This window comes from Metopolophium dirhodum, chromosome 1 (assembly GCF_019925205.1).
Source record: "Metopolophium dirhodum isolate CAU chromosome 1, ASM1992520v1, whole genome shotgun sequence".
Classification (NCBI taxonomy): domain Eukaryota; kingdom Metazoa; phylum Arthropoda; class Insecta; order Hemiptera; family Aphididae; genus Metopolophium; species Metopolophium dirhodum.
In genome coordinates this window covers 32,197,702-32,341,880 of record NC_083560.1, presented here as the reverse complement: position 1 = coordinate 32,341,880, position 144,179 = coordinate 32,197,702, and the positions used below count along the sequence as shown (strand labels likewise).

At 29.5% G+C, this 144,179-nt stretch overlaps 12 protein-coding genes across 12 annotated transcripts; 5 read left to right on the top strand and 7 right to left on the bottom strand.

The window, feature by feature from the left end:
- Window positions 1–9,787: 9,787 nt before the first annotated feature.
- LOC132936494 (putative mediator of RNA polymerase II transcription subunit 26) lies at window positions 9,788–11,320 on the bottom strand. The gene has a single exon (XM_061003234.1). It carries the CDS (start codon window positions 11,318–11,320, stop codon window positions 9,788–9,790), a length of 1,533 nt encoding a protein of 510 aa, XP_060859217.1.
- Window positions 11,321–15,279: 3,959 nt separating this feature from the next.
- Window positions 15,280–21,090, top strand: LOC132936484 (vigilin-like). The gene is made up of 13 exons (XM_061003223.1): window positions 15,280–15,381; window positions 15,451–15,492; window positions 16,065–16,154; window positions 16,217–16,567; window positions 17,207–17,425; window positions 17,498–17,716; window positions 17,783–17,912; window positions 18,041–18,201; window positions 18,289–18,417; window positions 19,046–19,156; window positions 19,933–20,133; window positions 20,215–20,445; window positions 20,564–21,090. Exons 1-13 carry the CDS (start codon window positions 15,280–15,282, stop codon window positions 20,810–20,812), a joined length of 2,235 nt encoding a protein of 744 aa, XP_060859206.1. The 3' UTR covers window positions 20,813–21,090.
- A 4,977-nt stretch (window positions 21,091–26,067) lies between these two features.
- Window positions 26,068–35,366, top strand: LOC132936476 (vigilin-like). Its single transcript, XM_061003211.1, has 23 exons — window positions 26,068–26,292; window positions 26,417–26,617; window positions 26,780–26,986; window positions 27,076–27,291; window positions 27,725–27,908; window positions 27,971–28,101; window positions 28,226–28,394; window positions 28,520–28,632; window positions 28,731–28,884; window positions 28,956–29,134; window positions 29,190–29,321; window positions 29,387–29,533; window positions 30,275–30,430; window positions 30,493–30,843; window positions 31,483–31,701; window positions 31,774–31,992; window positions 32,059–32,188; window positions 32,317–32,477; window positions 32,565–32,693; window positions 33,322–33,432; window positions 34,209–34,409; window positions 34,491–34,721; window positions 34,840–35,366. Exons 1-23 carry the CDS (start codon window positions 26,068–26,070, stop codon window positions 35,086–35,088), a joined length of 4,215 nt encoding a protein of 1,404 aa, XP_060859194.1. The 3' UTR covers window positions 35,089–35,366.
- A 10,862-nt stretch (window positions 35,367–46,228) lies between these two features.
- On the bottom strand, window positions 46,229–62,157 carry LOC132934356 (uncharacterized). Its single transcript, XM_061000663.1, has 8 exons — window positions 61,606–62,157; window positions 51,380–51,631; window positions 50,455–51,299; window positions 49,988–50,086; window positions 48,789–48,904; window positions 48,140–48,539; window positions 47,248–47,429; window positions 46,229–47,139 (listed from the first exon to the last, which is right to left on the bottom strand). The coding sequence occupies exons 1-8, from the start codon at window positions 61,640–61,642 to the stop codon at window positions 46,947–46,949; spliced, it is 2,124 nt and encodes a 707-aa protein (XP_060856646.1). The 5' UTR covers window positions 61,643–62,157; the 3' UTR covers window positions 46,229–46,946.
- A 5,750-nt stretch (window positions 62,158–67,907) lies between these two features.
- LOC132936466 (ATP-dependent DNA helicase PIF6-like) lies at window positions 67,908–68,453 on the bottom strand. Its single transcript, XM_061003204.1, has one exon. It carries the CDS (start codon window positions 68,451–68,453, stop codon window positions 67,908–67,910), a length of 546 nt encoding a protein of 181 aa, XP_060859187.1.
- A 17-nt stretch (window positions 68,454–68,470) lies between these two features.
- On the bottom strand, window positions 68,471–71,659 carry LOC132936458 (uncharacterized). Its single transcript, XM_061003192.1, has one exon. It carries the CDS (start codon window positions 71,657–71,659, stop codon window positions 68,471–68,473), a length of 3,189 nt encoding a protein of 1,062 aa, XP_060859175.1.
- Window positions 71,660–71,945: 286 nt separating this feature from the next.
- LOC132936447 (uncharacterized) lies at window positions 71,946–74,372 on the top strand. Its single transcript, XM_061003182.1, has one exon. It carries the CDS (start codon window positions 71,946–71,948, stop codon window positions 74,370–74,372), a length of 2,427 nt encoding a protein of 808 aa, XP_060859165.1.
- A 10,502-nt stretch (window positions 74,373–84,874) lies between these two features.
- LOC132936437 (uncharacterized) lies at window positions 84,875–92,331 on the top strand. Its single transcript, XM_061003173.1, has 9 exons — window positions 84,875–85,062; window positions 85,127–85,203; window positions 85,999–87,021; window positions 87,922–88,005; window positions 88,085–88,917; window positions 90,793–90,893; window positions 90,973–91,204; window positions 91,887–92,071; window positions 92,178–92,331. Exons 1-9 carry the CDS (start codon window positions 84,875–84,877, stop codon window positions 92,329–92,331), a joined length of 2,877 nt encoding a protein of 958 aa, XP_060859156.1.
- A 5,607-nt stretch (window positions 92,332–97,938) lies between these two features.
- LOC132936430 (kelch-like protein 2) lies at window positions 97,939–98,456 on the top strand. The gene is made up of 2 exons (XM_061003160.1): window positions 97,939–98,185; window positions 98,269–98,456. Exons 1-2 carry the CDS (start codon window positions 97,999–98,001, stop codon window positions 98,454–98,456), a joined length of 375 nt encoding a protein of 124 aa, XP_060859143.1. The 5' UTR covers window positions 97,939–97,998.
- A 2,391-nt stretch (window positions 98,457–100,847) lies between these two features.
- LOC132936424 (uncharacterized) lies at window positions 100,848–101,522 on the bottom strand. The gene has a single exon (XM_061003151.1). It carries the CDS (start codon window positions 101,520–101,522, stop codon window positions 100,848–100,850), a length of 675 nt encoding a protein of 224 aa, XP_060859134.1.
- Window positions 101,523–124,067: 22,545 nt separating this feature from the next.
- LOC132936406 (tigger transposable element-derived protein 4-like) lies at window positions 124,068–124,659 on the bottom strand. The gene is made up of 2 exons (XM_061003131.1): window positions 124,495–124,659; window positions 124,068–124,436 (listed from the first exon to the last, which is right to left on the bottom strand). Exons 1-2 carry the CDS (start codon window positions 124,657–124,659, stop codon window positions 124,068–124,070), a joined length of 534 nt encoding a protein of 177 aa, XP_060859114.1.
- A 4,979-nt stretch (window positions 124,660–129,638) lies between these two features.
- On the bottom strand, window positions 129,639–139,114 carry LOC132933930 (uncharacterized). The gene is made up of 5 exons (XM_061000213.1): window positions 138,587–139,114; window positions 136,223–136,508; window positions 133,500–133,709; window positions 132,230–132,537; window positions 129,639–130,034 (listed from the first exon to the last, which is right to left on the bottom strand). The coding sequence occupies exons 1-5, from the start codon at window positions 139,112–139,114 to the stop codon at window positions 129,639–129,641; spliced, it is 1,728 nt and encodes a 575-aa protein (XP_060856196.1).
- Between the last annotated feature and the right edge of the window lie 5,065 nt (window positions 139,115–144,179).

Here is a 144,179-nt window from a genome sequence, read left to right as displayed (position 1 = left end):
TGCCACTTCAATTATAAGACTTTTACACTAATCTACTACCTGATACCTATTTATGGGGGGGGGGGGGGGTTGATAGGGTGTATTATATCGAAAAAAAAACGACTTTCTGGGAATAACGCTCAAGCTTTGTAGAATTGTCGGATTCTGATGACTTTTTTTTTATCTGAAAGAAGAAGACTTCCTACAGCCCACACCAATCTCTGATTTTGTAATTTATTTCAAATAATTGTATTAAAAAATTTGTATAAAAAATGCTTTTTATCTTGTATTTTTTTAGACATATTATAAAGTTTGAGAATGAAATATTGAAAAACAGAGATCGATGCGGGCTGTAGAATATTTCTCTCTAGCAATTAAATAAAAAATTATGAAATTTGGTTGATTCTATAAGGTGGTATCATTATTCCCGCAGAATATATTTTTGAGGACAAAATGGCATCGGCATCGGGCGCCTTAATATAATATAATTGAGAAAAAAAAATAATTTAGAAATAAATGTTATCGTTAATTATAAAATTCACATTCACTACGATTGTTACATGCTACGATCTCATATTTTTTCAAATTTTCGAAAATGAATGTCAAATTATTTAATCTTTTATCGCATACCTATTGTACCATAGGATTGTATTTATAAAAATAAAATTTATGTTTGACAAAAAACCAAGTATTATGAAATTTACTATAAAACATTTATTTTTCGCATTCTTATAATCAAAATGTACAATAATATTCATTTTATTCAATATATGCAATAATATGCATTACATCCAAAATATGCAAAAACATGCAAAATAAAAATACCACCATTTATCTCATCATGAGGTGTTTCGTGGACATTACTGACAAAATCAATAATCAGAAGTCGCAAAAAAAACATGCTTTTGCATATAAATCCTAGCCCTGGTAATCACATATTACAGTACGCACCGCACAACATTAATAGTAATAGTAATAGCGTATGCGCTGCATGTGTAGTAGTACAACGAAAGTATTTATAGGGATTTGTGGTATCCAATTTAGTATTTAAACAAAAAAAGATAATTTAAAAACAAAGTACTTTCACATCAACCAAAAAATATCGGAGTAAACAATTATGTTCTTCTAAATTGGAAATTGTATTCTTTTTCAATCTGCATATTTTCTGTTGTTTAAAAAATATAATATCAAATTATTACTTTCTATTTAACATAATATATATTATATATCTTTTGATTATAATAATAATAATCATATTTTAGTATTTAAATTTACTTTTAAACAATAAAAGAATAATTAATTATGGATATAGAATTATGATTCTATTAAACTTGTAAGTACATAAAAAGTTTAGATATTGTGACATGTATTTTTAAAACAACAATATTCATAAAACTATTTTATACATACAAATAGGTATAACTATAAATAAATAACAAATAAAACTATATGAAAACAACAATATTTAATATTTATAATAATATAAAGGATTTCATAAGAGAAAAATCATTGTCTAACGGAAAATTAATAACATGTCGTGACGACTTGGAAATATTACTGAAAAATATTGATAATATGTTGAGGGATTTTATCTTTATTTTTATATAAGGGGTGTTACAGTGATAAGGTGGACTTGAACCACTGTACCCCGAAGGAGTATTCAGTAATCTCCGAGAGCAACAATTTATTGGCGCGTTTAAAACCAAGTTGGCAGTGCGACGGTCTAAGCCTTAAACTTTAAAAGGTAGGCCACCTAATATGAACGACGATGACTACGACCGCGACTTTGACGGGAAGTGAAACCACGGGATTTAAGATGAATCAATTTAGTTATTGGGTGGGGAAGGGCTATCGAACTTTATTAAATACTGTTTAATCACGACCGCAGACTGTAACTACAACTCACAATTAATAATGTCACTATACTGATGACGTACCTATAGGTACCTACCTACCAATAATGTTGTGTTCTGCAGTAGTCATGTTTTCTGGTATACAATATTGTACCAATATATTTTTTAGATTCTGAGCGGAGCGATAAATGTATTCATTTTACAATGATGTGTGTTTTATTAATTTATTTTTGTGTCTATGTACACGATAAATAGTCGAAATAATGCTTAGATTTTCAACTTCAGTATCTTATTCGATGGGAAAGTGAATCTAGTTGGTACTTTTGGGAGGTCAACATTTAAAATTCCCAATAGTTTTCAAAAGCGCCCAGAAAAACAAAATAAAAATTAAAGAAAAACGGGAATTTTTACGCAAAATCGGTTTTTGAGAAAACCGATTTTGGTTTTTAGTGTAACTCTAAAACAAATGAACGTATATACATGAAATTTTCACTGGTTGCTTATATTTACATTTTCTATATTTTATAAGTATTTTAACTATGGATGTCAATAAAACTTTATTTGTTTTGTAAAAAAGCTTGAAAATGTAATACTATATTGTTACAATGATATTTGAAAAATATTAAAAATCCTTAGTCACAGATTTTATTTATAAGCATTTAAAGTTCAAATCTTGACAAAATACTGAAAAATCACGAAAATTAGCAAATTATTATGAGTTGAGAATTCATAAAAATTTTTCTTTTTAAATCTAATATTTGAAAATGTAATACAAGATTATCCATAAGTTTGTCTACCTTTATCAAAAAAAAAAATGTCTACAAGCAAATCAAATTAAATTTTTATGAGCGTTTGCAATTCTTATTTTTACAACATTTGATTTTCACTCGATTTCTCTTGTAACGATTTTCTTATTTTATTGTAATTAAAAAACGAATGACTGTAGATACTTGAAAATTTCAATGAATGCTTAATGTTTATATTAGCATTTTCTATACAAGATAAAATTTTAAAAATAATTTAACTCTGTTTGAGCTGTTTACGGACATTGTCAGTTTTTAATTTTTTTAGTTTTTTTTCTATAAATATCAACAAAATTGTATGGAGGGTAAAAACTTCGACCTCCGTGCTTCTTTCACGAGGCGGCGGAGCGTTATCTCCCTTCAGTTATCACTTATCATTTTGTATTCAAGTCGCCGATTTCAATAATACTTCAAAATTTTCAATTTTTATCATGTTTTTTTCCGTTTCACCGTTTTTTCGGCTCCAGTTCTATTTTTTCGCGTAGCCTATGATTTTTGAAATCCGTACGTGTGCCGTTTGTTATCGTATTCAGTTCGTAACAGTAATAGAAATCTCGTACTCAAAAAGATCTCAATTCGGCGCTCGAATTTCTCGATTTTTTCGGTTTTTCTAGCTCCATTTCGTCTTTATATTCCGGTTGTGCTTTAGTCTCTCAGTAGACGTCTTTCAAAAGCCGAAGGCATTCAGTTTGTTCGCTAATTTGGCTCGTAGCTTTCGCGATTGCATTTACAAGACGACGTAGCAGAAATAAATACCACATCTTTTGGATTTTTGTAAGTAGGTACCTATGTAATTCATTTATTTATTTCATTATTTATTTATTTTGTTCATTTATTCAATTCGCTTAACGCAGATTGTTTGTAGGTCTGTGTTTGATACTATTCATAAATCATAATCAATGGTACCTACCTATTATAAAATCTATGCTTCGAAATCATTTTAACACAATTGCAATACTGAAAAGGATATTGTAAAGATATTGACAATGACTGCATAAATTAACAAATTTGGAAAAAAAAAATGTGTGTAATAAATAATAAATAAAATACAATGTATATTTTAGATTGATCATGTAGATTATAAAATTCAATATGTACCTATATTATATTTATTAGGGCGCCCGGTGCCGATGCCAATTTGCCTCAGAAATACACTCTGCGGGAATAACAATACTGCCTTGTAAAATCAACCAAATTTCATAATTTTTTTTTTAATTGCTAGAGAGAAATATTCTATAGCCCGCATCAATCTCTGTTTTACAATATTTTATTTTTAAACTTTATAAAATGTCTAAAAAAATACAAGATAAAAAGCATTTTTTTTTACAAAATTTTTAATACAGTTATTTGAAATAAAATACAAAATCAGAGATCGATGCGGACTGTAGGAAGTCTTCTTTTCTTTCAGATAAAAAAAATAGTCATCAAAATCCAACAATTCTTCAAAGCTTGAGAGTTATTCCCATAAAGAAATTTTTTTGATATAATACACCTTATCAACCCTCCCCCCTCCCCTAAATAGGTATCGGGTAGTAGATTAGTGGAAAAGTCTTATAATTGAAGTGGCAACTAAAATATAAAATTTAAATTTCAAATTGTATAGAATTGTGGAAAATTTGAAAAACTGGCACCGTGGCCCTTAATGTCCAATGCTTAATATATACCAATACTTTTAATAAGCAACATTAACGTTCAACTGTACTTTTATTGTTTAACATATTATCGAGCATATTATGCTCTATTATGTGGTTCTTTTATATAATATACTTAAAAATAGCTTTTAAAAGATATTAAAAGACAATATATCATACTTACATATAAATATTATAATAAACAAATAAACAATATAAAATAATGCTTTACTATGCATGAATATATTAGTATATGCCTGTAGTATTAATAAAACCATTATTAATATCAATGAAAAAATACAAGAAACCGAGAGTGTGTGAGCCCACCATTACACTCTGGGGAAGTAAAAGTTCTTTCATAAGTATTGGGGCCCGTAAAATTATAAGTAAACTAGGCTGTGAGAAAAATTAATACAATTAAATTAAACGTGCACTCCGCCTCCGTGCATGACTTGCAAAGTAAATAAATAAACAAACGTGTCATTTCATTTTTCGTTACAATTTTTTTCCACCTACACCGAAAGAAAGAAATTTTACTTCAAAAACTAACAACTTTGATATCAAGAAGTGAATTGTTTACGTATAATATTGTGTTAGCTATAAAATAAATCTTGCTTCATAATAATACTACATTTTCTTTTTTTACAGAAAATTTTTAATGACATTGTGTTAATTTAAATTAATTTTAAACTGGTGTATCTGTGTCTTTTTTAATGGCATGTTGAATATAGTTGTCAGTAACCTCGTGGAACGTTTGCTCTTCATGTGAAGATATTTGGAAACCAGATATAGCTTCTGAAAAATAATAAACACTTAAATTAGTTGAAAAAGTTATTTTCGGTTTTTAATTTCTAATGATATTTCAGAATATTTTACTTTCTGAGCTGAGTGATTGTTTTGTATTGATTTTATAAAGATGGTTTTCAATTATTTTTTTTTATGTGTCTGTCATAACAGAATTCCTACCACAACAATCATCAACTTACCACCATGTCAAACGTGCCTCTTACCTTCAACTAGTATACCAAATCCATCAATCCAAGCAGTTACGTTAACGCCAGTAGAGTTACATCCCAGATCACTAAACTTCAATAATTCATAGGCTAATGACCATCATAACAATAATCTTGCTCTTCAAACAAGAGCTAGGGAATTGTTAATACAGAGAAGACGAGTTAATGGCACAGAAATAATCAGTTAATAATAATTCTTTCATTAATTACCTTATAAATTATAACCAATAATTTTTTACATCCTGAAGTAATGCTTGTTTTAATCTTGGATTTGACACTCGGAATAGATAGTTACTAAGTGGTGACACCACCATAATATTTTTATGTAACCCAACAAGACCATGAGTGTCACGCTGTATTTTTTAAATATTTTTGACCTTTCTGTTAACCCGTTTATTGCTATGTATAAGCTTACCTAGCATAATATTATATGACTTTATGACTATATTCCATGCTTGTTGTGTTTAAAACACAATATTTTAAACAACTTGTATGAACCATGTTTAAAACATAAATTTAAAATATTCATTTAAATGTTTGTTAATGGTTTAAAACGAATAAAGCATATGTTTAAAACAGTGTAAAATCCAAGTGAATATTGTGTTTTTTTTTCAAAAGAGTTAATACTAATTATAAAATATTTAAGATGAAAAGGTTCTACAATATTGGAACATTTTTATCCAAATTTAAAAAAAATATATATTTTATTAAAACTTTTTCATTCTTATTTATAATTTTTATTATTGTTAGATGAATCCTTTTCAGAATAGTGCTTTCTCATTGCTACCAATCTTCTAAAACGAAACGATGTAATAATTATGAAATATCTAAATCTGTATCTCGATCGTAAAATTCTGTTGAATATGGATAAATGTAATAATTATTACCTATGTATTGATTAATTTAATTAGAACCTTCTCATACTAACTCATATTGTTAATAATTTGATTAAATTGTGTTTATAATTTAATTTTTGACAATTTAGAACCTTTTGCTTTAAAAATATCATCAATAATGATTGTATAATCATAGGTATTAGCTTAAAACATGCGACTTTGCATTCTAAAACCATTTTAATTAAAAAATGACTTTTGAAAAAAATGCGATTTAGAAGTTTTTCATTCTGGACCCATGTAATGTAATTTTTATTCATTCCCTTTTTGTAATAATTGTTACACACATGACACATCATTGTAAAATCAATACATTTATCGCTCCGCTCAGAATTTAAAATTGTTGGGTTGGTATATTATGTGTGAATATCCAATATCGTCATAATTTGAACTTGCTTAGAATAAATTATTATGGATTTACGCTCAATGTTGTTATATAATTCCAGTAAAAGCAGATTTAAAACTATAAATTAAACTTTTAGGTTTTAAAATTTAACTTTAAAAAAAAAAAAAGGTGGATAAGTGGATGTCGCTCTGCTGTACAGTAGGTTACAAGTGGGTCACTGTAATGGATGGTGTTAAATTTGAATTCAATGATATAATATCATTGCATAAGAAAAACGATTCTGAGCGAAAACGGTCAGTCAGCCTATGATATTACCAAGTATATTTGATGATATTATTGTGAATAAAGTAATTTATATATAACCTATTTACGTGGAGCCTTGTTTTAAATTTTCAATCCTTAGCCATAAAAGTTAAACATTTTATACATTTTTAACTACAAAATAATTAATAAATTATATATATATTGATAAATGTTGTCAAAATTTAAACTTTAAATGCTTATAAAAAAAAATTGTGCCTATGTATTTTTAATATTTTTCAACTGCTATTAGAACGATATATTAGGAGCCTTATACTAAATTTTCACGCTTTTTTACCCTCCATACAATTTTGTTGATATTTATAGAAAAAAAAACTAAAAAAATTAAAAACTGACAATGTCCGTAAACAGCTCAAAAAGAGTTATATTATTTTTAAAATTTTATCTTGTATAGAAAATGCTAATATAAACATTCATTGAAATTTTCAAGTATCTACAGTCATTCGTTTTTCAATTACAATAATATAAGAAAATTGTTACATGAGAAATGAAGTGAAAATGAAATGTTGTAAAAATAAGAATTGCAAACGCTCATAAAAATTTAATTTGATTTGCTTGTAGACATTTTTTTTTTGATAAAGGTAGACAAACTTATGGATAATCTTGTATTACATTTTCAAATCTTAGATTTAAAAAGAAAAATTTTTATGAATTCTCAATTCTCTATTGAATTGTTAAGCTATTTTACCCAGCAGATAAAATTTTATTCATAATTATAGAAAAAAAAACTAAAAAAAAATGGAAACTGACAATGTCCGTAAACAGCTCAAAATAAGTCAAAATATTTGGAAAATGTTATGGTGTATAGGAAATGCAATTATAAACATTCAGTCAAAATGTCATGTCCCTACGGTCATTTGTTTTAGAGTTACACCAAAAACCAAAATCGATTTCCTCGAAAACAGATTTTGCGTAAAAATTCCCGTTTTTCTTTAATTTTTCTTTTGTTTTTCCCGTTGCTTTTGAAAACTACCGGGAAATTTTTGACCCCCCAAAGTACCAACTAGATTCACTTTCCTATCAGAAAAGTTACTGTTGAAGGAAATCCAAGCACTTTTACTGTCCTAAAAGGTGATGACAGACACAAAAATAAAATAATAAAAAAAATTAAAATTAAAAAAAATAAAAAGAAAAAACACACATCATTGTAAAATCAATACATTCATCGCTTCGCTCAGAATCTAAACATGTCTAAGAAAGTCAAATTACATTTTTGTGAGCATTTTAAGTTTAAATTTTTACAGCATTGGGTATTTGCTCCATTTCTTATGTAGTGATTTTCTTATTTTGTTGTAATTCAAAAACAAATAACCATAGACATTTGAGATTATTATATCATATGTTTAATTTATCAATTACTGTAATTGATAACATTTTTTAAATATTTTGACTTATTTTGAGCTGTTTACAGACAATTTCGAATTTCAATTTTTATTTTTTTTCTATAAATATCAATAAAATTGTATTTGTTAAGCTTAATAGTGTCAAAATTTAATGCAAGGCTCCTGATATATTGCTTGAATAGCAATTGAATAATAATGAAATTAAATAATTAAAATACATTTTGAATAGTATTAGTGGTGTTCAATTAGAAGAATTATAAGAATATATAATACAAAATTGTATTAATATGTTTTTTTTTTATTTCCTGTCTACCTGTATCAAAAACCTAATAGTTTAAGATTTGAATATTTTATAGATAATACTGCTAGTGACTCAGAATACCATAAATATGAGCAATTTAGAGATATGAAGAAGATTTAAATTGTAACTTATAAGACAAAAAATATCAACAAGTTAATATGTTGACTGCAACAATGTTGTTATTTATTACAACTGTGATTAGATGCCAACATGTTTGTGTAATAGAAATAAGTATACCGACTCTTTAAATTTAGTAAAAATATCTAATGACAGAGATAATGATAACAAAACTGGTTAATGGTTATATCCATTTCCAAGAAAGTGTATTATACTATTATATATTGTATTTTGCTCTCTTATTATAGACATGTACGAGAATAAATATATTTTATAAAGAATACAATTTGGTAGAAATTGAACCTTAATATATATACATACAAGTGTTTATACTCAGGCTAACACTAACAAATGTCACACAGACATGTTTATCATGCAGATTTTAATTTTAATTTTTGTATCCACCTAAGTGTTGCTTGTTAGTATAATAATTTTATTATACTTACAAGGTAAGTTTATTAAACTAACTAGATAAATTATATTTTATTCTAATAAACAATCGAAAATTTCTTTTATTTGAGGTTTTATATTTAGTTAGGTATTTAGTATTTAAAATTGGAAATTTAAACTTCCCAAATCAGTTGGAGTGTATATTAATAATTATCATAATTTTTCGGCACACCTAAACAAATTATTATTAAAAATGTAAGCAAATTTTTTTATTCAGTCAGTTTCAATCATAAAGTAAGTTTACATTTAAATTCACAAACAATTGTACATTACAAAGCAAGGACATAATGTACCTCGTTAAGTAATATACCATAATAAAAAAAAAAAATAATCAGTATTTTGACTTTAATTTTAAGTTTCTTAATTATACAGTATACACAGTCTAAAATAAACACATTGAAAAATAAATCATCATTATCTTATGAAAAGCATAAATGAACAAAATATAATATAACAGCGTTCTTCTAATTCATAATCTAAAATATTCAACATTTGAATATTTTTAAATTTGGGTTTATTTGATTCAAAGTATTATCATACTCAAAAAAATATAAAAGTACATACCTAGTTGCATAGTTAGCTATTAAAATAAAATGATTAAACTCAAAGTCTTTACTAATATTACATTGTACAAATCAAACTAATAAAGATAACAATCTGTACTCATCACTGTTTTTTTATGTACTTAGCCTAACATAATAGTATTTCATGGTTTACCAAATTGTTTAAACTTAAGCCTATTGATTTTGAGTAGACTGATCATTTGTAGATTTTTGTTTTTCACGGTTGTATTGTTCTAACATGTCTGGTGGTACAAGCATCCTAAGATTAGAGTTTTCTATTTCTAATTGTCCAACTTTATCCATTAGCTCTGAAATCTTCTCTTTTAATACTTCTACTTCTTTACTCACAGCATATATGAGATGGCTTTTGACCAAATCTATAGCTTGTTCAATTTTGTTATCGATTTCTACAGTGGTAATTGCGTTGTTAGTTGTTCCATTATCAACAACTTCAGTGTTATTGTCTTCTTTTTTTTTGACAGTTTCTACAGTGTTCATTGAAGGTTTGTATGATGGAGCCATTTGTTGTTGGGAAGGAACATAAAAATGTTGCATACTGTTAGCATAGTTTGTGTTAATAGGCACATGTTGTAGTGAATATGTCAACTGTTGTTGGGTCATAGGATTTGGTTGTATGATATTTTGTGGCCTAGTGGATATTTGAGATTGCTTCATCATATTAGATTGACCCTCTGGCTGTTGCTGCTGAGTAGATGTAACAGTGTTATTCGGAATTTGCATTACGGCTTGATGAATTTGCATAGCGTTCAAACTTTGCGCCTGTGAATAACTTGCCTGATGCATAATGGGGAGATTATTTTGCATTGGCAATTGTTGTGGCTGAGATTGCATCATTTTTTGAGGTTGTTGATATTGTTGCCTAGTTTGTTGCATGTGTTGTGGCTGTTGTGGTTGAATTGCGTGTTGGTTTTTAGATTGAGATACAGACATTTTGGAATTTGATTGACTTATTCCCAACTTCTGAGTTAGTTCTTGATTTGGTTGAGGCATACTCTGATTTGGATGTAGAATTTGTTGAGACATTGGTTTACTAGGTTGGCTAGTATGGGCTAATTGTTGTTGATGTTGTTGTTGATGTTGAACTTGTTGGTTTTGTTGATTTAACTGTTGTCCTTGATTAAGAGTTTGCTGAGGAATCATTTGCCCCGTATGATTTATTTGTTGATTATTTTGATGAATCATTTGACTCTGACTAATCTGTTGTTCTTGAGGAATCTGTTGAGACTGAGGCTGAATTTGAGTGGTTTTCACTTGCTTAGAATGTTGTAATTGTGTCTGTAGGGGTATCTGTTGACTCTGTAGTATAATATGTTGAAGTTGATGTGAAATTTTCTGACTTTGCTGAGCTATTTGTTGCATTTTATTTGACTGAGGCATTTGTTGCGGTTGATTGGTAATTTGAGTAAGTTGATTGATATTATGAGTTTGCTGAGGCAATTTCTGCTGGATTTGTGAACCTTGTGGTCCTTGTAATTGTTGTCCAACTTGGTGCATTTGTTGAGGGGCTTGTTGCTGATGCTGTTGCTGTGAAGAAGATACTTGCTGGGCATGTGTCTGATAGGGTTGTGGTGTTTGTTGAGGCTGCTGGATATGTTGCTGAGACATTTGTTGACTTTGTTGAGGAATAGACTGGGTTTGTTGAAGAGGTTTGTTAAGGTGGCTTTGTTGAAGGAATATTTCTTCCATCTGTTAGGTATATCTAAAATTATACATCATAGAAATGAACTAATATTTATTTAAATGTTATCATAGTTGTAAGCCTTGTATGAGGCGGCTAAAGACCCATGGGTGAGACATGTTCATCAATGTAACAAGTGTAAATTAAGATAATTTATTTAAGGTTTTGTCAAAATCAGATTTTGCATAAAATATCCCGTTTTTCCTTAATTCAATTTCTTGGTTTTCCCGGAAATTCAATGCTGCGACAATTGGACACCCCAAAATACTATCAGGGCGGTATATTCAAAATGTAAACATACACTTTTGGACAAACCGGGGCGTATACCAACAATAACTTACTCATAAATTAGGTATAAGTTATAAGTATCAGTCAACCTTGATGTACCTACTTATTTAAAATAGATGCAACTTATTTGTATTTTAACAATATTTTATAAATAAGCTGCTACTGTGGTGCCCTTTAAAATATTTTTAATACATTTTAGGAATTTGAAAGACATCTGACTATAACTCTTCTATATTATTATTACCTTAGTAGTTTTGTTAACACTGGTACTACATCTGATTCAATGACTATTAACATTAGAAATTAATGTAGGAATTTGTATCTCCAATCAATCAGTTTGGATCCTCGGCATATTTACATAACTCGTATTGTTATTAATCGTAGTAAGTTTAATTTTTGTACTTGACCATCTTGGTGCTTCAAAGTTATTTAAAACGGTATTTCAATAAGTTTTTCTCTGAAAAAAAACTGATTCTATGTAATCACTTCAATCATAATAAGCCAATTTTCTAAATTTTGTTTAGTAAAATTGTCGTTAACTTACCTTAAAAGATTTTGTTTTATTGGTAAAAATTCATTACTGCCAGAATCGATAACTTTACTTGGAGTAGCAAAACACTGTATAAAAATGAAAATATTATTGAAAATGAAAATTTAACTAGAGATTAAGAAGCATTACTTATAGGTAATACCATTTTCATCGCATCTTTGATTATAAGGATCACTCGGTTCGACGGAATGTATACTACGCATGTATTCCGTCTCTAATAATCCGATACTTGTGTTTTCTACAAAAAAAAAATTCATTCAAGGTACACGATTATCAGACCGATGCACGATACACAAACATCTACGAAACAAAAGACACCCTAGCTAAGGCGTTTGGGTGTTGGACGCTTGGTCGACTGTACAGTCTGGCCATATTTTGAAAACCAAATTCCATGACAGATGAGAATAAAAATCACTGTGTCTTACCCCACAAATTTCGAAACCAAAGATATATAATAAAATTATAAATTTTACTATCTTATACCAAGGAAGGTATGTGGTTTTAAAACGTTTATAAAAAACGTAATCACACACAAAAAAAATCATAAACAAACACAAAAATAAATTATAACGATAAAAAAAATATGTTTTAAAAAATTTGATAATCCACAAAAGTCAATGCCACGAGAGGTTTATAAAATATTATAAAGGTTGTTTCGTCATGAAAATATTGAATAAACAGGAGTGGGAAAAAATGTCGCCATGATAACAAGTATTTCATAATATGTTTTTATGCCTTACCCAAAGGTGTTCCCTTATTGTTAGGTTAATATGTAGACCTAACGCAACTTAACCTAACCTAACCTTTTTTTTTATATTCATGCGCATTTCATAGCTATTTGGGGGATCTATCCCCCAAAGTAATACTACCCCCGAGCAGCTAAGTGCCATTTATTCATAAAATTACAAGTAACAATGCACCGTGACGGGAAAATCTCCCGCTCGCGGTACTCACATTTTAAAACTGGTTTTGATGCGTATAGTGCATACTAACATTTAATTTTATAGGTGAACATTACAAACCAATAGCCGTAAAGACTGGCGATCTTGTGGCATTATTTTCAACAAAGAATAACAGAGGGATTTATGAAGCTAGGGTCTTGATGCAAGATTCTAAAAATACAAATATGGTCGCATGTAACATGATTGATTTTGGGGAAACTTATTTGATTCCATCTAAAAATATATTTGCATTGCCGAACTATGTTTCATGAAACAAAGTGAGTAGAAAATATAATAATACTAATACTTAATAAAATTAATTATTCATATGTCTAACAAAATTTTTGTAATTATTACAATGATATTTTTTTAGAAACCAACAGCAGGTAACAATGCACCGTGACGGGAAAATCTCCTGCTCACGGTACTCATATCTTATAATGTACAAGTTTAAGGGCTCTATCATATTGTTATTAAAAAACACCAAATATTTGGTCAGGATAATCTCTGATATGGATTTTTAAAATGTTTCCCTTTTGTAGTATGCACAATTAAACGTAGATAATTTTTAAAAATAGCAACTCATTATTATAGATTTCAAATATCCCTACTTTTATCAGATAATTAATGAATAAACTTTTTTTCACATCCCAACATTTTGATGATTAACAGCAACTTCAAAAATAAAACAAATTCAGTTTTTCTTAATTATTAAAAAAAAGTTTGTGGAAACATTTTTTTCAAAAGTATAGTTTTAATACATAACTATTACTGTAAGATAGAACCTGAAAAAAATATTTGGAATTTTTAATTATCTAATTATATTTTGATCATTGTTTATAGTGTATCTTTCAATTGTATACAAAATTATTAATAAAATGTGTTTTTCCATTTCCAGGTTCAAATAAGGTTTCAAATAAATGGCAAAGTGGTGATCATGATGAATTTTTATTTGGAAAAAATGTTGATAATAATTTTGTAAGAAAAATAAAAGTTTATGAAAAATTTAAAAATATTTTGGACCTACTAAAAGAAGAAAATAGTAAGGTTCAGTTGTCTGTAAAATATAGTATTTCTTAAACTAAAAAAAAATGTTAAGATAAGCAATTTTCCATCAAAGAAAATTCAAGTAATTTAGTAATCTAATACTTAAGTGCATGATAGCAGGGACTATAACAATTAAAACTAAAACTAATGGTTTAAAAATAGTACCTACTTAATATTTTGCTAATTTCTGATAAGTTTTTGATATTGACAATTTTGGGGTAAGTAGATGTGAAACATCTTACATAAACATTACTCCAAACTGGTGTAACTTTGTTCATATCTAAGATTGATTATGAACCATATTTTATATATTTTATTATAAAATAAAAATTATAATATTTTTAATAGTTGTTGTACTTAGTAGGTATGTAAACTTCTTGTAAATATTAAACTGAACTTGTTTTGATGCGTATAGTGTATACTAACATTTAATTTTATAGGTGAACATTACAAACCAATAGCCGTAAAGACTGGCGATCTTGTGGCATTATTTTCAACAAAGAATAACAGAGGGATTTATGAAGCTAGGGTCTTGATGCAAGATTCTAAAAATACAAATATGGTCGCATGTAACATGATTGATTTTGGGGAAACTTATTTGATTCCATCTAAAAATATATTTGCATTGCCGAACTATGTTTCATGAAACAAAGTGAGTAGAAAATATAATAATACTAATACTTAATAAAATTAATTATTCATATGGCTAACAAAATTTTTGTAATTATTACAATGATATTTTTTTAGAAACCAACAGCAGGTAACAATGCACCGTGACGGGAAAATCTCCTGCTCACGGTACTCATATCTTATATTCTAGGGGACTATCCCCTCAAATTTGCACTTCAGGTATAATTACAATCTTAATCAACCTAAACATTCGTTTGTCCTGCAGCTGCATCAGCACCAGCGCATGGGTTTTCGCTTCTCCTGGCTCGTTTGTTATCCTCCTTTTGCTGGAAACACCTGTCATGCAAAGAGATTATAATATATATATAAGATGTAACAAAAAGTTTATGTTTTTTTAGGACCGTGGTATAGATTTTAGTGTCTGGTTGTGCAGGGAAACTCGTGATTTGCGCCCAGCACTTTTGGGAATTTCCACTTTACTGCCAGTTGGACATTTTTTTAGATACCAACAATGATTCGTAGAGTTTCACATGTACTCAAGGGTTTAAACAAGATCTCATATTTTAAGATAAAACCATATCTAACTCCATTGAAAGGAAAATCATATGTTATGGTATGTTTACTTTATGAGTATACCAGCACAATATGTTTAATAATTAAAAATTTTTTTTTGTATTCATAGGAATATGATGAAAAACCTGGACAATGGAATAAACAAAAAGTCGTATGAAAAGTTTGTCTCTTAATGATGAAATCCAAAAGTTATTTTATAATGAATCTTCCCCTAGAAGGACTATTCTTCAGCAGTGAAGATTAAAAAGAAGTATTTCTAATAATTTATTATATTTTTTAAAATATAATTATGATATTCATGAATTTTAATTTTGTATCCTTCAATGAAACTGATTAATACATGAAATCTTAAATCTAAAAATTAATCTTGATTATGTTTTTAAAACGCTTTATCTAAAGAAAATCCAATTCATATAAAAATTATGTATGTTATTTCAATAGTAGGTGGTAATTTATTTTTATTTTAGTATAGTTCAAAATACTAATATATTATGAAGTGTAATATTGTTTTATTAAAAACATTAATTACATGAATCTATTACACGCATACATTAAATACACAAACTTTGTGTATTTGTGTATTTTTAAAACACTTCTAAAATTTTTTTGATTGATAATATACCAAAAACTATTGACGTAAGTTATTATAATAGAAGAATGTATAAACTAAATTCATTAACATAATGTTCTATTAAATTTTTCATTTTTAAATATGTTTTTTAGTTAAATTTACCATCAGAATATCATAGATCATTGATTGGTTCTAAGGGTGCCACAATCCGGAAGCTTAGTGATTATTATAACGTTAAAAGAGTATGTTATTAATCATATTTATTTATATTTGTTTATTTTCATTACTGTGTATTTGGTTACAGATTCGAGATCTAACAAATACAAGAATAATATTCCCACTAGAAACTGATTCAGTTAATGAAAATATAACTATTGTTGGTAAAAAAAATAATGTAGACAAGGCAAAATTAGAATTTGAGGCTCTGATAACTGATATTGATAATATTATTGAAAACTGTGTAGAAATAAATGAAAAGTATTATAAAAGTTTTGTGGCTAAACGTGGAGAATTTTTACATAAGTTGGAAGAAGAATGTGGTGGTGTAAAAATATCATTCCCTAAACCTGGAGGTGAAGATAAAGTTATACTTAAAGGTAGCAAAGCAAATGTTGCTATTGCAAAGCAGAGACTTTTAGACCATGCTAAAGTTTTGGTATGTATATTATTTACATTAATTACCTAATTACAGGATAATTAAAATTATTTTTCCTGTTAAGGCTGTTAAAAGCAAACTATTTCTAAGGTTTTGGATTTAGGCATAGTCCATATCGTTGTGAATATGTGTAGTGACTAATCATTAGTGTGTGTGAGTTCCTTGAATGCTTTATGTAATTCAAGATACACTACCGCTAAGATTCTTGGTAATCTGTAACATACATACGCGCAGTCATATGTCACTATATTTTTCGACCAAAAATGTTTCAACATGAAAGTCCCAAAAAGCGAAAGAAAACAGCATCCAGTACCAAAATCCCAATTTTAATTTTGAAAAGATATTTGAATTTCTTATTTTCTTTTCTAGATTATGTAAGAAACGGTTTTTCGATCTTTTTATATTATTTAATTAATAAATTGTATAGTACGAAATTAATATTCTTTTTTTCTAAATTTCATTTACTTTACTATTACTAAAAAAAAAATATGGAAGTACATTTTTTTTTCTTCCACTTATTGGTCTAAATTATGCACGAAAGAACGACCCGCTTTCAACAGCCTTAATTTAAATTTACTAATAACAATTTTATATATTACTATTCTAAAATTAATTGTTAACATGTATTATTTTATTTAGGAAAAAACAATTCTAGTTGAAGTTAATGTTGATCCTAAGTATCATCGTCACTTTGTTGCAAGATGTGGTGAAATTATTAATAGAATCATTGATGATTGTAATGGAGTATCTATAACATTCCCTAAATTAGCTTCTAATGATAATGTTTGTATAATCAAGGGTGACAAAATTAATGCTGAAGAAGCAAAGCGTAAAATTGAAGAAATTGTTAAAGATTTGGTAAGCATTACTAAAATGATTATAACACTTGTATCAATTATAAAGTTTAATAAACAATCTTTACATTTGTAGGAAAATCTTGTTGAAATTACTATGAGTGTTCCTCCCAAACATCACCGACATTTTGTTGCTCGCCGTGCTGAAGTCATTAATCAAATTAGTGCAGAATATAATGGAGTTACTGTATCATTCCCACAAGTTAATTCAAATTCTAGTGAAGTTTTAATTAGAGGCCACAAAGATTTTGTTGAAAAAGTCAAAAATAAAATCAATAATATTGTGATTGACTTGGTAATTGAATTGTTTAGGTATTGTTTGGTTTTGTTCATTGGTTAAGACATTTTCTTTTAATTTTAGGAACAACGTATCACTGTTGAAGTTATCATACCTCAAAGGATGCATGGAGTTTTAATGAAGAATCGAGATTTATTGGAAGGCATGAGACGAGATTTAGATGTTTGGATTAAGTTTCCTGAAAGACCTCCAAGTAATTTTATTAAATATATATGTACATATTATATTTCATAATAAATATTGATAAATCTTTATGTTCATGCCAATACCTTTTATACCAGTTACACTTTTATTTTGTTTAATGAATGTCTTGATAAATAGAAGACCAGTTTAATCACAAACAAGAGGATGTTAATGTTGTAGAAGATACTGATGAAAAACGTGCGCTTAGTGTCAATGACATAGTTACAATCTTTGGAAAACCTGAGAATTGTGAACGTGCTAAACAAATACTGTTTGATAATATACCAAAAACTATTGACGTAAGTTATTATAATAGAAGAATGTATAAACTAAATTCATTAACATAATGTTCTATTAAATTTTTCATTTTTAAATATGTTTTTTAGTTAAATTTACCATCAGAATATCATAGATCATTGATTGGTTCTAAGGGTGCCACAATCCGGAAGCTTAGTGATGATTATAATGTCCAGATTAAAGTTCCAAACCAAGAAAAAAATGCTGATATTATAAAGGTAATTGCTATACTTATTATTAAATAATGTAAATAATTTATAATAATTTCATTGATAAATATAATATAAATGTATACTTCCTATGGTAATCATCAAAATTAAAAATTAACCCTAAAGCATACGTTTCAAGGTCTAAAAGACCAGGCTTTTAGAAATTAGTTCATTGTCTCAAGAATTCAAATATTTATGTAATCTAAACTAAGTACCTTCTATTAGGTGATAGATTAAAATTAGATATGACTAACAAAAGACTGTGTGTGATCACAAAAAATCAATAATGAGTTATCTTTAAAGATTTTTATTTAACTTAGAATCTTGTCTGTTTGTCCGCGCAATTTCTCGACTAGGGATAAACTTGATATATTCTGAATCAGGTTGAGTTCTAGTTTTGCATTACAAAGAGCTTTATCTAAAATTTTTATCGTTTTGACTTTCAAAATATGGCCTCAACGCAATATGTGTCACGTGGATGATACAGTGGCGGCGGGCGGCGCAGGGTTCGTATCGGTTTTCTTGTTTGAATGATAGTATATGCATTAGAAATTATTATTATTATTCTCTTCCACGGTCGCACACGGACTATTAAACGCTAAAGCAATACAACTATTATATACCTTTTGTTATTTAGATTACTGGGGTGCAAAAGGATATTGATGAAGTAGTTGCAGCTATTAAAGAAGAAATGAGATTATATGATGTTGATAAAGAAGATAGACAGTTGCGCTCATATGAAATTCAGGTATTTCATTATTCAAATTATAATGGTTGTACATTAAAAAAAAAAACCAAATAAATGACTGATAATAGTTATGATAGGGTGTTTTAAATGTATTAATTGATGAATCACAGTTTGTTTTTTATTATGGTTATCCAAACTGTGGTTAACCAATATCATAATTAATAATCACATTTTTACATCTGCCATTTAGTGGTTAGAGACTTGAGTAATAGACAGTATGGTTTACAGATAACATGTAATATAGTATGTGGATGACATCTGGTTGTTCACCACCAAGTCTATTATTATACAGTTGAAGTAGAACTGATTAACCATCACTGGTGGTTAATTACAATTTTGCAATTATTTTTTATTTATATATCGACGTTAAATTTTACACTAAGTTTTATACAATTATATTTACAAAGGACAATTCATCAAATATGGACATAATATTGAATTTAAGTAATTTAGTTTAATAGTATAATATATTATGTACAGTTAATTATCTTAGTAGTAACTAATCCAGATATGTACCTTTTTTTTACTCAACACATTAATAGTACAGTAAAATTTCAATTTTGATGTTATAAAATGTTATTTTTGTAACATTTGTTTTTTACTAAACATTGATTTTTACTTTTTCTTATTTTAGGGGAATCATTCTTAGTCTATTTTAAATTTTGGTGTCTGATTGATTTTTGTCACTTACCTGTAAAGTGCTTGTAACGGATTATATATCTAAGTTCAGTGATAATTGCTAAAAATCATATTGACGTTAAATGTTGTAATTTTAGATGACAATTGAACCAGAATTCCATCCTATGATAATTGGTAAAAAAGGAGACACTGTTCGTAACTTATGTAATAAATATGGAGTTCAAATTAATCTGCCCAGAAGAGGTGAAGGAATCAATGAAAACATAGTGACAGTTGTTGGTTACCAACAAAGTGCTGAAGCAGCAAGGGAGGAAATTCAAGAAATGGTTGATAAACTGGTAAGTTATATTTTTTTATGCATTTAAAACTGGTTGACATAAATTTGTTGTTTTGAACTAATTCAATATTTTTATATTTAGAAAAATGTTTACAAGGAAGAAATTTATATCGACAGTAGAATTCATTCAAGATTGATTGGTTTTCGAGGACATAATATTTCAAAAATTATGGATAAATATCAAGTAGATATAAGATTTTCGAAATCTGACAGTTCTAATCCAGATTTGGTAGTTGTATATGCCCGTGATGATGCCACCCAGGATGATGTTTTGGATTGTATGGATTATTTAGAAATGATTCAACAAGAATATGTAATTGATTTTATTTTATATTTTATTCAAAGTATATTTTAATATTATCTATGGACTTGACTACTAAATAATATGGTAATATATTTATGTTTTATTGTTTTTTTTATTTGTTATATAGATGACAGACTTTGTAGAAAATGAAGCAAGAGCAAACTTGAAACCAAAAACTGAGAGCCAATCTGTCCCCAATGGTAATCATAACTCGCAAGGAGGTGCCGGATTTGTTATGGGTAATGGTGCACCATGGGACAAAGTTCATCCAGATACAAATAGTACCAGAGATTTTCCATCTTTTGCAGTTATTGCGACGTCTGCTAATAATGCTGGGTCTGGTAAGACTAACCTTCCAAGAAGAGGGCGTCGTTAATTATTTTCAATCGATTTATAAAATTATTGTTTTCAATAGTTAAATATTTTGCCACTTAACTGAATTTCTCCCAAGTAATTAAATTACAATATAATTATATTTTATCAATAGAATATGTTTAGAAAAAATGTGTCATTTAATAGAAAACAAGAAAATAATACATAAATATTTATTTTTTTGTAACATTAGGTGGAAAAAAATTCTATATTTTCCAGGCTATGGAGAAAAATTGATGTATAAAATTATAGATTGTAACTATTTGTGTCTCATTTTTTCTAGTGTCCACTATGTTTTTTTTCAATAGATAATAATACTAAATAAAATGTTTTTATATCATTATAATGTAATGTTAAGTCTAAAAAAATGTCAACATATTTTGTTATGTTTTTAGCGTTATTTTACTTTTAACATTTTTCTAGATTAGACTGAGTAAAAAAATATTCCTCTAAAATTATACTTCATCTGTTTCAACATATATAGTGACACGGTATTTGTTAAATCGAAGAGGCCCAAATATAAAGGGTTTTTTCATAGTGAATAAAATTAACAACAAAATAATAATTACCTTTATGAGGTAATTATAATCATACTTGTCTATTAATTTTATATTTGTTTTTTACAAACATTTTAGCCTATTTAAGTTATAACAACACAAATTTCCATGTTCATGTTATGTTTTTGTCACAACAAATCTGGTTTATAAAATTAGTAAAACAAAATAACTAAACTAATTGTTTTATCAAACCAACTGATGGTTTGATAAATAAATTGTACATATAAAACATAATGAAATATTGACACGTAAACTACATTTTAGTTACAGGATTATTTGAATATTATAATTATATTATTATTATTTGAATTTAATTTTCCAAATAAATGTTTACTTAATTTACAATTACAAATTATGCAATTAAATCGCTTAATTTATAGTTGATAATTTGAACATCAGTATTTTTTAGTAAAAAAAATTAATATTATTGTAAAAACATTACATATTTGCCCAGCTATGGTCCATGCATCTGGTGGAATGCAGTTAAGCCCTAAATGATTTGAAACTTATAAAACGTACACCAAAATTAAAGTAGATTAAACCCTACCTTTTAATATAAAAATTATCAAACCATTTTCATTATTGCAGAAACGGGTAGGAGTCTAATACCACAGTTACTGAAATATACTCCAAATTGTAGACGGGACGAACTGCAGTCTTGTCAAAAATGATTTATAACTTATGAAACTTACACCAAAATTTAAATATATTATAACCTATATTTTAGTAAAAAAAAAAATAGGAAAAATATAAATTATTGCAGAAACGGGACGGGATTTATATTATAACATTGAATTCAAATTTAATACAATCCACTACAGTGACCCAATTGTAACCTACTGTACAGCAGAGTGACATCTACTTCCCCACCTTTTTTTATTTATTTGTTTTCTTCATTGTCCACAACATTACTAAATATTTTATTTATCATATTCATTTATATTTTTTGAAAGCGAATTTCGTTTTTTGGGGTCTTGTTTGATTCACATTGGTTAGGAGAAATACAATGAAGATTTTCAGAACTTTACCTTTTATAGTTAATTCACTTCAGAACATTAAAAAAAATTAAAACAAATTTTATTGGGTGTGAAAAAATAAATAATTTTTTTAAAAAATTTTAATTCCACATTTAGTATTAACTTGACAATCCCTTTTTAATGAGTTATCAACCAACTTTCTAGCTACCATAGTTTAGGAGAAAAGTTAAAAAATAGAAATTTTGAGACTGTTCAGGCCAATGTTTTTATGGATTCAAGTGGTTATACTGCTTGGCTGTGATATCGAATCTCTCTCATTAACATTTTATATTAAAGCTAGCTAAATTAGCCACCTACTCACCATCACTGAGTTACATTTTAATTATTTTCCTATTAAACACAAATTCTTGAAGTTTTCAAAATTCAGACTTTTTTCATTTCAATTACCATACTTACTTGATTTAAAATCAAGAAAGTAAAATATTATTACAAAAATAATGTTATAAGTATATCACAATTATTACGTAATTTACATATTATTTTTTTAGTAATCTATTAATAGTATTATTTTAATATTTTTTGTATACAGCATTAATAACGTTATTTAAAAAAAATTATAATTAAGTTACTACTACATAACTATTATAATATTTAAACTGTAATTAATTAGTAATAATATTTTATTATTTTTAATATATCGTATTATTAATATTATTTGTAATACAGTACCTATAATGCAAGCATAATATTTTTGTTTATAATAACATATTTATTTTATTTATTTATATAGCTATATATTATATTTATATATAATAGTATACATATATCAGCTGTGGTAGCCAGTAGTTAGGTACGAAAAATATCTGTATGGCTACACATTATAAAAAATACCAAATTAAATTCCTATAAGAATATTTATTATAATACGCGTAGTCCGTAATATTGTACGATAATGATCGTAAATACACGAACAATAATATTCGTACGCCGCGGCCGTATAAAATAATATACTTTGCATGCCTTCGTCCTGCGATCAACTTTATACGGGAAAAACTCAAATTTCGGAGACATTATTGATGATTTACATTATTAAAAAACCCAAACTAATTTATAATAGGTAGCTGGTAAGTTAAGTATGAGGCTATTGTAGTGTACGCTACCGTAACTGGGACATAGCTTTTTATTATAGGACTGGGCTCTATGCCCCTATGGTGAGGAATACCCGTATGGCTGAATACCATATTGTCATCAGACATAATATTATGATAATGATGCGTTATTTTTTAAGCCAAATTTTAAAAGTAAAAATGTCTTGTTCCACTGGAAAGTTAGTTTCCAGCTGCGATCTAAAATACTTTTAAAACAAAAAAAAAACCTTGAGTAATATGTAGGTAGTTTATATAAAGAAAAAATAAATTATGAACTATTATTTTAATTCTGGTGCAGTTTTGTCATCGTGTTTACGTCGCTTTCTAAAACCCAACGACGACCAAATACACGAGTTCGAGTATCACCCCCACAACCACTCAATAATTATAACAATGGAGAATATAGCGCCGAGGGAAAAATGCTCAAAAGGCCGAATCGGCGAGTCTCTCTGAAATATAGTCCCAAGTACAAAATATTTAGAATGATACCGTTCCTCCGTTCACCGCCAATAACGATTTAAGATATGCCTTAAGTCCTTTAAATCGTGCCGCCAACACGTCGGAAGTCTTTGACGTCGGTAGCAGTGTCGACCGTTGGAAGGCCGTCTAAATCTTTCTCTACCGATATGGTGGCAGCATTGCGGAAAGGTGAAACAATTTGTTTACATGTGTATAGTTTGATAGGCTGGTTACGTTGCAGCACGGTCTTAGAAGATAAGGTCGGGACACTTCCCTATTTCACAACATTTATCAATCCGGTCGCTCAGAGAGGACATTTTAGTTGAGTTTTTCCCCGCTATTATATTAGGCGCCTCGAACAGAACTTTATTAAGGTTATTATGTATAAAATTAAAATATATCATAATAATTATTATTTATCATAAATTTATTTATTTATTTGTTAACTTTACTTTGGTTAGTTACCTAATTAATAATTGGTGACCAATTTTAATTTTTTCGATTTCTTTGCCACCTGCGTCCGTGCCACCAGGTTACCTGGGTAGGTTACTGCTACTGCCTGATGGTAAGTTGGTAACTAGTAAAACACAGTAAGTTGGAACAGAAGCGCTATCAAATTAGCGGATTAAATAAGTACTAAAATGTCCTCTGATTGTGGACACAATTATAAGCAAAGAGTCCCGACCTAACCTATCTTCTAAGACCGTGCTTTGCAGTGTTAAAATCGTTTTTGCATCGAATTGTCGTTCGCTCGTTTCGTTTGTGCACACGCGTTTCGCCAACACACACACACCGTCTCGTTCTCGCGGCAGGCAAACAACGTGATTACAGTAAGTATTTATGCGTTCACCAATGGCGCACACCGCCCCGTCCGGCGCGGCCACAAGATGGTCGTTAAAGCTCGTGGCAATGCGATCGGTCTGGGGTTACGCGCACACGTACGCCGAGCTCGGTGGTATGACACGTTGACTCCTTGCGGATTGGGCCTTTTTATACCTGGGCGGGTGGGCCCATGATCACCAGGTCCGTTCTTGTTCTATGCCACGCACACTTCGTCGACGATGGGCCCCATGGCGCCGTAGGCCCCTGGGCCCACCTGCCGTCGACCTCACACCCCAGCACGTCAAAGGGCCCAGTCACGCCACCGCAACCATGGCGGGCCCGGCTCTAGTTAATGCCACATTACCCCATCCATAGCGCTCGTCCCAAAATTCTGGGCCAGCACACATTTTACGGTTGTTGATTGTACTCGAACGTCTCCACCACGACCCGTAACAAAAATAACGATAATGGACCTATTTTCGATCTTAACCGTTCAGGACGGTGACACAGGATTAGTAGTTGTAGTCCTTAGTCTTATAGGTAGAGGTACCCGTGGCAGAAACTATTATCGCACTGGATGCATTCGTACATTTATTTTCAATAGACATTTGGTGGGTTTCTGTACTCTTCTGCTGACTACTGACTCATCTATATCTTTGGTCTTTTATTTTTCATATGGATCCATGTATTAATATAGCATGAGTAGTCAAGCACTTTGCAAAACTACTGATACAACATTTTAAATTATTGCATTTACAGTTGATTTTTTCATTGATTAGGTTATATTTTATATAATTGGAATTTTTAACTAAAATTAGGTATTTTCTTAAACATTTCAACTAAAATTTTGTCCAAGTATTATCTTGTTTTTATTAGAAAATAGAATTTATTGTTTTATTAATTGAAATGTTAAACAACTTATCATATCCAGTTGCGTAGCAATGATTATGAGGAGGGAAGAGGGTTAAGTATAAATTAAACCAAGTTTATTACAGTTTTGTATATAAATAATACATTTATTAGGGGTGAAAAGGCAATGTGGGAGGGGTTAAAAAACCTCAAACCCCCATGGCTACCCCACTGATAATATCTACTATTAATATTGAATCAATTAATTATTTTAGTTGCTAATACTTAATATAGGTAATACATAACATGCTGTTACTGTATACCTAATAATAGTTACATAATAATATTTAACATTAATTTTTATTTAATTTTAGTATTTCAATAAGGACAGACCTTTGGTACTCGTTTAATTTGGACTAAACGTTTGGTAAGGAAGCTACAGCCATCATGTTGGAGTTGCAACAACAAGATATCCCTAAGTTGAAGAGTGAACACGCGGTGTCTAACAAAACAGGTCAAGAAGATGGAGGCAAGAATGGTAACAGCTATGACCTTGTGTTTCCAGCTTTACCCGAGTTGGTACCCAAGAATATTGGAATGAATGGTCAATGTGCATCTTCATATGTACCACCTAAAGGATGGAACAAAGTTCGAACATCAACTGTCAATAATGTAAAATTTTATATTTCTTTTATTATTAACACTACAATGATATTTTTAAAATTGTAAATAATTAGTACACAGTTTTAAAAGGTGATTTAATGTTAAAACTTTTTTATTTCATAAATTATTTTAGGTATTGACTATTTCTGGTCAAGACTGTAAATCAGATAATAGTGAACAATTTAAACGTATTTGTAGCCAAATTACAAGAGAAACTGGAGCTGAGATTGAAATGTCTACATCAATGAATATGAACATGACTTTTCTTGTAAGGGGTAGAGAGGATAATGTCATTGAAGCTAAACGCAGAATTATTTCAAGCTTTCAAACTCAAGTAAAGTTTTGTTTATAAATATTACTTAGCTTCTTAATGATAATTACTTTTTGAAAATATAAGTAAAATATAACAGAAAATTCTATTAAATTATTTTTAGCTAATTTTACTATTGATAAAATTCAAAAAATAAGTTCTAAAATATTTATCATTCTATTTTAGGCTACTAGTGCAGTTTCTATTCCAAAGGAACATCATTGTATAGTTATGGGAAAACAAGGAATTCGTCGTAAGGAAATTGAACAACGCACTGGTGTGCGTATTCAAATGCCAAGCATTCAAGAGACTTCAGATATTATCAATATTACTGGAACTAGAGATGCAGTCGAGAACGCTGTTCAGGAAATTCGCACGATTTCAGATGAGTTGGTAAGTTATTCTTATTGCATTCATAACTACATACTAATTTATTAGGTATTATTTATTTTACTAATTTTATTAAACATAATTTGTGACAGTACAAAAAAGCATTTGAAAGGATTGAAATCCCAAAAATTTTCCATCCCTTTATTACTGGTGGTCATAATGAAAAACTCAATAGTTTAATGAAAGAAACTGGTGTTAAAATCCATGTTCCCCCGCCATCTGTCAACAGAGATGAAATTACAATTGTTGGAGATAACAGAACAATTCAATTAGCTATTGAAAAGATAAAACAGGTTTATACAAAAATGGTAAGGAATTAGAATTTAGTTACAATCTTATACATTTTCATGATAATATTCATCGCTTAAATATACAAGGTTATTGCATTAATACCCCCACTACATCATTTTATCATGTTAAGGAATTAAAATGGCAGCTTAAGGGGATGACCTATACTGGCTATACCATGATATTATATACTATGGACTGTACCCTTACGCTGCCATTTTATTTATGTTTGATGGCAATAACCTTGTATATTTAAGACATGATAATATTAGTCAAGACTAAGTAAGAGATAAAATTCTTAATACTTCAAGAAAAATTTAGAAATTCTTTAATATCTGCTTTCATATCACTTAAATTATTGTTATCTTTTATTTACTAACTTAAGATTTGTAAAAATGAAAATATAATCAATTTTAAATAATAACAAAATTATTATTTATTTATTTACTGTAGGAAAAAGAATCAGCAACTGTGTTTGTTGAGATACCAAAACAGAAACATAAATATTTAATGGCTCAAAAAGGAAATGGTATTCAAGATATATTATTGGAAACTAATGTTAGTGTGGAAATGCCCCGACAAGATTCAGACAAAGAAACAATTACATTAAGAGGGTTATATAAGGATTTAGGCACTGGTAAATTTTCTTTTTAATATATTTGGTGTATTTAAAATATTATAAATATATTTTTATTTTAGGATTAACAAAGTTGTATGAAAAAGCTAACAGTATGACTGCTGAAACAATTGAGTGTCCTGGATGGATGCACAGATTTTTGATCGGAAAAAACGGTTCCAATTTGCGAGAGTTAATGAAAGATAATGAAAAGGTGCTTATTCAAATATTTTATTATTATGTTCAATGTATTTCCATAATAATAATAACTTAGTATTATTTATTAGTTAAAATTATTATATTTAAATAATTTATTTCATATTATTACATTTTAAAAGGTATGCGTTGAATTTTCTGATGATAATAAGATAATTGTGGAAGGACCAACAAATATGATTCCTAACGTAATCGATCCATTAAAAAAAGCTATTCAGTGCTATGATTCTACAGAACTTGTATTTGACCCAAAGTTTTTCAAGCATATAATTGGGAAAAATGGAAGCAATAGTAAGTTAATATTTTAAGTTATGACGAGAATTTTTTTTAAAAACCCTGCATTTTATAATATTTCATATATATCTATATGACTGAACATAAATAAATTGTTGATAGTTAAATATTTCTTTATTTAGTTAATCGCGTTAAGAATGATACTGGTGTTATAATCAATATTTCTTTGTCTAATAATAACACTAACATTATTCGGATTGAAGGACGGAAAGATGGAGTAGAATTAGCAAAAAGTGTAAGATATATTTAAACATATTATTAATTAATTTGTTTTGCTGTTTTATTAAATTTGTTTGTTATGGCTATAATTTGGAAATAAATACATATTAATAGGAATTGGAAGAAAAGATTTATAAGTTAGAGAATGAAGTTGAAAAAGAAATATCAATTGACCAACGTCACCACCGTGCAATAATTGGAGTCAAAGGCGAAAAAGTTAGAGAACTTCAGGAAGCTTTCAACGTTCAAATTACATTTCCTAGTCCAGGTAAAAAATGGTTACTTTTACATGATTTCATTTTTAATAAAATAATTTTTATTTTGATAATTTTATTTTAGTTGTATCTAGAAGCAATTTAGTCAAAATACATGGTTTAAATGATGATGTTAATAAAGCATTTAAGTCTTTAGCTAAATTGGCAAAAGAATTAGATGAAGCCAACTATGTATTAGAAATTCCCGTTTTTAAACAATTCCATAAGCTTGTTGTGGGAAAAGGAGGAGCTAATATTAAAAAGGTTTTATTGAATTATGTTTACTTAATGTTAAATGTATTAAAATCTTTTTTTTTAGATTAGGGAAGAAACTGATACTAGAATTGATTTACCTCGTAAAGGTGAAGATGGTGATACCATCAAAGTCATGGGTAAAAAAGAAAATGTTTTAATTGCTTGCGATATGATAAAGAAAATACAAAATCAAATGGTTGGTACATTTTTTTAAATAATTATATTTCAATTTAAGATTAATATATAAATTCAATTTTTTAGGGATATATTGTCACAAAAGAAATAGTCTTAGGAAATGTTAAAGTACGCAATGTTATTGTAAATCTTGGGAATAAGTTTATTGAATCTATCAAAGAAGATTGTGGTGGTAATGTGTCATTAAAGTTACCAGCTGTTAAAGGTGATAATGTAAGTATTATATATTTTACTTAATGTACTATTTAAATTTAATAACATCAATAAAATACATATTACTTGTATACTCTATTCAAAATAAGATTGGTAATCGGATGCTTTCCCCGCCAATTTGACCAGTGATTTAGAACAAAGCCACACCCCTTCATACAAGTTAGCCACCGACTACCATTCTTATTTTGAATAGAGTATAGTTTGAGTAGGTAGTTTTTAATATAGTTTCATTAAATTTAACCAAAATTCTCAAATTTGCTTTACATTCAAGTAAATATTTTCTATGATAAATAAGTTAAATAAGCTAGATTAAGTGCTTGTTGTATGAATTACATGTTGTCTATGGGTAAACCTGGTCATGTTAACATATTTGTAACTTCCTAAAATATAATTTATACTTTAAACTTAACCATTCGAGCTTCAATCTGCTATCAGAATAATAATAATATGTTGTCCTTCACTATTTTTCGTTTATTAGCCTATTAACGTATTTTTATCATAAAACATTACATCTCAGTGAAAAATTGGTAGTAAAAGTAATTAATTTATAGATTTATATTTCTTTTTATGTGATAAAAGTTTAATAATTTAAAGTTTTAATATTATTTTAATATAACTTTGTTTTTACTGCTCAAACTTTGTAATAACGCATGCATCATTACATTTAATAAATTATGGCACTTAAAAACAATACTTAAAAAAATAAATATATTTATTTAAATTATTGAATTAAATGTATAGACTATAGTTATCAAAGGACAAGAAGATGATGTAGACAGTGCTATCACACAAATTCAGACAATGGTAGACGAATTTCATAATTCAGTTATTGATCTAAAAGTGAAGCCAGAATTTCATAAATATTTGAATGAAAAAAAACGTGCTAACGTTAAAAGAGTATGTTATTAATCATATTTATTTATATTTGTTTATTTTCATTACTGTGTATTTGGTTACAGATTCGAGATCTAACAAATACAAGAATAATATTCCCACTAGAAACTGATTCAGTTAATGAAAATATAACTATTGTTGGTAAAAAAAATAATGTAGACAAGGCAAAATTAGAATTTGAGGCTCTGATAACTGATATTGATAATATTATTGAAAACTGTGTAGAAATAAATGAAAAGTATTATAAAAGTTTTGTGGCTAAACGTGGAGAATTTTTACATAAGTTGGAAGAAGAATGTGGTGGTGTAAAAATATCATTCCCTAAACCTGGAGGTGAAGATAAAGTTATACTTAAAGGTAGCAAAGCAAATGTTGCTATTGCAAAGCAGAGACTTTTAGACCATGCTAAAGTTTTGGTATGTATATTATTTACATTAATTACCTAATTACAGGATAATTAAAATTATTTTTCCTGTTAAGGCTGTTAAAAGCAAACTATTTCTAAGGTTTTGGATTTAGGCATAGTCCATATCGTTGTGAATATGTGTAGTGACTAATCATTAGTGTGTGTGAGTTCCTTGAATGCTTTATGTAATTCAAGATACACTACCGCTAAGATTCTTGGTAATCTGTAACATACATACGCGCAGTCATATGTCACTATATTTTTCGACCAAAAATGTTTCAACATGAAAGTCCCAAAAAGCGAAAGAAAACAGCATCCAGTACCAAAATCCCAATTTTAATTTTGAAAAGATATTTGAATTTCTTATTTTCTTTTCTAGATTATGTAAGAAACGGTTTTTCGATCTTTTTATATTATTTAATTAATAAATTGTATAGTACGAAATTAATATTCTTTTTTTCTAAATTTCATTTACTTTACTATTACTAAAAAAAAAATATGGAAGTACATTTTTTTTTCTTCCACTTATTGGTCTAAATTATGCACGAAAGAACGACCCGCTTTCAACAGCCTTAATTTAAATTTACTAATAACAATTTTATATATTACTATTCTAAAATTAATTGTTAACATGTATTATTTTATTTAGGAAAAAACAATTCTAGTTGAAGTTAATGTTGATCCTAAGTATCATCGTCACTTTGTTGCAAGATGTGGTGAAATTATTAATAGAATCATTGATGATTGTAATGGAGTATCTATAACATTCCCTAAATTAGCTTCTAATGATAATGTTTGTATAATCAAGGGTGACAAAATTAATGCTGAAGAAGCAAAGCGTAAAATTGAAGAAATTGTTAAAGATTTGGTAAGCATTACTAAAATGATTATAACACTTGTATCAATTATAAAGTTTAATAAACAATCTTTACATTTGTAGGAAAATCTTGTTGAAATTACTATGAGTGTTCCTCCCAAACATCACCGACATTTTGTTGCTCGCCGTGCTGAAGTCATTAATCAAATTAGTGCAGAATATAATGGAGTTACTGTATCATTCCCACAAGTTAATTCAAATTCTAGTGAAGTTTTAATTAGAGGCCACAAAGATTTTGTTGAAAAAGTCAAAAATAAAATCAATAATATTGTGATTGACTTGGTAATTGAATTGTTTAGGTATTGTTTGGTTTTGTTCATTGGTTAAGACATTTTCTTTTAATTTTAGGAACAACGTATCACTGTTGAAGTTATCATACCTCAAAGGATGCATGGAGTTTTAATGAAGAATCGAGATTTATTGGAAGGCATGAGACGAGATTTAGATGTTTGGATTAAGTTTCCTGAAAGACCTCCAAGTAATTTTATTAAATATATATGTACATATTATATTTCATAATAAATATTGATAAATCTTTATGTTCATGCCAATACCTTTTATACCAGTTACACTTTTATTTTGTTTAATGAATGTCTTGATAAATAGAAGACCAGTTTAATCACAAACAAGAGGATGTTAATGTTGTAGAAGATACTGATGAAAAACGTGCGCTTAGTGTCAATGACATAGTTACAATCTTTGGAAAACCTGAGAATTGTGAACGTGCTAAACAAATACTGATTGATAATATACCAAAAACTATTGACGTAAGTTATTATAATAGAAGAATGTATAAACTAAATTCATTAACATAATGTTCTATTAAATTTTTCATTTTTAAATATGTTTTTTAGTTAAATTTACCATCAGAATATCATAGATCATTGATTGGTTCTAAGGGTGCCACAATCCGGAAGCTTAGTGATGATTATAATGTCCAGATTAAAGTTCCAAACCAAGAAAAAAATGCTGATATTATAAAGGTAATTGCTATACTTATTATTAAATAATGTAAATAATTTATAATAATTTCATTGATAAATATAATATAAATGTATACTTCCTATGGTAATCATCAAAATTAAAAATTAACCCTAAAGCATACGTTTCAAGGTCTAAAAGACCAGGCTTTTAGAAATTAGTTCATTGTCTCAAGAATTCAAATATTTATGTAATCTAAACTAAGTACCTTCTATTAGGTGATAGATTAAAATTAGATATGACTAACAAAAGACTGTGTGTGATCACAAAAAATCAATAATGAGTTATCTTTAAAGATTTTTATTTAACTTAGAATCTTGTCTGTTTGTCCGCGCAATTTCTCGACTAGGGATAAACTTGATATATTCTGAATCAGGTTGAGTTCTAGTTTTGCATTACAAAGAGCTTTATCTAAAATTTTTATCGTTTTGACTTTCAAAATATGGCCTCAACGCAATATGTGTCACGTGGATGATACAGTGGCGGCGGGCGGCGCAGGGTTCGTATCGGTTTTCTTGTTTGAATGATAGTATATGCATTAGAAATTATTATTATTATTCTCTTCCACGGTCGCACACGGACTATTAAACGCTAAAGCAATACAACTATTATATACCTTTTGTTATTTAGATTACTGGGGTGCAAAAGGATATTGATGAAGTAGTTGCAGCTATTAAAGAAGAAATGAGATTATATGATGTTGATAAAGAAGATAGACAGTTGCGCTCATATGAAATTCAGGTATTTCATTATTCAAATTATAATGGTTGTACATTAAAAAAAAAAACCAAATAAATGACTGATAATAGTTATGATAGGGTGTTTTAAATGTATTAATTGATGAATCACAGTTTGTTTTTTATTATGGTTATCCAAACTGTGGTTAACCAATATCATAATTAATAATCACATTTTTACATCTGCCATTTAGTGGTTAGAGACTTGAGTAATAGACAGTATGGTTTACAGATAACATGTAATATAGTATGTGGATGACATCTGGTTGTTCACCACCAAGTCTATTATTATACAGTTGAAGTAGAACTGATTAACCATCACTGGTGGTTAATTACAATTTTGCAATTATTTTTTATTTATATATCGACGTTAAATTTTACACTAAGTTTTATACAATTATATTTACAAAGGACAATTCATCAAATATGGACATAATATTGAATTTAAGTAATTTAGTTTAATAGTATAATATATTATGTACAGTTAATTATCTTAGTAGTAACTAATCCAGATATGTACCTTTTTTTTACTCAACACATTAATAGTACAGTAAAATTTCAATTTTGATGTTATAAAATGTTATTTTTGTAACATTTGTTTTTTACTAAACATTGATTTTTACTTTTTCTTATTTTAGGGGAATCATTCTTAGTCTATTTTAAATTTTGGTGTCTGATTGATTTTTGTCACTTACCTGTAAAGTGCTTGTAACGGATTATATATCTAAGTTCAGTGATAATTGCTAAAAATCATATTGACGTTAAATGTTGTAATTTTAGATGACAATTGAACCAGAATTCCATCCTATGATAATTGGTAAAAAAGGAGACACTGTTCGTAACTTATGTAATAAATATGGAGTTCAAATTAATCTGCCCAGAAGAGGTGAAGGAATCAATGAAAACATAGTGACAGTTGTTGGTTACCAACAAAGTGCTGAAGCAGCAAGGGAGGAAATTCAAGAAATGGTTGATAAACTGGTAAGTTATATTTTTTTATGCATTTAAAACTGGTTGACATAAATTTGTTGTTTTGAACTAATTCAATATTTTTATATTTAGAAAAATGTTTACAAGGAAGAAATTTATATCGACAGTAGAATTCATTCAAGATTGATTGGTTTTCGAGGACATAATATTTCAAAAATTATGGATAAATATCAAGTAGATATAAGATTTTCGAAATCTGACAGTTCTAATCCAGATTTGGTAGTTGTATATGCCCGTGATGATGCCACCCAGGATGATGTTTTGGATTGTATGGATTATTTAGAAATGATTCAACAAGAATATGTAATTGATTTTATTTTATATTTTATTCAAAGTATATTTTAATATTATCTATGGACTTGACTACTAAATAATATGGTAATATATTTATGTTTTATTGTTTTTTTTATTTGTTATATAGATGACAGACTTTGTAGAAAATGAAGCAAGAGCAAACTTGAAACCAAAAACTGAGAGCCAATCTGTCCCCAATGGTAATCATAACTCGCAAGGAGGTGCCGGATTTGTTATGGGTAATGGTGCACCATGGGACAAAGTTCATCCAGATACAAATAGTACCAGAGATTTTCCATCTTTTGCAGTTATTGCGACGTCTGCTAATAATGCTGGGTCTGGTAAGACTAACCTTCCAAGAAGAGGGCGTCGTTAATTATTTTCAATCGATTTATAAAATTATTGTTTTCAATAGTTAAATATTTTGCCACTTAACTGAATTTCTCCCAAGTAATTAAATTACAATATAATTATATTTTATCAATAGAATATGTTTAGAAAAAATGTGTCATTTAATAGAAAACAAGAAAATAATACATAAATATTTATTTTTTTGTAACATTAGGTGGAAAAAAATTCTATATTTTCCAGGCTATGGAGAAAAATTGATGTATAAAATTATAGATTGTAACTATTTGTGTCTCATTTTTTCTAGTGTCCACTATGTTTTTTTTCAATAGATAATAATACTAAATAAAATGTTTTTATATCATTATAATGTAATGTTAAGTCTAAAAAAATGTCAACATATTTTGTTATGTTTTTAGCGTTATTTTACTTTTAACATTTTTCTAGATTAGACTGAGTAAAAAAATATTCCTCTAAAATTATACTTCATCTGTTTCAACATATATAGTGACACGGTATTTGTTAAATCGAAGAGGCCCAAATATAAAGGGTTTTTTTCATAGTGAATAAAATTAACAACAAAATAATAATTACCTTTATGAGGTAATTATAATCATACTTGTCTATTAATTTTATATTTGTTTTTTACAAACATTTTAGCCTATTTAAGTTATAACAACACAAATTTCCATGTTCATGTTATGTTTTTGTCACAACAAATCTGGTTTATAAAATTAGTAAAACAAAATAACTAAACTAATTGTTTTATCAAACCAACTGATGGTTTGATAAATAAATTGTACATATAAAACATAATGAAATATTGACACGTAAACTACATTTTAGTTACAGGATTATTTGAATATTATAATTATATTATTATTATTTGAATTTAATTTTCCAAATAAATGTTTACTTAATTTACAATTACAAATTATGCAATTAAATCGCTTAATTTATAGTTGATAATTTGAACATCAGTATTTTTTAGTAAAAAAAATTAATATTATTGTAAAAACATTACATATTTGCCCAGCTATGGTCCATGCATCTGGTGGAATGCAGTTAAGCCCTAAATGATTTGAAACTTATAAAACGTACACCAAAATTAAAGTAGATTAAACCCTACCTTTTAATATAAAAATTATCAAACCATTTTCATTATTGCAGAAACGGGTAGGAGTCTAATACCACAGTTACTGAAATATACTCCAAATTGTAGACGGGACGAACTGCAGTCTTGTCAAAAATGATTTATAACTTATGAAACTTACACCAAAATTTAAATATATTATAACCTATATTTTAGTAAAAAAAAAAATAGGAAAAATATAAATTATTGCAGAAACGGGACGGGATTTATATTATAACATTGAATTCAAATTTAATACAATCCACTACAGTGACCCAATTGTAACCTACTGTACAGCAGAGTGACATCTACTTCCCCACCTTTTTTTATTTATTTGTTTTCTTGATTGTCCACAACATTTCTAAACATTTTATTTATCATATTCATTGTTCAATTGGTATTTGGTTACACAACTAACAACTCCACAGAAAGCAATAAGTATAGAAAATAAGTTTGTGAAAAAAAATTTTTGACCACACGTTACATAGTCGACCTTACAAGACACTAGCTACTATCGGTTTGCATTATTTACTCCGACTAGCGGAGTTATTGCTCTAATTAAATGAGTGAATGAATATTATGAAATAATATGAAAATATTGTTGCATAATATTAATAACTAATAATAAAAAGTGGTTTATTCTCTATTTGGTGACGACTGTATGCAGATATACTATCGTAAATGGAAATATTCTATTCCAAAATAATAATATTATTGTGATATATAATATAAATATTAAAAAGGTTGGCAAGTAGGTGTCGCTCTGGCACCAGGGACGAAAATTGTGTGTAGTACAAAATGCTAAGTGTGGAAATATGAAATTATATGAAATTAAAAAGTGTGTAATGGCCTGTAATAAATTAGTAACTTTTTATACAGTTTTTTCTTCATTAATTGAAAAACTATTTGATGCTACATTGGGAAATATACAACGTTATTCTTTGATCATGAAACTTAATTTTTTTTTACATAGTTTCAAGTTGTTTAAAAAACAACGTTTTTATAATAAAATTATATTTTTTATCCTTATAATTTTTAAAGTTTTTTACTTTTTTGAACGACAACATAGAGTTTTAATTTCATATTCCAAAGCAGAGTGTTTTTCTTAGTATTTTGATATATAAAATCGAATTTAGGACGAATAGCTTATGAGTTATAATTTATAAGTATTTAAAGTTTAGACAAGCAGAGTAGTCGACAAACATTTTGTGCGGTAAGCCCGTACCACTCCATCATGCCAATCAAAACTTTTAATAATTATAACTCATAAAGTACTCGCCCTAAATTCGATTTTTATGAATCAAATTACTTAGAAGTTGATATTACCTAAGTTGATACCTACTCCCTGTAAGCAAAGCTTGTGGCGGGAGTAGGGAGTCTATTACATAATTATTTACATTTTAACATAATAAAACATAATAACTATATAGGTATAACAATACAAATCAATATAAAATATATAATAATGAGGCACTAGTTAAACGATTGCATGTATATATTTTTAATCGCTAATTTAAATTTATTTATATTATACATTTGTTTAATGTCAGTAGAGTGTTGGTTAAATAATTTTATACCTTTATTTATATAGATAATATTTGCCATTAACGTGGTATTGGGTTTAATTAATCTTAAATTGCCATTGTTGTCTCTTCTTGTTTTATATATATTATGGTATTCATAATCAGTTTTATTGGTGAACACTTTAATGATTTATAATTTTTCATACAATATTGTTCTAATGTTAATATTTTCAGTTTAATAAATAAATCATTAGTATTGCAATTATGAATAGTATAATACTATAATAATTTTTCATAAGGACTCTTATTAGCATTCTTTGAGTTATATTTAATGATTCTAATATTACATTGTTATAAGCTGATCCCCATACAATCAGACCATACATTAATACTGGACATTAATAATGGACCAATGTGATTATGCGAAGTATACCATTTTCAGACCAGGATTATCTAGGATGTTTCGTAATTCTTTAAAAATAAAAAAACATTTCCTTATTTGCATTATTACTATTTTAACATGTAATTTCCATTTTAGGTGCTCATCAAATATTATACTTAAATATTTGGCTGAAGTAACTTTAGATAAATACTTAAAATTTGAGTTCCATATGTCAGTTATATTATTTTTTTTTACAATTATTGTTATGTAACTTAATTGTAATTTGTTCTGGCTTGATAGAATTGGACAAGGCAAAAGAAAAAAATACTGATTTTTCTCTGTTTAACATTAAGCTATTTTTGGCATACCAATTATTTAGTATTTCCTTTTTTTCCGCTTCCAAGTTTCTTCCTTTAAAAAATAAAACCGTATCATCTGCAAAAGCTAGTATATTGCTATTTATATCTAAATTTAATAAATCATCTGAATAAATGGTAAATAATATCGGACCTAATACTGTCCTTTGCAGTATACCACATTTATCTCACCACTAGTTTTTGTTGATTGAGATCTATTTGAGAGGTATAATTTGAACCACAACCAAAGTGTGTTGTAACCTAATAATGTTTTTAATTTTTTTAAGAGTAAGTTGTGTTCTATTGAATCAAAAGCTTTTACTATATCTTTTACCTTTGTCTAAAGATTTGTAGATTTAATTCGAAAAATATGAAATAGCACCTATGGCGGATATTAAAGAAATTGGTCTATAATTATGCAATTATCTCACATCACCTGCTTTATATATAGGGCGTATAACAGCTTTTTTTATATATGTGTGGGAATATACCTTTTCGAAACTTAAAAATTAAGTGAGTAAACGGCTTTACAACATAGTCTGAAATTTTAAGTAGTAACTTTTAAGGGATATAATTAGATCCTGGCGGTGTACCTTGTTTTAGTGTATTCATTATTAGCAATATCTCTCCATGAGTAAATTTGGTATATTTTAAACTATTTTCAGTTGAATTTTCACTATTATATAAAGACAACTCTTCAGATATTGGCAAGTGGATACACTACACGTTTGGCTTATTTTTTTTGAACCCTGAAGAGGTAAGTGATTGTTATGTTGAAGATTTAAGGATTGATTGTCCTGAAAATGATAAACTACAAAAATAATGCGATTATTTAACTGATAATTATATATCTGATGAAAGTATATTCCCACCAAAGCTTTGGGCAGCTAACTCGTCAGACTTAATCAGAAAAACTAATGCATTCGAGTTGTTCCATTCATTCTTTAACAAAAGTTTTTATTGTAGTTCTCCACCAATTGGTACGTGGTTATCTGTTATACAAGAAGTCCAAACTGATGTGTATATCAAACTGAATAAAAGATAGGAAGAATATAAATTTTAAAGATAGGAAAGTAAAAGATCATCAACTAAAAAACGAAGACAAAATACAACAGTACAATAGAGGAGAAATAAGTCGGTATGAATTTCTTAAATCAATATCATTCAACTATAAAAAAAATTTGACTTCAAATTTAAATTATATCTAAATCCATGACATCCTCCTCTCTGGGTTATGCTAAATGGCTTTATTAAATTAATTTTGAGACAGTGCTTTCCAAAATGTTGAACATGAAACCGTGGGCGACAAAAATGCAATTATTTTTAGGCGAAAAGAGGAAGGCTATTTTTGGGCGAAAGGAGTTACGCCCTTAAAATTCTTATTATACAATATATTATAACTGTAAGTAATGCTCAAATAATATGTCTTCAAATGGAAATTTACAATTTTAAATATATTTAGCCTAGTTTTTGGGCTAGTTTTTTAATTTAATATCACATGTTTGACTATCAAAATGAGAATTTTTAATTTTAAACAATAAAATTGATTTTTAAGTGGCATCTGAATCGATGGAATTATTGTAATACCGAATGCGTTTTTTGAAGAGCAGCGTTTATTTCTGTGTTCGACATATAACAATAATAATAATAATAATAATAATAATAATAATAATATTATTATCTCCGATCCTGGACTCACCCACACTCCTGTCTTTAATCCTTTTTCAAGTATACCCACCTCGACGAGCCGTTCAGAATTTTACCCAATTTACCCAATTCCACTATCAACCAAGACACATATAACTTATATCAAACAAACCACTACCACAATAAGTCGTCCATTATGTCCATCGCCAATGTGGACCCACTGGACCCATAATCCTTCACCTTTTAAACTAAATTAACAACTTACAGTGCTGTATTACAAAAGTTTAATGTTAGCACCGACTTATATTGCGTAAATCTCTTAGTTGTTATATTATGTAAATGCGTTTATGTACTATAATAAAATATTAATGTAACAAATGGGCTGAGCCCGATTAATTTTAATAAATAAATAATGTAATGCACAACATATTATTACCTCGATTTTACGGAAGTTTATAAGCTTTAATTGTTAATTTTAATATCGATAAACAATATTATTAACTTAATCAGTTTCATGGCTTGGAACCGAAAAATGTTTTCCTATTTCGATGTTGATTTTGGAGATCAGTGTTTATTTTTTTTGAATTTTGATTTCAGTTTCTGATATTGATACTTATTTTTTTCCGATTTCATTTTTGGTTTTGAATATTTTTAAATATTTGTATCTATTTATTTTTTCCCAATTCGATTTCAGCTTTGATTACCGGTATTCAAAATCGGTATCCAACATCAGTTTCAAGCTCTAACTGGTTTTATGCGTGTTTTTGAAGTATTTGGTTCATTAACATATAACAATGTTTAGGGCATAGTGTTGAAGTATACAGATATACAGAAGCTAAAGGTAAATAAAAATAAGATCGGATATATGTAATAATATAATAATTTGTATATTGATATGAATAACTATAGTGCTCCGAGGCGTAATATAAAGCAACGACTAATCGTCCTACAGGCTACTACATAGGACGAATATGCTATAGAAATATAAAATGCCTATTCAGCATCTGCTGTACTACAGTATGAATAATTTGCTTATAATCTACATAATACAGAGTGTGTTGTTTACATTCAACACTTCCCCTTAAACAATATACCCTAACTTATTAGCCGATAACATAATAAATATTGTAATATTGTTCCTATTTAAGTATTTAGAATTGTTTTATTTTAAAATAGCTCTCTATTAAACAATGTAAAATTCATTGATTACACTGTAAAGTCTGAATATGTCATTTTTTTAAGTATGCTCAGTGCTCACCCCGCCATGTGTAGAATTTGGATTTTTTTCTTGTACCTACAATTTCAAGTTCTAAAAACACTACATTTCTATGAAATAAATATTTTTTGTCTGGGTCAATTCTTTAGTTTCCTTAAAAGACAATCACTACTTACAACTTAATATTATGAGAAAAAATATTCTCTTTCAAAATATTGAATTTGTATAGAACATTAAGCTTTATTCTTAAAAAAGTAGTATTACTTGTGATTTAAATTTTACATGTTTATACATTACTTTATACTATATGCATTCCTCATTAGACATTATACATACAATTATATATGGAATTTTTTCCCACTTCAAGCTCTGAATTTAAGTTATTAGGTACAAGACGTTATTTCAACTTTAATTTTATTATTCTTACTGATATTGGTACAATGGTATAATGGTACTAGAAGGTTTAGTATATTCTTACCATTTAGCATTTTATAAACTAATTTTTAATCCTCCGTTGCACCAGACATAAGTAAGTAAGTATAGTGTATAATATCAATGTTTAGTTAATTTAGCATCATTGGCATCGGTAATTGATGATTGAAAAAATCTTTTGTTTTTTATATTCAAATATAGGTAAAATATATTCAAATATGAATAACTATTTTATTAATTTAGTACCTATTGCATTTAATAAGCAATACAGATAGTTACAGTGAATAAGTCTAGTCACTTAAATTTATTTGCTCAATACTAAATATAATAATTTATTATAATTTAGTAGAATATCCGTTTAGTTATAATGGAGGTATATATTATATTATAAAAGTAAAAAACAACTATCAATTTTGTGCAACAATGTAGGACTTAGTTAATTAAGTTCTTATTTACATACAAATATTTAATAATAATAAAAATAATATTTATAATGTTAATGTTCTATATACTTAAGATCTTAGAATATAAAAACAGTAGTGTTACTGCTGGGTAACTACTCCCCTCAAGCATACATATCTTGTATATATATTTTTTCTTCTGCTCTCATATGGTAATTGTAATTATTGTTTACATATTGTATATTTTCTAATACATTTAAAAAAAAAAAAAGGAAAGCAAAAACTTCTGGGACTGTTTTAAAACATTAAATGTGAGCTACTATAGCTATGTTATGTTAAATCAAATGAAATTATCAATTAATCCCTGTAGTTTTTGAAAAAACCTTAAAAATTAATAAAATTACCTATAAAATCTGTACTTAAACATATTGTATATTAATGTTATATTATTATAACTTACTTTTTTCTCCATTCACTTCAGTAATAACTCTCTCCTTAAAATTGAGTATTATATTTATAACTTCATCAGGACTGATCACTAGTTTTCGTCCTCCCATTTTAAGTTTGAAAAAATTAAAAAACAAATTAATTACTTGTAAGTACACTGAACATTATTGCCGTAATTATGTAACATAAAATAGGTTAAATAAGTTTATAGGAGTCAAGTACAGAACTACAGTCAGGACTAAAATGGATACGATGTTAGCAAAAAAAATTATGATTGCCGATTTACAATACCATAAAGAGCCAACGTGTGCTATTTATAACAAGATTTTAATTATTATTTCATATAAGTACTATTATTAGGATCATTGATTATAAATACAAGTATTTAGTCAGTCAACAACATATTGGTAGGCAGTGTTGGTACCTAATATTTGCTTATTATTATTATAAGCATGCTCGGTGGACAGTGGGGCCAATTATACTTTGATATAAATTCAAATAATAATAATAACAATTAGGTACATAACTGATGTATTTTGTAAGTTATAAGTACCTAATCCAACTTTTTTTTTCTGTATTATCAAAGACCGGGGAGAGAACTACGATTTGCATTACAGCTCCCCAGCCCCCATCATTTATTGACAAAAACAACTAGTTATCCATTACATCTATAGCGTATGCCCCCGCGATCGGTTGTCCGAGTGACCGAGTCCAATAATCGAGCTCATCTTCTGGCCACCTGACTTGCTCTTTCAGGTCCGTTACATTAGCACCACCATATTAAAAAATCCAAAAAAATATACCAACAATTGGTAATATTCTAAATAAAATGAAATTTCAGGAGATTTTCAGAACACAATTCATGACCCCAATGTCAAATGATAAAACGTTTGTTGTAACTCTATGTGGAATACTCAGGTAATCTAATTACGACATTTCAAGAACTAAATACCCGTTAAACGTGCACATGTAATACAATTGTATATTATACAATGCGCCGTTGTAAATAAATTGTATCTTTAAAATATTTTTATTGAATACCTACCTAATAGTAGGGATCGAAATTCCCGAAAAAAACCCCGTTTTCCTCTTTTTAAATTGGTTGCATTTAATATTTCCGGAAAAATGGTTTTGACGAAAAAACTGTTTTTTCGTGAAAAATTTCATGAAAATATGGTTTTTTTTCTAAAGAACTGAAAAAGTAATGTAAAGTGGGAACAATCTAATAAATAATGATAGTTGATAATCATATTACATATATACTATAACTTAGTCTGTAGTGGATGAATCTTATAAATAATTATAATTAGTAATATTAACTACTAACTATCAAATATTTACTAGTCATCACTCACCACTTGCCATTCACTGTAATATAAACCTATTAGCCTGTCACTATAATACCTTATTAGTTATTATAAATATAAATAGACAATTGATACACAATTTTTAAACATGTAACCTTTCCAAATTGTTCATATTTATCAATAAATTGATGTGATACATTGTTACTATTTACTATTTAGTATTTATTACTCAGTAAAAATATTAAATACAATATTATATAAATATACTAAGAGAGCTTTATTTTAACATAAAAATATTAAATAATGTATAAAATATAAATACCAGAATACTTGATATTTAACACTTTAACAGTATCAAATTGATACTTTCATTTTATTTTATATATTTTTACATCTTTAATATTTATTTATAAATAAAACAAAGACTTTTAAATTCTAAGGCTTTTAGTTTCTATTTAATAGAGCTAGACCATATTATAGTTCATCAATAGAATCTGTTGATTCTATTGAACAATCACTTGAATCATCTATGTTCTCATCCTCAACAATTGTTGTTAATACCTATTAATAATGATGATTGTCTGTAGTAAAATTTTCAAATAAATGACGACACCTTATCAATATACCTAAAAAAAAAAAACTTGGTCCCTACTTACAATTTTATGATAATATAATGTTGAACTTTGTACCTACTTACACAATGCCGCTTATTCGATTTTACTTCATATTAATCATTTCTTCACTATAACTTATTAGTTATTTCCTTTTCGTCTGATTTGGCTTTAAGTGCAAAATATGAAGTAAAAATGTATATAAAATTAAATGTCTATTTGTATACTTAATAACATCTGCAATAGACCGAATTCGAATATAGTACCAATTTGGCAATAATTTGTTGCATATTCTTGAACGTAGGTTTCTAAATTTGATTAATTTATACTATATTATACCTAAGTAAATATGATTTATTAATGTCTATTAGTAAAACCTGTTTTTTTTAGGGCTAAATAACTTAAGCTAGGAAACATTTACAATATTATGATAACCTATTTAAACTAAAAACATCAAATATCCTGATTCAATTAGAAACAGGCAGGAATAATGGATATCATATTAGGTGACAGTACAAGTTAACCTATCAAAATACATTTTAATATTTATATGACATGTTATTATAATACCTAATAAAGTAAAACTACTATTAATATTTAGTATATTATACCGAAATTATTGCAATAAAATCAGTGCCAGCATTACTATCACAGTAATTTACAAGAATAACCGGGGAGAAAAGGCTAAAATCAAAATGCCTGAGCCACTGACTACCTTTTGACTAAAATATATTTTAGATCTTATCTTGTCAGTGGCTAAAGCTAAATGTCCTAACAATAATGAACTAATTAGATTATTAAACACATATTATTGTTCAAAAAATAAATATGGATAAATTATAATAAAAACTAAAATATGATTAGTCACATATTAATTGAACATAATAATAAATTAGTATAAATATTTAGAATATACTATTTATTATCTCAGAATCAGAATTAATTATTACTGTAGTTATTAACGTTACTATATTATAATATATGTACTTGTTTTTTTTTCTATATTTTAGAAATACTCATCTGAAATACACTGCCTTGAGATGCAAAATTGTAATAAAACAAAAATGTTCCCATTCATCAATTACGCCACTGGGTCAAGCGAAGACACAATTTTATATCAACAAGAAAAAACTTTTAAGCAAAACGTCATAGCGAATTTTTACGCACAAGAAACAATAGTGTGGTCATTGGTTAGTATTTAGTATGTATGCCGTGGGCAGAGGGCGTTTAGCACTAACTTTCCTGAAAAACGTTATTTTCCGTTACTTTGACAAACAACAAAAATAATATTCAGTGCAGGAATGACAACAATTTGTTGTTTAGCATAACATAAGATTTTTGTTGTATGTGGGTAATCAACAATTATAATTAACCATCATGTTCATCTAGTTAATTATATCATGTAATCAACCAGTATTACACTTTCTTCAATATTCTCATTCAGACGTCAATAGTTTGAATTTATTAATTGTAAATTATTATACATTTTAACCATTTATATATTATGCAATTGTCATCGCATATTTGTACTCGACTGGAAACACAAAGTTTTGGGCATTTATTCATGAATTAATGATCTCTAGATCGAATATGTTCCAGAAAATTAACTTTATGCCTAATGCTTGATATAATATTATATTGGGAAGGTATATGATCTGTTAATAAACCCAGATTTTTATTATTTTTTTTAAGCAAAATAAAACAATAATTAAAATATTAAGTCCCAATTTCTTTTTATTGGTCAATACAAAAGTTAAATATAGTCAAAATATAATCAATTAATTATTTTTCAAGTGTTAACTGTTCAATATAATATTTAAAACTAAAATTCAAATAAATACTTAAAATAAATGCAAAGATGAGAAATAATGGAAAATGACAAAGATCCAAAATTATCATAATATTTAATAAACAAAATAATTGTAATAGTGAATTATGTAAATAAAATTATTTTTGTTAGTACATATTATTATGTACATACTATGTTCAATGTACACATATCATTTATAGGAAAAAATCATAGTAAAAGAATATTCTAAAAGATCGACATAATCTCAATTGTATAGGAATTCAGAAAATAATAAAAAATAACAATACAGAATGTATTAAATTGAAGAGGAAATGGGCACCGACGACCAGTGTACATTACATAGACACACAGATTACTTATGCTGCGGTAGTTATTATTACATATAGGGCAGGGGAGATGGCCAGATGCTTCAGCTCTGGTAGTTATTATGCATCAGTGGTTTGTGGTGGTTGATGCGGGTGTGGCGATTGCGACGAACCAGCACCAGTGTGAAGCCAATTGTTGCGGTCGGTGGGTACTAACCAATGGTGCCTGTGGGGGCTGGTAGTGACACCACCGCTGCTACTGCTGCCAACCACCGGCTTCAGCTAGTCGCGCCGCCATTGCCGTGACCGTCCCATCCTTAGCTGGTACGTTGTCTCTTTGACAGCACACCAGTATATTGATAAAACTGCTGTATTTCATCATCTGACTTGGACACCAATGTCCTTAACTGCAAAAACACTTTCACAATGTCTTGCAGCATGGCCATTGGTGTGTCTTCAGGGTACATTGACCTGAGGCGTCCGTTATCTTGCAATACTGCCAACTGTTCACTGTTAAACAAACAACGAATACAATTTACTAACCTTTTTTGATCACTGCTGGATGAGTAGTCTGAGAATAATGAAGATGATTAAAAGGAGAAAGAACAAGACACTTACGAATTTCCACTGAATAGGGTCGTTTTTAAGTATTTTTTCAAAATGTGAGCGCATCTCTCAATAGTGCACAAAGGTAACATCATCTGCACTAGATCCTCTAAGGTCACCATCAAATCAGAATATATGTAAGGTTTGGCATTTATGCAATGGATTGTTTGCCCTTGAAGTGTCGTTTTTTGGATCTGTGTTAAAATATTTTATATATATTATTTATTTATTACTTAAATACAAACAGACGCAAGATTAACCACATATTATAATAATTAAAAAAAAAAAATTATGTATTATTCTATATACCAAAGAGTCTAAATAGTAGTTGAGGTGTAAATACCTCTCTGAATTTAATTTAAAAACATATAGAGCTATTATTTATTGCTTTAAATAATTTATAATTAAAAAATATATTGCAATAATATTAAGTTTAAAATATTTGTTCAAAGAATAACTTTATTACTAAGGACAAAATATATTGTATACATATTTGGTTTACAGAAAACCTATACACATTGAAATCATCAGCCAAGAGAAACTTTGTATTAATGTCTATTAATACGGTCACTTACATTTCATTACAAAACATTTATGTAAAATGTGGTCCATAAAATTATAATATTTTAAACTTAAAGTTCAATCTATATTAATATGTTTATTGATGTTTATTTAATAAACATTATCAACTTAACTATGCTATACAATACAAAATTGGCTGAAGTTTGACACAACCCTAGGTGCACAAGCTATTTTGGTGAATAAATATAAAACAGATTAACAGAATGTAACATTGTTAAATGTAAAAAGAGGTAATACTATATATAGAGGTTAGAAAAATAATATTGTTTTATTCTAGGCCCCAATAACTTCAGTCAATCTTAAAATATTCTAAATAATTAACCTTGTATGCAGCACTAGTTGATGAGCCCTGTAGAAATGTACGTTCAGGTATTCTCGTCAATTCCCATCCAACATTAGGGCGGAGAAAAGTCTCTGGTTCAGGTGAAGGAATGGGGCTTGATGGTGGAGTTGATAAGTCAATGATTTCAGTAGTTATGATTGGCCCAATATTTCTCAAGGTGTTGCGCTGTTGAGTGTTGGTGAAACGACCATACACAGGTTGGCCACTGTATGACTGTTGAGTTTGATGAGTAGTAATTATCTGTTGTTGTTGTTGCTGCAACTGTTGTTGGGGTTGGCTATTATTAATAGCACGTTGACTATATACTTGTCGAATTTGATTTGAGTATGACATCACATTGCTATTGGTCATTGGATTGTATATAGTTGTCAAATATTGGCTAATAGGTACAAAGTTTGAGTATGAGACAGTATAACTTAACTCTATTCAGAGTAAGAAAGGTAACGGGTTGAGATCGGTTTTTGTCTGACGGCAAACACCTGGTCCGGCATTTGTAACGAAGACTAGCCCATGCAAGTCGGCCACCCGGTACCTTTCTGATTCTCAATAGAGTATATAAGCAAAAGTAATTTTTTCTGTTTTTAGATATTTACAAATTTGATTGTTTGTATTATTTGATTACACTCACCCAATTACTGGTGTCGTACTGCCTACATGAACTAGAGGCGGTGGTAGTACATGCCCTATACCGTTTAATGAAATGTTACTTTGAGACATTGTTGAACCCCGTGAATCCATTGAAAACTAAATGTAAAAAACTGTTGATTTACTAAAATATATAAGCAAGGTGATTTTTTAAGCATGCTATCTCCATTTTCCTGTTTTTAGTGCATTTATTCAAATTTTGATTTATAGAAAAGTAATCTGACTATATTTTTAAATTCCTAATATTTTATGTACTACCTACTTAGGAAATTTTCTATGGTGAAGTAAACTTTTTAAAAATTTTTTAAATGTGAACCCCCCCCTCCCTTTTTTACTTAACATTATTTAGCAGATGATTTTCTTGAAAAGTTTTTTGTGTCTAAAACAAGATTCTAATGAGTAATTTCTAAGTTTCTAAGTTATTAAATTGTTTTTACAAAAATATTAACTATAATATTATGTAATATTAGATGAAATATTTGTTACACTATTTTTACAAATTATTTATATTGATAGATTAGTAATTACTAACATTTTCAAATAAGCCCTTTTACTGAGTTCCCATATCTACTTAACCCATTAACTGCAGACAAATTATTTACTCAAAATTATATAACTCAAAAACTGCTCGTTCAAGTTTTGATTTGTATAGATCAAAATTATCAAAAAAAAAAAAATTCTGATTAATAATTATAAGTGAAAGGGGGTGGAGGTCCTATTTGAAAAGTATAAGTTTTTTGTCACAAAATCACCATTAAGTGGTCCAAAAATCTCAAGAATTCAAAAATATGGTGTTCAAGTGTTTTTAAAAATGCCAAAAATCAGAATTTGAATATATGCATAGTTTAAGCATACAATAAGGCGAGCATGCCTTAAAAGTCACCTTATAAGCCCACAATGTAATAGAAATAGTTTCAAAAATAATACAAACCACCATTGAATCTATTTTTGAAACTATTACCACATATAAAGAAAAAACTACAACCAATACTTGTTAAATTTGAAATTAACATAAAAAAAAAAAAATGTTTAATATAGTTAAAACCATTGTTGAATTGTTTGTATTAAATAAAAATATTAAGAGGTTATTTGTTTCAAATGGTGACAATATTATAAAATCAGAAGTAGTTTACATTGTGAGCTTTAAAAAATAGATAATTGGTTTTAAGTTAAAATAAGTACCGTATTATAGCAGTGGGCAGCCATATTTTGATTATCAGTCACCATAGAGTAGGCACGAGTTGTTGATGTTGGTTGGGCATGAGTGCTATATGAATTAACCTACAAAAACATTATTTATTTATTGAAGATCCTGGATTACATTTTATAGAAAAAAATTTATTAACTGAAATACATGCCTGACATCACTGCTAGTATAATTAAAAGAAACAAATAAAAGCAAAATTGCATGTAAAAAAACTTAATCCTTTATAAACCATTTTTCCCATTATTTTGTTAGGTATGAAATATATAAGTATTAATTGGTTTATTATTTTATTTACCTATAGATTCATTATTTATTAATATTTAATAGTGCATACTAAAAAATAATTTTAAGTATACAATAAATTACATTTGAATACACTGAAAAACAGAAGCAATATTTTTTTTAAAGAACCAAAAATATCAACTAAGTACTTAACACATACCATTTGATTTGGTGGCCATCCGTTTTGATGAGTAGTCATAATCACTGGCGTAGTCTGTGGTATAACTGGTGCTGGTAAAGTGTGAGAAATAGTATTTTTAGGAGGTACTACTTCAGGGGGTTTTCTGATCCAGGCACAGGATGAACTGACATGAGTAGACTTCTGATTAGTTAGGAGATATGTATCAACCACCTTAGCTGGCCAATATTCCTCAAAACTTGTATCTGGTGGAAAATATTTCTTAATATCATTAAGACGGGCCACTGTGCAAGAGTCACTAGCAAACAACTCATTTCTGATACCCTGAACTTTACAACAGAACTTGAGATAGGACAAGTTCCAATTTTCTAATTTTATAGCTCGATTTATAAGGTTTTCTGTTTCTCCTTCAAAGTAGAATAGTGGAACATATTTTTGGCCGTTTTTAATACAATATGGTACAACGGACTCAGAGTTAATACGTATAAAACCGCATACTTCGTTGTGATCTGGAGTAATATTACACAGTAATTTTTTATAACATACTTCTATGAATGTATAAAATTCATGAACATCTTCTAAAGGAGCAATAAAATCTTTCCCTGCAAAGAATATTTCTTTTCCATACACACAATTAGTATGGTTATAGTTGATGTCATTTAATAGCTTTGCTTCTGGATCAGTGATAAAATGACAATTTACTGATGTGCATGATGTATAAATATCTGAATGTAAATGATGTAAATAATTGCTAAGTAGGTGAGTTTCAGCCATCCGTGTGGATACAAACTTTAAATATTCACCATTAATTAAGCGTATGATGTACGGTACATGGAATCCTGCGATTGATTTCCAAGAAAATCTAACTATATTGCACAAAAGAACATAAAATATTAAGTGTCTTCATAGGAAATTTCAAAACATGAATTATTTTCTAATTACTTACATTTTCTACTTTCTATATCTTCACAATGTTCAAGTAATTCTTCTTCATTATTTTTTGGTGTATTATTATCATTTTTGATTGCTGAAGTAATAATCAAAGCTACTGTTCTATTGGCTTTGTTAGTATAAACCTTAGCCGGAGAAGCACTCATTTGTCTTGCTGCGGCTAAAGCATTTTTTCTATAAATTTCTTTCAATTTAAGAGCCATTGCATTGATTTCAGCATCGTCCTTTTCAGTTTTAATACGTACCTCTGTAATTTAATTATAAAATTATGTTTTAATATATTTAAATTATATTTAATATAAATAATAAAAATTACAAGAACATTTGTTGTTATCTTTTTTTTTTATACTTTATCTGAAATCCATTTATACTAAAAATCAATAAATCATAAGGTTAGTAATATAATATTATTATAAAACTAGTATTGGTGTGACACCATAATGGCATTTTATATCTTAGCTCTAGTTTAATATTTTAATCACTGGTCGAAAAATAATTGAGTGATTGAGAGCTACAGTTTTTGCTATTATTCTACCAATTAATAATTACTACTAGGGACGTCTACTTATGTTTTTTAATTATAGTCAATTAAGATGACGTAGTTTTTACGGAAATATCAAAAATATTATAAAATTTATACTTATCCTTCTACCAAATAGTACTCCATCATCACCGACAAGTGGTTATCCTCAGTGGTGAGATAGACCATTTTACTATGTTATATATTATATTGTTTACTAAAAATTATAATTTCTTGGCCAATAAATATTATTATTATTATGTTACATATTTTTAGATAACAAATTTAAATGCTTCCATGGATTAAATATTGAAAAAGTCCCAAAATTGATTAGGTATGGATATAATATTTACAAATAATGTTAAAGGACAAAGTATCTTTGACAGGCAAAGGTCCAATAAATTAAAAAGAACCTGTAAGTCATCATTTTTTTTTAATAGTGAATCTATTATTTTATTGAAATGTATGTACCTACTAAAATTATTTAATACCTATTTAATTATCTATATTGTTTTGGATATTGTTATAGATAGATCTTGAGGTAGATGCTTTTCTCAAAAATGTTAAGATGTCAGTCTCTTCTGCAAACAAAGCAGGATCAAGATGGCTCAAATTTGCAAAAAAACCGATTAAAATTGTATAGTTCTAGTGTTAATTTTCTCATATTTGTATGTGTATTTATGTGTGTTTAGAGATTTTAAGTCCCTAAGTCTAGTCTAACTTTTACTAACTATTAATTAATGTAACAACATCCAAGCCCTAGTTATTATAATTTAATATTGGATTGATCCTATTTTTATGTTCTAAAAGAGCGATGTTCTTTCAAAATTTGTTTGATTTTATATGCATCATTTAGCATTAAATTGACCGCAAAGTTTGAAGAAAAACGATTCTGAGCGAAAACGGTCAGTCAGCCTATGATAGGAGCCTATGAAATAAGTATATTTGATGATATTATTGTGAATAAAGTAATTTATATACAACCTATTTACGTAGAGCCTTGTTTTAAATTTTCAATCCTTAGCCATAAAAGTTAAACATTTATACATTTTTAACTACAAAATAATTAATAATTTATAAATTTGATAAATGTTGTCAACATTTGAACTTTAAATGCTTATAAAAAAAAAATTGTGCCTATGTATTTTTAATATTTTTCAACTGCTATTAGAAAGATATATTAGGAGCCTTATATTAAATTTTCACGCTTTTTTACCCAACAAATACAATTTCATTGAAATTTATAGAAAAAAAAACTAAAATAATTGAAAAATGACCATAGTCCGTAAACAGCTCCAAAAGAGTCAAAATATTTTCAAAATTTAATGGTGTTTAGAAAATGCTAATACAAACATTCAGTGAAATTTTCAAGTATCTACAGTCATTCGTTTTTTAATTACAATAAAATAATAAAATTGTTACATGAGAAATCAAGTGAATATCAAATGTTGTAAAAATATAAATTTTAGACGCTCATAAAAATGTAATTTAAGTTTCTTGTAGACATTTTTTTTTTGATAAAGGTAGACAAACTTATTAGTAATCTTATATTACATTTTAAAAATCTTAGATTTAAAAAGAAAAATTTTTATGAATTCTCAACTCAAAATAATTTGCTAATTTTTGTAATTTTTCCGTATTTTGTCAAAATTTGAACTTTAAATACTTATAAATAAAAACTGTGACTAAGGATTTTTAATTTTTTTCATCTGCCTTTGAAACAATAACCTAGGAGCCTTCTATTAAATTTTCAAGCTTTTTTACTCAACAGGTAAAATTTTATTGATATTTATAGAAAAAAAAACTAAAAAAATGGAAATGTTCGTAAACAGCTCAAAATAAGTCAAAATATTATATTTAAATAACTACTTTGTTACGGGTTTGTTATAATATTAGGTAGGTATGTCTTAAACCTAATATTTAGGTATCATAAAAATATTTTTATTTAAAACTATATTCTATTAGTGTTTTGCAACTAAATAATTCCTTCTGTTTGATTTATGCTGTTAGCTATTTATTACCACCTAAATCTAAGTTAAAATATTATTATTCCCATTTTTAATTTTTACTGTATTTTTTTAAGTTAGGGATTAAGTTAAGTTTATTTCATTTTTTTTAATATATGTTATAATCTTAACTCATATTTTGGATTTCAGCATAACGAATATTTTGATCTAACTGTATCATTTAATTTGGAATAGATTTATGATAGTCGTGGGCTTTTAAATTATGGTAAAATTTTAAAGGGCGTTTATCTAGCAAGTGCTTTATTAAATGTTATAAATGTTTGGCTACAGTTACCTGTGCATTTCTTTCATAGTAGTTAAGTCAATCAAGTGCGCTTCAACTCCTTTATTATTTACCTATTAATTATTATAGTTATTACTTATTATACACTTCTCAATTTAAGCCAAAAACTAAAATGTGATACTATTATGATAATGTAGGTAGTAGGTACGCCTGATTTCAATAATAATAGAAATATAATTTTAATATAGTTGCACTAATCAATGGTGAAATATATTTAATACATAATAGGTATGTACAATGTACATATTATTATAGGTACCTAAATCCTGTGGTGGATAACTTCTAATAAATTGGTAGATCATCTGCTATACAAATGCTTTTATAGTGGTTAATAATAATAGTAATATAAAATGGGGGGGATTTCAGTCATGATATATTGAAATAGGTAAGTTGTTTGCTTACATACTACATTATTGTTTGTTACAATATTCATAATTATTGTATTGTTAAAATAATCTTAATATACAACATAATATTATATAAATTTAAATTTGAAATATTTAACTATTCATAGTCTTTTAGTGTTAAATTATTTTAAATTATTTAAGAGGTTATAAATATAAAATAAGGTAATATGTGGGATTTGCAATTTTGAATTAAGTTGTTTTTAATTAAATAATATAAGTGAAAAAAAGTTGTATAATTAGTTTGTATTTAAAAAATACAAAATGTTAGATACTATATGTATGTTTAAAATTATGATTATTAACTTGCTACAGTTAACTCAAAACTAATGTGAAATAGTTTTTAATAGAAATTTTAAAAAAAATAACCCTTTAAAAGGTAAATCATAAAAATAAGACATATCAGTTATATGAATATTATACAAGTTATAGTAAAATTTAGAATAAATATTGTATTGAAAAAATATAGTCGATAAAATAATGTTAAATTGTGAAAATAATATTTTCAATATGGCTCTAATCACCTCATTTTCTATGAATTTAGTTACATTTTTAAACTTCTATCAGTTGTATCATAGAGGTTTGCTGAATATGTATTAATTTAAATAAATCATAAGGTAATTAGGTATTAGGTATTAGATAATTTTTTAGGTTAACTTTGTATGCGCCTCTGAAGAGATTTTACAAAAGAGTAATGAGCCTCATAAATTTATCATAAGCCATCTGAAATAATTAATGTCAGCGTACACCTGTATTATATTATGTTATTATAAAAAAAAAATTGTGTCATTTACTTTGTAATTATTTATTAATCTTCTACTATGTTTTATAGCTATTAAGTATTTTTGTACATATTGATATATCGTTTGAATCACAAGATAAAATTAAAAATTATTGTGTTCAAATTTTGTTATGGCCAATATAATAAATTTAATTTAATAATTTATTTTTATAAGATATTGGTGTTTATTATGCCTAGTATATTTTTTAGTTTGTATATGTATGTATGTTGTAAACTTAAAAAAAATATAATCTAAAAGTATAGCAAAATAAAATATTGTTTGAAAATTATTATTATTTTATAATAAGAGGTAATAATGTATTTAATATAAAATATAGAACTATAATTTTTTTCATGTTTTCAGAAAACAATATTTAGGCCTCAGGATTATTATTTGTTTATGCATGTTATTATAAGTTATATCTTACTAACCTTATAATAATTATAGAAAACTTTAGGTCAGTACTAGCATTGATTATAAATAGTACAGTCCACAGATCGCTCACTGCGGTACCAAATATTCTGCGCAAATTTACTACCAATCCTTCTTTAATATCCTAACTTAAAATTAATTTAATCCAGACTAAGAATAAAATTTGACATTTAAAAAAATAAAATACTTGACTTAAATTAACATTTTTACCACCAAAATTTGTATAAAAATTAGATTTACGAATTGGCTGATTTGACATTTTTTAATTTTTAATATTAAAACATAAAAATATGAATATTATACAGCATTTGTAGCACAATTGTCTATAAATTATATATTAAAAAAAAAAAAAAATGTTAAAATATTAATTAGAACAAAAGTTATTCTAGGTATTTCTGTTACGCCTAGTGTAACTAACATGAGTCATGTTGAATAATGCTCGATAAATGTATCTATTTAATATTAATAAAATATGTTATATTTGTATAATAAGGCTTATTAAATTGATAATAATATTATTAAATATAAATAGTATAGTTATTAAGTTATATTTGTATTTTGTAAAATGTAATAGTTATGTAGAAAGTAGACAAGAAATTCCCAACCAGGGTGTCGCAAAATTATTTGAAATATATTTTTTAAGAAAAAACGATTTCATGAAAAATATAGCATAGACGAACGAAGAATGATTGGAAAAATTATCATACTTAGCAGACATATTTTCATACTTAAATCAAATAAATTCAAGTATGCAAGGACCAAATAAACTTAGATAAGATAAATTAAAAATCTGGAAAAAACGTGTGCAAAAAAAATCAATTTGAGATGATTCCTTCATTATCTGTGACACAAAAAAGTTCCGAAGTTATGACATTTGTAAAGGAGCATTTAACTGCCATAGAAGAAAGTATAGACAAGTATTTTCCTGATTTAGATATTTCCGAGTATGATTGGATAAATGACACATTTGATAAAAATATAAGTTTAACCGAATTCGCCTTGAAAAAGAAGGGCTCGCTAAAATACAAAACAATCGAACTCTTTTATTAAAATACAAAAATGTTTCATTAAATTAATTTTGGATTCATCAGGTTGAAAAAATTCACTTGGAAATTGGCAAAAAAGCTCTAAAAAGCTTACTGCAGTTTTCGACTTCATATTTATGTGAACACAAGGGTCATTCGCGAATTTTATTTTGCACACCAGAATTCCTGTCTTAAAGACTTCTCAGACTTCCTAAAGAATTCCAATAGAATTCCTGGACTTCCTAGATTTCTTAGAGAATTCCAGGACTTCCTTTTACATATTTTGACTTCATTGAGAGTTTTATACTTACCTAATTGCTATAATATTTCAAAATTCTGCTATAACTACTTACTTATTCTGTAACAACAATTATTGTATAATTATGGAAAATTTTAAGTTAACTACTTTTTCCTTGACTTTTTCATTGGGTACTGTTTTTATATTTATTTATGACAACTGACAAATTTAATTGAAATAAAAATAATTCTAGATATAATAATAATAATAAAAAAAAAATAAGAATAAATTAATCAAGTAGGCATTTATAATAATAAAACAGTACAATATAATAGTAATAATGATAATAATATTAATAACAATATACAATAGGTTTTAAATAAAATAAAGTGAGCTAAATCTATAATGAGGTTATACATTATTTATTGTTTTTTTTTGATTTACTTATACAAATTTGTTATCTTTAAATAATCAGATCGCAGATATTATTTTAACTTTTATAACTTATCATAATTATTTTTAATATTTTCATTAAAAATGTAACTAATATAGTACAGGCTATAGTACTATAGTAACTAGGAATCTTTACACCCAGGTCGTCCTGGGGGGAAAAAATACGCACAACAAAGACCCTCTTATTCTTAGGTCAATATTATGAGCAAATTTTCTATTCTAGACACTAGCACACGACTGTCTAGAGCCTGATATCGTAGCTATCAAATAGCCGACCTTATATTTATATAAGGATGTATAAGGATTATGTTGAGCAGTAATGATCACATATAATGATAGTATTCAGTGGCGTCCACAGGGGGGGGGGAGGACTAACCGGCTGAGCCCCTTCCCCCCCAGCACACGTATTATTATTACTTTAAAAAAAAATATATTTATCAAGTTTCAACTGTCAACTATAGTAAGCAAGACGTAAATTTCATATACATCTTACCAGAATGAATTCATTTTTGAAAAAACATTGTATTTGCATACCAATTTTCCTAAAATTATCTGTAATTTTTCAGTAAAAGTATGAACTACTTGTATGAAAGACCTTGTATTAAATTGTCTAGCATTAGATATACACATTTAATATTTTATAAGTTTTGAACTTCAAATTAACTGTGGTTTTGACAAAATTTGAACTTTAAATGCTTATAAAAAATAACCATGATGTCAATGTATCGTTAATATTTTAGCTATAATAAAAACTTACGTATTACATTTTAAGCTTTTTGTCCGGATAAATAATTTTGTATTGACATTTATAGAAAAAAAAATTTTAATCAATCAAACACAATCCAAGTGAGGACGGTATACCAAGCTGGTATTACCAAACAATTTTAATGCATTTTCATTTTTTTTCTTCAATTATTTTAAAAAGCACTGAGCATTTTCAATTTCAACCTCCTAAAAGTACCAACTAGATCCAATTTGCTTCCAAAAACATACATCGGGCATCAAAGCTGATGATCAGAGCATTTTTTCTACCAGAAAAGTTACAAACATTTTAAAATACCTCAAATAAACGTCTGAAATTATTAGACTGGACAAAATAAAAATAACATTGTAACTAATTTTCAAGCCACCCCCCCCCCCCCCCCCCACCACCATTGAAAAATCCTATGTACGCCACTCATAGTATTATAATATAATAGTTGTGCTATAAATTAATAGAAGTGATAAAAATAAAAAGACACATATTATATTATGAAGCGCTATTTGTAGTATAAATTATTTAGTACTACAAAATATTAAGATAAAAATATAATAAGAGGTTTCCATGATTTCTAAGATTACCAAAATATTTCTGTGATTACCAAGATTTCCGTTATTGGTTTACCCCTCTACCCAAAAAACTTAAAAAGGTACAGGAAAAAAAATATTAAACTATAATTCATTCCATGATACACTCAGAATCTAAAATGTGTGAAAAGACATTCTTTTTTAATTTTTCATCGTAGATTTTATATGTGCAATATTACCTTAATTATAGATACCTAGTGGCTAGTACCTATCTCCAACATCAAAATATATACGTATAATTTTATGTCTACCCCCGTGTGTACATACCTATATACAGCAAATTATTAATTTATTTATCAATTATATTTAAGGGGGCTAGAGCGTAATCAATTCTAAGGAGTAAAAACTAGGCATTTTATATTTCTGTTTATCTGGGTCTTAAGAATGTGTTGAAAGTAAATGAACATTAGTGTGTGTAATTCGTAGTACTGATCACGTTTTATAGGGGCATCATAATGACCGGGATGTACGTCTATCATTTTACCTACGCGTATGCACATGTTCACTATATATTGCTTTATAAAATTACAAACATTTTTTTCAAAAAATACTGCCAATGACTTCAATCACTACGCTCAGTAGGATGTTTTGATTTAAATTTTGAAAGCAGATTTGAATTCTACTCTAAATGTACTATGCTTTAGCTGTCGTACATTTGTCATATTCTTTATCTATGTATTTAAATTTGAATTATGAATATGATCTATTTTTACTCTTTTTGTTAGTAAATTTCTAAGTAAAAAAAAATCAGAAAATTGTAATTAGATAATTTAGTGACAAATTCAAATCTGCTTTCACAATTAATATTGAGCGTATTGATTGAACTCGTGAGCTATGTTTTCGGCCGAAAATGAATCACGCTCCAGCCCCCTTAATACCTACCTATATATTTTCTTCCTAAGCAGATATTTCGTTTATTTTAATAAATAGTAGCATACCTAATGACTTTTTATGAATTTTAAGAATTTCTGGACTTCCTTAAGAATTTTACAGACTTCCTTAAGAATTCCCGAACTTCCTTAAGAAATCCCAGACTTCCTTAAGAATTCTTAGAGGATTGCCTAGACTTCCTAATGAATTCCTAGACTTCCCACAGACTTCCTATAGAATTTCTTTGATTTGTATACAGACTTCCCTCCGCGAATGAAACCCCGTGTGAACAAGGATTTTCCACTCTTGTATAAACATAAAATCAAATAAACGAATGAAAATGGAGTTCATTGAAGAAGAAGGTGCTGTGAGTCAAAAAAGGTTGGGAACCTCTGATGTAGACTGATATCATGAGTGTTGTAACAATGACAAATAAACTAACTGATGATTTTTCCAACAGTGAACAAACCCAACGTATACATGTGTTTACTCAGTTTTTAATTTGAAAAAAAGTATTGTTTAAACAATTTAAAAATTAAAATATATTGTAAGCAATTATTTTAAATTTAAATTTTTGCGCCAAATATATAAGCCAATGAGAAAGCCGTATGGGCTTATTTGAAGTGTGGAATAATAATTGATATGATGGAATGATGGATACCTAAAATAAAAAATGAAACATCCACCAACAATAAATCATTATTATAAATAGTACCTATAGTAAAAAAATCAGTGTATTATTTGAGATTTATCATCATTTACCACTAGTTTTGGTAAATGACATCAATGACCGGTGAAAGATGTACATTTGAATTTAAAATCTGGTTTTTACCAACATAATCGAATCATTTTGGTAAAAGACGTCATTCACCAATATTCATCTTTCACCGTAACATATATATTAATAAATTTAACTAAATTTATTTGTTCTTATAAATAAAAAATAACCAGTGCATGTTCTGTAAGATTTAGCATATATGGTCATTATTTAAAAACAGACGAGTAAAAAAGATAAAAAAAATAGGTACGCCAAACAATCCAAAAGATTACATAAAAAAAATGAATTATTTTTATGAAAAATAAAATATCTATAGGTATTTAAAGGTACTTATATATTACTAAATACTTTACGTTTCAAAGAATGTTTGGTTTTACCCATATAACGAGTCTTATAGCAGATAAGTGACTTTACTTGTTTTAGATTCATTGTTTATTTTATTAAATTTTAAATACCTAAACACCAATAATCAGTGTTGAAGTTGTACCTACAAGTAGGTACATTCTTACAAATCGTAACCATAATTTTACAGATTCAAACATGAAACAAACTTTGGTGTAGGAACCTTACTTATGTTTTTTAGAATTAACATAGGTAGGTATGTACCTAGGAATTAAAATATCAATTAGGTACTTGGTGTTTGCAGTGCATAATTCACAATGAATGTATAGCTAATTAGAAAGTAAATGTAGGTATTCTTAGTTTATTGTAAGTACCTACCTCGGTACTTTTTAGTTTACACTTTTCAATTGTGAACTAAGTACCTAGGTACTTAATTTAAAATGCTCATGCAACACGCCTAATTATTCACTGACAAAAATTGAATATTAAATTGTTGGATTGCATAAATAATAATATTATGTATTACATATAATGTAGGTGCCTACGCTATACACTTCAAAATTACGAAATACTCTGGGTACAATAAAAAATGTGTTAAAATTTGAAATTTTAATCTGCATAATATTTGGATATGCGTACTTGACGATTACCTGCCTATTGAATCAAATCCGTTCTTTGGAGTTAAGTAAAATCGTTTGGTTTATAAAATATCATAGTTACCTTGATTTGGCGTGACTTTTCCGAAGTTTGAAGCCATTTTCGAAGCGTCCGACGCCACTCGCCGGTCTCTAGAGCTGTCTCCGCAAGTCTAGACGATCGGTCGGAACGGTGGGCGGGGGGTGAGAAAAACACGTTGGTCGACCAAACAGTTATAAAGTCGCGCGGGCCGCGGAAATGGCTTTTGAAGAACAGATTGAACGGCCGAGCGTCAACGGTCACAATGTTTTAACCATCAATAATGTCGAGTCGACAATTATTGTTATTCAACGAACGGCGGAACACGGTGGTGAGCAGTAATTTCGGCGTCTGCGGCGGACAATGCGCGAGCCAGGGAACAACGGTAACCACGGAGCGACGCGAAACGGCAAATGCGGTGGCGCAAAACGCAGACAAAGACCCACGGCTGGCGGTGTCGACGGGCGCTGTGCATTGTGCAATTCTTTTTCGTCATGCGCGTAGACGAGAATAGTGAAGAATAGCTAATAGGCGTCATAGATAGGCGTCGGGCGTCCTACGTCTTATTAATTTTCTGAACTTCTGAAAACAGCGCTCCCGTCGACGGACGTGTGGAACTACGTGTTGGCGCGCGCCGCGAAACAACCTCTTTGTTCTCGGTAGCCATTATGGACAATTTACTCGGTCTCTGTCAACGCCGTAGTAACAATATCAGTTGTATACTGTGCAGCATGCGCATAGACGAACCGTGTTTTCGTCCTGGTTCGCGCGTGTATATTGGCCTTGTGTTTTTGCCGCGGCCTGGAAGCGAACAGACGACGGGCGGGTGACGGGGAGCAGTGCTGCTGTAGTAAGTTGCTGGGTAAACTTTCGCGGCGGGGAGTGAGGGAGATATTGCGAGACGTGCGTATTCAGCGGTACCAACATTATTCAACATAATATTATTGACAATGAAAAAAAACCGATGGCTTGTCGGTAGGGAAGCCGCTACGGGTCGCCGTACACACCAGCCACTTTTCGTGCGCGGACTATCGATCCGGCGGACTGATTATTCTCTCGTTAATAGGATTTCTGCGCACTCGCACTGTTTGTTAACAATATTGTTTTCTCTCTCTAGTCCACTCGCAACACGGACAAAACGCATTTTGATCATAGACCTATGATAAACTAATGGACAACGCTTAGAGAGGGAAATCGGGAGAACGATATTAAAGAGTGAGCGAGAAAAGAAACAAAGTTGTAAAATATAATAATAATATATAATTCCTTATGCGGGCTCCTTCACTACTTTATGTTCTTTCTCTCTCAGTAGTATTGTTATAAGATGGTTATTATTGTTATTAGCAATGATCGGACTGCGGTCTGCGGAGTGAAATCAGAAATACGCTGTTCCTACTTCCTACATTAGTTTTTAGGTCTATGATTTAGGTACCTACGCGGAATCATGTTGTTTTATTTTATGTTTTTCAGTTATCTCATAGTAAAATCGCCCGTTACAAAATTAATATTTTTTAGGGTTTCGCGTCATATCGATTTGTCACATAGGTATTGTCTCAAAACATTTTAAACGTCATTTAAATTTACAAGAAAATCGTAAAAGTCATAAATGACTATTTTGGGCGAAAGCGATAAAATCTTTGTTGCGCTTGGGTCGGAGCACAGCATTGAGCACAAATTATTATTTATTACTCAATGGGTCTGAGAGAGTTCGTACAAATGCCGCGCTGACATCCTCTCAAAGGCCCCTGTGGACACGATTTTCAAACGTTTTGCGCAATAAATTTTGATACCGACCGAAATTCATTGTGCAACTCAAACAGTGGGGTGCCATACACGCTCAAAATATTGGCAGTTTGTAGTTTTGCACAAACACGGACGTTTCGAAAACCGATCGTGCATGTGCATAGCGCATTGCACTGTATAATATTAAAATGTATAACATAATATTATTATTTGTCATTTGTGACGTCGCCTTGAATTTATATTCGGTACCGTGTACTGTAGAAGCTGCTGATTAGGAACACGGATAATAAATTGATACAATCGCGTTGTTGATTAAAACCGATCGCATACATTGTTGTTGTAACATTTTAAATAAATAAATTGGATTAATCGGAAACAACACGTCATGTCGGTTGTTCGAAACAATTAGGGACAATTTAGGCGATAAAATTCGGTTATTCGGCGATAACCAATATTATTATGTGCCTACTGTGTAGAACTACAATTATATACCTACATTATCTTATGTCGTTACTATTTTACATATTTACACTTGTCCAATTTATTATTGTTATTATTTCGTTCAATTGATTACGGGAAACTGATTGTAGTACCTATTACGCCGTGCACCGATGCGACGAAAATAATTTACAAACTGTTTTTTTTTCGTCGCATTTTTCGGATTCACGTAGGACACAATGTTAAGCTCATTGTGCCAGTATGAACGTTGAAAACGATATCGATAGATACACAAATTATTATTATTTTACACGACAAAAAATTATTATTTTTTTTTTGATAGTAGCTGCATTGTTATTTAAAACTAGGCGTACATTTTTTTTACACAATAAATAAAACCAATCACTTATTAGAAACAATCGGTTAATTGACACACTTCACCTCGGGGCTCGGACCAAAAGTGTTTCAAATATTAGCGGCGTATTATGATTTATAAATTTCCCCTTAGATTCTTAGAAACATTTCTGTAGTTTGTCATTGAAGCATATTCGGCTACATTTCATGTTCTTTATACGACCATGGTCAATACTCAATACTAAATTATCTGTAGAAGTAAATGGCTAACTATGACTTATGGATAAATAATTTCAGTGGTGATAGTTATCCGTCATAGATTCCGAAAACGCATAGCTAATAACATGGCTATATAGATTCTTTCTACCAAATACTATAGATTAATATCTAATCTATAGTAGGTATTTGTTTCTACTCATATTAATTCATACGACGGCCGAAGAAAACAGCGATGACTTGTAAGAATATTAAATTATTAAATTCATAATAGATAATATAAAATTATATTCATTTTCATTATATTATCCTAAATTGTAACGTAAATTATTGTTTATTTTGTATACTTTAAGCTAAAAAGTTGAAACTTATTCCACTAAAAATGTCTGACGATGAAATGGAAACAAATTATGAAATTACTGATTTTGATTTGGAAAATGATTAAATACGAACTACAGACCCGGAGACGACAAACTGAAAACCAAGCAATTTATGGTATAATATCCAATTAATTATGTAAACGCTAATGTATGAAATTCCACAATTCTATAAAATAATTAGTTATTGTATAGAATTACGGGTACTGTCAGTTAATGTATTGAATGAATCCATAAATTCATACTTCAACTAGTTATTCTACTTATTAACTAGCTACTTGTATTCCTTTATTTTGTTATGATACCATATTAGACACTAAACCACTACAGTTGACTTGTCATTTCAACCTTTAAATTTCAATATATACCGATGATCGATCACCAAGTCATGTAATGGTAAAGTGATATGCTGTACCTAAATATTTTTTTAATGAATTATCAATTACTTTGAAAATTTTAATTTCCCATAAATTATAGTTTACTTTAAACTTTTAAAATTAGAAGAGTTAAAAACTGAAAACAACAATTTTCATGAAATAATAAACAGAGGTGGTTTGAAAGTCTTATATTTAGTGGAATAAGACACATATTAAACTATTCTGTACTATGTTATTGTTAGAGATGTAAAATAAGTACCTATATTTTATTTAAAGTTGTTAACACTTTATAAATAAACAAATACAGATTAATTAAATTACTTAATTAAAATTTAATAAAATAAAATAAAATATTTAGAACAATTATTATTAATTAACAATATTAACTAAACTAACATTTTAAACAATGTCATTATAACAGCTTAAACAGCATTTGCAGTGTCCAATGTTTGCTGAGGTTCATTAGATTCCAATAAAATTAATTCTTTTTCAATAAACTATTATGTTCCCCAACCTAAAAATATAAATATTATTATTTATTAGTAATTTCACAAGAAAGTTTTAAGGAATTACTTATTAGTTTTTTATTAGCACATTTTTAATTAATAAATTTTATTTGACATAATTTTACTCTTACTATACAATAAAAATAATACAAACAAAATTGTTGAATTATTTTATATAAAGTTTCCAGATATTCGAACACATAAATTAGGTGTACGGGAAATAATTATTTTAGTATTTATAAAACTGAAACTAAATATCTCTTTTGCTGTGTTAGCTATTTTTTTTTTTAAAATATCAGTCTGTCAATTTGTAGGTCCATATATATTTAAACTTTTCCTCTTCTAGGTAGTATTTTTGAATACTTGAGGCCAAAAATATTTACTCATTTTTATTGCCCACTCTTCATCGGTATGTTGACGTTTACCATAAGTAAATAACTGGTAACATCTGCTGCCAGTTATTCTAAATTGACTGATACTATACCAAAATGCTTCATTATTTTCACTTATTTTTCACTTATTTTCTTATGTATACCAAATTACACTACATAAGTATGGACATCATTTTCTGGCTGCAATCTCCCAAGTTTAATACTGAATATTGTTCCACAGCAGTAAGAAGTACATGGTCAATTATAGGAAACAAACCCATATTTACTGGACAATGTACCAATTTCCGATTGTCCATACAAGTATTTCTACCTTTGGCATGTAATGATAAAGCTGTTGTGTCTGATACTTTAATGAATTCATTTTTAGAAAAAATAATAAATGTATAGGTTAGCCACCCAAGATGTGTTGGAAAGATTTAATAATAAAGCTATAATACAATGTATAAGTACTTATACCAATTTTACCTAATAAAATTTGAACCAATAGATACACTATTTAGGTCACTTGATGTTCTATAAATTAGGTTCACACAACCATAATCACCTGATATCCATCAAAAAAATTATTATTGATTAAGACAATTAATGTTATAATTTATAAGTAATACATAATAATAGTATTTGTGTACTCGAGATAACGAAAAATGATTAATTTTATATCGAGTTATCGGGAGCAAAACGCTATTAAGTGATATAGTAGTTTCAAGGGGATTTCAATGTAATTTGAGGTAACAAAAAATTCAAGATAGCGACTTTTAATATAATAAATATTTACTGTATAAAGAAAAAATATTGAAATTACATTAATAATTTTAGATTTAAAATTAGAACAGTCAATTAAAATTTTGATAATTGGTATAACATGAATTCATAATAGTTCGAAAACAAATAATATGAAAATTGTTATATTGATAATTTTATTGAACAATTATAAAGAAAAAACAACTTACTTCTGACTTAATTTACTTTTAATGATAAACTCTTGTTTAATTTTCAGGGTCATGAGTATAATAATCCAGCTAAAAAACCACAGATTTTCTTAAGACTGTGCTTCAAGGATCTAAACCAAAAAAGTAGTACTTAGATTAACTGTTTTTTTTTCAAAATATGTTCTTATCAGTATGTTGAAAATTGATTATGTTTAATATAATTAATGTACTACAGTATTGCTTTCTATAAATATTTAAAAAATAAAAATTGTGTATTATATTGAAAGTAATTCAAATTTAAATATTATGTTTAATTACATATTATTTATTTTATGTTTAATTTTCATTACTGTGTATTTTTTTTTATTTGATTTTAGTTACTTGTCATACAATAAATATTTTTTTATAAGTATTTATGGTAAACACTCCAACAATAATGTAGATTAGTGTAAATCATGTTTAGTTGAATAGTAAAAATGCGTTCGATATTCAAATAATATCAAATATTAGACGATATATAAAAGTTATAAATACATTACAGAGTACAGACAACATTTTTATTTTTCTGGTTCTCAGCTTAGTTTGGGAAAATAATAATTATTAATTAATATTTTGATATTGTGTATAATGAATAATTGTGTAATATATTATATGAAACATTGAAAACAAAATTATTTTATCATGGACAATTATAAAAAGTATTTTATAGAAGAAATATAATCTGTAAATATAATATAACTAGCTGACCCGGCAAACGTTGTTTTGCCATATAAATTATTTCTAGGGAATTTGTAGTGAAGAAAAAATAACCAACTTATTGTAAGTGTATATAGGTAGATCAATTACCCGGCGTTGCCCGGAAACAAATTCGTGACAAATGAAATAAAGCCATGTATTACCATTTACCTTCTTAAATACATAATTATCGATAAGACATAAGGTTAGAATACTAAACTTAAAAAAAACTACGTTTTTTGAAAAGTAATTTTTATTATTTTGGAAAAATACTACATAACTACCGATTAACCAATATTTCTTTATAAACTATATTATTAGTTTTTTCACCAGGGGCATAAATGTATAAGTTTTTTTCTGAGCTTACACGGGAGCAGGCAACATAAAATTGTCCGTGAGTGAAGCATGGATCGCTGATGTCAATTCCTGCAACTTTCATTGTCTGTCCTTGTGCCTTATTAATTGACATAGCAAAACAAAGTTTAACTGGAAATTGGACACGTTTAAATTCGAAGGGGTACTCGTTTGTTATCATTGGTATTCTTGGGATATATACCATTTGACCACTCGCTGAGCCGGTAAGAATTTCAGCTTCAATAAGGTTTTTTTTCAAAGATAATATTTTTAATCTGGTTCCATTGCACAATTTGGGAGCATTTAAATTTCGCATGAGAATAATAGGCGCACCGATTTTTAAATCAAGTTTGTGTGGGGGGAGACCTGATGGATTTAATGAGTTAAGAAATTCAGTCGGGATATCTATAGCTTCATCTTGATTAGTAAGTGTATCTATGGAAATATAGTTTTTTTTATCAGCTTCGAACATGGAAAGAACTTTTTCGTTTATGATGTTGACGATGTCGTTTTTAGGGGCCAAAATTGCACGTTCACGGATTCATTGGATTTATTGGAAAGATGAGAAATTTCAGGATAAACTTTGTTGATTAAGTTATTTTGATCAAGAACCGAAATTGCAAATGTAGAATTTATTTGTATTATGCTATCCTTATCATTCTGAAAAGTTCCGTCACCAATTTTCAAAAGATGTTGTGAGAAGAGCTCGGCATTATTATCACCACCAAGGTGTACACGCATATTGGTTGTTAATCTCAAAGATGTTATGTAAGACCAAAGATAAGATGACTTTAGACAGGCGTTGATTTCATCACTTTTAGTGCCTTTAGGCACAACTGGCAATATTTGTCTAAAGTCACCAGCAAAAAGAATAACAACTCCGCCCATTGGGCGATCATTATTTTTAAAATCCCTCAGCGTTCTATCAAGTGCCTCAGGACCACCTTTATTCGCCATTGTTGATTCATCCCAAACAATAAAACGTGTCTCCCTTAATAATTTACCCAAAGAACTTTGTTTCTTCACACTACAAACTGGGCGTTCGTTAGTCTGAAGATCCAAAGGTAATTTGAAAGCGGAATGTGCTGTCTTGCCATTTTGTAATAATGTTGCTGCTATCCCGGAAGAAGCGACTGCTAATGAAATTATTCTCTCTACACGTAGCTTTGCAAGCAAGAGATTCAGCATGAAGGTCTTGCCAGTTCCACCAGGAGCATCAAGAAAAAATAATTCTCCAGTATCTTGCAAAACGCTTTGTAAAATAGTATTATAAACAACTTGCTGATCGTTTGTTAACTTCGGCTCATTCTCCTGGATGTAATTTGAAAGTATATCATAATCATAAGAAGTTTCTGCAATATAAGCCCTATCTCTAAGAAAATTATTATCATTATCATCAGTTCGTAACGGTGATTCCATGTTAAAATCAGACAGCTTCTTTCCAGATATTTTCAGAAGATCATTTTCTATTAATATTAAAGTTTTATTCAAAATATATGGAGTGACAGCTAAATCGTGATTTCCAGAACGATGCCTTTCTTGCTGCAAAATATCTAATGACATATTATTTTTGTGATTTTCCCACAGTTCTGTTAAATTAGTAATGTGGCAAAATGCTATCATAGTAACAAAAAGTTCTCTTAGATTCGACACTGATTGAAATAAAGCAGCTTCTTCGAGAGTAGAATTCCAATGACTTTCATCTTGTAACAGACCAAGCGCTTGGCAAGCTCTTTGAAATGTAAGGTGGATAACGTCATCCACAGTTTTTAAATCTAAAAATGAAGTTGGTCCACGGACGTGATGCAAAAGCATACGTAAATAATAACATTCAACATTACTTGGGTGAACAGTGTATACTCGACCGAGCACATTGGATTTCTTGACTCCAGGGTATTGTACAATTGGCTCTCCTTGTTTTCTTCTATTGAAACGATTATTAGTAAAAGTATAGTAAGATGGAACTTCAATATAAAGCAATGTTTTCGCGAATTCGTCATGGTGGCAAAGTTCAAAAAAAGCCATAAGAGTGGTGTTTCTAACATTTTCAAGTCTTTCGCGAGCATTTTGATCGGTGAAATAGACGCGTTGGCCATTTTCAAGGTGTACTGAGAGTTGAAAAATTGCTGGTGACCGTTCGTGAATCGTAAAACCAAATATTCGCCATGCAGCTTCTGATGAACTAATATATCTGCCATTTTGGAATGCTTTAATTTCATCACGCGATTCTACTGAGAATGCAGCCTGATCAGATTCTTTATTAATATAACTACAAATATATTGAATGGCTTTTACTGAATGGCAAAGTTCTATGTTGATGTGACAGTCAAATACACGTAATAATAAAGGGCTATATGGCACAATCCACCGATTATCGATTGTGACCATGCGATTACCGGATTTCCTAAGCTGAAAAGTTTGCCCCCCATCATCCGGTGATCGACGACGATATTTTGGATAACCATCCTGTCCGGATTGTGTCGCAATAGTAAACAGTTTCGGAAAACCTTTTGAACATTTTCCGTTTTGCATACACGGTGAATTCATGTTAAATGTACCACATGGGCCATGAATCATGTTTCTACTGACGACATTAAATAGGGAAGGATCTTCTTGTTGATTTGGCAACTCAGCACTAAGAACTAAATCGATGTCATTTGGCCTTAATTTATCGTTGTGCCACACTAAGAGATGAACATGAGGCAATCCTCTTTTTTGCCATTCAATAGTATACATATAACACCTAACTCCACCATATATTTTTTCTTTTGTAATTAAATCTATAAGTTTTTTCACTTTCAAATTGAAAACGCGTGCGATAATATTATTCCGGTCAGCGGGTATTTGATTAGTAAATAAACATGATTGAATATCTGGCCATTGAGGATTGCACGTCATCGTAATAAAAAGATCTGGGCGTCCGTAATTTCGTACGTACACCATGGCATCTTGTTTACGTTGCTGCATGTAGCGTGGACCACCAACAAATGAAGATGGTAAAATCACTCTCTGGCCAATTTGATCTGGGTTTTCGTCAGCTTGCATTGCATCTTGAAGGTCAGTGTAAATTTCAGTTCGTAATCTAGTTTGATTTGCTCTTAGATATTGAAGCCGTTCAGTTTCAATTTTCACGTACATATCGACAATATATTGATTCAAAAGTTTACCGTATTTAAGTATATTATTAGAATTTTCTCTGACTTGAAGTCTATAAGAGTAAAAGTCCATAGCGGAAACCGTTTTATTAAGAGGAATTTTTGTAATTGGATTAACTTGCGAAACATCAATAGAATAACCATTCTGTCCATAACAAAACATTAGAGGATACTGTAACGCATCGTACGAACGATGAATTTCACTTACGCGTGTTAATATATCATCTCGAGCTCTTAATACAATATCTCTCTTTGAAAATTCTTGGCCGACAATTAATATGGCTACTTCATCAGTTTGAGGAGTATTATATCGACCACGATGCTCTGCTTGTGGTTTTCTGTCGGCCCTAATAACAATCTTAAATTCATCTAGATTGGACGGCATCAAATCGAGTGCACTCTTAAAACTACGAATGTACGAATTATTTATATGCAACATATATTGCAAATCATATAATATTTGTTTATCTGTATTGGGAGCAATAGACAAACGCCTTTTCACTTCATTCTCTGAGTCACCCATAAAATATATCTGTAACAACTTTGGTTCTTCAGTACCGGTGGGTAATAAAGAACCAGCCAAATGATAGACTTGACCTTGAACTTCTTGTCATCTTGCTACACTGGACGGTGCTAGGTGGCCGGTGGCCGCTGACGTTTTACTCAATGACACTTTTGTCGACGATATTTTAACTGGTGCAAACTCAGAAGAAGACGCTCTCAACTGTCAAGACCAATTGATAAACCTTTGTGCACTCGCTCAATTTGAGCTCCGCAAGTGGGCCAGCAACAATGTACAACTTCTACAAATGGTCCCACCAGAATCTCGTGCAATGTCCGTCTCAGTCTTGTTCGACAGTGACGAACTCTCTGATTTGAAAGTATTAGGGTTAAAATGGGACCCATCTGCTGACACTTTTTCCTTTAAAGCTCAGCCATCGATGACTCAACCGACAAAACGATCTGTTCTGTCCGACATTGCTCGTGTCTTTGATCCGTTAGGACTGTTGTCACCCATGACCTTTTTCACAAAACACGTCATGCAACAGCTGTGGACCTCCGGTATCAACTGGGATGACCCAGTTCCCTCTGACATTGCCTCCCTATGGGCCCGATATCAGTCTGAACTGCAGCTAATTGAAACCATTAGTATTCCTCGTCGTATTACCTATGATCATGCTATTTCTGTACAACTCCATGCCTTTTCTGATAGCTCTGAAAAAGGTTATGCCGCGGCAGTATATCTCCGTGTAGAGACAGTCACGTCAGTGTATTGTCATCTCATAACAGGAAAGTCAAAAGTAGCCCCTCTCAAGCGGTCCACAATTCCCCGTCTGGAACTGTGTGGTGCCGTATTGGCTTCGAAACTCCTCCGATTGGTTGCTGACTCCTACACTAATCGCATAACTATTGACGAACTCCACGCCTGGACTGATTCCACCACAGCTCTCGTTTGGATTAGGTCTTCCCCTCATCGATGGGCCACATTCATCGCGAATCGAACCAGTCTGATCCACGATTTAACCACACCTGCAATTTGGCGCCATGTTCCCACGAAGGAGAATCCAGTCGATTGCGCATCGCGCGGATTGTTTCCTTCCGAGCTCCTCAACCACTCACTGTGGTGGACTGGTCCATCATTTTTACTGAGTCCTCCAGACAAATGGCCAAAATTACTGTTAACCAAACTTGAAGATTTCACTGGGCCCCCCTCAAGGGAAGCTCGAGTACCTACTGTGCTCACCGTCACTGTAGACATTCCGATAATCAATTTGTTAAATCGCATGTCATCTCTGCAGAAGATCCTTCGCGTAATCGCTTACTGTTTTCGATTTTCCAAGCCCCGTTCTGACGCTCCAATTAGCAACATTATAAATGCGACAGAGATCACTCGTGCTCTCTCTGCCTTGGTCTACTTAGTCCAACGTCAAACGTTTGCCGTCGAAATTGCAGCTCTGTCAAACGGTCTTCCCTGCTCAAAATCTCTCCGACGTTTAGACCTGTTTATTGACCCAGTTGGTGTTCTCAGAGTGGGCGGTCGGCTTCGCAACGCAGAAATTCCATACGTTCACAAGCATCCTGCTTTGTTGCCGTCCCGTCATCGTTTAACTGATCTAATAATTGATCACAACCATTGTGCATTAAGCCATCCAGGAGCCATGACCCTCCAATCACATTTACAGCGTGAGTTTTGGATACTGTCAGGGAGGCAGGCTATTAGGTCCCGGCTGCGATTATGTCTTCCATGCTTTCGCACTAGACCTCAAACGGTTCAACCAAAAATGGCTGCTCTTCCTAAATACAGAGTACAACAGATAAAACCATTTGCTATCTCAGGCGTTGATTATGCTGGCCCGATATCTATCAAAGGATCCCGTGGTCGCGCATCATCCAGGAGCTCTGCCTACATTTGTTTATTCGTCTGTACCGTAACCAAGGCATTGCACATCGAGCTCAGTTCTGACCTGTCAACGGAAACTTTCCTCCTAGCGTTCACTCGTTTTGCTGCTCGTCGTGGACCGATCAAAGAGATCCATAGTGATTGTGGTACTAATTTCGTTGGTGCCGCGAATATTTTAAACCCGCTACATAACTTCATCGCATCAGAAACCTATCAACACAGTGTACGAAATCATTTGTCCAAGGACCAAATTACTTGGTTTTTCAATCCTCCGTCTTCTCCTCACTTTGGAGGACTCTGGGAAGCTGGAGTAAAGTCGACTAAGTCGTTAATTTTTCGATCCATTGGAACCCATAGACTCACAAGTGAAGAACTAATCACTTTGTTGACAAAAATTGAAGCCACTCTAAATTCACGGCCTTTGTGTGCCCTTAGCAATGATCCCAAAGATTTAGAAGCTTTGACGCCAAGCCATTTTTTAACGCTGGTCCCATCGACATCTCTTCCGGACCCTTGTTTGGAAAACGTACCACTCTCAAAAATGCAGCGTTGGCGCTTAGTTACTGATCTCCACCGGTACTTCTGGACCAGATGGAAAAATGAATATTTGTCTACTCTCCAGCTGCGAACAAAATGGTCTGATGATGGAAAGCAGTTGAATGTTGGAGACCTTGTCCTAATAAAGGAACCCTCGCATCCGCTGTATTGGCGATACGGACGTATCACGGACCTCCACCCTGGTGCAGACGGGGTGTCACGCGTTGCTACTGTCCACACGTCGTCTGGAGTTCTAACTCGGCCAGCTGTCAAGTTGTGTCCAGTGCCTTCTTGTTGAAGTTCCTTCAAAGTGGGCGGTGATGTTGGCGCTGACAATGACCATCAGCGATATGCTAATGAGCACGACGGCACGAGTGTCTTATCGGTCAGTCCCACCTTCCACTCATCTCTTCACCCTATTATATATTCCTTGTGTATTATTATTATTATTGATTATTAGAATCACCATATTTATCGTCTTTGTTTTAGTTGTATTATCTTAATCTTTATTGTGTTTTTCTTATTATCATTTATTGCGGCCAACGCCCTTGTTGTCATATCTTTTTTTGTGTGCTTTTTTTCTCTCGTCAAATTTTTTATTGTCCCGCTATTGCAGCGTTCTTTTTGTTAATGTGATGTTCGTGTTCTTTACAATCTTGTCGGGTGTACGTATTTATTGGTACACACCAAGCATCATTTATATATATATTATTAATTTCGATCTGTACAATCGGACTGTCTGATCATTGTGATCAACCAAATTGTTATTATTACTGCGGTGTTACTTGCGACGCTACTGAAATCCGTCACTGCACCTGCTCATTATTATTGTTTAAAATAAACGGCCAAATTATTACCATTCAAACCGTGAGTTATAAATTTATATATCTTAATTATATTATTGCCATCCGTGGGTCACCTGATCCGCCGGCTTGTACGCCCACTGTGCGCCTCACCGTCACCAAGTGCCAGCTCCTCCCGCGTAAGTCCGCCAGCACTCGCCGTAGTGTGTGAGAGGCCGCCCAGGTCTTCGGAATCCGCATTCAACGGGTGTCTCCAATGTGGGCAGGCTGTCCGGGTCCACGTCAAGACTTTTAGTTTAAGCTTAGTCATTAAGGTTTAGCCAACTCATGTGAGCTCCGTGGTCATTGCACCTGTCCTAACCGACTACGGAGACCCCCCCCCCCCCCCAATAACTAAACTCTAAAATCTTGTTCTCCTCAACACCTCACGTCCCTTTCCTAATCTGAGGTCATCGTTATCGTCGTGCATATTAGGTTGCCTACCCAATTTATAAAAGGCGACATAAGCAATCCAAATCAATTTTTTTTTGGTCTCGACTGTTCGTCGAGTGGTCCTTCGGGAATGTGCTGCGTCAGCTGTCTTGGCGTACACAGTTTTCATTAATACTACCAACACTATTGGTAACAGATATATTATTTATATTATCATCATTATTATCGCTGTTAATATTGCAATTATCTGGCGAGCCATTGTTATTTTGACTTAATCTAAGTAAACGTTGACGTTTTATTATATTAGATGAACGACCTAAATTAATTTTCCTTTTCATTGTGATAAATTTTAATAATTAAAAGAAACGAATAAAAATTTAAAAATTATAGAAATTAAATTAAATTAAAAGTAAGTTATTATTAGTAATTTACTTATTATTAGTACTGTTTACTATTTAAATGCAGGCATCTTGAATATTTGACAGTTCATCGATAGTCGATGCACAAACATTAAGCAGCGTTCCAACTTTTACGAAGCTTCTCTTAAAATATCGGTCGGTCCGTCCTTCGTTCACTATAATGCGGTGAATTTCTATAGAATATGCGAGAAATTGTATTTTTTTTGTATTAACATAGATTATATTATTTTATGCACTTGAGTTCTTATTGATTAGATAATACTATAGTATGCGAGAAATTGTGTTTTTTTTGTATTAACATAGATTATATTATTTTATATATTTAATCTATGGTATTGATTTGAGTTATAATATAATAATTAAATAATTATAATTATAGTTTTCCATTAGCAACGAATAACAATATGAACTATCACGTCGCGCAACGATGATATGGAAGGGGAAGTTTGGGCGGCCACGTCTAGCCGCCGTCCGTTGCCGTACCGCGAACCTCACCCACCCAGTCTACGTAACTGGTCATTATTTATGATAATTGATAACTCCTTTGTTTTTAAAGTTAGAGAATCGATCAAAAGCCTTAAACCTTCTCCGCAATGAGCTTTTCAATTTAAAAAAAAAAACCATAACTATCGGTTCAGTAGTTTCCGAGAACATATCACTCAAAGGTTTTCATTTTCACATTTATATATTAGATATATTAGATAAGAATTTGTGATTGGTAACATATATATTATATTCAATTGACAGGGTACAATAATTAATTTGAAGAGAACCTTCTCCTTGGAGGTACTCTGTATTTCTATAAAAAGTATTAATAATAATTATAAGAAAAAAATAATTATGTAATTGTTAATATAATATAGTCAAATGAATTTCGTTAGTAATTTTCACACGTGAAAATAAAAATATATGACGACATCCGGATATCGCGTGTTTATTTCATGAAATTTATAATAAGTTTTCCAATCTTAAAAAGTGTTCAACCAGAAAATATGAACTAGGTATTTATTTTACTTTCTGTATTTCATATCTCCAATACAATATCTAAACACAAATGCATCAAACTTTCGGGACACTCTTTCTACGCAGAAAAGGTGATTACACGGAAACTAAAAAACATACTATAAAACCAAATATAGTGTACTATCTCGAGTATTTGCATCTTTTTGGAGCCTGGCAATAATCCCAAAAAAACTTCCGTTTTCAACTATACTAGTCTGAGCTGATTTATTTTTCCACCAAAGCATTAAATTCGATTTAAGAGGATGTCAGCACACTATTTGTTTTCTCTCTGGCGTACGCCCAACATAGACGAAATGCATTAACGCAGAATCATTTTTTTCTAAGTTTTCATGTAATCTTAGAGTAAAATCACTCATTACAAAAAATATAGAGAACAATATTTTTGAGGGAATAACACATCGATTTTATATTTTATTGTTATTTGACTTTGTATTTGACTTTTTTAATAAACAAAAAAATGTTGTAAATTTAAATTATGTTCAAATTGTTTTGAGACAACATTTTGACAAATCGATATGTCATTCCTTCAAAAATACCATTCTCTATCTTTTTTGTAATGAGTGATTTTACTCTAAGATTACTTAAAAACATAGAAAAAATGATTCTGCGTAACTGCGTTTTGTGAGTGTGGGCCAGAGAGAGAAAACAAATAGTGACATCCTCTTAAACCGTAATATGTCATATTATATTTTTTTCAAAGCATGTAGGTAATCCGTTTACCACCGTATTAATTATGTATAGGTAGTGATCGTAGTGATCGCTTGTGGACACGACGATCGGTACCACAATAATAATTATTTAAATGATGTAGCACGATCGTTTCAATGTTGAGAATGATAGGTAAATAATTTAAACACTTTTATTGTTACTTTAAATAAAATAGAATAATTTATTCATTCAAGTTTAAACTTAGAAATAATTAGGCGCACAATTGCAAGTTAACTATACACATTCAACTGATGCTGACTAGCTTTTAAATAATCCTAGGTGCTCTACCGTATTTATAATAGCTCTCTCAATGAGTTAAGGTGGTGTGATATTATGGCAAGATTCCCATTATTACGCGAATAAGTAAAAACAATAGCTGTATGTAAACTGCGGCAAAATCAACCTTTTCCTAAAAGTTGATACAAAACTGCGACAAAAAAAATGTTACTTTATACAATCTGCGACAAAACCGACTAGATACATTATGCAAACTGTGGCAATTTGTTAATTGTTTTATATACATTCTATATTATATACTATACTATTTTATATACCTTCTATATATACTATACTATAGTACTTAAATCATATATATATCGTGTATATCGATTAATTAATTATGTGATGCTGCGTCTTGCGTAGAAATTGTTAAGGTAAATCCAAATATAAATACATATTAATAAATTATATAGCCATATAGGTATATCTTTTTTATGAATTATGTAAATAGTTATTTAAAATTTAATCTTAAAAATGGCTTCATTAATTGTAATTAATTGTTATGTAATTTTTAATTAACAGTTATTTATTTTTTTAAATAGAACATAAAATGTTACTTACTACTGATTTAATTTTTTTAGTTTATTTATTAAATTAAATACCTATTTGTAGGTTTATTATAGGTTTATTATAGGTCTTTATATTTAACAATGCCTTTTTACAAACTGAATGAATATTACTATAGCCACTAGATAAATGAAAAAGAACAACATTAAGCATTGTTACAGATTACACCAAGTACATTATTATTTGCATTTACTATTTAAATACTATTCATTTTCTTGATAAACTTGATAGTACAAAAGTAGGTACAACATAATTAAAACAAAAATACTATCCTATCGATGTGTAACTTAGGTCAGAACCGTTATTAATTATCATGTTTTAACTATTCATCATATTATAATAAAATAATTTAAAAAGAAACTTATTTTTTATTTTTATTTTTTCTTCAAGAAGATAAAGATGGGTTCCGCTGAACATGTTTGTTTATTTTGTTTCATAAATTCTAAGACATCTGTTAAATGTTTAAATGCATACATTATTTTTCTTAATTTATTTATTACAAATTTTATGCGGCCATTCCATTAAATAAAATGTATATAATAAATTTTATTATATAAATTTTATGATACATTTCTATACTTAAGTAACCTATACTATTACTTAGGTAACCAAAATGAAATATACTTTAAGTAGTAACAAATTATGAACTATTTTATGAATAAAATTAGTTTTTATTTATTTATTATTTTTTACATAATTTTATTTCAACTAAAATATAAATATTATATATTATATTTAAATATATCTGTATGCCCTTTTAATATTATTTATATACCTATTTATATTGCGTTCTCGCATAATTGAATAAAATAATTTTAATTCACAATTATAATATTTTGAATGAGCTTTTAAAATTTAAATTTCAGATATTTTGTTTAATATTCTAATTGTATTATTTAAAACCTTCTAAGGTAAATCTGCAGGCTAAATTATGAATAATGACAACAAAAAAAAGAAAATTTAAAGGTGGTGCAGAGAAAAATAGGGAAAAACACCAGAAAATATTAAACACTGTGGCCCAACAATGTCACAAAATAACTAACATGTTTTCTTCCAATACATCATGTAAAGTAAGTTAATACTTATTTTTTATGCTCAAGAATTATGAACATTAAATATTAAACATTTTCTAAAATCAAAACTATTACAACTATTACAAATACCTGATATTTATTTTTAAAAAAATTAGCAATCTGTAGCCAAAATTATTTCTCTACAAGTTATTCGAAAAATTGCAGATGGTTCCAATATTGTAATAGACAACCATTCTACAAATAATTGTTTGGTAAATAAACCTATTTTTTAAATCTTGACTTATGAGTAGGTACTTATTAATTATAAAATATTAATATATCATTTTAGGAATCTGCAGCCAAAAATGTTTCCACTGAAGTTATTGAAGAAAATGCAGATATTGCCAATATTGTAATGGAAAACAATTCCACAAATAATTGTTTGGTAAATAAACTTATTTTTTAAATCTTGACTTATGAGTAGGTACTTATTAATTATAAAATATTAATATATCATTTTAGAAATCTGCAGCTAAAAATGTTTCCACAGAAGTTATTGAAGAAAATGCAGATATTGCCAATATTGTAATGGAAAACAATTCTACAAATAATTGTTTGGTAAATAAACTTATTTTTTAAATCTTGACTTATGAGTTATAAGTAGGTAGGTACTTATTAATTATAAATTATTATAATATATATATATATATTATAATTTTAGCAATCCGTAGTCAAAAATGTTTCACTTGAATTATTTGAAGAAACTGCAAGTGGAGATCTATTGGATGGTTCAAATATAATTTTTAGAAATGATCCTGTTAATTTTGTTAATGTTGAACAATGGACTCCAGAGTTAAGAAATATGATTCTAAGTTTGGGAGCTTGTCAGCCCAAAGAACAAGATTTAAGCTTGGTGAGTTATAAAAAAGACCATCCATTGGAAAAAAGACCTTATTGACAGTGAGACCAAAAATTTGATATTACATATTGTATGAACTATAATATAAACATTCAGTGAAATTTTCATCTATATTCGGTATATTATTATACGGTTACTTTCCTTAGGTACTAAATCTCAATACTTAATTAGGTACCTACCGGTAATAATGCGGACATGTGGTATTTCGTAATTGATTACAATAATAATATTGGAAATCTTTATATAGTCAGATTAAAGGTATTTACCTTAAATAGGTATATGAATGTCGAATAACAACGACCTATTCAAAATTTTAGTTAAATAGAATATTTTATTTTGTGGTTAATTCTTAAATTAATAAGTAATAATGTAGAACGTTTTCAATCGAAGAGCATGTCAAGCTAGTTTTTTTGTATCTATGGTTCGATCAATAAATGTTTTGCCGAAACAGCTAGACAGTTTAATGTTTTACATCTAGGTAAAAATGAAATTATAATATGTATTATATTATAATATTATATATTATAGTTATAATTACAAATTAAATTATAATACGCTAAAATATATATTTAAAAGTATGTTATTGTGATACTATTAATTCAAAATAATTTGCTTCCTAATATAATTAACTGTATTAAATTAATTATTATTGTAATAATTATAATTTAAAGTATTAGGTAATGCATTAACTAAACTTTAGAGGAAAATATTAATTAGATAATAAATTAGCTAACCGAAATTGATAATTTGACAATCAATATTTTAGAAAAAAATCTTTAGATTAAAAAATATAGTCGTTACCATTTAGAAAATTAAGTTAATATTGCTGTTGGTACAATTACGTGAATAAATATTTCTGACTATGATGAATTTAATACATTATTAATGAAATTAAAAACTGAATATTTCCGTAAATATCTGAAAACTAGTTAAAATATTTTGAAAATGCTAATTTAAACATTCAGTGAAAATATGTGTATTTATATGGTCTTTTGATTTGGAGTTACACCAAAAACCAAAACCAATTTTGTCAAATACCGATTTTTGTAAAAATATCCTTTTTTTTTATCTTTTTTTATGTTTTTTTGTTTTGATTTCAGCAATTTTTTGTTTGCTAGTTTCTGAAGCATGATTATTTTCACTATTTTGACTACGTAAGTATTGTTTTCTACAAGGTATCAAAAATTTTGTTACTTTGCCTGTACAGTTAAAACCAGTTGACATTAAAAAAGTAGCCACAAACATAGATCTTAGTTTTTTCTGTACAGATTTATAGATTTCTATTATTCTAAATATCATAAAAACAAGTTTACAAATGGGCATCTAACATAATAGAAATTATGTTAATTTTAAAATAATCCTCATTTTAAATTCTAACAATAAAATATACTTCCCGTCCACAATTAATGCTGTGGCTTGATGCAACAAAGGCCATTGTTATATTTTAATAATTTTCAGGAATTAAAAAAAAAAACAAATTGGCCAATTTTTAAAATCTAAAGAAAATTTTTAAAACTAAATTATGAAACTTAAAAATTTAAAAATACTGTTACATAATCAATTTTTTTATTTTATTGTATGACTCATTTAGTTTTTTACTTAATACGTGTAAGTTTTAATTAGACATTGGCTACCTAGAAAATAATATAACTTTTGTTTGTTATTGATAAAAAACTAAAATTTTTAATATTAAACAACTTAAAATTTTCAACTTAATACAATTTTAATGACATTGGTGAAATAATCTAAAATTCGTCAAATATAACATTGATATATATTTTTTTATTTAGCTATAATACCCTAATTCTATAAAATAAATACTAAAAAAAAGTTGAAAATATGGTAAAGTGCCTAAGGCCTAACCAAATATTCTTTCAACCCTTACAAAAATATATAGTTAGAACAATAACATTTGTCGTTTGATATTAACAAAATACCTTTAAAGGATCATATTGTAATAAGTAATTACTACAGAGTTACAGTATAGACAATCGCAAGAATACATTTGAAAACTAGGTAGTAAATTCGTAATTTATTCTAGTAATTGTTTTTTATCACAAAGGTACTAAAAATGCCCATTTACAATAACTAATTATGTAGTTATTTTTTTATAATAGGAATGTTCTCACAAAGTAAACATTAAATTGCAATATTGCAGTCCTTGGGTAATATTTCAAATTAAATTGACTCAGCTTAATACATGATTATCATAACTGAATTCTAGACAGTGACGGTTCTTGGCAGGTCCCAAAATTCTAAAGGACTGAAAATATGGTGGTGACAATATTATTTATAGAATAAAAAACTAATCAAATTGAAAATGTTGAATGTCTGTAAACAGCTCCAAACCTGTCAAAATATTTTGCTTTAGGTATAGTTGAAAATTAAATATTGATATCTATACAAAACAACATTGTCTATACTCTAGTATACGTTTTATAGCGACGAAAAATGTCAAGTCCACATGAGGATATGCGCTGAGTCCCCCCCCCCCCTAGTAATCTTTATAACATATCAATGCTCACTCATCCGTTAGATCCTGACTTTGAACAGACACCTCGCCCAAACTACCATCCTGAAATTGCCACAACGCTTTTTAATAACTCCATTATGCTCTCTTAGATTCTGGCACATCAATACCTGCCATCTCCCAAGATCTTATTTCACTTTTAAATTTAAATCCCGCTCAACATAAAATTCCCCTTATTCTACTCACGGGTATTCTATTAGAACAGTTATCTGTTATCTCTAACCCCTCCCTCAATGAGTCCATACCTTTTAAATCGCCGATCACGACCCATGTAGTCTTGTCAACTCTTTAAAAAATATTGTTAATACAGATGATTACCTCACAATGTATGAACGCCCTTCACACTTAATACATCAAACTTATCCTTTCGAAACAGAAAAAAATTTTGTTTTAAATGATATTTTTATAATTAAACAAATATTTCAGTAAGTTGCTAAATGTTATTGATATACCTAAGCCTAATTGAATGAATAAAATTAGGTAAACAAATAACAATCACTAAACATTTAATGAATCAATAGTGAGCTAGCTAATAATCCCTTAAATATGATTGATTCATTACATTTTAGTGAACTATTAAATTATACATTTCTTAAGCAACCGGCATAAGTAATTGTATATAGGTACAATCCAAATTATTTTTAAAAACATTTGGAAGCACCTATAAAAAATATGGACAATTAGGTACCGTTCTGCTGTACATTAGGTGTTGTGTGAGTCAATGGATGTATGGTGGGGCGCACCGTGCGGCCAAAAATCGAAACACACCGTGACTAGTTTGGGCTACACCTAGTAATAAGCGCTAGCATCGCGCCAAGTTATTTGGCAACGTTTTTACAACGTTGCCACTTCGGATCTACTCGTTTTGGTTGTTTAATTGTTTACTATCTGTTACTCTGTAGTCTAACATTCTCGAATTTTTGGTTAACATTCACTCACGTTTGTTCAACGTGTATGCAAATTTTGTTTTTGTATTTTGCACTAACGTTGTTTTAATTTAATTTTACACGCAACACTCAGGTATGATTGTTTTATTTATATACTAACATTAATATTATATTGTTAATCTTATCTCGTTTGGATTCAACATTCGAACGGCAGTCGTCGGGGAGGCAGATATGTGCTAAATGTTACGTGCGGTGACCATGTATTCAAATACTGTATTTTTCACGTCAATTTAATTGACCAGAACCGTGTATTAAAGGTTTCACAGAGTATTTGTATTTTAAATTATTTTTTGTGAAGCTTGCTTGCTACATAATATTTTGGGTACAAACTTTTTTTTTAGTTGAATCCGACTAGACGCCATTGGACTGTATCTTATCTTCACTAACCAAGCGTTTACATTTTTACCTACCTATAAGAAATGTATTGACGTTAATATCGAGTTAAGGCTAGTATTAGTTTTATGAATGGCGATGAGAATATCTAACATGGTTAGGGACTGACCTTGTTAATTATAATATTGATCATTAACTTAAGGATTTATTTATATTAAATTATTTATTTATTAGAAATAATCTTTAATATCAGCAATACCTACTTATCGTTTATAATATCATACTACTGATGGTCAACATTTTTTTTTTTTTGGTGACAATAGCCAAATTGGTTAGGCTTAAGTTTTTGATAATGATTCGATCCTTTCTCTCTGTCAAAATACAGACAATTCCATCAATTGATGAAAGGTTTTTAAACTAAAAAAACAATCAGGTAAAAATAAGAATTTATTAAATATTCTACTCCTAACATCTAACGGTTAGGTGGTCAAAAATAGTAGGACTCTCAAAGTGTGTATTAATTCTGGGCCCGGGTTTCCCTCTCCACAGCCCTGCCCGTATACAACCATACTCGCGCTAATAATAATTTACGACTAACAAAAATGCAATGGGCGGTGGTGATAAATTTAACTTAGCCTAAATATTCATTTTGAGCGGGTCTCTTAAATTGAACCCTTTTTTATTTCACTTTTTCTATTATTTTATCTTTTTGAATTTTTTTAACTTTGTGGTTTGTTCAACTTCAATACTAAATATTATTTTACTAGTTAAATAAATTGTTATTTTATACTTTTTATAGGTGATTATTAAATTCCAACGTTGCAAAAATGAGTGAACCGAAGACTAAAGAAACCCCCACTTATGCATTTGGTACTGAAGTTTGGGTAAAAGTGTTCAATTGTATTTGGTGGCCGGGTATAGTTGTTGATCCTCTTAAGATACCACAAGAAATATTAGTTTATTTCAACAACGTTGAACATATTGCAGTTGTTAAATTTGAACATGATAACAAACAGTAAGTTAACATTTTACAATACATTTTGTATTTTTATGACATTAATTTTTAATTTTATAAATAGTGTAGTTGTTGGCAGAAATGATCAAATATTCCTATACTCGTGTGATCGCAAAATAGAATTTGTTGAAAAAGGATTATGTAAGTCTTAATTTTTGAATTATTATAATATGTACCTGCCAGGGTTGATTATGTACGCATAAACTGTTTTATACGTTCCATGTAAAATACACTACAAATAAAACTGTATAACAACTAAAACGTACGTGTAAATTTTTATTCTTTGAAATTTATAATTATTCAATGTCCATTAGATACTAAATTGATTTTAATTTTTAATTAATATCCATTAAATTTGTTTATAACTTTTTTTTATTTAATATGTGCCTCGTATACATTATACTGGCATCTTTAATTCTGTATTAATCTATTAGATAAAGTGTCTACTCTTCACATTTATTTCAGTTCAACAATAAAATAGGTACCTAAAAAAAAACAAGCAAACTAACAAATCACTTCATTGTTTAAAAAATACTTTTTCAGCTACGCATCAAATCCAAATATTACTTTGAAAAATAAATTACTACAACAAAAAAATCTATCTTAGTGAGTTTATAGTTTATTTAAATTTTTAATAAAACAAATTAAATAGTTATTTATTATTATATTTTATAAATAATCCTGTACATTTTAATAAAGATAAACTGATAAATTAATATATAATTAAATGTACATGGTTACCACTGATCAATATTAATGATTATACTTGATAGTTTCTGTTCAATGCAGCAATAATAATAAAAATATATAAATATTTTTATACAGTGTAAAAAGTAGTTGTACCCTGCATTTATAGGTAATACCTGTTTTATACATTCAAACCCTGGTACTCATAACAATATATATTTTCTTACGTTGTTTCCATATATTTTACAGCATTATTAAAACAACAAGAAAAAGGACAGCCTATAGTGAAACATGAATTTAACATGAATAATTTTAAGAAAGATGTAATATCAATGGAACGTCTTCTTGGAGGTGATATGTATATTTTTGAAAATTTAGAGAAAAAACGAGAAACACTGAAGTCCATCATGAAAGAACCATTCACTCAAACTAATACAAAAAACTATAATACTATGACATATAAACCAACAACATCAACTGGTCATAGTTGTCAATCACAAGTAGGCTGTAACTTCACAACTATTCGCTCTGTTAACTTAAAACAGCAGATGGCAATCGATAAAAACGAGACAGATGTGGTTATGACCAATAAATCATCAACCAATACTATCTCAAATAAACGAAAGGATTTAAAGACTGAATCAGAGGTTAAAAAACAAAAACTGGTGATGAAAGATGAAGAACTCAATACAAGCAAGGATAATACGGTACAATTGTCTAATAATGTTACAGAATCTTCAATTAATGAAGAAGTTGTAGAAACAACGAGTGCGGTCGGTACTTTAGACCAAATAAACAATTTTGAAAATTCATTGAGTTGCATTTCGAGTAATATAAATAATTCCGATGCAAATATATTGATTGAAGATAACAATGGTATTGGTGTATCTGAGTTAAGAGAATATGGATCTCCACTAATAAAAGGTTTGTTGGGGATTGATAGTCTATATTATAATGAAATAGTTAGTAATGACGTTGATATTCCATTAGTTGAAAATATGTCTATTGAAACAGAAGACCTTGCAATTGTTGTGGAGAATACTAATGGCAAGGAGAAAGTTTCAAATGATGTAGAAGTTAATCAGTTGAATGGTACCACAGTCGGTAATGCTATGCCTATCGAGAACTCTTGTTCTGTAGATAGTACATCTAATAAAATAGATTGTGAAGATGAAATCACTAAAATAAACGACTGCCTAATAGATGGTGTACCAAACGCTGAATGGACGAAAGAAGACGGTTGGGAATCCAAACCATCTGCACTGAGAGAAGGTAATAACTAAATATATACTTATATACATTGACAGTTACATGAATAAGACATATTGGCCTAATAATTGGATTAAAAAAAAGAAAAGAATATGGTCAAAAATAGCTATAGTATTATTGTAGGTTATATAACTCCCCTCATTAAATTTTACTTACAATATTTGATACAAACATTTAATCTTTTAAAAAATATACAATGACTTAAGTTCTTTTCACACAATAATAGTAATGATAAAGTGAAAAGTACTCTGATTTGTGATTTGTATTATATTATAGTAACTACATTTTAGTAAAACCTTACTATAGTGATACAAAAAAATCAGACATAATGTATACATCTATTTTAACAATGAATGCAATAAAGCAAATATTATATCTAGCTTTATTGTATAGAAATAACTTTATACAGATACAAAAAAAAGTTTCGGCTATAGATACAAATTTTAGCTTGTCCACAATTTTCTTTTACTTTCTCTTCGAGTGTCCTTAATTTTATATCTATATTAAAAAATTATCAGTATTATAATTATGTAGGATGAATAAGAATCACTGTTTATAATCCTAAAGTATGAATTCTAAAGAGTTGATTACTTATTTTATTCTAAGACTTAGAACATTTAAAGTGTATAGTTTTTTTTTTCTCTTTTTGTAACAAACATTTAGTATGATATAATTTCTAAATAATGTTTGGGCATAATTTTATTTATTGATTTATAGTTAGCATGGATTTCAGCAAAAATATATATATAAAAAAACAAGAAAAAATGTTCTTGTAATTTTAATTATTCAACATTTTTACATTTTTAATCCATAAATTATTTACTAAAAAAATATTTTTTTATTATTATTTGTATTAACTATTATTTAATTATCTTAAAACATAATATTATAATTAAATTACAGGGATAAGTTTGGAAAAAAATATACTAAAGACCAATCAAAAAATAATATTACACAATGATTGTGAAGATGTAAAAAGTATAAATGGTAAGCAAACAGGAATTAATTCGTGTTTTTTAAAATTTAATCTAAAAACACTATATTTTATGTTCTTTTATGTAATTAGGAATATTTTCTTGGAAATTAATAGAAGGAAACCATGTACCCTATATCATAAGAGTAATTAACGGTGAACATTTAAAGTTTGTATCCGTACAGATGGCTACAACTCTGCTACGCAGCAATAATTTACATGCAGATATTTATACATATGCATCAGTAAGAAGTCATTTTATCACTGATTCTGAAGCTAACTTATTAAATGAGATTAACCGAAAACATGCTGACAGTAAATTCGGGAAAGGAATGTTTTTAGCAGGAAAAGATCGTATCGTCCGTTTAGAAGATGTTAATGAATATTATACCTTCATAAAAATATGTTATAAACAATTACTGGGCAAATCTACTTCAAGTCGGAAAGAAAAATGCGGTTTCATACGTATTAACTCTGATCGTTATGTGCCATATTGTGTTAAAGATAACAGAATATATGTTCCGCTATTCTGCTTTGAAGGCGAAATCTTAGTAGGAAACCTAAGACATGATGTTATAGAAATAGAAAATTGGGACTTGGCCTATCTCAAGTTCTGTTGTAAAGTCCAGGGTATCAGAGATTATTTGTTTGCTAGTGACTCTTGTACAGTGACCACTCTTGACAATATCAAAAATAATTTTCCAAGAGAAACGATTTTTGAGGATTATTGGCCAAGCAATAGGCATAATTCACATCTTCTAGTTGATCAAGATAACTCTTCTACCCATACCTGGATCAGAGCACCCCCTGAAATAGAACCGGCTGAAAACACTATTCCCCACACTTTAACGGCACCAGGACCAGCCATACCACAGACTATGTCAGTAATGAACACCTATCAAATTGGATGGCGAGCAAACCAAATGGTATGTACTTAGTATATTCAATTTCTTTTATATTTTTCTCCTTTAAAATATTGCTGCTTGTGTTTTCACAATATATTCAAATGTATAATTTATTTTATGGTTATAATTATTATTAGCATTAACTATTAAAATATACTAATAAATAATGGATCTGTAAATGAAAAGGTAATAATTATATTATATTTTGTACCTATCAAAATAATATATAAATGAGAAAAATTAATTCAATACTTTTTAGATTCAATTTTGCTTATATTAGTTTCATTTAATTATACTTCAGTTCACAGTAGTGGTAGTGTCGTTCACGGTTTTTAACAAACCATTTTTTTCTTTGTAATATGTCAGCCTGTATTCTCAATAAATAAATATTATTTTTGTAGGTTAATTCAAATAGCTAGTGGTGCCGAACACTTATCGCTACAGCGGTAAATTTTGTAGGTGGTTAATGGGTGGTTAATAGCCTGGTGATAAGATGGGTTGATGACTACTTGACATATTATGGGTATAGTTTAATATAGTAAAAATACTAAATAGTATATACAGAATTACAGACAACAGACATACAGTCATACTTACTATTTAATTACTTTACTAATTACTAAATTCAGTCGACAAATCTCAAATACTAAAGGAATGCCAGGAGGCAGTATGGTTCGACGTTAGCAAGTGACGAATAGTGATGAATAATATTAACAACCCTGCACACTAGCTAACTATTCTACTACTTCATGCCTAGTAATAATATTATATTAATAATACCAGGTTTAAGGATAGTTTTCCTAGTGTACCTATTTTTAAACTATATTCGAAATATAAGAAACTAATAAGGTACTATATTGAAAAACAATATTTGAAAGAAAAAAAACCGGCAAGTACGCTCTGCTGTACATATTAGATGTTTAGAGAGTCAGTATAATGGATGTGTTAAATTTTAAAATTATAATATAAAATCACCGTATACGAAAAAACGATTCTGTCAGCCTATAATATTACTAACAATATTTGATGATGTCATTGTGATTATAGTAATTAGTTTTACTATTAGAAATTAGTACTACAGTAGGTTAAATTAATTTTTGCCAACAAAATTGCATTTAAAAATATCATTGTGTATATAACATGTAATAATATGACTAAAAAAGTTTCAAGCAATTAAAAATGTTTAAGCATCTAATTTCGTCTAATTTGAATTTAAAATGTCTATAAAAAATAACTGTACTTATATAATTTTTAGATTTTTTGGTTGTAGTTTGAACTACATACGTGGAACCTTGTCTTACATTTTCAATTCTTAGTTAAGCAAATTGAACATCTTATAAATTTTCAACTGCAAAATAATTTACAAATTTTCAATTTGATAAATGTTGTCAACATTTCAACTTTAAATGCTTATAAAAAAAAGTTATGTATTTTTAATATTTTTAAACAGATTTTGTAACAATGTGTTCGGAGCCCTGTATTAAATTGTCTAACTTTTTGGCACAACGAATAAAACTGTATTGACATTTATAGAAACAGAAATAAAAACAATTGAAAATTTCAAATGATTGTAAACAGCTCAAAACGTCTTAAAATATTTCAAAATTTTATCAAATTTAGAAAATTACAAAATAAACATTTAGTGTAAATTGCATGTGTCTACGGTTATTCGTTTTTGAATTAAGTACAACAAAATAAGTTGTACTTTACAAATTTTATTTGAGTTGAAATGTCATTGTTTTAAAATTAAGATTCCAGCTGTTAATATGTAAGGTAATAATAAAGTGTTTGAATTCAATGGTCGGTTTTATTTTTACTACTATTAATATTACGTTCTGAGCTATATACTCCATAATCCTAAATCAACCGTTTTTTAAATATTTTTTTTATTCTCAGGGTTCAACAATGTCTCAATGCAGCAGTTTGATAAATAATACAAGTAATATTGTACCATCACTGCCTTTAGTTAGTGCAAGTAATACAGCACCCGTAATTGGGTAAGTATAATCAAAATAATACAAATAATCAAATTTGTAAATGTCTAAAAATAGAAAAAAAAATTATTTTTGCTTATAGTAATACTATCTCATACTCCAACATTGAACCTCCAACGCTACAACAGCTCAACGCATTGAGCAATGATGGTCCAACTGAAATTGTTCCGGCCACAGAGATCATTGACCTAACATCTCCACTGTCCATCCCTGTTCCACCAACTGTGCAGGAGAATTCTCTTCCTTTTGAACGGGAATTGACAAGAATACCGCGACGGATGAGGGCCCGTGCCAAATCTCGTCATCCATACAAGGTAAATTATGTTCAATATTTTAAGATTGGCTGAAGTTATTTGGGGCTAGAATAAAATAATATTATTTTTCATACCTTTATATAATATAAAATCTTGATACTTTTATATTTAAAAACAAATATACATTTATCCAAAAAAATAGCATGAACTTCGGACAATTTTGTATAACAAAGATAAGTAAATAAGTTGATAATGACCATTTAATAAACATAAGACACTATGGGTTAAACTTTAAATTAATAATTTAACAATTTTGTTGATTATGTTTTGCACAAATATTTTGTATTTAAATGTAACTGTCCATATTAATAGATATTAGTTTCTCTAGGCTGATAATTTATTTCAATTTGTGTAGTTTTTCTATCAAATAAATGTGTGTACCTACAGTATTTATACTTGGTAATTAAGTTTTTTTTTTTTAAACTTAATAGTTGTAGAATATTTTTCAACTTCTTACAATGGTTTTAACATTTATTATTTGATCAATTGCAATAAAGCAATAAGTAACGGGTCTGTATGTTATTAAATTAAATTCAGAGTTGTATTAACACAAACTACAACTATTTAGACTTATTTGATATATACAATACTGAATATTTTTTTATTTAAAATTATTTTGTATGTGTATAATACTAATACCCGTCTGTATTTAATAAATAAATAATATATATATTTAACATAGATTCAATGCACAACACTTCAAGGGAGATTGATATACTGCATAAACGCAAAAGCGTTTGTGTTGTATTCAAATTGGATGGTGACAATAGACAATCTAGTCCAGACGGTGTTACCAACGTGTACAGTGGAGAAATGCGCTCAACTCTTAAACAAAGTCTTAAAAACGAAAATATTCTATGGAAATCCGTAAGTGTCTCTGCTCCTTCTACTCTTAATCATCATTATCCTCCTACTACTCATCTAACATAATTCAGAAGTGGTTAATAAATGTCATCCGTCGTTTGTTTGACAGTAAGCAGTTAGCCGTGTTGAAGAAAAATGGACTCATCAGGTCGATGGTCCCGGGAGAAACACCGATGGTTATGCTACATGATATCAAGAAGGTTTTGCTAAAGTTACAGACATTGGAATGTTATGGTTTCACTACATCGACAACGAGATTCTAATTCTGAATACCAATATATTATATTATGCTTGGGTGTTTTGTTCATATAATTAGTATGTGGACATAAAAATGTACAAACAAAAACAATATTTATCTACAAGATTCTGTGACGTGCATCTATATATTATAATTTACTATTACAATAATATAATATATTTTAAATTTTATGATCAATTTGAATCTTTGTCATTTTCCAATATTTCAAATATTTTTGCATAATATATGGAACAGTGAACATTGTAAAGTAGATAATTGATTATCCTATTGTTAATATTTATCTTTTGGATTGACCAATAAAAATTAGGACTTATTATTTTAATTAATGTTGTTTTTTTCGTATTAAAAAAAAAAAGTAAATAGAAATCTCCTGGTGTCTTATTACAGATCATGTGTGCAGTGTTTAGTTTACCTGCATAAAATAATATCAACACGTTAAAAATAATATTATAGTGTAATAAATTAAAAATAAGCATGTACGTTGTTATTGATAAAACTTCACCTTATAATAATATATTAACTGAGGTGGTATAGTTAGCTATTTTAATAAATAATAATTAAAGGGATTTGAAATGTCAATTTTCTTTATCCTATCTTTGATTATTAATTATAGCATATATTTATTACGATTGATTGGGATCGTGAGTATAGATTTATAAATGTAGGTTATGTTACTTTTTGATACACCTGAGTCTGCGTGTCTTTATTAATGTGTTGTTGATGATATTTTATTGTTGAAATTGTGTGTAAACTATAATATAGATACATGACAATTTAACTGAATGTTTGTATTTTCATTTTCTATACAGCATAACATTTTGAAAATATTATGATTCGTTTTTAAGCTGTATACAGACATTTTATAATTTTTTTAGTATTTTTTTTCGATTATTTTTTTGTGTATAAAGCAGAGTGACACTCACTTGCGCACCTTTTTTTCTAGGAAAATTACAGCTACATTTATTATTAGTTTTAAATATAAAAGCAAACTTTCTTTTAAATTTTGAATAGATACCACAATTTATTGTAAAGGACATAAACAACAATAATAATAGCAATATGATGACTCTGAATTTAAATACCAATACCCGAATCTTGTGATTATCTTGAGTAATAATTAAAAATATTGGACACGTACCTATACCACTATCATATGTAAAAATATAGACTATCGGACTTTTAAATTATTGTCCACATAAAAAGATATATGGGTATATTTAAATTTATTGGTATACCACTTATCTGTTATTAGAACATTAAAGGTGAAACAAAATAAAAAAAAATATATAACAGTATGAAAACTTAAAAATTTTAATATTAAATAATAATACATAATATAATCTATATGATATAGTGATATTATTATAAAGTTATTAAATCTTAAATATAAGTAATACTGTAATAGTTAAATAGTAATATAGATAAACAGGTAAACGTAAACCACCGTTAACACTACCACGAAAATTTAGCATCGTGTCTACACTAATTGGTTAAGCCACCCGTATAGATACTATTTATATTTAGTAGACATCAACATTCTACAGACTATGCGTGTATTATTAAAAATACTAATTATTAATAATATATAATATGAGCCAATATAATCTATATATACATATTGCCATAACGTCATGATTGAGGAACAGCTTTTGGAATTTTGGAATGAAAAAAAAATAATAATAATAACTAGTTAGATTTTTTCTAACGAGTTAGATTAGACTATTTTACACATTAAATTCGACTAGTTAAATTACAAAGTTAATATGAATTAAAACTAACTAGTTAAGTTAAAAAGATACTTAAGAAGTAACTTTCTAACTTAACTTTAACTTTCCAACTAGTTAGTGCCCAGCTTTGTAGGTAGGTAGGTAGGCACTGAAGAACATCACTTATTAGTTACATATTACCTACCTTATTCAGTCGCTTGTCGAGTGTGATGCGCTGTTAAAATAATATTTTATACTTACAAACCATGTACCAGCTACACATTATTACAGCATAGGTAGGTACTATAGATCGAATGGGCCAAAATATTATCTTATAGTTTCACCTCCATAACAGTCTCTTGTCATATTTAAATTAACACTTATTACTATCCTTTTGGTTTAAAATTCTTAGCCACAGTTTTTTTTAGAATCATTTTAAGTTCAAATTTTAACCAAATAAGAAAAAATAATGAAAATTAGCATATTTTTTTTTTTGAGTTGAGTATTCATACAAATTTTTTTTTTTTAAATCTAAGATTTGAAATTGTAATACAAGATTCCTCATAAATGTGTTTTCTTTATAAAAAAAAAAGAATGTCTACATGCAAATAATCAAATAAAATTTTTATGAACGTTCATATTTTTAAAAGATTGGAATTTCACTTGATCTCTCATGTAGCGAATTTGTTATTTTATTGTAACTCAAAACCGAATTAGTGTAAATACATGCAAATTTCGCTGAACGTTTATATTTTCATTTTCTATAGACCATAAAATGTTGAAAATATTTTGACTCTTTTTGAGCTATTTACGGACATTGTCAGTTTTCAATTTTTTTAGTTTTTTTTTCTATAAATATCAATACAATTTTATTTGTTGTGTAAAATAGCGTGAACATTTAATACAACGCTCCTGTTATATTGTTACAATAGCAGTTGAAAAATATTAAAAATACATAAGCACAATTTTTTTTTATAGCATTTAAAGTTCAAATTTTTATAACATTTATCAAATTTAAAACTAAAAAATGATTATGACGTATTCAAAAAATTATAAAATGTTTAACCTTTATAGCTAAAGATTGAAAACTAAATTTGAATGCTACGGATTTAGATTGGTCAGTTTGTAAATGTAAATATTATTTTTAGAAAAATGTTAAAATCGTTTATTTAAGTCAAGTAGTTTAGATATATAATTTTTTTAAATATCAATATATTATTGAAGTAAATTAATTTGAAATGTAATAACTTTTTTCTAAATATTCTTATTAGAATTTTGTAAAGTAAGGATGTTTCTTAAATTATTTATTTTCCTTATAATTTTCATAATTTTTATGATACATATACCTAACTATAATGCTTATTTATTTTTTAATTTTATTTGTCAGGCCATTATGTTACCCACTGTATATAGTATACTAATAATAGTACCTATATACTGGCTATTATTATTAAATGGTATTACATTAATATTATGATAACATAAAATAAACGTGGAATCAACTACGAAATATGTAATTATTATCTTGTCTTATCGGGTTGAACTACCTTATTAATTTATTTACACACTAGGTACCTAACCTCCAGAAAGCAAATTATATAACTCAAAAACTGTGTTCTGTAGAGCGTTTTAAATTCTAACACTTCTCACCACAACTTTAAGTGAATATTAATTTTATGCGTTGAATTGTTTGAAGAAATAGTTGGTGTGAAAATTATTGGTATAGAGTATACTTGATTGTATTCTGCATAATTGGTAATACTATGGTATTATGTTGAACTAGTTTTTGGAAAAACCAAATTGTATCTTTAAATTAATATAATAATATAGTTCTAATTCATAAAGTATTGTTTTAGCTATTATTCACTTATAAGTCAATACCGGCGTAACGTAGGTCAGTATGAATAGATATAACTTTTTAAATTAATATAAATATTTTTTTAAATATTGTCTTTAGATACGTCGGTATAGTAATGACAATATTAAATACCTCCGAACAAATAATAATAAGAAATACCTAAATTGGAATCTTTAAAGGTTTATTAATATTTTAGGAAACAATTGAATAATGAATACAATATTGCATATTATTTCAAGTCTTCTTCGTTCTTACCTTTTAGATTGGAACAGTGCTCAGACACATATATCTATAGTCAATGAATAGCGCTCTTGTTGTGGGGTCCTTATAGACATTCGATTTTGAGGAACGGACATAGAACTGACAAACACACACCATCATGTCTCAACAAGTTAATTGTGCTAATATGAATTTATTTAGAGAGAGTGCTTAGAGCGTACCTACAAGGGTAATACGTGTAATAGGGTTTACCGTATGTAATTCTAAACAGGTGATACCACAATAGTTATTAAAAAAAAAATTATAATAATATAATAGGTAGGTGATATTAGTCATATTTACTATATAAACAATATAATACGGAAAACATTTTTTTGTGTTCAAAGAATTAAAATGTATATTCAGTAAATCATATAAAAGAATAATTTATCTATCATTAATGGGTACCTACTAAAAGTCCATTTTTAAAGTTTTACAATTTAGAGAGAAACTTTCAATGATCATTTATCTAAATTTAATTACTATTTATTTACTATAAACTGCATTAAAAATATATTTATTGAATCAATCTGTGCAAACTAATACCCACTGTTTTAATTTATAACAAACTTGGGTTAAATGATTTTAAGTTTATCTTTAATTTATCGAATTGTATGTTATAGGCATAAATATTTAATTACCATACTGTACCATGAACATGATCCAAGGGTTAAACATAGGTAATATTTATTTATTTATTTATTTATATATAATAAACAAGATAAACCCTTTTGAAAATGCAGTTGAAGTGAATGACATAAGATTTAGCAAAATATCAGTAAATAACATATTAATTACTATTATACGAATTAAATGATAAGTATCAATAGAATCAATAAAAAAAATGACTTACAATTAGAATAATCAGTAGTCACCGAATAATAGTTATTACTTATTAGTATTTATTCATTATTATTTTTGTTATTATTATTACAATATTCTTGTATACCACAGTATGGTACGGTATATTTTTATATATACGATACACCGAAATGGCTATTTCTCAATGTATAATTAAGTTATTTTTCTTGAAGAATTCTGGTTATTGGAACAATAAATAAATTTAACTATATTTCCTATTCTAGTAAATGGTTAGGTTAGGTTATTATATTTACTATTTAATTATTTATATATTGACTAAACTTGAATTTGATTGAAAGCAACTCATTATTTATTAAGTTTATATCAATTAAAATAAGTTAAGTTAAAAATTAAATTTGAAAAAGTTAAAATTAACTTAACTTTAACTATTTAACTATTTATGCCCAGACTTGCGTACAAAAACTCAAATACATTTTTGTTACTGATTTATACTTAATGTTATACAAAAAGTATTATTATTCTCTTGTTTAATATGACCTTACTTATTAGTTTTTAATATTGTTAATATAATAAACACGAAAAACAATAATCAACTTTATTAAATGTTTACATTTAATATAGCTTAATTATTTTAGTTTAATTCATTTTTTTTTACTACTTAACTTTTATTAGTCTTAGTCCTGCATGATCTTTTATATTTACGATAAACAAATATTTTTTTTATGATTTAAATTTTGTATTATATTTGTTGAATAATTAATTAATATAAATAATATACAATAAATTATAATATTTTTAATTTCTTAACGTTTTCATACCTGTGTTATATTGAAATTAATAATTAATAATAGAAACATTTTTGTAATTAATAAGAAAAATGCAATAATATTTTACTCCGGGATTTCTTTTAAGTGTGAGGTATTTTTATTCCACAATAATTTGTATTAATTAAATTTTGTAGGTAGGAGGTTTTGATCAATCATTACAGGCCTTAAACACTGTTGAGTGTTATAATCCCAGTATTGATATGTGGACACCAATCGCAAACATGTGTGAACATCGCAGTTTTGCCGGTGTAGGAGTTTTTAACGGTGAACTGTATGTTGTAAGCGGTCGTAATAGATCAAACCTTTTGAGTAGTGTTGAAAAATACAGACCAAGTACAGGTGTTTGGAAAACTATTGCAGACATACTTTTGCCTCAAAAGTATGCAGGTAACTTTTTGTTGAATAAATGTGAACTATTTTATGAAACTTTTTTTTATATATTTTGAATTTAATTTAATTTTTCATTATAGATGTAGTCGCATTAAATGGTTTATTGTATGTCATCGGTGGAATGAACGAAACTTCTATTTTGAATTCTGCAGAATATTACAACCCAAACACCAATACCTGGGCTATGGTCACATCAAAAATGAATTTGATGCGCTATTCCCCTGGAGTAGTCGCCATTAATAGGCCAAAGCATTTTACAACTGGTTAGCATTCATTTTTTTTTTCAGCACAATTTATAAATGTTTTAATATTTTGCATTATAGTATCTTTCACTATGTATAGCATATACAACACATGAATTTTTTTTTTAATTTTACAACTTTAATGTTCAATTTCTATAGCTAAGATTTGGACATTTAAATTATGGTTTCTCAGAAATAGTTAATAATGCAACCAAAAAATTTTAAAATATATACCTAAACCAATTTTCTTCAGAGATATTTTTACTATTTTTACGATTTTTGTTATCTTGTTTTAATTTAAAAATAATATTAGTTGACACTTGGAATTATTCAAGTATATTATAATTTATACACACAATGACATGTCTTTGGCAATAATTATTCCAACTAACAGTATAACCAATAGTAAAATAAATTACTTTCATAGAAATAATACCACAGATAATGTCTTATTATGTTGTAGGTAGTAGTACGCTCTACCGGCAACATTGTGACTGCCGTAATATGTACACAACTGCAAAAAAATAGAATGTAGAAAATAATTTAATTAGTAACTAAGTTATTTCTTTTTATAAATAATTGTAACTTAACTTAGTTATTTTGTTAAAATTAAAGTTATTTGTAAAAAGTAATTTACAAAAATTGTCCTATTATGATTTATGAACTGTATATTATTTGCATTTATATTTCTGATATTTCAGAGAACCGCCAGGATTAATTAAGTAATTCTGTCATTTTGAACACTTCTATTAGTTCTAATAGTTTGATTGCTACTTTTAATAAACTGATGAGATTAGGACTGTAAAAATATTTTTGAAGTAACATTTTAATATTTAATATTTTAATGTGAACTGTAAATATTTTCTTTTTTATATCAATGTTTTAAACACTTTCTTTCAAATTCAATAAAGAAACATTTAAATTAGACAACATTTAAAATTGAAAATAATTATTAACTTCACAAGTTTGCTTTATAACAGAACTTGCAGCAGTATATTAATTTATATTTTTTGAGTAGAATATGATTAAATAGGTACCTACTATATTATACTCTATATTCTATTCTATATTTCTATTGTATTTTAATGGAAACATATGGAAAAAAATCATATTTCAAGATTCAACTACTCTTTAATTGTTTTTAATAAATCTGTATGTAAGGTACAGCTATAACAATAATCTAAAACAGTTGTATAATTCATAAAATAATATAGTCTGTGCATTTGTTATTAAATTGTTTTACTTTATACCAAAACTAGTTATTTTCCTACGATGAGATAAAAAAAAAAAGTTAATTAATAGTTGTAACAGTTCATTTAATGTGAAAAAAAATTAATCCATCATGTCAAATGACACGTACAACAAAAATCTCGTGGTTTAAACATATTATATTCATTTGAACATTGTCTGAAATCGTTCGATACCATGGCTGGATATATTTTACATTTAAAATCTAATCACGGAAAGAAATTGAATCTGAAGTATTACATTTTGATACAATGGAAGGTAATATACTAATGTAATATTTTAATACTATGTATATTTTAATATCTATACTACAATATAAAATAATTCAATCAGATTACTGAGTAATTATCTGTACTATTCCAATGTAATACAAATACCGGCCAATTACAACTCATTACCAAATCATTATATAATATTGTTTTTTTTCCGTGTTGATGTGCGACGCGTCCGACGCTCGTATCTAAGCTTTTTACTTTTATTTTGCGTCTCTGCCGGACAACATGTCGAGCGAGTAGACACACCGCTTCACCGAGGACGTCCTGGTGATGGTGCTCGGACACACACGCACAGAATTTGGTAACATTATTATTATAACGATTTTTTGATTATTTATACTACACCTTGGCCGGTATTTTGTGTTTTGTTCCGTGTATAGTACCTACGGTAGTGTACTACGTGTATTATTATTATTGGTATTATTATTTATGTACGCCGGTAACCGCATAGGTACCGTGCAAGTACCCTGCGAAAATGCAGTTGTTCTAATTATTATGTATGTGTTTTTTTAAGGTGACCTTTTTATTTGCGGCAAAGTTTTTATGCCGATATTGCTTTTCTTGGCCATAACTTAATTATTGTTTTGTTTTTACCATAAATATTAAAATAAATATACCTTTAGATCCCCATCAAATACCTTTATTATTGTTTTTCCCAATTTCATTTTATGAAATTTGCGACCGGTCGGCGTACCTCTGCTTGAGTCGACGTCCGTAAGGTTACCACTCTGACTACTCCATCGCTACTTGCATTATGCATCCTAATTTCTATTTGGTTGGTGGTGTGCAGTCTTCCCTTATAACTACTATGTCGTCTACGCTCATGGTTTTCCTTGGTGTTACCCATCGACCTCGAACCTGGAGCTGTGGTAGATACTTCTTGTGCCAGCGCCTCTAGAATATCTGCATTAATCCTTGAACGTGTCTCCAGCGGCGGAGATTGCTAACTGTCTCACTTGGATTTTCAGGTTCATGTGGTAGGAGCAGTGGACCCCCGATGAGGAAGTGAGCTGGTGTAAGAGCGTTGGGTTCTCCTGAATCACTACTTAGCGGTGTCATAGGCCGTGAGTTGACACATGCCTCAATCTGGCATAGCAATGTCAGCAACTCCTCTAGATTCAGCCGGCTATCCTTGATTACTCTATATAGGTGATGCTTTGTACTTTTTACAGCATTTTCCCAAAGACCACCGAAGTGTGGCACCGATGGTGGATTGAAGTGCCATTGAACTCCTTCGATGGCCATATACCTCTCACTGTCTTCTAAGTACGCCTTTAGCTCCTTCTGCACACCCACGGAATTTGTTGCATTATCGCTGTAAATCTTGGTGCTTTTTCCACGTCTGGCCATAAACCTACGTAAGGCTGCAAGGAATGCTTCGCTCGTTAAGCCTACCACGGGTTCTAAGTGTATGGCTCTCGTAGCAAAGCATATAAATACTGCTATCCATGTCTTTTTTGTTGTGATACGACGTATACCTATTTGAATTTGTAATGGCCCTGCAAAATCTACACCAGTTGTTGTAAATGGACGAGACATTTGCACTCTTTGTTTTGGTAAAGGAGCCATAATTGGGGTTTCAAATCTTGGTCTCGCACGAACGTAATTGATACAGCGTGTAACCTCTCAGGGGCCAGTAACATAGTCTAACTTCTGCTAGTAGCATTTGCGGTCCACAGTGAAGGAGTGCTTGATGATAGTCCTCAAAAATTAATCTTGTTATCTTATGTTTTGCTGGTAAAACAATTGGGTGTATCTGGTTCTCATCAAGGTCTGCATTTTCAAGTCTTCCTCCTACCACTATTAGGCCATCCTTTCGCAGTTATGGGCGTAATCCATCTTTTAAGCCTTGTAATTGTTGTACATGATCGAACACCTTGTGTATAATTAAAAGTTCTTTTTTGTCAGCTAAGTGTTCATTTGGTTTGATTAAATTACAGTTGGCACAATTAAATTCAAAACATTTTTTTGCTAAATAACCAGAAAAATAAGTTATTGAACACGTCTCCAGTGATAAGTCAACATCATAAATACCTTCATTTGACTTTGAACTATTGTCAGAATCGGTTGTTTCGTGAAAATAATTTTCATTTGACAATTCATCGTTTTCTGATAAAATTAAGTTTTCTACAGGAGCATCCTTTAATACTTCAACAGTTATAAATTCATCGTTATCCGATTCACAATAATTATTATTACAACATGTTTTCAAACATTTCATCAAAATATATGTACATATATGCCCCAAACAACAGCGAATCGTGCGGGCTGTGGGGTTTCTGTTGTAGCCATTTTTTTGTCGTATCACTGAAAATAGATTTTCTAATATATCTTGCGTTAGTCGATTTATCATTAAAAAATTATCTTTATTTGACCGATAGATTTGCATGTCTACTTTTTCTTGTTCATATAGTTCTAAAATAGCAGTCTAAAATTTAAAATCTAAAATTTTATTATATAAACTTCATCTAACAGAAGAACACATTTCTTTTCATTATAATCCATATTTAAAACTTTTAATCTTATTTGTTCTAAATATTTGGCTGAAAATCCAGTGGAATAGTTAATCGACCGTAGCCAACGTGTCACTGTACTTATAGACGGCAATACAATTTCAGTCTTCGCATGTATTTATAAGTCGAAGGTGACTTATAATATAATGATAATGCAACTTTTTTTTCATTACCTGACCAAGGTTTACGATTCTTGTGTAACAATTGCATTGATACTAAACTTCTTGAGTTTTTAGATGGAAATTAAATGTTTTAAATAAATCATTCACATTAGATTTCTGCTTTTTGTTTTTTTTTTCTGTTTTAATGCCGAAATTATAGAACGTTTTCTTTTTAAAAGTTTTCGAATCATAATTAACTCTTGTTGAAGTGCGCATTTTTTGGGTTTTTTATTTGTCTCATTTTTGGCATAGGACTGTGAAAATCTGGTGCTGATACCCAAGATTTAGTTGTAGGTGTAGCTATTGAACTCGATGGACTGTTTTCAAAAATTAGTGAACCAGGTGCACGAATATTTGAGCAAGAATCAGAAACTTCATATTTACGTTTTGGTGTCATTACTATCAACGTTTTTGGTGAAGGTATCAACCCTTAAACAAAATTATTTACTAATTAAAAATATATACAAGAAATACTACATAAAACTTTGTAATAATTCCTCCAAAATTAAATCAAACGCTTTGAATTTCCATAACATTTAGTTGAAAAAAGGTGAGCAAGTGGATGTCGCTTTACTGTACTAGGTTACAAGTGGGTCACTGTAATGGATAGTACTAAATTTGAATTCGATGATATAATATTATTGTATACGAAAAACTATTTTGAGCGAAGACGGTATGTCAGCCTATAATATTACTATTAATAGGTAGACATATTTTATGATATTAAATTTTTCATTTTCCAAAAAAAAATTACATTTGAGAAAGTCATTGTGTGTATAAAATATATATAAATATATAAAACATATAAATAAATAAATACTCTAAAGTTTTCATATATCCACGAATAATATTTTTAAATGACAACAAGATAATTAAAATCGTTATTCTTGGTTTTAATATGTATAACTTCGTCCAATTTTGAAATTAAAATGTCTGCAAAATATAACTGTGTTTATATATTTTTTAGATTTTTTGGTTACTGTATGAACTATTTATGAGAACCTTGGTTTTAAATTTTCAATCCTTAATTTTGTAAACTGAATTTATTATAAATTTTTTAATTATAATGATTGATAATTTTCGAGATTTTGGTAAATTCTAACTTTAAAATTCATGCTTATAAAAAAAAGTGTGCCTATGTATTTTTAATATTTTTCAACTGCTATTGTAACAATATATCAGGAGCCTTATATTAATTTTTCAAGCTTTTTGACAACAACTAAAATTTATTAAAACTAAAAAATTAAAATTGTAAATTGTCCGTTAACCACTCGAAAGAAGTCAAAATATTTTGAAAATCAAGTATAGAAAATACTATAAAAATTTGGAAAATTTTAAAATTTAAAATTTGGAAAATGATATAATAAATATGTTGTGTAAATTAATTCAAGTGTTTACGGTTATTGGTTTTTGCATTACAACAAAATAAGAAAATCGCCACATGAGAAATCGGGTGAATATACAAATATTGAAAAATTTAATTTGACTTTCATATAGACATTTTTTTTTTTTTTTGATAAAGCTATATGACCTAACAATGAATCTTGTATTCAATTTTAAAATTTAAAATTTAAAAGGAAAAATTTTATGAATTTCTAATTCAAAATAATTTGCATGTTTCACGATTTTTACGTATTTTGTCAAGTATTGAACTAGAAATGTTTATAAAAAAAAATTGTGACCAGATTTTTAATTATTTTTATCTACATTTGATATAATATATAAGGAGCCTTCTATTAAATTTTCAAACTTTTTTATCCAACAAATACAATTTTATTGATATTTATAGAAAAAAAAAATTGAAAAAATAAAAAAAACACACATCATTGTAAAATCAATAGGTAAATTAATCACTTCACTCTGGATCTAAGATTTACACATTTTTAAAAGTTAAAAATATATAGTAAAATAGATTTTATCATACTCGTACAGGTCCTCAGATTTTTTTTGTTGTCATTCTTTAGTACCAACTAAAAATTAACAATAAATTTAAATTATACTGACCTTCAAACGTTTCATCTGTAAATTGTTGACGACGATGTCGTGATTTTTTTGGTGTCGTTATGATTGTTTTGTCAACTTGTATGTATGCAACTAAAAATAAATAAAAGTGTTAAATTTAAATAAATATATTATTATTATAATAATATGTATACCTATTATCTACCTTCGGCAGTATTTTGATTTGATACCTGCCATGTCCAATTTATGGGTGATTTTTCAACAGTCGTATTTGTTTTGGGAACATTATCATCTATTAACTCATCTAACATTTTTTAATTTATATTATTTGTGTCAAAAATAAAATACACAAAAATATGATTTGTTCTTACTTATATATTTGTTTGGTACTGCATTACGGTTTAGTCGTGATTTTGGGTCTGTGGGATTAGAATAGGCATTTTTTTCGAAATGAGATGAACATACAAACTTCTTTTTTAACTTTTTAGAACTTAGAGACTCTAGTTTAATATTTCCTAAATTAAAAAATGTTTTTCCATATTATTGCAGATTTTATTTATATTATAGATAAATTTAAAATGTTAATTGCCTACTTACCAGAATTAACTATCCATATTTTGGACCTTTCTTCGTTTGATGGAAAAGGATGGAATACTATATTTGATGTATTTCTACGTGTATTTGTGCAGTTAAAATATGCACATTTGTCACTAGACATTTTAATTATTTGAGAACAACATAGTAGACAATAAAAAGTATAAATGATTTCAAAATAACATAACAAGACACAATTCTATAATTATTACGAGATACTTAAGTAATAAATATAACAACCAAGTCTTAAAAAAAAATTTAAATGATCAACGAGTATCGTTCAATTTGTACGTCCGTAATGAATTATCTTCAAGAAAGTCAACGTCTGAAAAATTGTCAATACATTGACGCGACTTCCTGGTTCCTGGGATGTGGTACATCATATATTTCGGTTTTGAAAACCATAATAAGTATAGTCCACTATATGAACTAAAAAAGATAAACGACTGAGTAACTTTTGATGTTGGCAAACATTTAAAATCAGAGATTTGAGTAATAAACTTACATAAGTGTGTGTGATTAGACATTATTCAGTTTCCAAGCTTTTCTGTGTGAATTAAAATCATCAACTGTAACGACTCCAAATCCTTGTTTTTGTGTGTTCATGTTCTTCAAACTCATCGTCAGAGAAATATAATTTTCTGAAAATGTCAAGTTGTAAAAAATATCTAAATACCCAATACATGAATATCATAAGATATATAAATAAGAATATTAAAAGATTTTACCTCTTAGATGATTTACTAATCGTGCTCAGAGTAGTACCAGTGTTACTGTAAATTATTAAAATTTATTTTATATTGTTAATTTTACTTCTCTATCCCTGACAAATGGTTTGGATTATGTTTTGAGACAGCCTCTGGCCATATTATCTACTATTGACTGAGCCTTGTTTATAATCACTGGTTGTGAAAATATTACCGCAGATTCTGTGCCAGATATAAATTTGGTAATTTTTTAATTTGAAGATTTATGGGCATTATTTCCTTGTATTTTCATTGTTTGCAAATCTATATTTGTGAACAAAATAGCAAATTATTCTGACCCTATATTATTAAGAGATATAAACGGTACAACTAGACAATCTTACTTATTAATGAAAATTAACGTAAGATGTTTAGATGTTTTACTAAAAAGAATACACTTATGCATGGAAATTTTTTACTAAAACGTATGAATACAACTCTCTACGAATGGAGGCTGTATTTCTGTTGAAATTTCAAATACCCACCTAATAATCGAAAGATTCAAAATTCGTCGAACAATAAAATAATATTATGTTGTTCTTCATTTGATAACAATTATTACTATCTTAGTGATAAGTCAGAACTGTTGTCTAGTGTATGCAGTACTTCTGGCCGATGTGGCGGGAATTTAAATTTTACTGAAGTCCGAAACTTCGTAAACGCTGACTCCATAAGCACGAATTCAGTGGACGTGAAACGTAACATGGGCATTTTATTGTCTCCGTCTTGTATAGCAAATTTACGATCAACTGATCATATTTAACATAGTTAGTATTAAACTAATTATAGTGAAACGACCTATAATGAATCTATTAGCGAATTTACGATTTGTGTAATGATTTGTTTTTAAAATTGTTTGTGTCTGTGTACAAGATAAGTAGTTGAAATAATGGATATAAATAATACGAAATATGAAAATTCAAACTTTGTATTTTTTTCACCATTTCATTAAGCAAATGTTTAACTTACTTATCTAGAATAATCAACGTCAACCATAAAATAACAAGAAAATGCAAGAAGACCCGAACCCTACATTCTTATATTATGACGTTGAAACATAGTGGAAACGTTGAAGGTAGTTAAGTTAATTTAAGGACCTCAGAAAAGCGCGTTTTCTTTGTCATAATCTACTGTTTCTATTTCCAATTCGATAAGACGTGTTGACAATTATCACGATTTTCACACTGAAAAAATATTCGGATTACCCTAATATGTACAACCCGACTACGAGGGATCGATCGACCCACATTTTAGATTCGAAGCGGAGCGATGAATGTATTGATTTTAATAATGATGTGAGTTTTATTTTTTTATTTGTCCTAGTATACACGATAAGTAGTTGATATATTTTTCGATTTTCAACTTCAGTATCTTGTTCGACGGGAACGTGTATCTAGTTGGTGCAATGAGATGGCCAAAACTTAAAATTCCGAGTAGTTTTCAAAAGCACCGAGAAAAACAAATAAAAATTAAGGAAAACGGTAATTTTTATGTAAAATCGGTTTTCGAAAAAAATTATTTTGGTTTTTGGTGTACCTAAAACTTTAAAACAAATTACCGTAGATATATGAATTTTTTCACTGAATGTTTATATTAGCATTAATCGCTATGAACCATATTATAATTTTTAAAAATGTTCACTCGTTTAGAGCAGTTGATATCAATAACATTTTTTGTCATTTGATCAAAAATCTTGAAAATTTAATACAAATCTCCTGTTACAATGTTACAGTAGTAGTTGAGAAATATTAAAAATACATAGTCATCATTTTTTTTATTAGTATTTAAAGATCGATTTTTGACAACTATTAATCAAATTTAAAAACGATTTTGTAGTTAAAATATATGAAATGTTTAACTTTTATAGCTAAGGATTGAAAATTTGAAACAAGTTTCACAGAAGTAGGTTATTCTGTAACCAAAAAATCTTAAAAATATAAAAATTGAGTTTTTTTATATGAAATTATTTTATGTTTGTAAGAATTTGGTAGTTTGAAGGCTACCAAAAACTACCCACGACAAAAGGGGAACACTTTTGTCGTGACCTATGAGCCGCACCGCGTGTGACGCGAGGGCCAAGTCGGTGGAGCTTATAGGCTTTGTACACGCATCTGAAAGTGAATGCGGAAGATTTATTTTAAAGGGGAAAAAAAAAGATTGTTTCAAACGATAGTAGTGTTAGGGTAATCATGAGGTTTTATTTATTTCTTACATGGGCACATGGCAATTACAAAATAAATAAGAATTTTCGGCGCATTTTGTCCGGCCCACTGGAGGCGGCACACCATATTATTCATTGTGTGTCCTCACGGGGTTACCGGGAAAATGTGTGTGTGGAGGCTCGTTACAGCCGGGATGTTTCATACAAAGGGGAATGTGGATAAAAAAGGACCCGCGTCTTGCGACGCCTCACTGGATAACACACAGATTATATAAAGTTAGTTTTACATGATCTGTGGCCTATGTGCATGGAAGGGGTGGCAGGGGGAAAAATTAGACATATTATTACGACGTGTGGTGTACTGGTGTTCCGATGTTGACTGAAGTTGGTTGGGTAGCCTCGCCCGTCGCCCGGGCCCTCGTGAGTGTACTTAGCTCATCATGACGGCGTGACGTGGGTGTCAAACAAAACAAACAACGGCTACACACCGAAAAGGTATGGTGGTTGACTTCTTGTCGACGATGAAAACGTGTTTGGTGACAAATTGTTCGTGTTACGTCTAAGTGATGAGTGAAGAGCCGTGAAAAAAAGTTGACCAGTCGAGCCGTTGAGAGAAGTATAAAAATGAATGGTATGATGGTGACGGAGATCGGCTATGGCCCGGCGTTGTTGTTGATTTGTAGTGGGGCAGGTCAGTGTCGTGCTTGAGCGGGAATTGTTTTACAATTGTCTTGGGGGTCAGAAAGCACTGTGTGCGATACCGGTTTCGACAACGACGACGGTGACAGCGACAACAGCCGCCAGCGGCTGCGGGTCGAGTGTGCAAACACTGCTGAGTGCGGGGTCAGGGGGGGGGAGAACATATTATTTATTTATTTATTTATTTATTTATTTATTTATTAATTAATTCACGGAATAAAAAATTCCTTATTTAGTATAGTACATAACAATAATTCAGTAAAATAAGATAGCTAACATATACAAGGAGTGATGGCCTAAAAAATACAGCAGAATTACAGGCACAGTAAATATAAACTAAAATAATTAGGACACAAGTAAAATTACATACAACAAATGTACAAAAATAACAGAATATTAAGGTAAACTGAGAAAGGAGGGGTCCTCGTTAGCCAACCGCATCATGCGGTCAATTGGTTTGTTTTTACCGTAATTGGTACAGTGAGTGGAGAGGTACAGCAAAAGGAACTCGAGACCTTGTGGCCCGATGAGGAACTTTAAAGTTTACTTGGACGAGCAGTGAAGGGGCGTTTAAGGAACCATCGATTAATTTTTTTAAAAAGGCCAGATTAGCTTTAACGCGCCTATCTGCTAAAGATGTAAGGCCAAGTGCGCGCAATACTGGAGTATAGTCATGAGGAGGATGGACAATTTTTAGCATGTAAGCTGCAGACGACAGAAAGCGCCTTTGTACTCGCTCTAAGTGGCAAGAATCAGTTACTACAAACGGGTCCCAGAGCACAGACGCATACTCTAGCATGCTTCGGACTAAAGAGCAGTAGACAGTCTTGAGAGATCCAGACAGCTTGAACTCATTCATGGTGCGCATTACGAAGCCAAGCGATTTGAGGGCTCGGCAGCAGATGGAGTCAATGTGAGGGCGGAAGTTCAGATCAGCAGTGAAAAGAACGCCCAAGTCGCTATTGCTTGCAACTCTATCAATCACTGAACCATTGATAGTGTAAGAATAATCGAATACCAACCGGCGCCTGGTGAAGGACATAGCTTTGCATTTATTAGTATTAAATTGGAGGCCAAGAGTGCTAAACCATAAGTTAATGGAATCTAACTCGTTCTGAAGGGCGAGACAGTCAGCTTCAGATTCGATTTTTCGGAAAAGTTTCAGGTCGTCAGCGAACATAAGGAATCTACACTTAGGAACAGCCTTCGTAATTCCATTTATAAATAACGAAAAAAGCAGGGGAGACAAGTGACCACCTTGGGGAACACCAGATGGAACAGGGACGACAGCAGATTTTGATCCAAGCACTTTGACCCACTGGACACGATCGGACAGGTATGATTTAAACCAGGACAAAATAGGTTCGCCAAAACCGGACTTATATAGGATGTCAATGAGGATAGCGTGGTCGACACGGTCAAATGCTTTCACAAAATCAGTGTAAACCACGTCTACCTGGGAGCGATTTTCAAATGCCTCAAGGACAAAATTATTAAACACAATTAAGTTCGAAGTGGAAGAACGTCCGGGTCGGAAACCATATTGTTCGTCGACTAGTACAGAGTCAACCGAGGGTTGAATGGATTGCAGTACTAAGTGTTCGAAAAGCTTGGCAATATGACTTAGAATCGAGATGGGTCGATAATTCGTGACGTTAGATTTGTCGCCAGATTTGAACACAGGGGTGAGTGAGCTGATTTTAAGCATTGATGGAAAAATTCCATCATCCATTGAACGCCTGAAGAGTAACCATAAAGGAAAACAAAGGACAGATCTGATGTTATACAAAAAGGTCCCAGATAGACCATCAGGGCCAACGGAGTGTACATTTTTTAGAGCAGCTAACCCGTTCTCGACATCATCGACACTGAAGATGCAGTCAGAAGGTAAAGTATGCTGCGCAAATGGAATAACAGGTAGGCTACTTGCTGGGGAAGGCACATAGACTGAGTTAAAGTAGGATGAGAAAAGACTGGAGATGGATTCAGGACCAGTGGCAGTTAGATCATTGAGGTGAACAGAGTTGGGAATACCATTGCTAGATCTACGCTTACGTACAAAGCCCCAGAATAAACGAGGATTAACTTTAAGCTTGTTTTCGGTGTTATGCAGAAATGTTTTATAGCACTTTTTATAATAATACTTATACTGAGCGCGCAGGTTAGAGAACTTGTTATAGTCAGCAGGGTTACGTGATGCTTTGTATTTAGCGTGCATTTCTTTCTTGGCAAAAACAATGTTTTTTAGATTTTTAGAGAACCAGGATGGACATTTAGAAGGTTTGAAAACAACTAAAGGTACAAAACTTGTGACACAGTAATGCAATGCATCGTACAATGCACACGTAGCAGTATCAATATCGGTTGTTGTTAAGGTTTCTAACCAGTTAAACGATGATAAGAAGGCACTAATACGAGGATAACAGGCTTTACGAAAATTATAATATTTATGACATCTATCAATAGATGGTAAGTCATCTACAAAAGTAAGCATAAAAACTAAGGCTGGGTGGTAAGGATCACAAGGAACCACCCCAGTAACGGATTTCTCTATATTGATCCGAGAATCATTTGAAAAAACTAGATCAAGGAAATTGCCATTGGAGTTGGGTATGTGATTTAGCTGGAAAAAATTATTATATGCGAAAACGTCAGGAACGCAGTGGATTGCAGGGCCAGAGGAAGAATAAATTAAGCCGAAATCGTCATTAGACCAGGATAGGTCAGGAAGGTTAAAATCACCAGAGAAAATAAATACGGAGCCAGGATTGGCGTCGATAATATATTGAGCAGCAGACATAAAGGATTCATATACCGGGATAGGGCTACTAGGAGGAATGTATACGGAACAAACAATATAAACAGTATTATTTACATAAAATTTAACGAATAAATATTCAACATTGTTTATGAGTGCAGGTAACAAGTTATGGACCACATCGTTACGAATGGCAACGAGAACTCCTCCTCCTCTACTAAAACTACTGGATTGACTACTTCTATCACACCTAAATACAACATAGTTGTGTAAACCTAATTCCGTGTCTTGGAAGCTATTAGTAAGCCACGTTTTAGTTAAACAAATGAAAATATAATTAAACACAGCAACATTACATTTAAAAAGACAAAGTTTGGTTCTTAGACCACCACAGTTTTGATTGTTGCCCATGGGTAGCTTCACTCCTTGGCTGATAAGTTTTTCGGGGTGTTTCACAACACCAGATCTGGAAGTGGGTGAAGCGTACGCCACATTAAGAGGAGGACAGGTAGACGAACATGAAGATATCAGTTTTTTGGAGTGGCGTCTTGAATCATCTCAGGAGCAAGACGACCCCAAAAACGTTTGACCATTACACCATCGGGCCAGAATACAGGATCGAGGACAATATCCAGCTTATCCGCAGGCAGACGAATATGGAACGAAGAGTATGATGGATGCCTTGTAACCATTTTGCTGATGGTCACGTCTGGGTAACCATTGAACAGCTCAGATTCTAGCAGGGCAGTTGTAACACTTGGATCAAGCCTCGAGACAAAAATATCAACATGCTTACGCACAGGCACTGATGACAGCTTGGAAGATGAGTTCTTTACAGAACCAACAATGAATTTTGATTTTACAGACGAAGATTGACTGGCAGTCAATTGATTTGTGGGTTGAGTAGAACGATTACCCGTAACCGAGTTCGGATGTACATCAACTGGCAGTTTAAAGAGTTGAGCATTTGATTTGGGAGTTTGGGCATTAGGTGCCGCATTGAGGTGGTTGAGCTTATCATGTAGCTTAGCGTTACTAAGAGCCACTGATTTGAGCTCCACAACCACGGATTGAAGAATATTAGCAATATTAATTGAGTTTCCATGCGAAGGCGATACAGGATCAGAAGAAGAATCTTTTAAAAACTTAGACAAGTCGTCACTTAGCTTCACACCAGCGGGCAGAGTCTGCGCCACTATATAGTCAACGAGCATGCTTTTAGTCCATTTGTTTAACTCGGAAGAAAGAAGATCATTGTTTTGAGTCATTATGTGTTTTCGACTAACTGGTGAAAAACGTGCGGATAAACAAAGGACAAAATAAAGCGCCTTAGCAAAAATAAATAGGCCAAATAATATGCACCCGGCGTAGACAACAAAGATAGGCGGCGACCTTGGCACGTGCCGGATTCGAATTACGAGATAGCCTCCACGGGTCGATGCTGCTTATCGATGTCGATAAGAATTCAACCGTAATTAGGTGATAGTATAAAGTTATAATAAATTATTACCTTTCAATGATGCGCACACGTTAATTAACAAATGATTGAAAGTAAAAAATTTAGAATAAATAGTAATCAGACTGACTCAAAAACGACACCAGTCGAAGCACGCACTTTTCCGGATTTAGTGAACTAAAAAACGCAAAAAACGGGTAACTAGTTTCGAAGGAAACTTAAAACAGGCACAGAGCGTTATTTGTATTGTCGACGGCCAGAACAACATAATATTATATAATATTGCTGTTGTTATTGATAATTCTTTTTGCGCGGTAACTGCTAATAATTGTATAGTAATAATTTGTAAATGATTTATAAGGTGCCAAAATGTCGTGACGTTACATGTTCAAATTTGGAAAAATTACATATTAAATAACCAAGAATAACGATTTTAGTAATTTTATAATATTAATTCAACTTACCAGCCAATCGTATTAATAAGAAGTAATAATAAACCGTCTCCACTCAGAACCATTTTTCGTATACAATGATATTTTATCATTGAATTCAAATTTAATACAATCCACTATACAGTGATCCATTTGTAACCTACGGTACAACTCATCCACTTCACCGCTTTTTTAAAATTTAATTTGAAATATAAGGCTCATGATGTTTTATTACAATAGTAGTCGAAAATTATTTTTTTAAGCATTTAAAGTTCAAATTTGACAAAATGTATCAAATTTAAAAATGTTTATAATGTTCAATTTTTATAGTTATGGATTGAAAATTTAAAACAAGGTTCCGCGTAAGTAAAGGTTAATAAATGACTTTATTCACAATAATATCATCAGATTACGTTTTTCGTATATAATAATATAATATCATTGAATTCAAATTTAACACCATCCGTTACAGTGACTCACTATTATAATTTGTAACCTACTGTACAGCAGAGCAACACCCACTTTCCCACCTTTCTTTTAATTTTTGTAATTTGGATTGCATAAAATGTTATTAATATTTTCGAAAATTTTCGAAAATTTTTAAAATATTAAACTTTATTATTTAACTAACTAAATATAATATTATAATTATGCACACGGGGCAATCCTTCGTTCATGTTGTGGAAAACTAGAATATTTTATCTGAGTGCAAATCTACGTAACCGTTGCGACGTTTTTTTGGAATATGACTCGTTTGTTTGAGAGGAAAATAAATATTTTTTTCGCCATCTGTATTATACACTATTATCCGATATGACGTGCCGATTCTACAGATTCATACTAAATATCAAATATTACCGTCTCGTCGTGGCGTCGCGTTTCTTGAAAGATCAGATGCGGGTTACTATTACTAACGATCATTTACGATTTACGACAAGGTACGAGTTACGACAATATTGCCGAACTTATTAGAATGCCGTGTGGTGTAAAATCTGTGTGAACGGCGTACCAGGGTCGCAGACGTAACAACCTTCAGTTTTTGGCAGCAGTAACGGTGGCCCTGCCAGTGTTACGATGGTGACGGAGAAGCCACAAACGCAGCATACGCTCCTGGTACAAGCAGCAAGTTTAAGGTACGGTTTCCAAGGCCGCGACGACTGTTCTGCTACTGAACAGCATTATAGTCGCATTATAGTCGTATTATGGGCTTGTAAATTACGCCCACACAAAATACTATAGTAAATTGCACTCGGGATTTTTCAGTTTCTAAAACAGATATAGTAAATTGTGCTGTATCTAAGTGACCTTATCGATATCTATTATTTATAAATTATTTTAAATATTGTTGTTCGTTTATTAGTGGATATCAATGCCACCTTTATATGCCACGCGTAGATATTAATGCCACGCGTATATAACGACTTTACGTATAGGTAATATTATAGTAAGCCGTTTTCATTATACATACTGGATTTAGCCAGAAAGAAATGAAGTTTTAGGTTTGTATTGGAGTACAGATTATCAACTAAGCTACCTTATAATTATTCGAAACAATTGTACTATTGTGTGTAAAACAATTAATCCGTTATTGAAAAACATAATTGTTGATGAATAACATGGATTTATATCGTCTACGGTTCCAAACATACTGTATAATACTATAATGTATATCAAACTTAAATCTTGGATACCCTACATTAAAATCAGGTCACCAGGTCAACGTTGTATTTACAAATTTTTTAAAAACTTTTGACAAGATCGTTCTTAATATTCTTGCTATTAAATTATATATGGTCTAGGAACCCTTTTATTTCATATTTATTATTTACCGATGATCTTAAATTATATCATATTGTTAAAACTTCTACGATGCCGAAATGCTTCAAAATGACTTAAATCATATCTCTAGTCAGTGTAAGTGTTTAGGTAACCATAATAAATTTTATCTATGTATTTCTATATGTAAAGTAGCTACATAATGACGAAATTCTCGAAAAAAAAACAGTCATTATATCTTCATAATTATTATTTAAACGATCTTGAACTTACTCACGTCTACCAAAATAAGTATTTAGGTACCTATACTTTTTGATATTTCTATAATTTAACGCTTTCTTTTTCCTGTGGCTTAAAGTTCATTCCAAACCGATAATTTCACTCGAAGTTTAAGCAGCTTGTATCAATGTAGTAGGTATAGGTACCTAAGTACATCTTTGATACAACTATACAAATTAATATTGAATACTATCAAATAGGTACATAGCTACCTTTACCTACGTTACCAGTACATTACATTATCACTTTAAACAATCTAAAATAATAAAATAAATCACTTACAATATAATAAATGTATGTACATAATTATTAGGTAATTAATAATTAATAATGATCTCTTAACTTTAGAATTGCGTTGGTATAGAAAAAATGTAAAGCCAAAAATTAATAAAATAAACAACCCCATATTACGCATTATCAAATTTCTAAGAAGGTACCTACGTAACATCACTTACCCAAACGACCTCGAATTTGACACACATATTATTAGTTGGGTCTTAAGAGTATTGAAATTGAAGCCATTGGTAACAAATATTATATTATAATAAAAACTATAAATTTGCAATGCATACCTGAGGCTTAATAAATGAAAAAATACTCAACCAATTTTGAAGATTCAAAGAAGTTTTAGATAATAGATTAAACCAATTATTTTAGATTGGCTTAGCCGCTATTAATAGTATTAAAATAATTAAATTATAACCACTTGGGTATAATTAATTGATTCTGCTTACAATTGGTTTTACGTAAGAAAAAAAAGTTTTTGTTACTATCCACCTCGAGATTACCCGCCCTGGATTTATTTATCACCGGATCATGCAGGCTAATACAGATAGTTAGAATAATATAAGGCATAAAGTTTAATTTATTCATTTTGATCGTCTAATTTTTTCTTTAACAATCAAGTACAAATGGTATCATTATGTTAATTCTATAAATATTTAACTTATGGATGTAGGCATGTAGCTACATCATAATATTATAGTGAAATCTTTGGTTACAATTTCTAATTTTGCGATCATAAATTATTACAAATTGGTACCCATGGTTTGAATATAAAACCCCCAAAATGCATACAAATTCAAGAAGCTTAGACAACCGTAGTTAATAAACTAGTTAACCAAAATTAATTAATAAATTAACTATCGATATTTTCAAAAAAATGATTAATATAGCTGTTTTCATATTAAAAAATTAAGTTGATTTTTCTGTTAGTACTACTTCGTACTAAAATAAATTATGAAATTTTGCAAATCAAAAAAAAAAAATAAAAAAACAAATTTTTTTTTATTATTAATCCATATAGGTTTTTAGTTTCCGGGCTTTACGGTCCGGATAATTAATTACCGGGATTATACGTGAATACAAATTCCGGAAATAAACGTTCCGGACAAATACGGTCTTATGTTTTAGATTCCGGTCATATACATTCCGGACAAGTACATTCCGGAATTATACGGTCAGACACTAAGCGCGATTACAAATTCCGGAAATATACGTTACTGAAAAATACTGATATGGTTTTTTACAATCCGGGCGTATAGGTTCTGGATAAATATTTTCCGGAATAATACGGTCTGGATGAACACGGTTTTAGGTTTTTACATTCCGGACATATATGTTCCGGAATTTATACTTTCCGCATATACATTTTCCGGAATATTATGAACTTCCAATAAAAAATGAAACATTATGAAGTTAATGTTTCAATTTCCATCATATCATTTGAATTAGGTTTTTTTTTAGTTAATTTAGCCTTCTCCTAGATAATTCAATGGATTTTCACCTATAACGATCCCTTCACGATCAATGTTATTACACAATAATTGATACTGTGCAATAAATTTCCAACCCTGTTTGCTTTCTTCAATAAATTGTACAATCTATCAATTATAAAATATTATTGATCGTGTAGGGGCCGCTTATGAAGATAAATAAAATAAAATATATATGTACCTCCTTACATTTGGTATTATACATTTACAACGGTATTCAAAATTGTTACATCGGCAAAAAACATACAAAACTGTTTAAATGTTCAAATAGTCAATATTATACATATAATATAGGTACTATATAAGTCAACCACAGCACTCATATTCTAATAATTTCAAATGAAATTCTTCACATGAAATATTTTATACTTCAAACATTAATTGCAACTAATTATGATCGTAATCATAGGCGTGTGCAGACCTGAATTTCAAGGGATGTCTACAATATTTTTGAGCCCATTCCTAACAATAGTCACGTTTATATTAATTATATGGTGTACATTATTATATTGTGCAGGCCGGGAGCGTACAATAATAATACGCACGCCCGGACACCAACTTAGGGTCTTCACACCACTAACACCTAAAACCTAGAAATATGGAGAACAAGCTGAGTGTGTAATGGTGTAATAGCTCGAGCAGTAGTGGTCGGGATCACCTAGCAATAATTACTGTCGGCTATGTAGTGCGTGTTGTGTAATTATGTGTATTTGTGTATGAATATGTGTATGTGTGTGTAGATGTGTATACAATTAAACAAATAGGTAATACAAATGGTAACACGGTTTCTGATAGTTAAGTTGCTGTATAATACGCAGATTTAAATAATAGCAGTACAAAATATATATTAAAAACTCACAGTAACACAAACGTGAAAAAATATATAATAATAATAATATAATGATAATAATAAAAAAGCTATTGGAGCTGCTATGAAAATAATGTGACTCTTCTGGTCCAACAATGTATAATAATAAAAATAATAATAATAAATGACCGGCCCTTATGGCCAACCGAAATAATAATAATATATTGACGCAGGTATTTGAGCTGAAGCTCGTATAAAATAATATGCGGCCCTTCTGGCCAACAATTTAATAATAATAAAAAAAATCTATAGCCCTTTTGGCCCAACAGTTAAAAGTGTATAATAAATATAATAATAATAAAAATAATGAAAAACCTCACAATTCGTAAAGCGCAGACTAGCTAGCTGGTCCTGTGCTATAGTATGGGTACAATACACGCAAATGACAAAATAATAATGTAATGATTGCCCTTATGGTTCACAATAATAAAATAATATCGTCTAATAGACTCGTGTCTGGTCACCGTTACGACGAAAATATATAATATTGACACCTTACTATTAGATCAAAAACGGAGTAAAATAATTATTTTGCACACGTCGGTGTTCGCTGAAAGACGTACGAATGTACGATACGAGACAAAATATCACGGTGGCCGTGTTAATAACGATCGCGGAGCCAGTTCGGCGACGTACGATAACGCGGTGATAGTAAAAATAATTATGTATTATAATATTATAGGTAGGTACAATTACTTAATAATTCACTGGACACGTTTGAATAATATATACAAAAATAAAACAATGATTAGCTATTACAATCATATATAATCATAATAAATTATTCCAAAGAAATTAAACATATTTTTGTCATTTGTTATGTTTTTAATCTTGAAACATGAGTTATTTTTTACTAAATATTATTAAAAAAAAATACATTTTACATTAGTATAATCAGTTAAAATTCAGTCTCCTTATGCTCTGAGACGAATATTGTATAGGGCCCCGATTACAAAATATCGGGGGGTGTAATGGCACACCCGGAACCTCCGTGCACACGCCTATGGTTGTATTAAGTATACTTAAGTTTCTGAAAAAAATCGTAAACGTTTATTTTTTTACTCGGATAGCCATCGTATTATTATGAAGGGTCCGGGAAAAATAATCGAAATATGTACTGTCAAAATTGTCAAATATGATTAAAAATATAATACAGATACACTACGGGAAAGTGAATCTAGTTAGTGCATCAAACATTTAAAATTCCCAGTAGTTTTCAAAAAAACGATTTTGGTTTTTGGTGTACGTATAACTCTAAAACAATTTACCGTAGATATGTGAAATTTTATTTACTGAATGTTTATATTAGCATTTGCTATGAACCATATAATTTTAAAAAATTTTGACTTGTTTTGAGCTGTTTATGGATATTTTCAGATCCTAATTTTTTTAGTTTTTTTGCTATAGATGTCAATAACATTTTATTCAATGGAATAGGTGCAAATAGTGGGGGTGGGCTTCAGAGACTAAACTTTTATGGCTTGTAACGTTACTAAATGTATACATTTATGGGTCGTATATGCATACATATATTTATATATGCCACAATATAAAGTCCGGAGAGATAAGGCGTACCCAAACCCGACTGCACACACATGCATCAACAGATTAGTAAATGCTATATCGTATTTTGTATTATATAAATATACACCTAAAAGGCCGTCACCACTGAATTGCATTGCTGCCGAATTGTCAGTCGCCGTTTCGCTCCTGACCGTGGTCGTCGGTGCAACACAGTTTTTTAAATCCAGTGTGCAATGCCCCAGCTATGGAGAGAACCATTGAATCAGCCAGGACCGTCACCCGAAGGTCCGAGGGTGGACGAACAGCACGTGATGACAACAGCAACAATAAGAACAACAAAAAAAACAACGGCGGATGTGACCGAGCCAATGTGGTGGTGACCCCACGGGTGTCGGGTAGTCAGCGATGTACATAGTGATAGTATATAATTTAGCCCATAATTCAGGTTTTATCCGTATTATGTTATCAAAAATCTCAAATAAAAGTATAATTAAAAGTATACACGTGACAATAGTCTGTTCCCACCTTAGTGTCCGATCGTAAGGGTAACCTCACAAGCTAAAGATTGAAAATTTAAAACTTTGGAACCTAATAAATAGGTTATGTTGTAACCAAAAAATTATATAAAAATAAAAACACGATTTTTTTTATAGATTTTTTTATGTTAAAATTTCAACAAAGTTACATATTAAATAACCGAGAATAACGATTTTAGTATATTATTTCTAAGTATATTCGATGATATTATTGTCAATAAAGTAATTTATAAAAAACCTATTTACGTGGAACCATTTTTTAAATTTTCAATCTTTAGCTATAAAAGTTGAACATTTAATACATTTTTAACTACAATATAATTATTCAATTATAAATTTAATACATTTTGTAAAATTCGAACTTTAAATGCTTATAACAAAATAATGTGTCTATGTATTTTTAATATTTTTCAACTACTATTGTAACAATATATCAGGAGCCTTGTATTAAATGTTCACTCTGTTTTATCCAACAAATAAAATTGTATTGATATTTATAGAAAAAAAAATTAAAAAAATTGAAAACTGACAATATCCGTAATAAACAGCTCAAAAAGTGTCAAAATATTTTCAAAATTTGATGGTGTATATAAAATGAAAATAAATATATTCATTAAAATTTTCATGTATCAACAGTTATTCATTTTTGAGTAACAACAAAATATCAAAATCGCTACATGAGAAATCGAGCGAATATACAATATTGTAAAAATATAAACTTCAAACGTTCAAAAAAGTTTTACTTTATTTGCTTATAGACATTTTTCTTTGATGAAGGTAGACAAACTAATAGGTTATCTTGTATTACATTTTCAAATCTTTAATTTACAAAGAAAATTTTTTATGAATATTTAACTTAAAATAATTTGTGATTTTTCAGTATTTTGCCAAGATTTTAATTTTAAATGCTTATTAAAAAAACTGTTACTAAGGATTTTTAATATTTTACAAATTTCATTGTAACCATATACTTGAAGCCTTCTATTAATTTTTTAAGCTTTTTTACCCAACAAATAAAGTTTAATTGACATTCATAGAAACAAATGAGTATATTATGACAATTTTGTCGATTGGAAATTGTTTTTACTTACCATTAAACATGGTTGGACACTACTGTTTTACACGATCATGAAATGCAAAGACAACAGTATTAAAGTATAAAGATGTATGAAATGTTGACCCTAAATTGAGAAAAATATATTCTCATTTCTTTGTTACGTAGCACATTATTTATTTTTTTCGAAACAATACAGTTGATGAACTATAAGTGTAATATTAAGATGATTTGAAAAACACATACAATTAAAGTGTTTTAAGATTTGGTAACTTCTATAGTCATAATTTATCAAAAAATAAAATTACTACGTCAAGGATATTGTGTTAAAATATTGAACAGTAAAACGCGTTCACGGGAAGCTGGTTTTTGATATCTCAATCTTTGCGCGAGAAGCGTTCGTGAATTTTAAACAATATTTTTCATTTTTTTCGAACGGTTGTGAAGAACAAGATAGGTGGCTAGCAGTGATGTACGTAAAGATAAATTTAGACATGACTATTATTGAGACACTATAGTTAGTCGCTACAAAACAACGGAAACTGTGATACATTGATAGGTGAATTGGGTCCCGAGCCACCAGGGTCCTATGCTTCTAACACCGCCGTTGTATGTTGGAAATCATTTTATGAAAATAAAAAATGACTAAATACTTACCTATAATAAAATATTCATCAGTTATTAGTCGTTAATCACTATCTAATTAATATAAAAATAAATTAAAATAAAACCCAGCGGAAATAATATATAAATAGTACAATATTAGATTATCAGAGCCTTTTATTATTTATCCGACTATCTATAGAAAAAAATGAGTTATTTCCAGTGCTGGTTTTAGCCTTACCTAACCTAAAAAAGTTGGAACTTGAGTACATCCGTAAACAGCTCAAAACAAGTCAACAATTTTGACATTTTTTTCATACATAGAAAAGTTGTTTAAATTTTATTTCACAATCATTTGTTTTAGTGTTACACAAAAAGCCAAAATCGATTTTGCGTATAAATTCCCGTTTTTCCTTAATTTAATTTTGTTTTCCAGGCAATTTTGTAAATTATTGGGAATTTTAAATTTTGACCTCCCAAAAGTACCAATTAAATTGTTTTTCCCATCGAACAAGATAAAGTTTAAAATCGAAGCATTATTTCGGCTACTCATCGTGTACACAGACACAATACACAGACAAAATAAAATAAAAAAACACACAATATCATTGTAAAATCAATACATTCATCGCTCCGCTAAGGATCTAAAAATTTACTTGAAGTATGTAAACTACGTGAGTCATTGAGTATGTTGTATAATATAGTGGGTAAATGATTTAATTTTCAGTTAGCAAATTATAGTGAATACACCCCACCCCCATAAAAAAAATGTATAGCGCCTGCCCAGGCTATATCTGTGGATTTTATTTTATTTATTTTATTAAAACATTTTAAAATATAAACCATGTCTAGAAAAAATACGTCAAACGTTTGAAAATATTTAAAAAAATTGTCAAACAAGCCTAATGAAGCAGTATTTGTAAAACACATTATGAACATGGTCATAGGCCGTCAAATTTATGTGAATATTTGCGACGAGTTCATCAAACAAAATTAGATACGGATAAACACATTATGAAGTTAGTGAAAGATTTAGATCAAGAAGAAAATAATGACCAGCCAAGTAATTCAAAAACTGTAAATTATGGTAAGTACTAATTAGTTAGTTTAAGTATGCATGAATTATAATTCGCCGAGTTTAAATACTAGTTAGTTCTAAGTATGTGTATATTATATAAATGGTGGCTTCAAGCTTGTATAGGCACCACTACCGTTTTTATCATTAAAATTATCTTAACGTTTAATTTAATTTTAACTTTTAACTCGTTAATACCCAGCCTTGTTGATCCCATTCAACATGATAAGTGCCAAACTATACAACTTACTATGAACCGAAAACTGATAACGACATAATACGCAGTATTACGGTATTATATACAGTGGATTCCGCTTAATGTGGGCACGTTGGGACCAGCTCTGTTTGCTTACATTAAGCGGTTGCCCATAAAAACCAAAATTAGTAAAAAAAAAAAATTATAATACAAAAAAATTTTTATTTTTATTATCATATATTTAATTGAAATAAAGTGAAATAATTACTATATAAATTAAATTAAATAAATAAAATGAATATTTGGGTGTGGAAGGTATACAAAACGTTGTAATTGTTCGTTGTCTAAGCTGTTTAGCGTGGATCTGGTTAACAAAATGGGCACACGCTTCAAGCTTATCACACGGACTATTTTCGTTACCCTCTTGCATGAAGAACTTCTGCAACAAATCAATGCACTTTTTAGCCTCTCTAGCTGTAACTGGTGGTTCGGTATCTTCTTCTTCTTCTTCATCATCATCTTCTAACTTCCTTTTTTTAAGAACATTTTGTACTCCAACATCACAAATTTCTTCATTATCATCAAAACAGGGAGCATTTTCATCAATGTTTTCATATTCGTTATGGTTTTGAACAAATAAAAATTGTTCATCCAACTCAGTCAACTCAGGTTGTGGACCAATAAAATTAGAAAATCCACAATGAGTGAAACAATTCATAATAGTTGAGCTACTAACTTCTCGCCAACTCTCGGATACAAACTGTATCGCTTGTAATATGTTTATTTTACCACTTATTTGATTAGCAGTTGCAGATTGATCAAACATGTTTTCCTCAATCTTTTCTAGAATAGAATGAACTAGTTCATTCTATATCTCACCTTGAGGTTTTTGATAATACCCATATCTAAGGGTTGGATTAAGGATGTCGTATTTGGGGGCAAAAATTCTAAAGTGATGTTTTTGAGTTAACGTTTTTTGGATATGCAGCACAGTTATCAATAAGAAGAAGTATGGAACTAGATTTTGCTTGCAATTCCTTATCCCATTCATATAGCCAGTTTGAAAATATGGTTGAAGTCATCCGTGCATTTTTATTCGCGTGGTAATGCACTGTCATTTTATTTATAGACATATTTTTAAAACATCGAGGTTTTAAGCTTTTCCCTTCTACTAGCAGCTTTCTTTTGTCACTCCCGGTCATATTGACACATAAGAAGACTGTAAACCTGTACATTGCTTTTTTTGAACCAGATAGAACGTCTTTTTTGAAACATAAAGAACCGTCGGGTGTCGTGATAATACAGTTCAGTTTCATCTGCATTATATATGTTATCCAGGGAAAAGTCGTTCAAAATTATTTTTAGCCTGTCAACTTTCCAATCATTAGAGGCGGATTCATCAGCACTTGCTTTTTCACCATGCACACGTTTGAATTTTATCTCGTGTCTATTCTTCCACCTGCTTAACCAACCATCAGTAGCAATTAACTGATTGTTAACAATTTTCCGGGATAATTCTTCGGCTTTACATTTTAACATTGGCCCAGACACGCGAACACCGCGACTTTTTATCAATGAAAACCACTCACTTAAGGCCTCGTCAACTTCGGGATCTTTCCCTTCTCGTTTACGTTTTTGATTACCAGTTTGAGTTAAATTGAAGTTTTTGCGTAAAATGACTTCTTCTTTGAGCAGTTTCGCCACCGTTGATTTCGGAACGCATAATTTAAAAAATTCAAATGAAATTAATAGGTACACTTTTGTCGAAATGGTTTATTTTAATTATGTGATCTTTTTAAAACTCTATTAAAACTTTATTGATTGACTTTGTAAGAGTTTGGTAGATTTCACCCTACCAAAAACTACCCACGACCAAAGGGGAACACTTCAGTCATGACCTGTGAGCCGCACCTCGTGAGACCCGAGGGTCAAGTTGGTGGAGCTCACAGGCTTTGTTACACGCATAGGCTAATGAAAGCCCAAGATTTATGGGGGGAAATGAGTTAAAATAAAATAAATAATACGAAGGTTTCTTTTTACGGGTAATCAGTGAGTGTATTGTACACAGGTAAAATAGTGATTAATTTATAAGGTGGCACATGACAAATACAATTTAAAGAAATATAATATAAAATAAGGTGGCACATGGAATATACAATTTACATTAATATAATAAACAAACGAAACATGGGGACACTTTTCCCGGCCCACAGGAGGCTACACACCGTATCAATCACGGTGTGCCCTCACGGGGTTACCGGGAAAATGTACAGGTGGTTTGTTTAAACCGGGGAAAGGTTACAGCGGGGCCCGCGTCTTGCGACGCCTAATATCGTGCTTTTCAGGGGGGGGACAAGGGAAATATATAGCTACGACATCGACGGTGCTGGTGTGGTCTGGATTAGACGGTGCTGATGTAGGTTGACTTCGCCCCATCGGGCCCATGGAGGTCGGCTTAGCCCATCATGGCTGGTATGGACCTCGTTGAGAAAACAATAAAATCGAAAAACGGCCGTCCGTGCCGTGGGTGACGTGACGCTGAACAATCGTTGCGCGATCACGTGGTCTGTGGTAGCCGTGAGACCGGAGCGATTTTTACCAATTTGCTATGAAGAAAAGGCACGTCCGACGTGTTGGCCGTTGGAAAAAGTAGTAACTGGTCGGAGGCCAAGCAGTCAGGCCGTTGCTGAACTTGGTGTTGGGCCTTGATGGAGTGGGGCAGGTCAGTGTCGTAAGTTTGCGGGAATTCATACAGTAATTGGGATATAGAGACAGTATTGCCTGCGGGCCGTGCCAGCGGACGCGACGAAAGCGCCGTTGGCAACGGGCGGCGGGCAACCGCGACACTTTGACGACGGACACTGCATGGTAAAGGGGGGATCGGGGAACAACTATTACATAACACTGCGGTCATTAGTGCACTAGCACGCGATATCTAGTTTTATTACCCATGGTGGGAAGAATAAAGGTGCGTTGACTTGTCAACAACGTTAGAATAGGTATGCTCGGGGATATTATAATATATTAAGGAGGCTAAAAATTCCGTGACGTTACAACCTATACTTGTAAGATGTATTCTAATTTGAAATATTTAAATTTAATGGATAATATGTAATATGTAATTACATAATATTTCAAAATTCTAATTTAATTGTGTCTAAATTCGACCAATGCATTATTATTAACTTCTTGCATTAAAATTTATATTTTTCAGACAGTATAATTATTACTTATGTAGTATAATTTGAAATATCGAAATATTTAAATGTAATGGATAATATATGATATTAGGTACGCAATTATATAATGATAATAATAATTTCATATGCTATGAAAATATTACATTTGTATATGGTTCCAAAATAATAATTGGTGGATCTATCTTTTCGTAAAAATACATTTTGGTGATAACTAGGCCTCAGAAGTTAATGACCTTAAAAACATCAAAAATTGACCTAAAAAAAATGCAAATATGACATAAAAATGTCTTTAAAAAATGACCTAAAAAATTTACAAATATTTGTTTTAAATTTATAAAAATACATTTTTTTTTAAATATTTTACTCTATTTTACTATAAAATTCTATATAAATTTATCAAAGCTTACAAATTGCTTAAAATATGACATAAAAATGACAAATAATGTCTTTAAAAATGAAATAAAAAATATTTGTTCTATACATTTATCAAACCGTACAAATTACTCAAAAATCATTGCATTGTATAATTAGAACGTTTTTGATGTTATCAAAAGTAAATGAACGACGATTATCTGTTAATAAATATTTATACTTTGAAAAACTTCTCTCCACGTCACTGAAGTGATTGGGGCATATCTGAAATTACGACTGTAATCGGTCAGATGAAATCGGATACTAATCGATTATTAGGAAACACGACAACGACAAAATGTAATCGGCGAGATAAAATCGGATAGGTACTATAATCTTAGTCCGTGGTAATTTCCAAGTTTTAAGTTATCGGCATAGACAAGAAACGATAAGAAGTGAACTAGTTGTGAAATCAATAAAAATGACTTAAAATGTCGAAAAATGACCTAAAAATGTCAAAAAATGACTTAAAAGGAAAAAACTCCAAAAAATGCAAAATAAAATTTAGTTTTTCAGATTCAAATGCTAATGAAACACATTTGTGGCCAGGAGAGCATCGTCTAAAAAGTTCCAAAAAAAATGCAAAATGCCTCAACTTCCGAGCCATACTAATAAGTCATTGTCCAAGCATAGGTTTAGCTTTTATTTGACCAATATTCAGGTTTCAAACCGGAAATTATCAATTAAAATAAACAGTTTGTGGTTACGAATCGGTTTTGGTTACTAAACGCTTGTACCATTTTCAACTAAAGTAGATTTTTCCGAATGTGGGTGCGTGTTATTGTTTTTTTTTTAATCGATAATTTTTTATTTGAAACCTGAATTATAATATTAAGTTACATAAAAGCTTAACTTATTAGCATAAGTAAGCAATGTATAATATGTAATTTTCATTATTTAAGTACAAATTCACGGGTAAAATATAATTTTATAATTTTAAATATTTAGTAAATACCGCTTACCTTAATTATGTATTACATAATATATATGTATACATTATTTAATTATATTTTAGTTGCAGGTACCTACTATATGGTTGCCAATTGTTTGTTAACTTAGACAGGTATAAGGCTTAAAATTGTATATATTAGGTATATTGAACCTGATTTTATTGTAGGTACCTATTATATGGTTGTCATATTGTATGTTAACTTGGGCAATTATGCCTCTCTTAATATTATTAAACATTATGTTTTATTAGATACTATATATATATATATTTGAATAGTTTTTACACTAATGTAATGTAATTTTCATCATTTAAGTATAAATTCACAGGTAAAATATATTCTTATACTTAATTATAAGTAAATATGGGATATCAACATTTATGTTCTTAGCTTAAATTTAGATCTGTTCTTAAATTAAATATAATGTTATACTACCCAATATTCAAAAATATCAGAATATGTCATGTTATTTTTAAAATACCTAGAAATTGTAAATACTTAAATTAATTTAAATACTGCACTGTACATTAGGTCCACCTTACGTACCTATATATACCTAAACAAATTAAATGTATATTTTAATACAACTGGCTGGGACATTTTAAAAATCCCAAATTACATAATCATATATTATGATAATTTTGAATACTGGCTAGGTAGTACCTATATTATTATATTTAATTTTAATTACGAGAGTAGGTTGTGTGAATTGATTCACTATGCATATGTAGTATGTAATAATTATATACCTGTCAGTTTTCGATTATATAGTAGGACCAATTAAATCTATGATCATTAAAACTGTTTCTTTTTATAATCTGAATCTGGTTTTAACCCGTCAGTGGTCGCGATGTGAGCGTGGCGCTCACCTCGTTAGTATTTTGAGATCCACCTATTTATTTATTACTTGATTCATCTGATACTATTTATACCATCAATCGACACATTTTTAAATATACTTATGCAAATATAATAATTTTATGAATAATTCTTGAATAGATATCGACATGCAATATGTTAATACCCATCAATCGAGCGTTGCACTCACTCAATAGATCAACCAAATACTTTTTATTTTTAAGGAGCACACAACGTTCTTATGCGTACTGTATAATAATCAGCAAAATATTCCAGACCAGTAGGGCCAAGATTAATGATAATGATTATATTATTAAATAATAATGTATACAAAATTATAAATTAATTTTTAGTTGTTAACAATTTATAAACAAGAAAATTTGTAAGAAAATTTTTTGTAAAAGATTAAACTATACATAATTTGTTGTTGGTTTCAATATTTTATGTTCATTATATAATAAATAATGATGAAAAAACAACGAGGTGAGCGCAGCTTTCACTCAATACCAATGGCAGGACTTTGTCATCGTCATAAAAATGTACTTTGTGTTCAAAGTTCATTATAAGGAAATTGGAATTAAATTGTAAAATTAAAATTAAAGTCCTAACAATGATCATAATCATGGATCAATGATAGTTATTAAATTAACCTACAGTTAAAAAGTTAATCTGAAGAAATAGTAGTGGTTAATAACTATCGGTTAAATCTGATGGTTAGCTTAACTGAAATTCGAAAAACAGTTTAACTGGGACATAATATTAACTGACAGTTAAGTCCTACTAACTGTCAGTGAAAGATAATTTAAAAACCAGCCCTAATCCTTATAACGATATCGTATTATCATAATAAACTATACTCTATTCCAAATAAGATCAGGCTTCGGCGGCCTAGTAGTGTGCATGGGCGTGGCTTTGTTCCGTGGCAGCGCATGACACGCCGCCGTAGTGGGGACGACGTCTGAGCGTCGCAAAACTAAAACTGGTCGCCGCCGATGCCTGATCTTATTTGGAATAGAGTATACTAATGTACGTACACTTTCAGCTAACATAACAATATTGTTAGGACACCGAATACGGATTATTGATTTTCATGCAAATATTATACCATACAATATTCATTGCGAATCGACTTCAACGTCTCGTCATACAATTTATTGAAGTCATCGACGTCGACACTCTTGCGTCGATTGTAGATCTTAGTGTTGTAATTCACGCGGCTCGTCCGGTTCGCGACAAGCAGAACGTACGCATCCACTGTCATCTCGAAGTTGTGCATCACCTTTTCTTCCGTCGCAAACATGCCGAACACCAGCTTCGAGATTTTCCGGCAGATCCTGTACACTAAATGCAGCGTCAGCTGACCTTTGGCTGGGCCACTGGACGGCAACACCGCTTTGACGCGCTCTTCATACTCGTTCACCTTGCTAGTAGAAACAAAGTGCGCGGTCTTTCGATGCGCGTGCTCCAAGAATAACCGAACGATGTTATCCACTTTCTAAAACAATGAAATGGAAGAAGACACACACGGGACAAGACGTCATGACGGGGAAGGAGATATACGACGGTAAACCGCAACAACATTTATTGTACATTTTATTCTAAAATATGGCCATCGACGTTAGGTAGGGCAAACGAAAAACAAATTTAGTGGTTATAGCAAAATTGTTCTCATACCTAGACAAATATTTAAATTTTTTTATATTTGGCACAACATATTACTTCAAATACTAAGTTTAATTTTTTTTATTTGCAACAATGCATTATGATTGCTTGTTATAATTTACTCAATTAGGTATACAAATATACAGATATTGACCTAGAAAAATTGATTAACAATGTGTTTACTCATCAAATTTATTAAAAGGATTACTAATATAAATTGTACTATACAACAATCTAGATTTGTTCAATTATATAGTTTTTAATTTTTTATACATATTACATTTTGTGGTTACATATTGTATTAATATAGATATTTTAGATTCTGAGCGAAGCGATGAATGTATTGATTTTACAATGATGTGTATTTTTTTAAAATTTTTTTTTTATTATTTTTTGTGTCTATCATCAACTTTTAGGACAGTAAAAGTGCTTGGATTTTCTTCAACAGTAACTTTTCTGATAGGAAAGTGAATCTAGTTGGTACTTTGGGGGGTCAAAAATAAACATTTCCCAGTAGTTTTCAAACGCGAAGTGAAAAACAAAAGAAAAATTAAGGAAAAATGGGAATTTTTACGCCAAGTCAGTTTTCGAGAAAATCGATTTTGGTTTTTGGTGCAACTCTAAAACAAATGACCGTAGGTACATGAAATGGTGACCGAATGTTTATATAAGCATTTTATATACACCATAACATTTTCCAAATATTTTGACTTATTTTGAGCTGTTTACGGACATTTTCAGTTTCCATTTTTTTTAGTTTTTTTTTTCTATAAATATCAATAAAAATTTTATTGTTGGTTAAAAAGCTTGAAAATTTAATAGAAGGCTCCTAGGTTATTGTTTTAAAGGCAGATGAAAAAAATTAAAAATCTTTAGTCACAGTTTTATTTACAAGCATTTAAAGTTAACACCTTGACAAAATACGGAAAAATCACAAAATTTAGTTAAATATTTTGAGTTGAAAATTCATAAAAATTTTTCTTTTGAAATCTAAGATTTAAAAATGTAATACAAGATTATCCATAAGTTCGTCTACGTTTATCAAAAAAAAAATGTTTACAAGAAAGTCAAATTAAATTTTAATGAGCGTATGAAATTCATATTTTTACATTTGATAATCATTCGATATCTCATGTAATGATTTTGCTATATTGTTGTTATTCAAAAACGAATAACTGTAGATACATGAAAATTTTACTGAATATTTATATTTTCATTTTTTATTCACCATACAAATTTGAAAATACTTTGACTCTTTTTGAGCTGTTTACGGGCATTGTCAGTTTTCAATTTTTTTAGTTTTTTTTTCTATAAATATTAATAAATTTTATTTGTTACGTAAAAAAACGTGAACATTTAATGCAAGGCTCCTGATATATTGTTACAATAGCAGTTGAAAAATATTAAAAATACATACACATATTTTTTTTATAAGTATTTAATGTTTGAATTTTGAAAAAGGTGTAAAAATCACGAAAATGTGCAAATGCTTGTAACCGACTGCTTGTAACCTACTGTACAGCAGAGCGACATCCACTTACCCACCTTTTTAACCTTAATATTTGAAATTTTTTCACTAAATTGAAAGCTGTCAAAAAAAATTATTTTTTTGAGATTTGGTATTTTTGAGAGGCCCTTTGAATAATTTGCCTCCTGGGCCCTTTAAATCACAGGCCGACACTGCTAGTAAGTTAATGTAAAAACTAAAAACCAGCTGTTAAGACGCTTATAGTTTTTCTTTATCTACTCAGATAAGATGCTCTTTTGATCAGCAGATGACGATAAATCACTATAGAAATCGAAAACTTAAGCTAATTTTACTGTAATATATTATATATATTAAAAAAACAGTAAAAAAATGTCCACTTCCATTATTGGATTCCATATATACTTAAAAAAAATAGTAAATACCCTCAGATATTAGGAAATTTCTCTCAATTAAATGCCCCTTTTAAAACGCCGGGGAGATGTCCTTAACTCTCAAGACGTTTTGGTAACCGTTGACGTTAATAAAAATATCATGATTACCTCATTCAGTTCCATGCGCCCCTTTATTGGAAACCTTATGGTGGACATTTTTGTATCTGGATAGTTTTCTCTTTGAAACTTTCTGAATCTATCTTCAGCCGTTACTGAAATCTGAGCCACATAACGTGGCTCGTCATCTAATGGCTTGTCGAACCGACTGTAGACTTTGTCGTTGCTGATCATTTCGAAAATGAAAGACGTCACTTCACTCATTTTCTTGGATTTTATCAGTTTGGTGGGAATTATATCTCTCTCGTTCACGTGTTGAAGTCGGTCAATGGTTTTTCGCATGTCCACAAATATTTTCTCTGAAAAAATAAATAACAATCGTATCAAACATAAAATGTCGTTAATTCGTTTTAGATTACGTTTTATTCGTTTTATGAAACAAAATACGACACATATTTACAAAAATTGAACGTTTAATTCCCGGGTAATTTTTCACGATGTCGCAGAACAGGTAACACATATTATGTACACAAGGAAAATTATCATAAGTCCGGACTAGTGGTTCATAGATATTTCTAATCAATGATATTTTAATAAAGAAAATATGATGTTCAGGAAAACAAAATGTTATTTAAATTATATTTTTAAAAACGGTAGTATCAACTTGGGAAAAATGAAACAGTAAAATAATAACTCATGAATTCTATTTTCAGAAACATTTTAATTTATGACTGTATAAATCGGGAAACCATTTTTGAGTGTTTTATAGATTTATACACGAGGAATTGTATTATATTAAAATCATAGATATTCATTTTGATAATAAATTGCATTGCCGGTCCGACATTACTATTATACGATGGATATATACAATATTTAATAATTTTTAGTTAGTGAAAATACGAAGCAGAACTATAATATTAGTATGTTGAAATAATAAGAACTGGATTTTCCAAGTTTTATATTCTTCCAGGTGGAAAACAGGACATGTATAAAAATAAAATAATGGCGTTTTCACCATTTTCAATTAAATTTTCCCGGGAAAACGAGCAGCCATCATCCAGCCAACTTGTATTAAGTATTTTAATTGAAGTGATTATAATTGCTCTACGATTATTAATTTTGGGATTAAACGTTTTCAATTTTTAGTTGTGGAGGAGGAAAACAGTTTATAAAGAATTACAATAAGAAATGCGAATGGCATCAGTTATCAGCTGGCGGTAAAACGTGAAAACCCTTGGGAAGTATCAAATGCCAGGGGAAGCGAATAAGTAGTCTAGTATTATGCGTAGTACTTATATGCTTACGCTTGAACACTCACCGGCAATTTTCTTTTTCGTGAACTCGAATACGGCCCTCTCCGCGAGACTGGTCACAAAATAACCGACGTTGTTTTTAACGTCAGCCTCGTATTCGGTCACACGCCTGATCAAGTTTATGAAGTCGAACGCGGACGCACCCGGTTCCGATAGCAATTTGGCCCTTGCTATCATTTCGAACATCGTTGTATCTGATAAATTGTAATCCACGTCTAAAACATAAAAAATCTATAGCTTTATATAAACGCGAAAACATTCAAACGTGAGTATGCCAACAATTATAATTGTTATAGCAGGTGCGCGATTAGCCGATACTTATAGGTAATCTATAGGTTTATATATAACATTTAAATCTATAATTATTTTAAAATATGTATTTTTGAATAGTTATCAGTAAAGACCGGATCCTGCATATTATAATTCATGTTCATATTTTTATAAGCAATTCATGCAGTAAATAATATTATTAATATTGAAAATGTTTATTTTGCATGTATTTGCATATCATGGGTTCAAGTGCATATTTTAAATGCATGTTTTTAAATATTACGTACGCATTTAAATGTTTTAATTTAATTTTATAATTGTATACACAATTATTACCTATATTATATAAATTTATTCCACAACACAAAATTTAAAATATTTTTTAAAATAATATAATATTACGTTTCCGTTAATCGTTATTAGTTGGTAGGTACCTAATTTATTATTTACTGGTTTGCCTATTTAACAGATAATTTTTAACATTTTAAAAATATTATTCAAAATCTACAATAAGCTGATGTCAAAATTATTAAAAACTGTAAACAAATTCTAACTAAATCAAATAAAATTAACCATTTAACTTAAATCAAAACTAATTTTTAAATTATTATTGTTGAAATTATTAAAAAACTTGAGACTTCAGGTTTGCTTCTCCATAGATGCTATGAAAATGTTTGAAATAGTTACGAATTCTATTAATAATCTTTATGAAAATTATAATAGCGTAATAATTTAACTCCCCAGAAAATGTTTAAAAATGCATCCTTCGCCCATCACAACTTTTGAAATGGATCGAAGTTTTTCTGCGTACAAACACATTGTTACAAACCGTCATTCCTCGTTATAATTTAACCGAGATCAATATGGAAAATATTATTGTTACTTATTGTTTTTCAAATAACAATTAAATTATATATTTCATCACAGTAAAAAAAAAAAAATTGTATATAATATTGTAGTTTATTGATATAGGTAATCATTATTTTTATCATTAATGTTTTGATTTGAAACTTTACAATAAATAAATAGCTGTAACAGGTATTCAAAAATTATTTTGCACAATATTTTGTGTTTTTAAATGCATATTTTAAAAAGTCAAATGCATATAATTCCGGTCGTAACTTATGAGTGTTGAAAAACAGTATCTTCTTAAAGACAGTACTAAATACCTATTAATTAAAAATATATAATTAGACAAAATAACTACAAGAAATACTTACCCAATCCTATAGTACAAATATTTAAAAATACATTTTTTTTAAATTATTTAAATTTAATTGATTTGATAAAAAATTTAGGTAAGTAGGTAGGTACTATAATGTAATTAAATATAAACCAGTGTTCAGAACGTTCACTAAAAAATTCACCTTCACGTTAGGTGCTTAAAAAAAATAACTTGTTAATGTTCATATTTTTTTTCAAATGAACTAGTTCACGTTCACGTTCACGTTCATTTAGTAGTTTATTTAAATTTTAGATTCTGAGTGGACCAAGGAAGCTAATAGTTTTACAAAGGTGTTTTTTTTATCCTGTATACGAAATTTCTACCAGAAGGAATGCTTCGATTTCAACATATTATAGTATCTTATTTTTTAGCAAATCGCATCAAGATACTACTTCAGAGAGGTAATTTTTCGAATTTCTTAATAGTTATTTAATGCCACGGGAAAAACCACCAACAAATTACAAAAAACCGCTAAAAACGGGATTTCAATTTCTAACGCTTTGTTCATCACCATAGAAACGAATAAAAAATTATAATACTATACTATTTATTGAACTTATAAGCAATAATAAATGAAAACAATATAAAATATCCAGACTGACAAACCGTCTTCGCTCAGAATAGTTTTTCTTATACAATGATATTATATCATTGAATTAAAATTTAATACAATCCGTTGTAAATTGACCCACTGTAACGTATTGTACAGCAGATCGACATCCACTTAACCCCCTTTATTTTATTTTACTTTTTTGGATTGTACTAACACAAAATCCAGGAAATCATAATATTATTGTTGTTTTATGTCAAGCCGTTCCTGCAGTCAAATAATTATAATAGGTGTATCATAATAATATTGTTATCATAAATATTTGTATATTATTTTATATTTATTAAGTAATAGGTAAGTAAATAAATTTGAACGTTTTAAAAATTGTTCAAATTCATTAAAAATATAAACATCGGTCACGTTTAGGTTGTATTTGAAAAAAAAAAACGAATGACGTTCTCTGATCATTCACTGCATATTATTATTATGAACGTAAACGTGCGTTCAAGAACGATGTTCTTTTCAAACACTGATATAAATAGTATAATAATATAGTCGCCATCGTATGTATTTGCCTGTTGGAGCTGTCAAACGACAATATTGTTAATTTATAAGGTATTTTAGGTGACTCGTTATATTATATAATAACTATTGTCATCATAACAACAATAATAGTACGATACCGTTCATCATAATCTGCTGCATCAACGACGGCGGGCGGTTATCGTCCGTCAAATCAAACAGGTAACGTCGAGCTTTTTCTTCCACGTACGCTTTGGGAATGGACAATTCCGATTCACCGGCTGTTGATCCCTCGGCAACGTTGGCTTGTAGACACATTGTCATTTTATTCCAAAGCGGTGCCGTCTTATTCCAGAACGCTGCATCCTGGACGCATTTAGTGGAATTTATCCTCAAATTCTCAATGCGTTGGATAAACGTGAGATTCATATCCACGTATTTCGATTTCTACAGTACGGACGAGTATATAAAAAATACAGCGATGTAACGGCGATTAAGTCATAACAAAATATTATATTACAATGATTATTGAAAACGATTAAGTAGATTAGGTAATATTGAAGTCGCAAAGTATTTCAAAGACAACTTATAAGATTCCACTTATTTGATGTCTGTGAAGCATGTGTACAGTATTAATACATAGGCAACAGTGTGTCCGACCATTCAGATATATAGGTACAAAAACAGGAGAATATTTAATTAGAAAATATATTAATAATCGTTTTTAGTTTAATTAATAATTCAATAAATTCAACGTTTAATCAAATTTAATTTATTGTTATTTATTCATTTATTTATTTAATTACAATAGTGGACAGAGCCCAATTTATACAAAGGCATAACAAATAATTTAAAGACAAATAATTTAGGAGAAAAAAAATAAATTAGAAGAAGAATGACGGATCCTCATTGGCAATTTTCATCATCCTGGAGAGTGGTTCATTTCTTAAATAATTGGTACAGGAATGTGGTATAAGGAAAACAGCACTATTGCGGGTGTTTCTAATAGGTACCTTTATATTAATAAGTGGAAGGAGTGAAGTAGAGTCAATAGAGTTAGAGAAAAGTTTGCGAAGAAAAGATAAATTATATTGGTAACCACGATCGGATAGGGTAAAGAGATGTAGAAAACGTAGGCCGGGAGTATAGTCATGAGATTTGCAAGTAATGTTAAACTTAAACTTAACGAAGCTAAGGAACCTTCGCTGGACACATCCAAGCTGCTTGCAATCCTCAGCAGTCTGAGGATCCAAAACTACAGAGTCATATTCAACAATAGGCCTAAGAGTGCACAACAATTTTCTTTAAGATGGTAGCAATGTTTAAATTCACTAGCTATTCTTTTAATAAAACCTAAAACCTTAAGTGCTTTACAAGTGATATTATCAATATAAGCCAGAGGACAAATGGATGGAGTAAAGGTAAAGCCAAAATCACATACGCTAGGGACAAAAGGACATAGGTTAGTACCGTTAATTTTGTATGAGAATAAAATAGGAGTTCGGCGACGGGTCAATGTCATAAGTCTGCATTTGTTAATGTTAAGAGTCAAACCAAGTGATTTTATTGAGGTACTCTTGTAGATGAAGACAGTCAGTTATTGAGTTTACTTTCATAAATAATTTCATGTCATCTGCAAACCATAACAGCTGGCAATGCTTAAGAGATGAACAAGCACTATTAACAAGCAGCGAGAAAAGCTAAGGAGACAAATGTCCACCTTGGGAGATACCAAAAGAAGTGTGCAACATTTCTGATTTTGTACTAAAAAGTTTGTCCCATTGTGTGCGATTTATCTGAAATGAATTAAAAGAGAGAAGTGGATCACCGAAACCATAGGCTGACTTTTAATATCGCAATTAGGAGCTCATGGTTAACTGAGTCAAACGCCTTTGCGAAATCTGTGTAGATTACATCTACTTGCTTTCCTTCTTTAAACGCATTGAATGTGTAATTACAAAAAGTAAGATTACATGTAATGGTAGAGCGGCCCGGACGAAAACCATGCTGCTCATTGGCTAAAATGGGATTGACCGGATTGAGTATGGAACCTAGGACGAGAGATTCAAATATTTTCGGGATATCACTAAGAATGGATATAGGTCTATAGTTAGTCACTAGAGAGGGGCATCCTGACTTTAAAATTGGTGTGATAGATCCAATTTTCCATTAACCAAGAAATAAACTTTCATCAGGGGATCTCCGAAAAAGAAACCATAATGGAAAGAAAAAAACCTGTCTATTATGACAGGTCCTATTGTTTAATTATGTAGTGGATCATATTCTAGAATGATAAAACAATATTTTTTTTATGAAAATTTAACATTTACATTTAGAGGTAGCTTTTGGAATCTTTAAAGGTACCTACACAAATGTTTAAAATGTCTTATTTAAGAAATGTCAGCATACGTACGTTCAAAATTAGATATTTTTGTAATTCTTTAATTGTTTGAAATAAATTAATAAAAATATATAATGTAAGTATAATGTAAATATTATCTACGGTTATTAGACATATCACTCACTGGATTGTAGGCACAATTATCTGAAGATTCCGTTTCCATTTCTATACCTTCATTCACATTACTACCTATTTCGACAATCACCTCCTCTTCTTCCACTGATTGTATGTTTTCTACACATCTCTCTATCAATGACTTGTTGATTTCCATCGTCCGTATTTGATTTTCATATTTGGCCCGATATCGGTTCAATTCTTTAACCTGTTTCGTACCTAATATAGAACGTTTAAAATTTTCTATATTTTTCGCTGTTTTTCGATCTCTTTGTTTTCTTTTATTCCTCAGCTCCAAAATTCTATAAAATGCTAAGTCCTTCAACTCAATTATCCGAAGTCTTGTTTTATCTAATTTCTCTTTATTTTTAGCAATTTTTACTATTTGTTCATTCTTTCGTTGCTTTTTAAAATTTTGAATATGTTCTTCACGTAAATTTAATTTTGCCCATAACAGTCTTTGTTTGGTCTCGAATTGCTGTTTGACTACAGCTTTCTGCTTCTCTACATTTGTTAAAAACACTTTGCCATACTCCATTTCAAGAATTTTAGATATTTTAAATTTGTTAATTTTATGTAAAATCTAGTTTATCTATTGTCAAGTTTCTATGGTATACTGTAAATAAAGGTTAAGATTTGGTTTTATTGAAACCTAATAATGTTTTATTATAAACAACTGTTGTATTGCTCTGCAATCATTTAATTTGTCAATAGAGCCAATATTGGTACTTACCTTTACTTATTAAAACAATATAATTTCTTTTGCACCCGGCATTTTGCAATCTCTAAAATGGGTCCTCTGTCGTATACGCCGATTAATGCAGACGTATACAAATAAACGAACATATAAGAAAACTACAAAGAACACGAAAAAGTCTACACAGACGCCTCTAACTTCTAGGCACAATACCAAGGACGAATCTCAATAATACTTAGAAACAAAAACGTATTATTGAAGTTCCTAAACACATGTTCCATATATACGGCCTAGGCAATAGCGATACTCGAGGCGATTAAAACAATCATAGACGATGAACAACTCAATCATATAATATACAGCAGTGACTCCCTGGATAAACTCAATAGAATAATAAACCAGTTCAGACATAGAGACATCACAATAAAAATACTGAACAAATTAAATGAAGCCTTATCTAAAAACAAACAAATTACTCTCATGTAGATCCCCAGGCACGCCGGAATCAAAGAAAATGAACTAGCCGACAAACAGGTCAAGATCGCTACCACAAATTCCGAATTCAAGATTATACCAGGACCCTCCCACAACTAAATGGCTACATGGAAACACAAAATCACCAAACTCAACACAATAAAAAGAAGTACCATCAGGTGGATAAATAATTCTTTAGAAAGAAAAGAAGAATCGGTACTAAACCGACTGAGAATCAGACATACGTGACTTACGGTCGAGTTCCTAATGGCAAAGGAAGAACCTCCCTCATGCGAAGTCTGTGGTGTTAAGTTAACAGTGAAACATATCATAATCAAATGCCTGAAATACCAACAAGATCAACAAAACATCGGGTTAGATACAACTCTTGACGTTGCACTGGGACCCAAAACCAAGGAAATGACCAAGATGATAAAATGTTTGAAATAAACAGGTCTCTACAATTTAATCTAATAATAATATTATGTAAACTAGCTTTATATACAATGTAACCATATCTTTGATTTTAATGTTGTACTACTTAAAAAAAATATATATATTTGATTTAGACTGTAAATACTTTAACTCAATTTAAATTGTAACTTATGGCCATAGTTACTGAGTTTAAAAGAACAATAAAAAAAAAAAAACCAACTAAATATAATATTACTAGCTGATCCCGTACACTTCGTTGTCCATTAAATGTATCAACTCTATATAACTCAGACTTTGTTCAATTTGTTATTTAATGTTTGGTGTATGGTGTTCAAAGTTTATCTTAACTTCTCCGTGGCCCCGAATAAAAATTCTGATTCTCCGTATTACATTATCAAGTAGGCAACCTACCTGCGGTGGATCGCGGACACTGTGCTGTTTGTACGTAAATGTATGATTTAACTCTAAAGTATCAAAGTTATACCAAATTTGTCGTTTTACTTAATTCTATCTATGGTAGATTAATATAATCAATTTATACATAATCATATTCTAACCTAACCGTACTAAAATCCGATGAATAAAAAAAAAACAAATTTAACCCATCTTCTTCCCTGAGGTTTAATCTACCCAAAAATATTAATTAATTTATATGTTTCTAAATATATAAATACACAGACTATAGATAACTATACAGACTAAACTCTGGAACTATTTATCAGATATATTATGTATATTGACAAAAGATAATAATACAAATCAACAAACATGATTAACCAATAGCAAACAATAAATTATACACCGGTGGATTTTCCTAGACTCTTATATAAAAAAAATTTTAAATTCTAAATAATTAAAATTTAAGTATGGTAAGGATCACCACTATTCTATTATATCGTACAATAAAATTGAATAATTTCTAAAAAAAAATTGGAGGTCAATATGATAGGTGGTGGTCTGGAGATTGATGGAGTTCTAGGCGGAGTTTGGGCAGTTGTGGTGATAGTGGTTTTTGTAGTGAGTAAAGTATCTGTTGATCGTTCAGATGTTAGTGAGGGTAGAAAGTGTCGTGTTGAGGTGCTTGAGTCAGAAAAAGAATCTAGGGTTTCAGAGTAGGACGATTTGGATGGTGTTGGAGAGGGGAGACGAACGCAGTCGTGCCATTTTCAGTGCTTGGTTGGTAGAGGGGTTACCCCCTTTGCGTTATTGGCCCATAAGGTGAGTGGGTGTGCCATTTTTATGGGACGGGATGCTGTGGCTATGTGAAGGTACAGCCCCACGACAGCTAGTTACGGAGGGACGTCGCTTCCGCGGCGACTTACTTGTGGGCGCTGATGCCCTGTTGGAGTGCGGTGAAAACGGTTGTTCGAAGGAAGTGCTACTGAACGCTGGCTGCCGAGTGTTGGTTGTGAGTTGACAGGTTGGCTATTGACTGGATAATGATGTCGATGTGTATAATTGTGACTAATCTTGAGAAATGTACCTATATTTATACTCCTTCGATTGGCTGTCTTCATCGCTGATTGGTTGGGTTTCAACGTTATGACAAGACTACATCACACCATTGCGTTAATAATTATTGGTCCAAAAGACGATCCGCTTTCAACAGCCTTAAACTTTTATTATTGATTTTATCATTATAATAAAATTTTAGTGTTTACGGTGTAGACGGTGTAGTGACCAGTGAGTAGTAAATATAATAAATTGTACACTGTATTTGGTTCATATACATATTAATATATATTGTAAAAAGCAATATGTGTAGCATGACTAGACGACAGATGATAAAGCATATTGTTTTTTTGTAAGTTAATATACCATGAAGCGTAGAAATTTAACAAATTGATAATAATAAATAATAAATGAAAACATTACACAGTACTTTTAAAAGTTATTTTTTTCACAATAATTGTAATTATTAATTTTATTATGTATCACGAGAAAGGTATTATACTATTAGTTATACCATACATAGTATACATAGTATTCTACGTATAATCAATGATTATATTTATTATACTGATAATTAATTGATATTATGTAAAAAAAAATGCATATATATAGATAGATAGATGGATAGATATAGCAATAGATAGATTGTTGATAAAATACACACACAAAAAAAAGGTCAGGTTGCAAGAGCTGGAAACATTTCAGAGAGATGGCCAAAATTAGTATTTTTAATACGAGAAATCAAGCAAATAATTTTAACAATTTTAACTTAAAAATGAAACATTTTCAATATTAAACTAATCAAGTAATAGTTTTAGAAGCACTTCTTAATGGGGTATTTAAAACTAAAATCTGTGGTCAATATTTCTAAGTTACAGGTTTAGAATAAATAATATTGATAGTAATAACATGTATGAATTATCAATTATTAGCAAATCTAAATTAGGTATCCATTGCTTACTTTTAATATAAAAAGCATTATGTAAAAGAACAATATTAATTTACAACATAACAATATTATACATTTTTAATATATGTTACAATCAACACTTAATATGTACCTAGGTACGGAAAAAATACAATAAAACAAAAATGAAATTATGTACTGAAAATTGTAATATAATGATTATAACGTGATAAAGAAATTTACTTTATCATGGATTAAATGTATATACTAAAATACCTACATTCTACAATCTACATTTTATACATTCCCAAAATAATAAGAACACGGTATTCTATTTGACATCTTCAAATGTATTGTTTTGCCGATAGCGTTTCGGCCGTGTCCGTTTTCATCGTTCGCCGTCAAAAAGCTAATCTAATCTAATCGAATATTTAAACTTGTTTGATGCAATAAAATGTCTGGCTATTTTCTTATACTCCTGACATTACTAGCTACTTCAGCAACTGCAGAACGAAATTTTTCTTCTCTTCGCCGACTAATTGGTAATACAAATGATGCGGTTAAACACATTCGTCGAGATATTACAAAGTGCTAGGTCAGGACAAATACATCCGAGTTTAATAAGTGCGAAAGATTTACTAGAACAGTTTAAAAAACATTAAACTTATTCTACCTAGTGGGACCAATATGCCACTCGAGGTGCAATATAGCAATGTTTACGATTTAGTAAAGCTTGCAGATTTGACGGTATATTCTAATAATAATAACATTGTTTTTATTTTAATGATTCCACTAGTGTATCAACATGTTTTAAGTTTATATAATTTAATACCACTTCCAGTGTGTATTACAGATAACAAAAAGAAATGTATGTATATTAAACCTAAGCACGATTTTTTAGCTGTAACAAAATCAAAGGAGCTCTACTCGACTTATGACAATTTTAATCCCACCATTTGTAAACCTGTCCACGAATTTTTGGTATGTCCCGAAACGCACCCTTTACATTCTAGGAGTATGAGATGCAGTGTGTGAAATACTCCTAATGCAGGAGCCGTGAAAGGTACCAGAAAATTGTGATATACGACATATCGAAATGGCAACAACAGTGTTCCACAAATTAAAACAAAAAAACGAGTGGTTATATGTTACAAATAACGATTCACTATTCGTCACCTGCGATGGAGACCAAGAATCAAAGAACCACATATTACAAGGAGCCGGGATAATTTCATTAAACGAAACATGCCGTGGTTATGCGAACCGAGACGTTCTCATTCCAGGAGGCATAGCAGGAAAATCTCAGTATACTGATTTCATTTCAACATCGGTCATCAGAGACAGAGAGGAAGACAACAGCCAGAGGCAGTATGCCAAAACAATGGAGGCACATCATGTAAAAACAAACCAAATGCACGACATGAACGCAATAACTTATACTAAAGAACAAATCACGAACCAACGACAACATGAAGACCGGTACGATCAAATCGAAACAAATATATATATATATGTCGTAATTGGGGGAGCTTCTATAATGATTATTATAACAATAAACATTATAATCGTCTGGTTCGTCAGACAGGAAACAACAAAAACACCACCACCCAGACCATGGGAGTGTCCTATCATGATGGA

Bases quoted from the DNA above. Each gene is read 5' to 3' on its own strand.
- LOC132936458 (XM_061003192.1), bottom strand. From the start codon at position 71,659: ATGGGTGACTCAGAGAATGAAGTGAAAAGGCGTTTGTCTATTGCTCCC.
- LOC132936476 (XM_061003211.1), top strand. From the start codon at position 26,068: ATGTTGGAGTTGCAACAACAAGATATCCCTAAGTTGAAGAGTGAACAC. The intron at 26,618-26,779 runs GTAAAGTTTTGT...ATTCTATTTTAG, and splicing joins TTTCAAGCTTTCAAACTCAA to GCTACTAGTGCAGTTTCTAT. The intron at 27,292-27,724 runs GTAAGGAATTAG...TATTTACTGTAG, and splicing joins AACAGGTTTATACAAAAATG to GAAAAAGAATCAGCAACTGT.
- LOC132936424 (XM_061003151.1), bottom strand. From the start codon at position 101,522: ATGGCTCCTTTACCAAAACAAAGAGTGCAAATGTCTCGTCCATTTACA.
- LOC132933930 (XM_061000213.1), bottom strand. From the start codon at position 139,114: ATGGAGTATGGCAAAGTGTTTTTAACAAATGTAGAGAAGCAGAAAGCT. The intron at 133,710-136,222 runs GTATCGTACTAT...TTTATGTTTTAG, and splicing joins GCAGCAGATTATGATGAACG to ACGTGGATTACAATTTATCA. The intron at 132,538-133,499 runs GTGAGTGTTCAA...TTATTTTTTCAG, and splicing joins CACGAAAAAGAAAATTGCCG to AGAAAATATTTGTGGACATG.
- LOC132936406 (XM_061003131.1), bottom strand. From the start codon at position 124,659: ATGTTAAAATGTAAAGCCGAAGAATTATCCCGGAAAATTGTTAACAAT. The intron at 124,437-124,494 runs GTTGACAGGCTA...TATATAATGCAG, and splicing joins CCGCCTCTAATGATTGGAAA to ATGAAACTGAACTGTATTAT.
- LOC132936466 (XM_061003204.1), bottom strand. From the start codon at position 68,453: ATGTTCGAAGCTGATAAAAAAAACTATATTTCCATAGATACACTTACT.
- LOC132936447 (XM_061003182.1), top strand. From the start codon at position 71,946: ATGGTCCCACCAGAATCTCGTGCAATGTCCGTCTCAGTCTTGTTCGAC.
- LOC132936430 (XM_061003160.1), top strand. From the start codon at position 97,999: ATGTGGACACCAATCGCAAACATGTGTGAACATCGCAGTTTTGCCGGT. The intron at 98,186-98,268 runs GTAACTTTTTGT...TTTTCATTATAG, and splicing joins TTTGCCTCAAAAGTATGCAG to ATGTAGTCGCATTAAATGGT.
- LOC132936494 (XM_061003234.1), bottom strand. From the start codon at position 11,320: ATGGAAGAAATATTCCTTCAACAAAGCCACCTTAACAAACCTCTTCAA.
- LOC132936437 (XM_061003173.1), top strand. From the start codon at position 84,875: ATGAGTGAACCGAAGACTAAAGAAACCCCCACTTATGCATTTGGTACT. The intron at 88,918-90,792 runs GTATGTACTTAG...TTTTATTCTCAG, and splicing joins GATGGCGAGCAAACCAAATG to GGTTCAACAATGTCTCAATG. The intron at 90,894-90,972 runs GTAAGTATAATC...TTTTGCTTATAG, and splicing joins AATACAGCACCCGTAATTGG to TAATACTATCTCATACTCCA.
- LOC132936484 (XM_061003223.1), top strand. From the start codon at position 15,280: ATGATTCGTAGAGTTTCACATGTACTCAAGGGTTTAAACAAGATCTCA. The intron at 19,157-19,932 runs GTATTTCATTAT...TTGTAATTTTAG, and splicing joins TGCGCTCATATGAAATTCAG to ATGACAATTGAACCAGAATT. The intron at 20,446-20,563 runs GTAATTGATTTT...TTTGTTATATAG, and splicing joins AAATGATTCAACAAGAATAT to ATGACAGACTTTGTAGAAAA.
- LOC132934356 (XM_061000663.1), bottom strand. From the start codon at position 61,642: ATGGCTTCAAACTTCGGAAAAGTCACGCCAAATCAAG. The intron at 47,430-48,139 runs GTTAATTATTTA...ATTTTAACACAG, and splicing joins CAACTAGTGCTGCATACAAG to ATCCAAAAAACGACACTTCA. The intron at 47,140-47,247 runs GTAAGTGTCTTG...TTTGTTTAACAG, and splicing joins ACCCTATTCAGTGGAAATTC to TGAACAGTTGGCAGTATTGC.